Source organism: Macaca fascicularis, chromosome 5 (genome assembly GCF_037993035.2).
Source record: "Macaca fascicularis isolate 582-1 chromosome 5, T2T-MFA8v1.1".
Classification (NCBI taxonomy): Eukaryota; Metazoa; Chordata; class Mammalia; order Primates; family Cercopithecidae; genus Macaca; species Macaca fascicularis.
The window spans coordinates 74,529,287-74,673,465 of NC_088379.1; positions in this window are offsets into that span (position 1 = coordinate 74,529,287).

Consider the following 144,179-nt stretch of genomic DNA (forward strand, 5'->3'; position numbering starts at 1 on the left):
CAAAATTCTTTCCTTGTATAATACACGTGTTTAAGCTGTGCATATTTAACTTTATGAAAGTTTTTTTTGTTGTTTTTGTTTTGTTTTGTTTTGTTTCTCTCATGCCTAGAAGCCATCAAACTCCAAATGATCAGGCAACTGGAGACTTGGACAAAGACTTCCCTCTGCTGGGAACCTTTACATAGACACCTGGGAAGAATTTGACTGCTGTTTTTCCCTACACAACACTCTCTGTGTGGAGGAACCAGTGAAGACTGGTCATTATCCATATTCTAATGGCAGTTAGATGTACCTATTCAGAGGGGGCATATAATACAGGAGGGATCAGGGAAGTACTGGGAAGGGAAAGGTGTGGTCCCTGGCTAGGACTCCACCCCCAGGCCTCTGCCCATGGACCTACATGAGGACAGACCTTTCTGTTTTTGAACCCAATTGCTGCAATTCTCAAGACCACGCTGGCCTGCCACAAGACACTAGTGGGCATGCACACAAGCGGCTGGATGTCAAGAGGAGCGTGTTGGTGGAAGAAGACACAAGCAATTGGATGTTGAGAGGAATACACTGGCGTAAGAGCACACCGACAGGCACTAGCAGACACCAGCAGGTCATCAACCGGCAGAACGATGTGGAGTTAGGTCAGGGCGGTCGGAGGAGAGGTTGGCCACTGAGCAACACAATTTCAGAGGGGAAAACCACTTTTTCACTCCATCTCCCTTTTGGTTCCCCCATCCACTGAGAGCTACTTCCACTCAACAAAACCTTGCACTCATTCACCAAGCCCACGTATGATCTGATTCTTCTGGTACACCAAGGCAAGAAACCCTGGGATACAGAAAGTCCTCTGTTCTTGTGATAAGGCAGCGGATCTGATTGAGCTGACTAACACAAACTGCCCATGGACAGCTAAACTAAAAGAGCACCCTGTAACACATGCCCACTGGGATTTCAGCTGTAATCATCACCCCTAGACACTGCCATGGGGTCAGAGCCCACAGTGTGCCCATCTGCATGATCCCCCTAGAGGTTTGAGCAGTAGGGCACCAAAGAAGCAAGCCACACCCCCATCACATGACCTGTGAGGGGGATAAGGGAGTTCTTCATGTTTCAGTATTAGAGATTTTAAAATTATGAATGTGTGGAAAATAAACATTGTTATAAACTGTACAGTTCATACACAGAATTTTCCATGAAATAGCTATAGCTACATGGAAATACATAACTTGAAGAATTGTTTCTGATTTATTTTGAAGTCATGAATGCTGACATACCACACAACTATACAAAAATACTTATACTAAATTATAATTGCTATTCTTTCTTGATATTCATAGTTAAAAATTAAATAATCTTATAAACATAGATATTTTATTTTAGACATATGTAAATAGTATACTGTTTAATAATAGTTTTATAATATATTTCCCTTTTTAAAAAAATTGAAATTTCTATATTAGTTTGGTTATAAAATCAAGATTTTTCACATTTAATGTTTATCTATACTCAATTTTCTATGCATATAGGCATTTATGTGTATATGTCAACTAATTACAGAAGTTGAATATATAAAGAATATGAGAAGGTTTTTCAAATTGTTATATATAATGTGAATATGTATTTTAAGATGAGTACTCAGATATTTAGTATAAATCCAAATGAAAATTTTCTTCATAGTATTGAGATTACACTGATTAAATAGGATTTACCATATATGACCCCATGATTATTTTCCCCACACGACATTATCACAAATGAGATTGATATACACATTTGTCTATTTATAATTCCAAAGGACAAAAATTAATCAGATACCGATTAGTTGGAGTCTTGCTCTGTTGCCCAGGCTGGAGAGCAGTGGCATGATCTCAGCTCACTGCAACCTCTGCTTCTGGGTTCAAAGGATTCTCCTGCCTCAGCTTCCCGGGTAGCTGAGATTACAGGCACACACCACCACATCCAGCTAACGTTTACATTTTTAGTAGAGACGAGGTTTCACCAGGTTGGCCAGGCTGGTCTCAGAGTCCTGACTTCAAGTGATCCTCACGTCTTGGTCTCCCAAAGTTCTGGGATTGCAGGCATGTACCGCCATGCTGGCCTATTCATATCTCTTTATGGTCTTGCACCTTTTTTTGATTTTATGATTTGCCTGGATCTCTAACACTGAGGTTATCATTAGCCACAGCTAGTGTTTGCTACATCTTTTCAAAAAGTAATTTAGAAAAGTCTAGTGGTGTATGTATATATCTTGATGTTTAGGTGAGTCGGACCTAGTCAAAAATTAATGATATTTATAGGTATAATATCTTAGACCAACTGTAACATATGGATGTCACTCCTGTTATTGTGACCAAGATTCCACCTGCTACCATAAAAACTGGGTCCTTTTATTGGTTTGAACCTAAATCACTGTAGTGATAATCTGTCCAGTATTCAGTTCCATTACCATCAACTTCCTTCTTGGCTATTTTACAAGGACACAAAACAAGATTTTAAATCATTTAATATCTATATACATATATGACTCTAATCCAGTTTAATTTCTATCATTACCACCTCTTGTTCAGTTAAACATTTGGAGATAAGAGTTGCATCTGATTAAGTCCACTATATATATGGACCCAAATAATCTTTTATTTATTCATACAAGCTGCAAAATAGAAAACACAGTGCTCTAAAAAAAAAAAAAAAAAAAAAAATGTCTGTATCAATCTGTTTTCACATTGCTGGAAAGAAGTACCTGCGGCTGGGCAATATTTTGAAGAAAAGACATTTAATTGGCTCATGGTTGTGCACACTGTACAGGAAGCACAATGCTGGCATCTGCTTGGTCTCTCTGGAGTTCTCAGAAGGAAACTGTCAAAATTGAGCCTTTTTTTCCGGCACAGGGTATAGTTATATATGATCCTGTGAACTAAAACATTCCTGACTGAGCACATGAAACTCAGAGTATTAATTAATCTTACCTGAGTCACCAGGATGGTCCACTACAGGGTTGTGCCATAGACTACAAGACTTTGAGAGAAGAAATGATGTGCTGTTGCTGTAACCAAGAGCATGGTACACAGGTTAGTCTATAGGAGAAATATCACTTCCTACCTAACAGTGCTTCCATGCAAGCTTCCTATTTCTGTGGGGAAAGTTTACTACTTCTTCAAATTTGAGATTTAGGCTCTAGGTAAATTTCTGAATACAACCTTCTGGTACTTCTTCATTTGGCATTTCAACATCGCTGTGGATTTACAGTCCTATTTTGTAATAAAAATAAATAAAATATTATAGAGCTTTATTGACCGTCAGGCTTCTCATTTTATTACTGTCGGTGCCCTTTACTCTGATATTTTATTTCTGTGCTACCTTTTCAGGAATCGCCTGTTAACAAATAAGACTTTATAAGACATTAAGGGACACAGTGTTGATTTTGGAAATGTTAAAGAGGTAAGTGGAAAATAGAACATTAAAGAGACCATAAAAATTATTGTATTTATCATATTCCTTTAGACTCACACTAACTTACTAGATTTTAAAGATATAGGGATCTGATTCTTATAACCTATAACATTTAGGATTTAAGATCTACTAAGACAATAGAAAATCTACAACAAGAACATGGATAGGCATTTGCAAACTAATGCACTTTCTTTTACCACACCTCTGAAAATTTTGTGTATATTTCAATTCGAAGAAATCAAAATATTTCCAGAGATTCTTTGATGTTCTCCTTCCTTATACTTGTTGTGATACGTTGAGTTACCTCAAATTTAAATAGAAATGTGCTTGCTAAAACTAAAAATATCTGGAAATTTATTGGTTCCATGGAATTTTATATTTTATGTTGGGTAGCTTAACTTGATATTCTTTTCCTTACATTATTAAAGAAAAGCAATTTATTGCAAGGTATACTCAGGGAAAATCTATTTTAGGAATCCGAACAGTGTTTGTCTGTTGTCTTCATGTTTAGTCTACCTCAATAACTGGCACATAAAACCAATATACTTCATTATAACATACGTGATCTTGTTGCCACTTGACCAAAATCTAGTCATCTCCTTTTTTGTACTTCTTCTTGCAGAAATTGATCTCAACTGATTTCAACTTCATCATCAGGAGCAAAATACAAGCCATAGACACTAAAATTTCCGCCCTTGGAGATCAGAATAAAAGACTATCTGGAGTATTTATAATAGCATACATGTTTACAAAAAGTTAACTAATTTTTTTAATTGTTATTTATATATTCTGGACTCCAAAACAAGTAGGCTGAAGTTCTGTCTTAGTGGCACAAATTTTCTGCTTACTAAAAATACTTCTTTCCAAGGACTTCAAACAAACTAAAACAAATCAAAACCCACTATTACCCCTCCAGAAAATGAATCCAATTCCCTTACTCAGCAGTTTTAGATTAACTTCAACATTGTACATAGTCACCATTATATAAACCACTGCTTCCTTCTATTTAGGAAATGAAGGTAGAATACTTATTTCATAATTAAATGTGTAGTATTTGAAAATCTACAATCAAGTAATATATTTCTACCTCCTAATGGTAGGTCTCTCTGGTCAAACTACAGAGTTACCTAAACAAGCCTTAGACTTTTCTAGCCACAGTTTTGCCAAAAGATGATGCATGTGTGACATGTAATTAATATGTACATAACAAGGAGTTGATAAGTTCTCATTAAATCCTACAACAAAATAATAAGAGGATATTGTGCTAAATGGCATGCTAAGGCATAACCTAGACAAATGCAACTACTTTGACAAAAGAGACGCCGTTCTGAGGACTGAACCACTTTTCCTGAAATGTACCTTTTGCTCTATTACTTCTTATCAGAAATAATTGACCTCATACCTTCTTACTAATGCATGATTCACCTCATTCCTCAAAGCATCTTACTTTTTCCTGGTTCACATATTTTGCCCTTTACAACTCCAATCCCCTAAGGACCATGTTTCACTTCTGCTTTCTTGGTATTTTTCTTCACATGAATGTAAACATGCATCTTTGAACTATTTGCTTGGCCAAATATTATCATATAGCTCTTATGAATTATATTTCTAGGTGTAGCTTTTATTCTAAGTAATAAGATATCCCTGGGGCCGGGCGCGGTGGCTCAAGCCTGTAATCCCAGCACTTTGGGAGGCCGAGACGGGTGGATCACGAGGTCAGGAGATCGAGACCATCCTGGCTAACACAGTGAAACCCCGTCTCTACTAAAAATACAAAAAAAAAAACTTAGCCGGGCGAGGTGGCAGGCGCCTGTAGTCCCAGCTACTCGGGAGGCTGAGGCAGGAGAATGGCGTGAACCCGGGAGGCGGAGCTTGCAGTGAGCTGAGATCCGGCCACTGCACTCCAGCCTGGGTGACAGAGCGAGACTCCGTCTCAAAAAAAAAAAAAAAAAAAAAAAAAAAAAAAAAAAAAAGATATCCCAAGTATCAATTCTTTTGGGTAAGAGTGCTACCAGCAAATGCATTATTTCTTTCAAAAGTGCCAGATTTGTATTTAGCTTAAAACTAAACAAAATAAGCTGCTTTGCTTTATTTTTACAAATTTAACTATTACTATTTCAATTTTTAGCTGTTAAATATTAAATAATACACATTTGTGGTGGCATTTACCTGTTGTCCCAGCTACTCAGGAGGTGAGAGGATCCCTTCAATCCAGGAGTTCAAAGCTGCATTGAGCTATGATTGCACCACTGCATTCTAGCCTAGTGACAAAGACGCCATTGCTAAAACACACACACACGCACACACACACTTACCTTCTTAGTACAGCAGAGTACCACTAAACCACAAGCATTCTGTGATAAGCAATTACAATAGTTTGGATACAGTGTGAGTTTGTCTTCACCAAAACTCTTGTTGAAATTTGATCCCCAATGTGGCAGTGTTGAGAGGTGAGACCAATGGGAGGTGTTTGAATTACGGGGGCAGGTCTCTCTTGAATGGCTTGGTGCTCTTCTTGCAGTAACAAGTCAGGAGTTATTCTGGTGGCATGGGTTCAATTCTCAGGGAAATGGACTGGTTCTCATAGAGGGTTGTTACGAAGCCAGGACACCCTTCAGGTTTTGACTTTTGCAAATATCTGCTTCCCCTTTGACCTTCTTTAACATATTTTGACCCAGCACATGGCCCTCACAAGAAGCCAAGCAGATGCCCACATCATGCTTTTACATCCACATCCCAGCCTGCAGAACCATGAACCAAATAAAACTCTTTTCTTTATAAGTTACCTAGTTTCAGGTATCCTATTACAGCAACACAAAATTCACTAAAATGGCAATTGTTGACAAAAGTCTAGTTTCAAATAATAATACATGTTTGATTTAATTTGGCTAGATAGTTCTTAAGATCTGTAAGAGAAGATCTTATAATTTACTATCTATATAAATTAAATTATGAGGATTAATGTTCAAAAATCATTAATTATGTATTTATTTTGCCAGAATAAATTAAATCAAAGATAGTGGGAAATAATTTTAAATAATTATAATTTATGCCTTTAAACAAAAAATGAATTTATCAGAAAGATACCATTTGTTAATAATTCAGTTTTATTTTATCAAAATTTTATTTATCAAAATTGCTCAATATTTTTTAGAAATGCTAATCACCAGTCTGTTGCCAAAGCTATTTTTATCTGTTTTAATTCATGGGGTTATATTTGTAGAACTCATATTTATGTGATGGGTTTTGAATTTTAAATATGCTATAGAAATGCATGATTTGGCAGCCATTTTTATTTTTATAAACATATTTGTCTCTTATTTAATTTAATTTTTATCTTTTCTGAGATTTTTCCTGTTGCTAAATATACTAATTGTTTCTACAAAATAATAAAATATATGAATTGTCTGTTTTGCATCTCTAATTAAGATCCTGAAAGTTAGCAGTTTAAGGTGCTCCGAGATGACATATAAATATGAACCTCTGTTTTGACACTTTATGCAACAGTGAAATGTGTATTATATGTTTATTTTATTTCATGCACTCAAAATGCCTGGTTCTAGTAGATGTTCCACTGATAGAGCATCTGTGAGGGTCCAATTGTAATTTAACACGTGAATATTTGTCAAAATCTATTGTTACTCTAGACTTTTTAAATTTAGAAGATAATACAAATTCCCATTTAAAGAAATCATGTTTAACTCATTCTCTCATAAGAGGCTGCAGTTAGTGGGGAAAAAAAAAAAAAAAAAGGTGAAGAACTAACCAGAAAGAAAACTTTTCTATGCAGTCATATTATTTCTGACACAGAGAAATAGCTGCAAATATAGGAAACTCATTAGATTGTCTTTGCCAGCCATCTGTCTTAATAGAATATGTTTAACCTTATTTTACAGATACACAGACATTATTACATGAATAAGTAGTGAGATTAAATACATGGGATTACAGGACCAAATTTCCATTAACAAGAAAAATTTTATTTTTTGTCTATTTGATGGAAGCATAATGATACAGATGTATTCAGTGGAAAATGATGTGTCCAGTTCTAAGCCAGCAAATTTCCAGTCTACCGTAAATACTAAAAATAAAATATTTGATTACATGACATACACCATTCAATCCTCATTATGGAAATGCCACATAACAGGCAGCACATGATTAAAAAATGTTTCATAATGTTATTTTTTGTTATTTCTCTTTGATTGATTTTCTATCACCTTAAATTCAATTTCACATCACATCCACTCCACTGAAACCTACCATTCATTCATTCTTCTATTTAGTACTTTAATATTTTCCAAGACTGGCAGACATGATTCAATATCAGCTTTTGTATTCTTTTTTAGTTACCTTCTAGATGAATACCATTTGAAAGTACTGTTTCATTTCTGGTACCAACAATTCATATTGAGCTTACAAACTTTGGTGATGAGGTGACATTTCTATTTCTTAAAAAATTCTATAATAAAACTTTAGTACACTATTTTATATACAGCCTGTGCTCAATACATAGATGTTAAATGAATTAACACTAGAATTAGAAAGACAAAAGAGAATTCAAGTATTCATTGAGACCTGAGCATTACTGGAAATGAACTTTTGAAACTTCTTAGCAATTAATTCAAAAAGTTTAACAAATCTAGGTCGGGAGATTTAAAAACATTCTGAATTATGCTATTGTTTCAGTATTATTGTATGGATTACTCTAATTTTATTTGTCTTGTATTCTATTTTTTCATTTTCTTCTTTTTGGATAATTAAGAGTGGCTATTACCTTATATTGAATGTACATATTTTTTCTTACATCTGTATTTCATGTATCAATCCATCTTTAAATTTATAAGTTAAATTTATAAGTTAAATAAATTTAAATTTATAAGTTAAATAAGACAAAAAATTAACTATACTGAACAAAAACAATACAAATCAACTTTTATTAAACAAATGGATTGTGTGAAGCAATATGATTAATTTATTCATTTGCATACTTTTGGGTGCTTAATATATATATTGCTACTAAAATTTATAGGATTTTTATCCTGTTCATAATGATTTATTAAAGATGACATAATTAGTACATGTCTTTTATAATACCAATTTAATGCCAAGAGATAAATTGGGAAATTTCTAGTTAGCATTCAACTAGTTATGCAAATATGTATGTATCAAAACATGAAACATAACCTTTGTAAATTTGTCTTTATTTCTTGATTATTTGTTATGTAACTGTATTTTCTTTTCCTGGGATACTTATAGAACATGAAGCAAGATTGTTTATGTGAAAAACTACCTCTAAACAGCTAATCTTAATGGTATTACTATGTGTCATAATGATGACTTCAACAAAGCTTTACCACTTTATCAATGAAGAGGTCATAGTTCAAATATTAAATTGAAATTTGCTTCTAAGTTCCACAAACATAAATGTGACTATAGTATTAAATCTTCCTAGTATATCTGTCCACAAGTCTTTAGTTTTTATTTGATAATGTATAAACTAAAATGCTAGAGTGAAAATTATTGATTGGTAAAGAAATCCCAAATAAAAACAAGTCAAAGTAAAATGCTGGAAGGCAGACAAGTTCTATACAACCCATTTATCAAGCTGACACATAACTATCAGTAGCAGTATATTATTAAAAAAAAAAATACATCTATCCAGGCACTACATTGGTATAATGTGAAATGCAACTATATACCTTCAATCAAACTTGACAATTATTTTTGTTTGTTTGCTTTTATCTTCAAGTTATGGAGGTCTGATTTTGAAAGTGAAATTTGTTGGAAGGAAACATAAAGTTAAAAAGAAAAAAAGGATGTAGATTGAGATACCCTTGGAATAACATAAGCACATTTTTAGGACTTTGAAAACCATGATATATATGCATATGAAAACCAAATGGATTAAAACCCTAACTCTGACTTTATACTTATTCACATTTTAATATTAAAATTAAAAACATTTAATATTAAGGTGCCAAGCTGTTCATGAAGTATATCAAAACATAAACTTCAGTTTCTCTTCATCAATTTAACCATAACATTTAGGAGGCCAACGTGGGTGGATCATTTGAGGTCAGGAGTTCGAGACCAGCCTGGTCAACATGGCTAAATCCCATCTCTACTAAAAATAAAAACATTAGCTGGACGGTAGTGGCACACGCCTGTAATCCCAGCTACTTAGGAGGCTGAGGCAGGAGAATTGCTTGAGCCTGGAAGGCAGAGGTTGCGGTGAGCTGAGATCGTGCCACTGCACTCCAGTCCAGGTGACAGAGTGAGACCCTGTATTAAAAAAAATAAATAAATAATTAACCATCACAAACAGAATTTTGACAATGTGTATGTGCATTTATTTTATTTACTCAGAAAGACTTCATTGTGTTCATTAAACGATGATCCTCTATCATTTATATTGCAAATGGCACCGCACAAACACGTGTATACACGGGTACCTACATTTCTTTTAACTATTTGCTTTTAGTTTTACTATTTTAGGAACTTAGAGAAGTATGGCTGTTTTAATTCATTCATCACTTCATAGCATCATTCTTGATATTTTGACTAACGATAATCAAGTTAAACTCTTAAGTAAATCCCTCAAATATAAGACTGTCAGAAATTTTAAAGTAGAGTAAAAGATTCGTCTATACCAATCTTTCTCTATGTTTTTAACTTTTATTATTCCCTTTATTCTCCTGGAAATAAACTTTCTGACATAGGTCCAAAAATCTCACCATTTTAAAGTTTATATAAGTTACAAGAATTTCTTTGTCCCAGTTGCCCTGTTTATGCTCCTAAAAGTGCATTTTGTGACTCGTTAATATTTATCTGTGGTGGTTGGGCCAAGAGGACTGCCTAGAAGCAGCTACCCTGCATGGCTCTCATGAAGAGAAATGAAAGGAGCATGGAAATACAGCACCTTTAACTGAAGCATGCTGGTACTTGCTTTGGGACCCATCAGGGAAACAGCATGACCCAAAGAGAACGGAGAAAACCAGGGCAGGGTGACAGCCCACCCAGAGGCAACAGAGAGCCAGGGGATACTCCACCACTGGGAAGTGGTGAGTGAATGTGCAACCCTGAGAAACCATACTTCTCCCATGGACCTTCACAACCCTCAGGTCAGGAGGTCTCTTAATGAATGCACTGCACTGGGTACTTCTCTCAGACACACAGAACTGTGTGAAGTCTTGACAGAGTAGCCACTCAGGCACACACAGAAATCCAAGAGCTTTATATCCTCAGGCTCCAGTATTCTCGGCAAAGGTGACTGCAACACAGGCAAGGTGGGAGGTTGGACCTTCGTACATACCCCTGGGAAGGGGGCTTATTCCAGGGGGATGGGAAACATTGTTCCGAGGGCCCCACTTCTGTGGCACTCACAGGATAAGACGTAGCCAGCCCTCAGCAACAGTGTTGCACCTTCCTGGGATGGGACAGGGGCTGGCTGCCATCTTCGCTGTTTGGCCTACTTAGCTTGCAGGCTTTAGAGATTTCAAATAGACAAGGGACAGAAGGGATCCCTCAGCACAGTGCAGCTGCTCTACCAAAATGTGACCAGACTGCTTCTTTAAGTGGGACACTGATCCATTCCTCATCTTTGAGTGGGACCTCCAAACCAGGGCCTCCAGCCACTCCTATCCATATTCTCTGGCCAACAGTTTTTATTTCTCCCTGGGATGGAGTGCCCAAAGGGAGGGGTACACCATCATCTTTGCTATTTGAGCGACAATTGTTCCAGCCTGTGGGTTTTAGAGAGCCCAAGATGACTGAGAAAGAAGTGGTAACCCAGCATGCCACAGCTGCTCTATGAAAGTGTGGACAGACTGCTCCCTTAAGTGGATCCCACTTACCAGGCGGGATTTCCCTTAAAGCTTGCCAATGTTCTCTAGCCGACAGAGGTTTGTAAACTTCCTTGGACAGAGCCCCTAGAGGGAGAAGTAGGTTGCCATTTTTGTTGTTTTGGCAACTTAGTCATTCTAGCCTCCAGGCTTTGGAGAGCCCAAGCCAACGGCGTGGAAGCAGTACCCCAACAGAGGACAGTTGCTCTATGAAAGAACGGCTAGATTGCTTCTTTAAGTAGGTCTCCTATCTTATTCTTCCTGACTTCATGAGACTTCCTTAGAGGGGTCTCAAGCCACCTTCTACAGATGTGTTCAGGTTGGCAACGGGTCTTTACCCACCTGGGAAGGATCTCCCAGAAGAAATGGCAGGCTGCCAGGTTGCTGTTTTGCTAGTGATACCTCCAGGTCCTGAAAAATCCAGGGTGACTAGGGACTGAAGCAGACACCCAGAAAAAACCAGCAGCTCTAATGAAAAGTGACCACACTGTTAAAAGAAACAAAACAAACAAAAACCTCATCCGAATGTCAGCAACCTCAAAGAATGAAGGTAGATAATCCCACAAAGATGAGAAACAATTAGCACAAAAATGTTTAAAACTCAAATAGCCAGAGTGCCCTCTCCTCCAAATGACCATATCACCTCTCCAGCAGAGGTTTGGAACTCGACTGAGGCTGAGATGGCTGAAATGACAGAAGTAGACTTCAGAATGTAGATAAAAAAGATCTTCATTGAGCAAAAAAAGCACATTCTAACTCAGTGCAAGTAAGCTAAAAATCATGATAAAACATTGCGGGAGCTGAAAAACATAATAGCCAGGATATAAAAGAACATAACTGACCTGACAGAGCTAAAAAACACAACACAAGAATTTCATAATGCAATGTCCTTTCGTACAGGGAGAAATGTTGAATAGATAGAAACCGACCTGGATTGCTCCGGTCTGAACTCAGATCACGTAGGACTTTAATCGTTGAACAAATGAACCCTTGATAGCTGCTGCACCATTAGGATGTCCTGATCCAACATCGAGGTCGTAAACTCTATTGTCGATATGGACTCTAGAATAGAATTGCGCTGTTATCCCTAGGGTAACTTGTTCCGTTGATCAAATTATTGGATCAATTATAAATGTTAGTTCGCTTTGACTTGTGTGGTCTTAGCATGGATTATTCGGAGGTTTGGTTGTGCTCCGAGGTCGCCCCAACCAAAATTTTTAATGCAGGCATAGTGGTTTAAAGGTCCATAGATTTATATAGTTCTTGATTGCATTAATAAATTAAAGCTCCATAGGGTCTTCTCGTCTTATTATTTTATGTCCGTCTCTTCACGGACAGGTCAATTTCACTGGTTAAAAGTAAGAGACAGTTAAACCCTCGTGGTGTCATTCATGCGAGTCCCTATTTAAAGAACAAGTGATTATGCTACCTTTGCACGGTCAGGGTACCGCGGCCGTTAAACGTATGTCACCGGGCAGGCAGTGCCTCTAATACTAGTAATGCTAGAGGTGATGTTTTTGGTAAACAGGCGGGGGTTAAGTTTGCCAAGTTCCTTTTACTTTTTTAACCTTTCCTTAAAAGCATGCCTGTATTGGATTAACAGTGAAGGTAGCATGGGCTTGTTTGTGCTTGCTATGCCGGGCTGTTAAGTATCAGTGAGGCTTTCGATCTGATTTAGGCTTATGCAGTGGAGAAAGTATTCATGTTACTTATACTAGCATTATTGCTTCTATAGAGTGATAGATTAATCTAATGTGGTGGGAGGAGTTCAGTTATGTGTTTGGGATTTTTGAGGTAGTTGATGTTGAGCTTGAACGCTTTCTTAATTGGTGGCTGCTTTTAGGCCAACTATGGTAATTGGGGTTTTTACTCTCTCCGTAAGGTTTTTTCCTAGTGTCTAAAGAGCTGTCCCTCTTTAGACTAGCAATTAAGCTTACAGGGGGATTAAGTGGTTCTATAGGTAAGCTTAAGGTCGAACTAAGATTCTGTCTTGGATAACCAGCTATCACCAGGCTCGGTAGGCTTGTCACCTCTACCCAGAAATCTTCCCACTATTTTGCCACATAGACGGGTGCGCTCTTTTAGCTGTCTTTGGGTAGCTCGTCTGGTTTCGGGGAATTTGGCTTGTAGTTCTCTTTGTGAAATTATTTCTAGCTAATTCATTATGCGAAAGGTACAGGAGTTAGTCCCTGCTGTTTTGTGCTTGGGTGGTTTTCTATCTTTCCCTTACGGTACTATATCTATAGCACCAGATTAAAATTTCTATCGCCTATACTTTATGTAGGTGAATGGTTTAGTGTATGTTGGTTTGGTATTAGTGTTAGTTATGCTTAGGGCTAGTGTTAGCTCAAGGTAATCGAGTAGTATTGAGATCTTCTGCGTGTAAGCCAGATGCTTTATATTAAGCTATACCTTGATTTGTCCAAGTGCACCTTCCAGTACACTTACCGTGTTATGACTTATCCCTTCTATATAAATATTAGGGTATTTAGTTAAGATATTCCTTAAGTATATTTGAGGGGAGTGACGGGCGGTGTGTGCGTGCTTTATGGCCTGGTTCAATTAAGCACTCTATTCTTAATTTACTGCTAAATCCTCCTTGGACTCTTAGATTTCATAGGAGTTATCGTGGAGTTTTCTGAGGTAGAAAATGTAGCCCATTTTTTACCGTCTCATGGGCTACACCTTGACCTAACGTTTTTGCGGTGGGGCATTTGCGCTCACTTCGTAACCTTCATCAGGGTTTGCTGAAGATGGCGGTATATAGGCTGAGCAAGAGAGGGTAAGGTGGATCGGGGTTTATCGATTATGGAACAGGCTCCTCTAGGGGGATGTAAAGCACCGTCAAGTCCTTTGAGTTTTAACCTGTTGCTTGTAGTATTCTGGCGAGTAGTTTTGTTATTTAACTACTGAGGTTTAAGGCCAAGCATAGTGGGTTATCTAATCCCAGTCTGGGCCCTGGCTATTGTGTGTTCAGAGATTTTAAAGCCACTTTCGTAGTTTATTTTACATCAGCTAGGGTTTTACAGTTTTGATGGAGTTTAGCTTTATTGCGTCAGATCTTAAACACCCTCTACGCTGATCTCTATTAGCTAGGGTTAATCATGTGACCGCAGTGGCTGGCACGAAATTGACCAGCCCTTAATATAGCATAGCTTAGTTAAACTTTCGTTTATTGCTAAATATTTGTCACTGCTGTCTCCCGTGGGGGTGTGGCTAGGCAAAGTGTTTTGAGCTGTGTGTGCGTGCTTGATACTTGCTCCTCTTAATCATAGTGATTTATAGGGCGTCTTCACCGGGACGGGGATGCTTGCATGTGTAATCTTGCTAAGAGCCAATAGAAAGGCCAGGACCAAGCCTATTTGTCTACGGGGTGTGCAAACCCATCTAGGCATTTTCAGTGTCTTGCTTTAGGCGGGTTTAAGCTACATAAATGGGGGTAGGTGTGGGGTGGTTTCTTTAGGGTTGGGGGGGAAGGGTTGTGAGTTGGTGTCAAGAGTGTTTAATGAAGTAAATATTTATTAGTTGAGGGGATGGTAGTTGGAGTTGTGCATACCTAAAAGATGAAAATATAAGTTCTGACCGGGCAAATTAAGGCTTTTGTTTTTGGGGTTTGGCAAAAGTGGGTTTTGGATGAAGGTCGGAGATGGGGGTGGGGGGGGTTGGCGGAATTTTATTATAATTTTGTAGTGTGATCAGGATAGTGTTGTGGAATTGGTTATTGGTATGTCCTATAAGCATGAATTAAATAACACCTTACTAAAGTCCGTGTGGAGCTAGAATATTGAACTTAGGTGCGATCAACAACTGCATGTACTAGGAATCAGACAGGCGCATACAGGACGGGATGTGGTGGGAGTCAGCATTTTGCAATGGGGTTGCGTGCAGACCAGAGATAAAAGATACCAAATGCATGGAGAGCTCCCGTGACTGGTTAATAGTGTGATAGACCCGTGATCCATTGAGATGTCTTTTTTAAGGGGAACGTGTGGGTGATCTTGATTGTTATGGCCCTGAGGTAAGAACCAGATGCCGGATACAATTCAGTCATAGCTACCCCCATGAGTTATGGGCCCGGAGCGAGGAGAGTAGCACTCTTGTGCGGGATATTGATTTCACGGAGGATGGTGAACAAGGGACTCCTAAGTGAGGGGGGCCATCCGTGGTGAGGAGGATTATTTAATTAATATGTGCTATGTCCGATGAACGATTTAATGTGCTATGGACGGTTGGCATGAACTGGTTTAGTTGATATTCGTGGGGGGGGTGGGTTGGACTTTGGGAGTGTTATGTTATGTACTACTGTTAGAGTGTCCATTAGAGTTCTTGCTTGTAAGCATGTTTCTTAAGCATTGTTGGGTAGGTATGCAATAATATGTGCTATGTACAGTTAAGCATATATAGTACTATATATTATACGTGTTGACTAGCAGTAATGCACGAATTACATAGTGACATTAAAAGTAGGTTAATGCTAGAATTACATTGTAAGGCTTGTACAACATAAGAATACAGAAAGTAGTTTAAGTTAGAACGTGAGCTTTGGGTGTTGGTAGTGGAGTTAGGCGCTTTCTTTCTGATTGCCCTAGGAAGGATGCTTCATTTTTGGTTTACAAGGCCAGTGTATTAATTTATACTATGAGGGCAGGTTCATTTGAGTAGGTTATTTTCGATTAGGGAGGTCAGTGGTATTAGGATTAGGATTGTGATAAAGTATATTGCGGATGCTATTTGGCCAATAATAACAAGGGCCTGGATTATTGGTTGACTTCCAATTCAGGTAAGAGTTAGTAGGATTGTGATTAGGAGTCAGAATAGGAATTGGCTGAGTGGGCGGAATATCATGCTTTGTTGTTTAGATTTATGGAGTATGGGGATGATTGCTAGAATGAGAATTGATAGGAAAAGTGCTAATACGCCTCCTAATTTGTTGGGGACAGATCGTAGGATTGCGTATGCGAACAGAAAGTATCATTCTGGTTTGATGTATGGAGGAGTATTAAGTGGATTGGCTGGAGTATAGTTATCTGGGTCGCTTAGGAGATCGGGTGAGAATAGTACCAATGTTGCTAGAGTGAGGAGAAGGAGAACTAGGCCTAGGATATCTTTAATTGTGTAGTAGGGGTGAAAGGTGATTTTATCTGAGTCAGAAGAGATTCCGCAGGGGTTGTTTGATCCTGTTACGTGTAGGAATAGTAGATGTACGGTTGTAAAGGCGACGATGATGAAGGGTAGGATAAAGTGTAGGGTGAAGAATCGTGTGAGGGTAGGGCTATCAATAGCGTATCCACCTCAGACTCATTGAACGAGGTTGGTTCCGATATATGGGATTGCTGATAGTAAGTTTGTGATTACTGTTGCCCCTCAGAATGATATTTGGCCTCATGGGAGTACATAGCCCATGAAAGCTGTTGCTATAGTTATAAGAAGGAGCATAATACCAATGTTTCAGGTTTTTAGGAGGAGGTATGAGCCGTAGTAGAGGCCTCGACCCATGTGTAGGAAGAGGCAGATGAAGAGTATAGAGGCACCGTTAGCGTGGAGGTAGCGGATGATTCAGCCGTAATTTACGTTTCGGGTGATATGTGCGACTGAGGAGAAAGCGGAGGAAGTATCTGGTGAGTAGTATATTGCTAAGAATAGGCCTGTGATGATTTGTAGAATTAGGCAGGCTGTAAGAAGTGAGCCGAAGTTTCATCACACGGAAAGGTTGGATGGGGTAGGTAGGTCAATGAGGGAGTGGTTAATTATTTTTATGATTGGGTTGGATTTACGTATTGGGATCATTGGTGCTTTTATAGTTGAAGTACAACGATGGTTTTTCGTATCATTGGTTATGGTTGGAGTCCATATGGAAGCAATGACGTATATTTTGTTTACATTAAGTGTATTATTGGTTATGGGGTTTGTAGGTTTTTCTTCTAAGCCTTCTCCTATCTATGGGGGTTTGGCGTTAATTGTTAGTGGTGTGATTGGTTGTGTGATTATTTTAAATTATGGGGGGGCTTATATAGGTTTAATGATATTTTTAGTTTATCTAGGGGGTATGATGGTTGTTTTTGGTTATACTACAGCAATGGCTATTGAAGAGTATCCTGAGACATGGGGCTCAGGACTTGAGGTTCTAGGGGGTCTTTTAGTAGGATTAGTGATGGAGGTAGGGTTAGTTTTATGGATCTTAAGTTTGGATGAAGTAGTGGTGGTGGTTAATTTTAATAATATGGGTGATTGGGTGGTTTTTGAGGGAGAGGGGCCGGGGTTAATTCGAGGTGACTCTATTGGTGCGGGTGCCTTATATGACTATGGACGTTGACTAGTAGTAGTTGCTGGTTGAACGTTGTTTGTTGGTGTGTATATTGTGATTGAGATTACCTGGGGTAATAGGTTATATCATTAAGAGTAGGGTCAGGGTAAGGGGGATAAGGAAAGAGAGGAAATAGTGTTTGATTATGCCTTTTTGGGTGGTTACAGTTATGGAGGCGGTAATATGTGTTTGTGAAATTATTTTGGGCATAGATTTTTCTAGTCATATTGAGTCTAGCAGGAGGAGGGCCAAGTTTTGACTTATAAGTAGATTTTGATAGGGGATTATACGGTGGACTGTGGTGGGAAAATATCCTAATATGTTGAAGAATTTGAATGCTTGTGATGGGTTTTTTGCTTTTAGTTTGTTTGTCATAAGAGTGAGGTCTTACTCCAGAATGGACCAAGCAGAGGTATTACTCCCAGAATAGACCAAGCAAAGGAAAGACTCTCACAGCTTGAAGACTGTCTTTCTTAGATAAGACAGGGAGTCAAGAATAGAGGAAAAAGAATGAAAATAAATGAACAAAACCTTTACAAAACATGGGAGTATACAGAGACTGAATCTCTGATTGATTGGTGTACCTGAAAGAGATGGGAAGAGTGAAACCAATTTGAAAAACATAGTTCAGGATATCACCCATGAGAACTTCTCCAACCTAACTAGATAAGCCAACATTCAAATTCAGGAAATGCAGATAACCCCAGTAAGATACTCCATGAGAAGATCAACCCCAAGACATATAATTATCAGATTCTCCAAGGTTGAAATGAAAGAAAACATGATAAGGGCAGCCAGAGAAAAAGGTAAGGTCACCTACAAAAGGAAATCCATTAGACTAACAACAGACTTCTCAGTGGAAACTGTACATTCCAGAATTAATTGGGGGCCAGTAGCCAACATTCCTAAGAAAAGGAATTCCAGCCCAGAATTTTATGTCTGGCCAAACTAAGCTTCATAAGCAAAGGAGAAAGGAGGTCCTTTTCAGATAAGCAAATGCTAAAGAAATTAGTAACCATTAGACATGCCTTATGAGAGTTCCTGAAGAAAGCACTAAATATAGGAATGAAAAACTGTTACCAGCCACTACAAAACACACTGAATTACACAGATCAGTGACACTATAAAGCAACCACATAAACAAGTCTACAAAATAACCAGCTAGCATCATGATGACAGGATCAAATCCACACATACCAATATTAACCTTAAATGTAAATGGGCTAAATGCCACAATTAAAAGACACAGACTGGCAAGCTGGATAAAGAACCAAGACCTATTTGTGTCCTCTCTTCAAGAGACCCATCTCACATGCCATGACACACAGAGCCTCAAACTAAACAGATGAAGAAAAGTTTATCAAACAAATGGGAAAGGAAAATTTGAAGAATTGTATATAAATTCATTTTTACACTGCTATAAGTATACTACTTGGGACTGGGTAATTTATAAACAAAAGAGGTTCAATCGACTCCCAATTCTGCATGCTGGAGAGGCCTCAGAAAACTTAAAATTATGATGGAAGAAAAATGGTTAGCAAGACACGTTTTATTTGGCAGCAGGAGAGAGAGCCCAGGAAAAAACTGTCACTTTTAAAACAATCATGTCTCATGAGAACTCCCTCACTATCATGAGAACATCATGGGGGAAACTGCTCCTATGATCCATTCACCTCCCACCAGGTCTCTGACTCGACACATTGAGAATACAATTCGAGATGAGACTTGAGTGGGGACACAGAGCCAAACCACATTATTCTGCCCCTAACCTCTACCAAATCTCATGTCCTTTTCACGTTTCAAAACCAATTATGCCTTCTTGATAGTCCCCCAAAGTCTTAACTTATTCCAGTATTAACTCAAAAGTCCAGGTCAAAAGTCTCATCTGAGACATGGAAATTTCCTTCTGCCTATGAGTCTTCAAAATAAAAAACAAGTTAATTATTTCCAAGTAATTAACTTGGGGTTACAGGCATTCGGTAAATGTCCCCACTTCGAATGGAAGAAATTGCCCAAAACAAAGGGGTCACATGCCCCATACAAGTCCAAAATGCAGCAGGGTTGGCAGTAAATCTTAAAGCTCTGAAATGATCTTATTTGAAAACATATCTCACATCCAGGACATGGTGATACAAGAGGTTGACTCCCAAGGACTTGGGCTGCTTCTCCCTGTGGCTCTGCAGGGTGCAGCCCCTGTGGCTGCTTTCATAGGCTGGTGTTAAGTGCCTGTGGCTTTTCTAGGCACACTGTGAAAACTGGTGGTGGATCTTACTTTCTGTGGTCTGGAGGATGGTGGCCCTCTTCTCACAGCTCCATAGGCATTTCCCCGGTGAGGACTCTGTTTGGCGGCTCCAACACCATATTTTCTTCCCACACTGACCTGGCAGAGGTTCTCTATGAGGGCTCCAGCCCTGCAGCAGACTTATGCCTGGACTTCTATGCATTTCCATACAGTCTCTGAAGTCTAGGTGGGGCTTCCCAAAACTCAACTATTATCTTCTACATACCCGTAGACCCAATACTACATAGGAATCACCAAGGTTTGGGGCTTACACCCTCTGAAGCAATGGCCCAAGCTACACGTTGGCCCCTTTTAGCCATGGCTGGGTCTGGAACAGCTAGGAAACAGGGCACCAAGTTCCAAGGCTGAACAGAGAAGCTAGGCCCTGGGCCTGGGCCATGAAATTATTTTTCTCTCCTAGGCCTGAAGGCCTGTGATTGGAGGCCTGCCATGAAGGCCTCTGACAGGCCCTGGAGACATTTTTTTCCTATTGTCTTTTCAATTAGCATTCAACTGCTCATTACTTATGCAAATTTCTGCAGCTATCTTGAATTTCTCCAAAGTAGACAGATTTTTCTTTCCTACTACATGACCAGGCTGCGAAATTTTCAAACCTTTATGCTCTGCTTTCATTTTAAACATAAATTTAAATTCCAAATAATCTCTTTGTAAACAGATGTTACTATGCCTTCAGGAAAAGCCAAATCACCTCTTGAATGCTTTGTTGCTTAGAAATTTCTTTTTCAAGATACTCTAAATCTTCTCTTTCAAGTTGAAATTTCCACCGATCTCTAGGGCAGGGGCAAAAGGCCAGCAGTCTCTTTGCTAAAACATAACAGAGTGACCTTTGCTCCAATTTCGAAGAAGTTCCTCATGTCCATCTGAGAGTAGCTCAGCCTGGACTTCATTGTCCATATCACTATCAGCATTTTGGTCAAAACCATTTAACAAGTCTCTAGGAAGTTTCAAACTTCCCGACATCTTTCTATCTTCTTCTGAGCCATCTAAACTGTTTCAACCTCTGACTGTTACCCAGTTCCAAAGTTGTGTCCACATTTTCAGGTTATCTTTATAGTAATACCCCACTATCTTGGTACCAATGATCTGTATTAGTCCATTTCACACTGCTATAAAGATACTACTTGAGACTGGGTAATTTACAAACAAAAGAGGTTTGACTAACAGTTTCACATAGCTAAGGAGGCCTTCAGAAACTTAACAATCATGGCAAAAGGTGAAGAGAAGCAAGGCACACATCAAGGAACACAGCAGCAGCAGGAGAGAGAGAGAAAGAGTGCAGGAGGAAAAAACCTGTCACTCTTAAAACCATCAGATTTTGTCAGAACTCCTTTACCATCATGAGAGCAGCATGGGGCAAACCATCCACTGAATCCAATCGTATCCCATCAGGTCTTTTCCTAGATACATGGGGGACATAATTTGAGATGAGATTTGAGATGGGGACAGAAACCCAAACCATGTCATGTTGCAGTCCTAGTTTCTAACAAAACAAACTTTAATCCAACAAAGATCAAAAAAGACAAAAAGGGCATTACATAATGGTAAAGGGTTCAATTCAACAAGAAGATCTAACCATCCTAAATATACATGCACCCAACACAGGAGCACCCAGATTCTTAAAGCAAGTTCTTGTAGACCTTAAAAGAGAGTTAGACTCCCTCACAATAATAGTGGGAGGCTTTGAAACCCCACTGACAATATTAGACAGATAATTGAGAAAGAAAATCAATAAAGATCTTCAGGACCAGAACTCAACTCTGAATCAAATGTACCTGACAGATATCTACAGAACTCTACACCAAAGCAATAGAAAATACAGTCTTCTCATTGCCAAATACACTTACTGTAAAATCAATCACATAATCAGAAATGAAACACTCCTCAGCAAATGCAAAGGAACTGAAATTATAACAGTCTCCCAGACCTCAGAACAATCAAATTAGAACTCAAGACTAAGGAATTCTCTCAAAACCTTACAATTACATGGGAATTGAACAGCCTACTCCTGAATGACTTTTGAGTAAATAATAAAATTAAGACAGAAACCAAGAAGTTTGTTGAAATGATCAAGAACAAAGGTAACATACCAGAATCTCTGGTACACATCTAAGGCAGTGTTAAGAGTGAAATTTACAGCACTAAATGCCCACATCAAAAAACTAGCAATATCTCAATTAACAAACTAACATTATAACTAAAAGAACTAGAGACCCAAGATGAAATGAACTTCAAAGGTAGCTGAAGACAATAAATAACCAATATCTGAGCTGAAGTGAAGGAGACTGAGACAGAAAGCAATTTAATAAGATCAACATAACCAGGAGTTTGTTTTGTTTTTTTTTTTGAAATGCCTAAGCTAGACTGCTATCGAGACTAATAATAGAGAGAATAAATATAATTAGAAACAACAAAGTGGATAATACCACTGACCCACAGAAATACAAATAACCATCAGAGAATATTATGAACACCTCTATGCACATAAACTAGAAAATCTAAAATAAGTAAATAAATTCCTAGAAACATAAACCATCTCAAGATTGAACCAGTGAGAAATTGAATGCCTGAACAGATCAATGATCTGTTCTGAAGTTGAGGCAGTAACAAATAGTCTTGCAACAAAAAGAGACCAGGACCAGGTGTATTCACAGCTGAATTATATCAGATGCACAAAGAAGAACGTGGTGCCATTCCTACTGAAACTATTCTAAAAAATTGAAAAGAAGAGACTTCTCCCTAACTCATTCTATGAGGCCAGCATCATTCTAACACAAAAATCTGGCAGAGATAGAACAACAAAAAAGAAAACTTTAGGCCAATATTCTTGATATGCATCAGTGCAAAAATCCTCAACAAAATATTGGCAATCCGAATCCAGCAGCACATCAAAAACTTATCTACCATGTTCAAGAAGGCTTCACTCCAGGAATGCAAAGTTGGTTCAACATATACAAATTAATAAATGTGATTAATCACACAAACAGAACTACAGAAAAAAATCATACGATTATCACAATAGATGTAGAAAAGGCTTTTGATGAAATTCCACATTCCCTCATGTTAAAAACTCTCAATACACTAAGTGTTGAAGGAACATAACTCAAAATAATAAGAGCTGTCTATGACAATACACTAAGTATTGAAGGAACATAATGCAAAATAATAAGAGCTGTCTATGATAAACCCACAGCCGACATCACACTGAATGGGCAAAAGCTGGAAGCAATTTTTTTTTTTTTTTTTTTGGAAACCAGCACTAGAAAATGGTGCTCTCTCTTACCATTTCTATTCAACATAGTATTGGAAGTTCAGGCCCGAGCAATCAAGCAACGGAAAGAAATACGCAGCATTTAAATAGAAAGAGAGTAAGTTAAAATATCCCTTTTTGAAGATGGCATGATCCTATATCTAGAAAACTCCGTCATCTCAGCTCAAAAATTTCTTAAGATGATAAGCAACTTCCACAAAGTCTTGAGATACAAAATCAATGTGCAAAATAGCTAACATTTCTGTACACAAAGAACAGTCAAGCCAAGACACAAATCATGAATGAACTCCTATTCACAATTGCCACAAAAAGAATAAAATATCTAAGAATACAGCTAACAAGTGAAGTGAAATACCTCAACAAGGAGAACAACAAACCACTGCTCAAAGAAATCAGAGATGACATAAACAAATGAAAAAAAACATTCCATGCTCATGAATAGAAAGAATCAATATAAATAAAATGGCCACACTGCCCGAAGCAATCTGTAAATTAAATGCTATTCCCATTAAATTACCAGTGGCATTCTTCACAGAATTAGAAGAAAAACTATTTTAGAACTCATTTGGAAGCAAAAACGAACCTGAATAGCCAATGCAAAAAGAACAAATCTGGAGGCATTATTCTACCAGACTTCATTATTCTACCAGGCTACAGTAACCAACACAACATGATACTGGTACAAAACCAGACACATATACCAAAGGAACAAAATAGAGAATGCAAAAATAAGGTTGCACACTTAAAACTATTTGATCTTCAACAAACCTGACAAATACAAACAATGGGTAACAATTCACTATTCAATAAATGGTGCTGAGATAACTGTCCAGCCATTTACAGAAGATTGAAGCTGGAGCCCTTCCTTACACCATGTGCAAAAATCAACTCAAGATGGATTAAGGACTTAAATGTAAAACCCACAACTCTAAAAATCCTGGAAGACAACCTGGGCAATACCATCCTGGACATTGGTACAGGCAAAGATTTCATGATGAAGATGAAGATGAAAAAGCAATTGCAACAGAAGCAAAAATTGACAAATGAGATCTAATTAAACTAAAGAGTTTCTGTACACCAAAAGACACTAACAAGAGAGTAAACCAACAACCTACAGAATGGGAGAAAAATTTTGCAAACTATGAATCTGAGAAAAAGCTAATATTCAGTGTCTATAAGGAACTTAACACATTTACAAGAAAAATAACTCTCTTAAAAAGTAGGCAAAAGACATGAACAGACGCTTCTCAAAAAAGATGTACATGCAGCCAACAATTATATGAAAAAACAGCTCAACATCAGTGATCATTAGAGAAATGCACATCAAAAGCACAATGATTTACCATCTCACAACAGTAAGAATGGTTAAAAAGAGAAAAAATAACAGATGCTGGTTAGGTTGTGGAGAAAAAGAAACGCTAATACACTGTTGGTGGCAATGTAAATTTATTCAACCACTATGGAAGACAGAGTAGCAATTCCTCAAGTCCTAAAGACAGAAATACCATTCGACTCAGCAGTCCCATTACTGGGCATATATCCAAAGGAATATAAATCATTTTATTATGAAGACACATAGGCACATATGTTTATTGTAGCACTATTCACAATAGCCAAGACATGGAATCAACCCAACTGCCCATCAGTAATAGACTGGATTAAAAATTGTGTTACATATACATCTTGGAATACTATACAGCCTTAAAAAGAACAAGATCATGTCCTTTATAGGGACATAGATGGAGCTGGAAGCCATTATCCTTATCAAATTAATTCAGGAACAGAAAACCAAGTACCACATGTACTCACTCATAAATGGGGGCTAAATGATGACAACACATGGGTACATAGAGAAGCAAAACACACACCGGGGACTATTGGCGGTTGGAGAGTGGAAGGTGGAAGGAGGGAGAGGATTAGAAAAACTAACTAATGAATACTAGGCTTAATACCTGGGTGAGGGAACAATCTGTACAACAAACCCCCATGACACAAGTTTATCTATGTAACAAATCTGCACATGTGCTCCTGAATTTAAAATATACATGAAAAAAATTATCTGATTGATTATTAACACATTATCAAGAGAAGACAAAAATATGAAAAATACAATTATTTTATTTGTTTATAGATTTATGCAAAAGTAATTGTGGTTTTGGACTATGAATTTTAAATTATTATAACTAGGCTCAAACACATCTTTATTAATTGAAATAGGAACCATTAAAATCAACACTTTTTTTTCCAATGAGAAAGAAGTTTGTTTATTTCTGTAGCATGAAAATCCATGTTTCAGAATTCAAGTAACTCTTAGAAAGCATTTTCTGGTGGTTGTGGAAGCATTTTCCCTGTAAAAAGTTGTGGAGATGCTTGAAGAAGTGATAATTGGTTGGTGAGAGGTCAGGTAAATACGGCAGATGAGGCATATTCTGGGCCCTTTCTGTTGAACAATGTCAGCTGTGGGTGTTTCAGTTTTTCGTGCATCTCATTGATTCGCTGAGCATACTTCTCAGAAATCATTAATTCTCAGATGTAATGGTTTCACTGGGATTCAGATAGCTGTAGTGGATCAAACCTGCAGCAGACCACCAAACAGTGAGCACAACCTTTTTATGATGCAAATTTGGCTTCAGGAAGTGCTTTAGAGCTTCTGCTCTGTCCAACCACTGAGCTGGTTGTCACGGTAGCTGTCACATTCCAATTGAGAAACGGTTTGTTGTTTTTGCATAGAATGAGAGAAGACGACACTTCAAAATGACCATCTTTTTTATTTTTTCACTCAGTTCAGGAGGCACTCATTTATCAAGCTTTTTCACATTTCTGATTTGCTTCAAATGCTAAACGATTGTAGAATGGTTGACATTGAGTTCTTCAGCAACTTCTCGTGTAGTTCTAAGAGGATCAGCTTCAGTGATTGCTTTCAATTGTTCCTTAATTGTCGGCCACTACAATTTTCATCTTCAAGACTCTAGTCTCCCTTGCAACACTTCTTGAACCACAACTGCACTCTATGTTTATTAGCAATTCCTGGGCCAAATACGTTGTTGATGTTGTGAATTGTCTCCACTGCTGTACAACCCATTTTGTACTCAAATAAGAAAATTGCTCAAATTTGCTTTTTGTATAACATCATGTCCATAGTCTAAAATAAATATAAGATAAATAGAAAGTAATATATCAATAGCCAAAAAAATAAAGTGAGGAACACATATTAAAATGATGTATAACATAACCACGTTTACTTAAGAATGTATTCCAATATCAAATGGCAAATTACAAGAATGCAAAAACCTCAATTACTTTTTATGTTTTGTTTTGTTTTCTCCTGTGTAAGAAGAACAAAGCTGGAGTCATCATGCTACCCAACTTCGTACTATAATACACGGCTACCGTAACCAAAACAGCAGTAAATGATACATAACATAACCATATTAAAATGATGTATAACATAACCACATTTAAGAATGTATTCTAATATCAAATGGCAAATTTCAACAATTTCACAAGAACTGCAATTACGTTTGTACCAACCTAATGTATCTATGCACTAGACTTCATGTATGTAGAGACGTAGTTGTTTGCTGTTTTCCTATGTATTAACAAAAGATACATCACATTACCTCTTTCACTTTTACTCACAATAGGGACATGAGGACATATTAAATAAAATAATATTCCTTATGCTAAGCAAATATTACAGTATAAATTATTACTAGAATTAGAAAAAATTTAAAAATCAAAACATATATATGTTCCTGTATGTATAATTTATGTTCTGGTCAGCTTATGTGGTGTTATACTAAATAATATGATGCAATGTCTCAAAATTTTTCTCATCAAATAGTCATTAAAATATTATTGGGGTAAGTTGACTTTTTCTACATTTTAGCAAAATCCAGGCATAGATTTGCTACTTGGAGGCCTAATCAATACTGTGCTAACTGCTTCGTTAATCCTTTCTTACTACTGTTCTCTCTCATATTTCCAGAAAATTGTTCACAGTTGTTACCTCATAGCAGATAATTGATTTTCTGAGGTAATAACTTTAGAAGCTTATCACTGATTTTTTCCTTTCCTTCAACTGCAGGACCCAATCAAGTTTTGACACATAACATTCATTTCTGATGATCCAAAAATGGATCATTCTGTAGTCTAACTTAGTGAACAAAGACACACACACACAAAAGAAGTAAAAAGCCTTGGCCACCACAGATTCCACATATACGGTTTGCAACATTTGGCACTATGAATTAAAACAATTCCTAAACACAGAAACCCTCTGTAGAAATTTAAATAATTTCCTTGTATGTTTAACAACATGGAATATGATAAAAATGTATGCAGATATCAGATATACTCTCAATTACAGTTAGAGACAAAAATATAAAAAACTGAAGTTTGTTGGTTCTGACATAAAGATTTCCAAAGTTTAAAATTCTAGCTATTGTTTAGCAGTCTATTTTACCTTTATTTGTGACTTGAAATTCACATGTGGAAAATGACAACTGATTTTGAATTCTTTCCATATAGTATAAAAGGCATGCTATTGATTGGCTTGTTTCATTCATGTCTAATTTCTAATGAGATTGTGCAAATTAGTTCTTTAAGAATTATGAGCTTCATTGCACTTACATATTTTATTTTATTTTATAAACTAATATTCCTCACATTACCTACTCTACATTGAAATAATGACAATTGCAACTTATGGGTATAACAATTCTCAGTTATTTGACATTAAAAAAGTACCAATTCTGTACATTGGTAGGATAATTCAAATTATGTTTAAAAGAAGAGAGCTTGAAAAGTCTAAATTCTACACATAATTTATTTGCTCAGCCTTTGTCCTCATACAGCCCAGAGACTTGGAAGGTACATTCGGACTTAAAAACAAGGATATAGGAAGAAGAGTGAAAAACAACATTTCCTAGTTTTATTTAAGACCAATAAAACTTAGCTCTTTTTTCACCTTTAGTTAGTGGCACAGAGACCTTCTCAATTAGTAGCTACCAGGTACCCGGTTGTTCAACCAGAGTGGCAAAAGAAGGGAATTTGCCATGGGGCCCTACTAAGCCAACACACGGGGATAAAAGTTAAAAAGTCTCTATATATAGAGGTTACTGTTTTCTGTGATGTAAATCACCCCACCATGGGCAATTTCAAGGTACCATAAGTTTCACAACTGCCTGAAAAATTCTTGAAAATGTATCAATCAGGTATTATGAGCCAGGTAAAGCCAATTCCAACACACCATTAAATAGGGAATCACACATTGTCAACATCCTTTAAAATGTATGCCTTAATCACTTGTTTTATTGCAATATACACCTTATGTGTTAGCAATTTAATTCTCCACAGAACTTTGTGGTGTCTACATACATGCACACACAAACACACACATGAACAAAGGTTACTCTGATTGATTCTCCAGCAATATTGCTAAATCAGTGTCATCTATAGTCTCCTTGAATCCTCTTTCTCTATCCTAAGCAAAGATGAAATATGTAATAACTATCTTTACTAGTCCTTCATCAAGCTATTGGCAAATTAATAAAGATATATTTCCTGGTTTGTTTTTCTTGATCCTATGTGTATATTAGATTGCTTATTAGCAGCATTTACGTTTCTAATAACCCTTTTTATAGATTAAATAATTAGTAATCATTAACGAAGCAGTATTACATGTTTTAATATATTTATGAGGTTGAGTACATTAGTGATTATACACTTTATCCATCATTGAACCATGTGATAATTAAATCCTTAACGAAAACCATCTGGATACATCTTAAAGATACATTTGGCATTTCTCAATTAATTTCAATTCTAGCATTTTATTTTATGTGAATAGATAACTGTTCTTTTATTGAAGATGTAGTCATTAGCCATTTTCAGAAATGCTTAAATCACAGGAATTTGAGCTTTGAAGGTATTCATATTCTTGACTAGGAAATCACAGGTGCAAGAAAACTCAATTTGTTTCCCAATACACATGTGGATCTCTCTGGCATCAACATTCAGAGAAAAATTGAAAGAATAGCTGTCTAATCCAATAAGAACGTTAAAAAATGGTAGAGCCCTCTTTCAGTCCACACCACAACACTGTCACCTCTGATTCTCCACACAGTGGGGTATGGATGCATATATAAATCTTCCCTTCTGTCTTAAGTTACACTTTCAAGTAGAATTAATGAAGTGATGTTAACATTTAGTGCTTCCAGAAGTGAAAGAAATAATAGGTCAAAATTTAACTTTTAAAAATACACTTTCACACATTTATACTCTAAACAATATAATTGCAGTCAGTTGATCTTTGAAGAACTTAGTAGCTAAATTGCAACAATCCTTTGTCTGTTGTAGACATTGAAATTAGACAGGTTGCTATTTCCTGATTTTAATTTTCTGACTAGGCTTTCTTTAATCTGCCAATCTTTAATAATTAGTGTAAAAAGAAGAATTATTCCACTTTCAATGCTGTATATCCCTTTTTATTTCAGTTCACCAACATTTATAATTCTTCTTTCACCACTTGTATCTACCTAAAACTACAGGTAAGCTATCTTCTGTTTCTCTGGGACTGACACTGTAATTATTCCCTAAGAAATAAGTGAATAGACTTCTGGTTTTGGTTTCAGCATGTAAAGATCGTAGAAGTTGTTCCTCCTGTACTTAAAATAAGAGAAAGATGGAATAACTAAAAACTAGTGATATTTTTGAACCCATCACAAAACTGAGGTTTTAGGACAAACTGATTCCACAAAACATTGGATAGTCAATATTTTAAACTCTTAATATCCAAAGGGATTAAAAAATTACAGGGCATTCCAAAAAGCAAAGAACAAAAAGACAAAGTTTCAAGAGACAAAGTAGTCATTAGAGCCAGACTAGAATATGACTCCGTTATTGGAATTATCAGGCAAGTAATTTAAAATATGTTCAAAACCCTGTGTCAAAAAATAATAATAATAACCCATGAGGCCTAGGTTGCACAAATCTTGCAGATTCTCAAAAACGGCCTCTCTTTAGAACTGGCTCTTAACGGGCTCCTGGTTCTGTGCAACTTGGAATATTATATATTCCTATATATATATATAATATATTATATATAATATATAATTATATATAATTATACACACACTATATATATTATATATATGTGTGTGTGTATATATATATATTTCTGATCAGAATATTCTTGTATGCCTGAGGTCTTGGGCCAGGCTGTATCAACTTGATAAGACAGCTTATACCAACAATGTAATCTATGGTGAATGCCTGTTTTTGTTCTGGAAGTTTGGACTCTGAGAAGCTGAGATCAGTTACACAGGTGCTGAATACCCAAGTGATTAACCAGCAATAAAAACTCTGAATGCCAAAACAGGAGTAAGCTCCCTGGTTAGCAATACTTCCTATGTGTTGCTACACATAATTACACAAGAATTAAGCAAGTCTGTGCAACTCTACTTGAAGAGGGCACCTGCAAGCTTGTGCCTGGTTTCTTTTGTACTTTTCCTGATGTGCCCTTCCCTTTTGCTAATTTTATTTTACATTCTTTCATTGTATGGGATGAAAAATGTTTTGTGTCAACTTGACTGTGCCATGGGGGGCACAGATTAAACATTCTGGCTATGTCTATGAGGCAAGGATGTTCCTGGATTACAGTAACATTTGTAGGGGTGGACTGAAAAAGGTATATTTCCCTCACCAGTGTGGGTGGGCACCATCCAATTCATTGAGAGTCTGAATAGAACAAAGAGGAAGAAGAAGGAAGAATTTGCCCCTTTTGTTTTCTGTTTGCCTGCTTGAGCTGAGAAATTAGTCTTCCTCTGCTTGTGAACTGAACTGGGATTTTTACTATTGATTTCTCCTGGTTCCTAAAAATCCAAGGCCTTCAAATTTAGACCAAAATTATGGCACCAGCTTTCCTGGTGCAGCTGCAGATAGCAGATTATGAGATCTCTCAACCTGCATGATTGCATGAGCCAATTTCTCATATATAAATATGTATATTTATTATCATATATATCATAATGAATATATTTATATTTATATATTTTATATATAATACATATACAATACATATATCCTATTAAGTATGTTTGTTTCTCTGGAGAACCCTGGTTAATACACTATAATAAAAAGTAACCATGAATGTAAGAGTTTTTCTAGGTCCTGTGAGTACTTCCAGTAAATCATCAATTCTGAGATGATCTTAGGAATTCTGACACAGATTGTAATGGAAAAAGGTAGACAACATGAAAAACCAAATGGGTGATATCAGCCTAGAGATGAAAACTATGAGAGAAGATCAAAATAATTTCTACAAATAAAAATAAGGTAACATAAATAAAGGTCGTCTTTGACAGGTCCATCAGAGGACCTGATACAAATGAGAAAAGAATCTGGGAACTTGTATATAGGCCAATAAAAACATTCCAAACAGAAACACAAGGACAAAAAGAAAAAAAAAAAAGAACTCAAATATTGAAAAATACATCCATGATATTTGGGACAATATAACAAGTTTTGAAATTTTTATAATCAGGATACCAGAAGTAGAGGAAAGAGAAAAGTATCTGAAGGAATGAATGAACAGAGTGCAAATTAGCTTTCAAAGGTGGAACAGACATGAAGTGTTCCTACTTCTTAAAATTTGGAAGTAATATTTAAAAAAAGACAAGAAGCTAGTACTAATCCCTTCATTTCTAGAAAAGAGTGTAAAGGACATGCATATCACTGGGTATAACTACCTTCACATGTGTTTGCATATATGAAACTAACTTTAACATGAAAAAATGTGTTTTTTTAAGGCTTAGAGACTCTCTTTCATATGTTCCCATAGATAACAACTTTCATGCAAATTATCCTACAATTTGAAAATGTAGTAAATTTAATTTACATTAATATTAGGACATAGGCTGACATGAAAATACAAAAACAAACAAACAAACACAAAACCAACCAAACAAACAAAAAACCCAGAGACTAAGTTTTTGACAACCTAACATGGTGTCTTGATTCTAAGACCTATAACTTAAATATTTTACATCATTAGTACTTCGTTCAGAGTTCACAGAGTGTCTTAAAAATTCAAAAATATTAGAGAATATAAATAGTGAAATATCTTTCTAAGCCACAGTTTAAATAAAATAAAAGTTTTGGGTTTTAGGAGCCTACTTCCAGTTCTACGATTTTCAAGTAACTTATCTTACCCATAAATGTGTAGATAAATTTTAGGCATGAGTATAATGATATATTCTGCCTGAGTTGTTTCATATGAGAATTTGGTGACACAGCTAAAATGTGATAGATATTGGTAAACTGTTTCAAAGAAAAATCTACTTCTCAAATAATATTGTTTCAATACAGATTAGTTCAATGGAACTCAAACATCAAAATTTAAAAACAGTAACATAACCTTGGTGTTAAATAACCTTTCTTTAGTAAAAGTACTATATTTTAGGTCCAAATACAACTTATATGTCACTAAAAAAACTAATATGACAATCTTTCTTTCTAGTATTTTGATACTATATTACCTGGATAGATAAAATTTCTTCATAATTCTAAACTCTAATGAAATTGATTTTTAGGTGAATGTATTGGCTGAGTATGAGTAAATAGTAGGCATAGAAAGATGACTTGTTAGAAACAGCCAGGAAGAAAAGATATTCATAAGAGAGAATAATGGCATGCATAGAGCAGAAAAGAGAATATGGAAAAGGATAAAGTTTTAATAAATATCGACCTATTAAGCATAGAAGGTATAATTAAATATATTTTACACTTTTGAAAAAATATCAAAATGTAAAATATCAAAGTGTAAAGCATGAAAGGCCTACAATAACTTTCTAGACACTACATTCTACACTATAGTGTGGAAGCACTAGTAATACAGACTGAGAACAGTTTTGGATTAATCTGTACAGCTAAAAAAATCATTAGGAGTTTAATAGATTAGTACTCAAATTCAACGAGTATCTGTGTGTACATGCATGTTATTCTAATATCTAAGAGAGTGTGTGTGTGTGTGTAAAGGTGTATAGAACTTTTAAAATAATATAAACACTTATAAGTATAGGGTCCTATATATAATATGTATATGTTTTGTCTTGCTTTTTCACTTGACACTATAATATTTTATTTCATAAAATTATTTTAAATCTTCATTTTCCAAACTCCCCTTTTCATAGTTCATCATATCGATATATACTACTATATTTAACCATTTCTTCCTTTGAAATATTTACTTTATTTTTCCTTATATTCTGTTAATTGCTATGTAACAAACATCATTGCATATACTGATAAAACATATTTTTTTCCTTCCTCTTAGGAGGGAAATTCCTAGAAATGAAAATACCGGGTCCAGTGTATAACTTTTATGAAGGCTCATCATAGGAAAGTTGCTTTCCAAATGCATTGCTATTTTATGGGATGGTGTTTTAACAGAAATGATCTGTGCTTCAAAGAAAAAACATAGTGCAATGTTTTCTAAAATAGTAGATTCTGGTGCCAGATAAAGGTAATGTCATGTGGGAACGTCAGTGATTCTTTCCAGTCCAACTTGCATGTGCATAAAGGCAGGAGAATTACAGAGCCTGCTGTTTGGATAGCAAGACAAGATAATAATTCTCCCCATTTGAGCCAATTCTGAGGTCTTGAGTTTCCTGCATAAAACATTCCTTGACTTTTACACACATCATTAAAAATGTGCATTGAATCACTTCTTGATGTCTTGCAGTGATTATAGTTCATGAATTTTATCTTTTTTTTCTATGTATTATGCATTTTTTCAGTTACCTCCTGGTAAATGCTGGTAGAATGTGAATTTCTTTCTGAATATTATAAGAAAATAATATCACCTGTTTAAAAGAATGCAAAAGAAATCTACTTTTTGAAAATTGAATATCTATGTATACCAGATATATATCATAGTCTCACAAATTCCACATTAAAAGGAGGTTTCTGAATATTCAAATTATCCTTCAGTTTATTTATTTGTAATATCTAGTCTTGAAGAGAATTTGGCAAGTTAAAGCTTCTGCAAACAAAAGCAAATAGCCTGATTGAAAAATGGCAAAAGACACGAACCAACACTTCTCAAAAGAAGACATACAAGAGACCAAGAAAAAATTAAAAAATGAAAGAATTCTCAGCATTACTAATCATCAAAGAAATGCAAACCAAAACCACAATGAGATACACCTTACACCAGTCAGAATGACTTTTAAAATGTCAAAGAAAAACAAGATGTTGGTGAGGCTGCAGAGAAAAGGGAATGCTTATACATTGTTTGTGGTAATGTCAACAAGTTCATCCATTATGGAAAACAGTCTGAAAATTTCTCAATAAACTTTAAATAGCGCTACCATTCATTCTAGTAATCCCATTACTGGGTATATACCCAAAGGAAAATAAATCATTTCCCAAAAAGACACATGCACTCGTGTTCATTGCAATGCTATTCACAATAGCAAAAACATGGAATTAAGCCAGGTTCTCATCAATGGTAGACAGGATAAAGAAAATGTGGTACTTATGTACCATGGAATACTATACAGCAATAAAGAGAATAAAACCATGACTTTTGTGGAGACATGGATGCAATTGGGGGCAATAATTCTAAGTGAAGTAATACAGGAACGAAAATCAAACAGTGCTTGCTCTTACCTATAAGTGGGAGCTAAACATTGAATACTCATGGAGTTAAAGATGGAAACATTAAACATTGTGGACTATTACAGTGGGGAGGGAGAGAAGAAAAGGGAATGTGCATTGAAAAACTACCTAGCAGGTACTATGCTTACTACCTGAGTGATGGGATCTGTTCCCCAAACCTCAGCATCATGCAATGTACTCATATAACAAACCTGCATATGTATCCCCTGTATCTAAGAGAAAAGTTGAAATTAAAAAAATTAAATGTGTAAAAAAAAAAGAAAAAAAAGAAAAAATGAAACGATGGTAGTGATTATCCATTTATGGGGGGGAAAAAAAAACTTCCACCAACATCGTATTTGCATATACGTAGAAAGAAGTGTCACCAGACACATGCTTTATTCAAGTTATTTATTTTATTGAGAGCTGCAGTATTTATTTGAATGTATCATCTCTTTTTGGATTACGTGCAACTGGAATAATCAAAAAGAGATCATTGGACCCAAATTTCTATTATCTTTGTCCCTGCTTTCACTGTTAGTCTATAAATTATCCCACATTACAGCCAGAATAATTGTTTAAAAATTGTGTTTGATCACATGATGCTTTTTATTAAAACCCTTACATGACTTTCCAAAGCACTAAGAGAAAGAAAAATGTTAATATTGCTTACAAGACCTGAGCAATGAGACTCTTGCTATTGTCCATACCTCTTTTCTCATTGCCACGTATTTTTTTTTACCCCTACCCACACAACCCACTCTACCAGAATACTACTGCATATCCAGGCACATATTCATGACATTTAATTTCTAATTTCTTCAAGTTATTTGTTTATAGTGCAGTTCTCTGGCAAATAATTCATGCCAATAGTCCTTAACACTTTATCTTCATTTGGCTACATTCTACTCAACTTTTGGTGTTTACCATAGATATCAGTTTTGCTGGGAAGAATATACGCTGATTTTACAAATCTGGAGTGAAACCCTTTTCTATTAGGGCAAAACTATTTATATTCTGTTGTAATATTGATCCATTATATTGAAATTGCATGTTACAGTGCATAAGTCATTAGACTGTAAATTCTATTATTGGCAGAGACAGCATCTACAACAATTCATTACTTCACCCCATGTCCTAATGCTGTTTGGCATTATTAGGAGTCTACAAATATTTGCTTAATGAACAAACAAATTAGAGAAGGCATAGTTTAGGTTCTTTAATTTGGAAATTCAAGAGAATAAATTGTTGAAATTGTCAAATACAGAACATGATATGAGAAAAAATACTTATTTTTCTATATAGTTCACATTGGCATAAAATGTAAGAAGTGGAATTCTGACATAAATGATCTTTTATTCTTTCTTACTGGGGAAACAAAACCCTTAGTCACTTTGTGCAAACAGAATTGTATCTGTTCTTCTCAGCTCACATTCTTTTTCTCCTTTTATTTTCCAAATCTGCTTTTTGGAAAAGTAGGTTTCCAAACTTTTTCTGCTTTTTATTTCCAAAGCTGATTCTCTTATGTTTGTCCCAACTGATTATCGATGTCTCTGCATGCACACAGGTTTATTGCGTTTGGGCACTACCAGATTGTGACTTGAGATAACAATTGACATCAAAGTTGAGCAGAAATGTGGAGACTGTGCCTTTTACTGGCTAAAGGCTGTTCTTATTTACTCACTTTTACCTGGTATCGTTTTGGCAATGCTATTATTTGTGTAGCTATTTTAAGAGAATGCTTTTCAATAGTAATAATAAAACTTACTGGAATTACTTCCTGCTTAGCTGATTGTTTCTGTTCTTTTCCTGGGTCTACCTTTAAGTTAGTGTAAAATTCTCAGTGTGGAGTATGTATAAAACCCTTGAGTGATATTGACAAAGTAATAAGAGGAAAACGTAGCTAGAGCATTGTTTCTGGGGAAACTCAATGCTCTATCTCAATCCATTATTATGTCAATTCATTTATTTATAAACAAATTTATTCATTGAAAAAGTATATATTGAACCCCTTTTTAGTGTTAAATATAACGAATGATAATCCTCTTGATACACAAAATAAGAACCTAATAACATAATTCATCAACTCACTCTGACCCCTGCCTCTATAATCAATTCCCCATGTAGAGTTAATCTTTTAAAATTAATTTTTCTACTTACTACATTGCCTAAAATTAATCAATGGCTTCCCATTGTTTTTTGAAAAAGAGACAAAATATTTATAATATAGCACAACACCCTTAATTCTCTGATGTTCACAGATCTCTGACTTGATCACTCACTAGTCTCATACCCAGTGTACTGTTTATAGCAACATTGCTGTCTTTGAATGGGTGGCCACTTTTTATCCTTCTCATTTTTTCCCTTTTACTGGCTAAAGACTGTTCTTATTTACTCACTTTTACCTGGTGTCGTTTTGGCAATGCTATTACCTTGAAAGCAAAGCCATTATTGACCACCTAAACTAGTAATTTCCACCTCAATTTATTATCTATTTTATTGCCTGTGCATTTTCTTCATAGCACATATCTATGCCTCTAATTATTTTGCTTCTTTGCTGTTTACTTACAGTCTTTCTTTCACTAAGCTATGTAAATTCTACAGTGGCAGGATACTCATCTCTTTATATCTTTAGGGACTAGAACAGTGATTTAAAAAAGAAAAACTAATAAATGAATAAGTAGATAATGAATGAAAAGATTATATCCATAAGTAATACTCTTTTTCCTCAGGAATCTCACCAGAAATTTTATTTCCATGGACCTGCATTAGGACTCTTCCAAACTAAAATAGATTACTTCTCCACTCTATTTTAAGATTATAGTGCAGGCTAACAAGAATGGTAGCCTTCAGAATTATGTGACTAAAGTCAAGGTCAGAGTATTTATTTTAATGAATATCAAGTGCCTAGACATTGCTAAGCATAATTGCTCAACCTTATTTATTCACTTCTCCTTCCTTCCTACATGCCTTTAAACATTATGAGAAAAGCAAAGATCTCAAAAACAAATGTACAAACAGAAGTTTAACATTATGGTTTAACCTTTGTGCTTTCTTTAGTTCAGTCTTTAACTTCATAGTATATTGAATGATTACTCTCCTACTTTTATGGAATTATTTTGTACATTCTTTCTGAAAAACCAGCTGATAAATAGGCATTGAAAATGAGAATTTTTACTCACCAACAAATTTCTCCCTAAGAAAACCCAAATCCCCAGTATCACAGTTTATAGATAAATCTGTTCTGCTTGTGACAGGGCTAGCTTTTGAGTATTCCATTCATCAAATCTTTAACACAAAACTTCTTAGCACTAGTGCCTTTTTTCTTCCACAGTCACAAAATAGATGTTGCTGGAATCTATGGAAAATTGGGTCAGTAAATCAGGAAACAATGATCCATTTTCAACAAAAATTAAGTTTTGAACTCTTTTAGTTCTTTTCACTCCTCAGGCCAAAATATGTGAATCATATTTGACGAGAAATCTGACTTCTTTCCTCACATTTGATACTATTATGCCCTCCTAACTTTTTATCAAATCTATCCCCTAATGAACTGCACATTAAGTACAAAAAGGTGAACTTTTCATCAATTATCATTACTCACTGACTGAAATACACTGTTTTAGTAAAGGTTCTATTAGTCACGCTTCTTCAGAGAAACAGAATGTGTGTGTGTGTGTGTGTGTGTGTGTGTGTGTGTGTGTGTGTGTGTAGAAATAGAGAGGAATTTATTATAATGACTTGACTCAGGAAGTTATGGACACTGAGAAATTCCAAGATCTTCAGCTGGCAAACTGGAGATACAGGAAAGCCAACAGTATAATTTTGGTCCTAGTCCAAAGGCCTGAAAGGAGAATAACTGCTGATGTAAATTCTATTGTGAAGGCAGGAGAATGTCAATGTCCAAACTTGAAGACATTTTATCAGAGAATGCATTAGTTTTTACTCAGCACCTTTATTCTATTCAGACCTCCAATGGATCAGATGTAGTCCCTCCACATTAAGAGAGGCAATCTGCTCTACTCAATGATCAAGTCAAATGTTAATCTCATTCAGACACACCTTCACAGACACACCCATAATAATGATGAATAAAATATCTGAGTACTCCATGGCCCAATCAAGTTGACACATAAATTAATCACCAGAGAGTGACCTATTATATGTGATATGCAATAGTCTATGTTAATAGAAAATTTGTAAAGAGAAGCAACAGGAATGGATTTCTCTAGGAAGAAACTTCCTGATGTCAACTAATGATTTTGAATATAAACATAAGGCTATTGGGATTGAAATGGACAAATATAGGGAAAAAATGAAAATTATAGACAAAAGAACGATGGTTGATTATTCTGGCAAGGCTTTATTTTCCACTAGCCACAGAAAGAAATAACGTTTTCTCAGACTTACCAGATTTTCTAATTTTTCCTGTTTAAAGTTGTAATCTTGATTTTCTAAGTGAAGCATGAATTGAATTAAACATGAACTTAACTGAGACTTCAGGAAAAAAAAAACTTGAGTAAATAAACACAAATATATATAAAATGGGTTTATAGAGTGACCTATTATATATGATACATAATAATCTATGTTAATAGGAGGTTCGTAGAGAGAAGCAACAGAAATGGAAACTTCTATTCCTTTTGTCTACACACAATCAATGGTCTAGTTTAGTTCAAACTTTTTTTTCTTCTTAATGTTTTAAAACATGTTGATACATCTTTCTTGCTCGCTTGCTTCCTCCCTTCCTCCCTCCCTTCTTCTTTACATTCCTCCCTTTCTTCCTTCCTTCTTTCCTTCTTTCCTTCCTCCCTTTCTTTTTGTTTATTCTTTCCACTTCTATTTCCTTCCTTCCTTCCTTCCTTCCTTCCTTCCTTCCTTCCTTTCTTTCTCTTTCTTTCTTTCTTTCTTTCTTTCTTTCTTTCTTTCTTTCTTTCTTTCTTTCTTTCTCTTTCTTTCTTTCTTTTTCTTTCTTTTTCTTTTTTTCTTTCTCTTTCTCTCTTTCTTTTCTCTTTCTCTCTTTTCTTTCTTTTTCTTTCTTTCTTATTTCTTCTCTTTCTTTCTTCTTTCATCTCCTTCCTTCCTTCCTTCCTTCCTTCCTTCCTTCCTTCCTTCCTTCCTTCCTTCCTTTCTTTCTTTCTTTCTTTCTTTCTTTCTTTCTTTCTTTCTTTCTTTCTTTCTCTTTCTTTCTTTCTTTTTCTTTCTTTTTCTTTTTTTCTTTCTCTTTCTCTCTTTCTTTTCTCTTTCTCTCTTTTCTTTTTCTTTCTTATTTCTTCTCTTTCTTTCTTCTTTCATCTCCTTCCTTCCTTCCTTCCTTCCTTCCTTCCTTCCTTCCTTCCTTCCTTCCTTCCTTCCTTCCTTCCTTTCTTTCTTTCTTTCTTTCTCTTTCTTTCTTTTTCTTTCTTTTTCTTTTTTTCTTTCTCTTTCTCTCTTTCTTTTCTCTTTCTCTCTTTTCTTTCTTTCTTATTTCTTCTCTTTCTTTCTTCTTTCATCTCCTTCCTTCCTTCCTTTCTTCCTTCCTTTCCCTTTTACTTTTTTCTTTCTTTTTTCTTCTTTCCTCTCTGACTTCCTTCTTTCATCTCCTTCTTTCCTTTCTCTCTTTTACTTTTTTCTTTCTTTCTTTCTTTGTTTCTTTCTTTCTTTTCTTCCTCTTTTTATTTAAAAAAAAAAAAAAAAAACCAGAATCTGATTCTTGTCTTCTCACCCAGGCTGGAGTGCAATGGTGCAATCTCAGCCCACTGAAACCTCCGCCTCCAGGGTTCAAACAATTCTCCTGACTCAGCATCCTGAATAGTTGAAATTACAGGCACTTGCAACCATGCTTGGCTAATTTTTTTGTATTTTTAGTAGAGACGGGGGTTTCACCATGTTGGCCAGGCCTGCCTGCTTGCCTGCCTTCCTTCCTTCCTTCCTTCCTTCCTTCCTTCCTTCCTTCCTTCCTTCCTTCCTATTTTTCCTTCCTTCCATTTTTTTTTTTTTTCTGCTAGCTGAGAGAAGAGTTAGAGTGGAAATAGTTTTTTGAAAAGCTCATATTTCAAATAATTTTGCCTGGAGTTAAATACAGATTTTCCTGAATTCTCACAGAAAGCTTTCCTTATTTATTATTATTTGTCTGCTTCCTCTTCATATTATCATTACTGTTACTTTATAGAGACAGTCTCTTACTATTTTGCCTAGACTGGTCTTGAAATCTTGGGCTCAAGTAATCTTCCCACCTTGGCCTCCCAAGGTGCTGGGATTCCAGGCATGAGCCATTGCACCTGGCAGAAAGCATTCTTATAAGACATCTATGCCACAGTTACAGGCAAACCTAGACAGAGAATTTCATGGAAGTGCTTAAATACAAACAATTCAGACAGTTTATTCAATTCAACCTAAAGAGTTTTTAGAAGAGTCACACATTAGAAAAAATTTGAAAAACTTGATATCACACTGTGAAATTTGACTCAATATGCTAACCATTTACATGTATCTTCTAGGCCAAGGGTTCATAACATTTTTTCAGCCACAAACCCTTTGGCGGTTGTCAGGGGAACAGCTTATGAAAATCTCAAAATAAAACGACAAAATGCAATACCAAGGCCCTATAAATCCAACAAATTTTTTTAAAATGAAGTAACCAAAATAAGAGGAGGAAATCTGTGATATATTTTTTATAGAAGTCATTGTAGTAGTGCATCACTCAGACCTTATAATTCAGTAGTGATCCTGCTAGAGGAGCACAATGGGATCACAGTCTCCAGATGTCTCACTTTTAGAACTCATTAAGCATTCACACCAAGAACATGCTCTGCCTGGGCTGCTCTCAGGCAGTGACTAACACAGAGGAGATATAAAGCCAGGGCAATTCCCCCAACACAGGATTCCTCTAACCGTGATCCTTATAATGTGGCTTCTTGTGGATCTGGTCAAAATTTTGGCAAAAGTCCATTGTAGTCTGAGGATTTTCTTCTCATTCCTTTTTCTTTCCTAATCTCCTTTCACAGTGCCACAATGCCTACCCTCCCTTCTCTCATATTTATCATTTGCATGAATTTCCCAAAATAATTACTTTTTACTTTGAATTCACTTTTGGTATGCCTTCTGGAGAACCCTAATTGACACACTAATTAACTCATCACTAACTAGTCAATAATTTTATAGGTATACTACATATATACCAGCCAGGAGTGTTTAAGGGCCTCAAAAAAGAAACTCTCTGATAAGCAAGGGGTCTAGAATATTGGTAAGAAATATGGTCAGTCTCATATCAAGTATCTTTGTCCTGAATTGTTAGAAACAAAGTAATGCATTGCAGAAATGCTGGAAAAAATGTTTGACATTTTCTTATTTATTTTACTTTATATAACAATTTCTTTTTTTTTTTTTTTTTTGGCAAGATAGAGGGACATTTACTTAGAGTCATTTACAACTGCAAACATAAATACTATTGTATTCGTTTTGGAATTAATAAATATCATTATAAATACACAGATTAAGTTTCTAAAATATTTTTTCACTCTAATCCTTCATTTAAATTTAACCCTGCTGCTTTATTTTCTAAGTAGGACACATATGCATACCTATATGCACACAGTACGTCCTTTGTTAGTTTCTTAACCTCAGGGATTGTAGTCACTGTTATCACATTTTAGACAGGATCCTGAAGATTAGTATATATTTCCCAGAGGACAGTCACAACTGTGGCCTTTTCTTCTTTACAAAAAGCATGTGTGAAGAGATTGAAAGCAGCTACAATTTGCTTTTTGTAGAGATGAATAATTAAGGTGTATGATTTCTAATGTTTTCATATTTGACAAAGTAAAACTTGAGAGTTGATTGAGATGTCATCTCAGACAAATACAGCTACGAACTCAGATAAAAAGGCGAAAATATACTCCACGAGGCTCTTATTTTTTACTTGTGACAGATTTCTTCTGTGAATTTAGCACCAAAGGTTTTAGTCTAATTATTCACATTTAACATACTAAATTTGAATCCTCTCTCCAAATTAGTAGAATCTACATTTTGTTTTCTTTGAGGATCAGTAAAACATCTACACTTCACAATAACTTGCCAGCTTAAAATCTGATCAGCTTTATCTTCATTTCTGTTCACCCATTCTCAAAGTTTATTGTGAGGATGGGGGAAAATCTGTGAGAGCTGATGATTTCAGCATAAGCCAGTTTCTTTCTGGTGACAGAATACCAGTAAGAGACTGGTTTAAGTTGATATCATCAGCTCTGATTCCAGAATGTTTTTGATTTTAATCCATCTTTTTCTCATATTGAAATCAAGTCCATTCTCATATTCAGCTTTAGTTTCGAGACTTTCTCATAACCTTCTAGTCAATCTTCTTTGGATTTATTTTACCATTCCAAATGCTCATGTTTTAATGATTTCCTCACTAGAATTCTTGACACTTTTGAAAATCTCATTAAAACCTCCTTTTTGATGTTCAATTAGGTACTACTGAATTGGTCCGTATCATTGGACACAAACACGCTGCATCCACATGTACCCTAGAACTTAAAGTATAATAATAATAATAATAAAAAGATGGTTCATTTCATCTTTACCTATAAAATTTCTGTCTTTATTTATGGAGTATGGTTCATTAAGATTCTTTTATTTAACTTCTATTCTCTACTTCATGGTTGCTCAAGTTAGTGGGTCCCATAACAAACCCTCTACAGTGTAAACCATAATTGATGTTTTAATTTTGGTAGTTGAAAAACTGTTCATGTCAAGGTTTGATTTAAAAATAAGTCATTCCTCTGACACAAATTACATTTCTAATGTAATGTGATGGACACATTAAAAGAAGCCTTTCCAGTAAATTCCTTAGAGTTTCCATCAGCTCAGCATACAGGCGAGATTGAATATCTGCTCAAAGCATATGTTTATCAGGGACATATGCCCTAACACGTGAGTTATCATTTTTTCAAGCAAGATTTTAAACTCTAAGTATTTTTATGTTACAAAATATTAAAGGCAATGATCATTCACCATATGAATTATGGCCGTGTACCGTGTGGGGAACCAGTAGGTAATTCTTTGCACATCAAAAGATGTTGTCTCTAAATGTACTACCTCTCTCTCGATGTTAATGTTGGCCTTGGCTGATCCCTCATGAAAGACTAGTATAATGTCTTTTTAAATGACTTTTTTTTTTTTTTTGACTTATGTAACATTCACAAACTAGGTATTCAGGAAAAAAAGAAAAGAAAAAAAATCATGTTATCTGATATTCACAATATCACACTGCTCTAGGTGCCTTCATTGATAAATAAGTACTTCTAAATATACTTGACAAGCAATGGAGATCAATAATACCTTTGAGCAGGATAAAGGTGTGACAGAAGCAATGTCTGCCAATATGTATGTTGAAGTTCACAACTTATAGAAGAGGTGTTATTATACTTAAGAAAATCAATTTGGTATCTGCTGCAATCATCCAGAAATTATCATTTAATTTATCACAGTCCAGGTGACACAGTGCAATTTTTTTCATACTTATATCTTCTAGAGAAGATGTCATTAATTGCCCCAGAAGTTCAAGATTCTGGAATGTTGGAGCCTTAAATCTCAGAGGAGGAATGTTCACCAAGTTATATTTATAGGGACAATATATCCTGGCTTAATCTAGTAAAGATGCAGATATTATATTTTTTTCTGTTTATTTCCACCTCAACTAGCAAATGGAAAAGTATTTGCCTATAATTTTAATGAATTATGTCAGGTAGTATGAAATGAGAAGCCACTTCTGCCTACCAGGAAATCTATTCCATATTAGAGATATTGACTCATACAGTTATTCCTGTTGAAAATATCTCCAATTAATACCAAAAGACAGATTTTACCCCAAAAAGGAGGAAGAAAGAAATGAAACCCTTTCTGATGTAGCAGACAATGAAAACATTTGGTTGAAGGGAAGTAAACTTCTAGTATCACAGCCTGACACTGATTTTTGGTACTTCAGCAAAAAGTGTTGCTAGAGAATTTTGATACACAGATAATAAAGTTTATATTAAAACCTAAACTTGGGAAAATTACTGGTTCAACACTATCTATAATTATTACAAAAACTGAAGCAATCCTTTACAACTCAAGTGGACAAGAAATATGGGACAGTGTGGTTTCCTCACTAGAGTAAGCACATAACAAAAATGCCATAACACATAAAGATTCAAATATGGAAACGAAGAAACCATTTTCTTTTAACTATTGACTAGCTGAATGAAGCAATTGTATTATGAGAAATATTAGAATTCTTTCCCTCTCTGACTCTTATTACCTGTCATCTGTCTCTCTCTTTTTCTCTTTCTCTCTCTTTCTCTCTCTCTCCCTGTCTTCTCAGTTTGCTATATAACCGAAAACATTAGGTTTAATTTTTGTGTATTTTTTTTTTTTTTGCAAATCATATATAGTTAGTATCCTATGGTGTGTTAATTATATTTCACTAGCACTTAATTAAAATATTATTACATCAGTTTCTAAAAACAAATATTCAAAAGGGCTGAAATTAAAAGATAGTCAAGAATACATTCTTTGAATTTGAGTTTAAAGACACTCTTGCTATACCATTACAAATGCACATAATAGATTATTTTTTCAAGTAAGCTGTAGCACATAATAGATGATTTCCTTAAGTAAGCTGTAACTTTACTATAGCTTACTTAAGGAAATCATGTATTATGTGCATTTCTGTTTTTATTTCAACTACCCTTTAAAACAAAACAAAATTTAGGATTATAAATTTGATCGTTGTAGCGCTTGAACTAATGATTACTTCTGTTTGGGATGCCAAATTTAAAATATTTTCTGCAGATCTATTGAAAAGTCACTTTAAGAAACATGTTACGCTGGGCGCGGTGGCTCACGCCTGTAATCCCAGCACTTTGGGAGGCCGAGGCGGGCGGATCACGAGGTCAGGAGATGGAGACCATCCTGGTTAACACGGTGAAACCTCGCCTCTACTAAAAATACAAAAAAAGTCAGCCGGCCGTGGTGGCATGCGCCTGTAGTCCCAGCTACTTGGCAGGCTGAGGCAGGAGAATGGTGTGAACCCAGAAGGCGGAGCTTGCAATGAGCCGAGATCGCGCCACTGCACTCCAGCCTGAGCGACATAGCGAGACTCAATCTCAAAAAAAAAAAAAAAAAAAAAAAAAAAAGAATAAAAAAGAAAGAAAAAAACATGTTATGATAAGTGTGATAAACAGAACAATACTAAACTGCAACTAAAGCATATTAAGTAATGCAGGATTTCTATTTAACAGTAGAATATAAATTCCTTGAGTAGACCACCTTTATTTGGATAGAGTCATGCTGATTACCTGGACAAAAAATATTTCAAAGGTTAAGGACAGCAGAAGAATAATACTTTCATGTGAAGTCTTTTGTTTCAGGGACACAATTAACATCTACTCACTAAACGACTTTCTCTAATAAACAGTATGATTAGTTTGAGATGTTCAGCACTTGACTGTAAATAGTTATAATTGCATGGAGAGAAATCCATAAACAAGAAGGTTTAAGAAACTTCTGATATTCCTGTTTCTAGCAATTAACAATAAAAATTTCATTGTTCATCAACAAACTTTCCTTAATAAGGGGTCAAATTATCATCCTTCTTAACTCATTTGATAATTTTCAGTTACACAATAATGCAGCTATTCATTAAGGTACCTGTAAAACAACAACAAAAAATAAATTTAACTAATTATCAGAAGCAAAAGGGATTCATGATTTAAGAGCTAAAATTATATATGAAATAAAGTCCAAGAAATTCTCCAAGGACGATGTAAAATCATCAACATGTCCTGAAATAAAATAAGACTTTATTCTCCCATAATGTATGACTGGATGAGAAGGAACAACTTTTAAGACTTTAGTGATTCTATCATAGTATATCTTGGCTCGTCATTCTATATTTATTTCTTGTGCTCCTGGAAAATTTTATTCATTGTAAAAATTGGAAATCTCTGTTTTTCATTTAATTTTTGCTTTCTTTCTTTCTTTTTATTTTATTTAATTAATTTATTTATTTATTTTGAGATGGAGTCTTGCTCTGTCACCCTGGCTGGAGTTCAGTGGCACGATCTCAGCTTACTGCAAGCTCCACCTCCTGGTTTCACGCCATTCTCCTGCCTCAGCATCCCAAGTAGCTGGGACTACAGGTGCCCACCACCACGCCCGGCTAATTTTTTTTTTTTTTTTTTGTATTTTTAGTAGATACGGAGTTTCACCGTGTTAGCCAGGAAGGTCTTGATCTCCTGACCTCATGATCCACCTGCCTCGGCCTCCCAAAGTGCTGGGATTACAGGCGTGAGCCACCTCACCCGGCCTAATTTTTGCTTTCTAAGATGCTTGGAGATATGATTACTTTGAGGTTTTAGTTTCCTCTTCTGTGGATTAAAGAAATAAACTGGATACCCTGCAAGAATTTTGATTTAATTTGATTGTTTTGGGAGTGTGGACAAAGCCTAGACACTATCCCATGTTAAGAGAAGATGTCTGTTTTACAACAATTTGGGATGAGAGACAATCCGTAGTTTGAATGCCTAGACTTGAAGGAAGAACTACAGTTCAAATAAACCCATTCCAAAGAAATGAACACATACAAATATTTACATGTTCATATTTCTAAAGATCTGATTGGAAGACAAAGCTTAAGAAGACCTGAGAGACACAGGATACCTCTGTCTACTCTTTGTGGGCTACACTGGCCTCATATGGTATGAAACCGTAGTTTATATTTACTTACTTCATTACTCTGTCCCTGGCCATTTTCCCATTTGCTACTGTGTTTTCCATAAGTTCCAGTGGTTCATAAGTATCCCTTTTGTGTAGGATGTTCAGTTTTTAGTAGATATAAGAAAGTGGCATAGTGGTGGTATGGCTTACAGTCTTGGCCCATGCATAGTAAACCCCTGCCTATTCTTCTAGCCATGTCTGGTGTCACCCACCCTTGTCTTTCAACACTTCACCTGCACTGAATTTTCACCCATTCCTCAGAAGTTCCAAGCTTTTTTTCCATCCCAGGATCCCATCTATTCATTAGAAGATTACCCCCCTCCCACAAATATGCCCTTTCTGTTTGGATAATTTATGTTAGACTTCAGTATGAATGCACATTTCTTAGAGAGCTCTTCCTTGATTTCTCATCTTAATTAAATATCCTCTATGATTATTTCTCAATACTGTGTTAGTACATTTTCTCAGTATAAATGAATGCTTCAGGCTGGATAATTGATAATGAATAGATATTTATTTAGCTCATGGTTCTGTATGCAGGAAAGTCCAACATTGAGGGACTAGAATCCAGTGAGGGCCTCAGGCCATGCCATTCCATGGTAGAAGAGCAGAAGGAAGGAGGGGCAAGCAAGTGCCTGTGAAAGAGAAGGGCACCAGGGGCCCAACTAGCTTTATAACAATCCACTTTCAAACAGGTCCTGCAATAGTCACGTTCATTTATGAGGGATGAGGACTCTGCTCTCATGACCTCATCACTTCTTATTAGGCCCTTTCCTTCCAATGCTGTTGTAAGATTAAGTTTCCAACAGATGAACTTTTAGGCAACACATGAAAATCATAGAAAGCAGTATATTACAGTTTTTAATTATATCATTGTTTAGAATTAAAACTATACCCACGTATATTAATGTGTTACTGACTGTCTCTTCCAACTTGAAAGAAAGTGTACAGGTAAGGGAATATGAAAATCTTTTTCTAACTAATATCCAGTGCCCAACAAAGTATCTTACCAATTGGAAAGGCCAGGAATGAAAATTGCATATGTATGAAATCTAAATTTAAATAAATTTTACTCTTTTTTAGAACACATACACACCTTTTGTTTTCTTGATCCTGTGCTGATAGGTCTTCCTTCAATTTCTTCTACTTATATGGATATTTGATAATAGTTTGGTTTGATCAACTGTAGCTGGAGAATTTAACAGTCAGCTTCAGGCTAGTCAGGCTAAACATGAGCAGGAGGATTCAATCTCTTCTGGACATTTCTCTGATTTCACATGTGAGATTCTCCCCACCCCCCCCCCATTCTATACCACACTAACCTACTAGGCATAACTGGCAGAAAATTGTTTTTTTTTTTTTCCTGATGAGAACTTTGCATAACGTATGAAGCATTTTCAGAGCTGCTTTACAATTGATTTAGCTTCTCCAGTGTCTGGGGTTTGTCTTAACCCCAATCCACATTACTCTTTTATTGATAACCTTTATCTGTACTGCCTTGTAGTCTAGGCAATAGTCTACATAGTCACTCGTTGTCATCAATTGATTATTAAATTAATTCAATATATAGAAAATAAATAACTTCTATATTGCCAAATGCTTCTGCTAAGTATTTGGCATAGAAATAAAGTGAGAACAAATGAGTTCCACAGAAAATAAAATCTAACCAAAAAGATAGAGATGAACTCAGACTATAATGCATGCTTAAACTAAGAATTAAGAAATAAATTAGAATTTTTCAGGAGTCAAGTTTCATAGTAAATTTATGCAAAGGAGAGCTTAAAGCCATGAGTAAAGGCATAGATAAAAAGTCAACAGATGCAATCAAGAAACTCATGTGTTACCATCAATTAAATACCATGGGTGAACCAGGGGCAGTGGAAAATAAATCTTAAACATGTGACAGAGTGTTACTGAAGAATTTGCACAGGGGATAATATAAACAAATTTCTATATAGAAATATTAAATTAGCAAGCATACGGTGAGAAGTGCAAGTTGGGTTGTAAAAAAAGACTTCAACAAAAGAGATGAGGACAATGAGTTGTAATAGCACAGGTAGAAATGTGGAGGTTCTGAAATGTTAGTGGGTGTGGAAATAAAGTAAAGGTTATTGTATCAGTCCTTTCTCATACTACTATAAAAGACTGCCTGAGACTGGGTAACCTATAAATGAAAGAAGTTTAATTGACTCACAGTTGCACATGGCTGGAAAGGCCTCAGGAAACTTAACAATCATGGTCATGGCAGAAGGAGAAGCAAACATGTCCTTCTTCACATGATGACAAGATGGAGAAGTGCCTAGCAAAATGGGGAAAAGCCCCTCATAAAACCAACAGATCTCATGAGAACTTATTATTGTGAGAATAGCATGGGGAAAACTGGTCCATGATTCAATTACTTCGCACCAGGTCCCTCCCTTGACACACAGGGATTATGGGAACTATAATTCAAGATAAGATTTGATTGGGAACACAGAAAAATCATATCAGGTCTATGTTCAGAAATGTAAAGAACATTTAATCAGGAAAACTTGTTAATTAATCATATTTGAAGAATATGGGGGAGAATGGAACAGAGCAACGTCTCAGTTCTCTCCCTTGGGGAAAAAAGTGGATAATAGTAATACTAAAAACAAAACATTTAAAATATCATATTTTACTTACATTAATAAATATTGCCGTTTTTTCTTTATGTTGAATTTTAGATTGTGTGACCTAATCAGGTAGATAAGTTAGCTAGATAGACTTACACTTCTGTGTTCTGAACATGAATGTGAATGTGAAGTCATTGGCTTTTAGGAACAAGGCTTAAATAGCTCAAAAGCTCATTGAGAGAAAGGCTACAAGTGAAATATTGATAAAAACCAAACATTCAGCAAGCCTATGTGTTAAGGGCCCAACATAGAAAGAGGAGCATTTACCTGAATTGAAGCAGACTACAGTATAGGAGGACACCCAGGCAGAAGTACTAGGAACCCACTGGAGAAGCTATGTTCTAAGAGGGAACTTTTAATTCAGGCCTAAAACAGTAGTAGCCCAAATTGTTCCCATTATAAAAAGTCATATTTAAATTCCATTTTTCTGTAGAAAAAACCTTCAATGAACATAACAAAGTAAAATATTTCTGTTCCACAAGTTCCAGGTCTCCAACTATGTCATTTTAATCTTTACTTAAATAAAAAGTGTAAGAATTTAAAGATTTATTTTATATTCCCCAAACTAGGTTATAAGAACATAGAAGTAGGTGTCATGTTTCTTTTATATGTACAATATTATGAGATATATATATATATATCTTTTCACAATTAGTATTTCATAAATGTTTATTTATATATATATTTGATTTTAGAACTTTGTTATTATTGGAAGAGTGGAAACAAAATTAATTGCTTAACACTCCTTTTTGGCTACAATACATTTGGTCTAAATATATCCATGTATGTATAGTGGGGTGTTCCCTTTCAATGATATCTCTGATATTCTATTTACTAATTACCTTATTTAATCAAAGTACATTAGGGAGTGTCATTTAATTTTGAATTCTGCAACTGTGCAATACTTTAAGGAAGATAATCTCTATCTATACCATGGGTGCTTTTCCATAACCAATTGAATTTCTTTAAGAAGAAAAAAAATCCTCATATGTGAAAGATTTTTAATTTTTTCATGTAAATCCAACACCAGTACCAAATCTGTTTTACTACCTAAACTCACATGGAATAAACAGTAGTTTAATGGGTAACTAGAGAATATCTAGAACCATGTTAATAATTGTGGTTTCATTATTCCAATGATAATTTCCTAGATCTGCTTAGAAATAATGTTGTTGACAGTATAGGAATTCTTTTTCCTCCAAAATTTGATTAGTCATTAGAATAAGATTTCTGAATGTTGCTTGAAGAATCCTTTTAACATAGGCATGCTGTCCATATTGAAATTAAACTACCATTGTTGATCTAAATATGAGAAATTATATTTGTAATATTCCGCTAAAAGAATAAGAAAATGATTTTGACACTGACTAAAGACAGAAATTTGGATGAAAATCATAGCACAGGAAAGGAAAAAGAAGAGGGACCTACAACTATAAAGATCAAGTTTATTTAAAGTAACCATTACATAAATATAAGAGACATCCCTTAATTGTAAGATTATTTGAGATTAAAACTTTAATTAGTTTTTATCTTTAATAAAGATAGTACTTAAACCTTTAATCCTAGGATCTCAAAGCCAATTAACAGATAAATCCCCAATTTTCCTATGACGAATGTGCACACATTTGCTTCCTCGTTTACAGTTAGAACCACTGCAGTTCAGAGAGATTTATTGTAAATCATATTCTAAAACATAAGGATCTGTCAGCAGGACACATGGTCCTCAATTCTTATATCAGTGTTCAAAAATATCTTATTAACCTATAACAAAATAGCATGTCATTATTAAAAATCAGATATGCTTATTTATTTGACTTGAGGTGGAAAATACTCTGAGTTGAACTTTAAGCTTTTAAAATTATATGATGTGGAAACTTTGGCAGATTATATAAGTTAAAACTTCAGTTACTTCACATAAAATTAGACATCATAAAATATCTTCAAGGAGGTATTTTAAGTATTGAATGAGATAATTACTTTAAATACTTAGCATTAAGTTAGAATATCACTGCATATTAGGTGTTATAATATTAGTAAAAATATTAAAAGGCAGAGAAGAGATATAACAACTGAAAATGACGATGAAGTTTTGAATACAGAGGTCCACAAATTCCAGTGGTTCAAGTTAATAATTTTTCTACTTTACAGTGGTGCAAAAGTTACACAAATTTAGTAAAAATCATACTTTGAATATCTGCACAAGCATTCTGTTTTTCACTTTAGTACAGTATTCAATAAACTCCATCAGATATTCAACACTATATTGTAAAATAGGCTCTGTGTAAGATTATTTTGCCCAGATGTAAAGTGTTCCGAGCACTTTTAAGGTAGTATAGGCTAAGCTATGATGTTCAATAAGTTAGATGTATTAAATGCATTTTCAATTTATGATATTTTCAAATTACACTGTGCTTAATGAAACGAGACTTCATTGAAAGTGAATGAGCATTTGTGTAAAAAATATATATTCTTCTATGAACACATATCTATATATGTATATTTCTATATCTATATTGATCTGTATTGATTTGTCTATATAGAGAGATGTCAATGCAAATTTAGAGATAGGTATTATAACCATTGTTAGACAATTGTAAATATAATCTTTCAAGAATTTTGAATTAATGAATCTGTTATTCTTGGCTGGTAGAAAGTGTAAAAACTAAACGAAACACTTAGGGTTTCTGCTAAGCTCTGAGAAGCTGCATCAGGCAAAGGAAGCAATAGAAAATGCTAAGAGCTACTATGGCCAGGAACACTAGTAGAACCTCCACATAATAACGAGACCTCATAGCATTACATAGCTTACCAAAGGGGGTATAAGAAACAAACTCCACTATTCCTAGAAATACAACAAATACAATTGCCTATCTAAAACCTATTACTGTGTTAAGGCAAAGAAAAAGCCTATTTGAGAATTTATAATCACAACTATGCCCTATCACATTCACATTTTCAATTGATGTTTTCCATGTAATTTTTAAAAATCTCAGATAATTCAGTTTAGAATGATTTGAGTCTAGGTAATCTTTAGGTTACTTTTAGAAGTTTTATTAAACAACACTGGCAGAACTTTACTTCAAAACATGCTTCAAAGTTTTAGACAAAATTTCAAGAAAAACAGAAAGTTTAGAGTTAACAATCAGAAAATAAACAGACTTTTGCAATTCAGATTATGGAATTATAGAAAACAGAATTTTAAAATATGCACATAACATTATCAAAGATAAAGCAAAAATGTCAAATAAGAGCTGGTGACATGTAGATGTAAAAAAGAAGCAAATGTATGTTCTGAATGTAAAAATTATAATTGTAATAAATATAAACCCAACATATGACTTAACTAGCAGATTATACACGGTTGAAGAGAAGATTAGGGAACTACAGGGGTATGTCAGAAGTATTTATTTGTGGCATGACATCAGCAAGATGGTGAAATAGGAGTTTCCAATGTTAGTCCCTTCACAAAAACATCAACTTGAACCACCAACTACACTCTAATATACCCTCACAAAGGTTGTGGAATGCAGGTAAGTGATTGTAGCTCCTGGTGGAGTACAGAAATAAAGAAAAAAACGTATTGAAGAGGGTAGAAAAAACAGTTTCACATTACCTATATCACCCCATTCCAATCATGAAAAGAGATAGCCTCTGGGTTGGAAAAGGGGAGTAAAATAAGCACCTGACTTTGTTGCTTACCCCAGCATAAGGCCAACCCCTCTAAAGATTATCCCCAGGCCAACACCCATGGCTCTAGGCTCCAGCCTGGCCTCTGAAGCCGAAGTCTCCAGGCCTGCCCTAGTGCCGCAATAGCCAAGACAAGTAATATACCTAAGTGTCAATTGATGGGTGGAAAAATAAAATGAGGTCTATATAAAAAATTGAATATTATTTAGTCCTAAAAAAGAAGGGAATTTTGTCATCTGTGAGAATATGGATGAACCTGCACGACCTTATGTTAATATGAAATAAACCAGTCACAGAAAGACAAATACTGCATAGTCTCACTAATACATGAAATCTTAAAAAGTCAAACTCAGAAACAGAATAGAATGGTCAAGGGGTACAAAGTATCAGTTATGCAGGATGAATAAATTCTGCAGATCCAATGTACAGCATGGTGATTATAGTTTATGATATTGTGTAGTATTCTTGACATTTCCTACCAGTACATTTTAAATGTTACACACACACACACACACACACACACACACACACACAAACAGGTCACTATATGATAAATATGTTAATTAGCATGATTGTGGTAATTATTTCATAATGTGTATGTATATCAAATCATTACATTGTACAACTTAAATATATACAATTTTTATTTGTCAAACCTAAATAGAGCTGAAAATAAAATTAAATGGAATTACCTACCCAAAAGATATCTTTTCGAAGGAAAATTACTCTCAGTGCCTAATTGTATAAAATAAATCTCTTATTACTTACAGACAAAATGTTTAATTCAATGGGAAGATATAATAATTTATTATATTTTTATTAATACAATGTACAGTCTCAAAATATATAAAAAAAAGTATTAATTGGTAGACCAAAAGAAATTTTTAAAACACTATCATTGCATGAGATTTTAAAACTACTCTTTTGGTAATTGATAGAGCAAGTAGATAGCTTTATAACTATTTTCTACTATCTCATTTTCACGCAATAAGTAATGAACAACTACAAAGCATAAACTTGTTTTTAGGGCTGAGTTGTAGTATAAAATACATTCCATTTAAAAAGTAGTTTTTCTTCTGCATTTCTGTGTTCCTTTTTCACAAATATTTCACCCAAAAATCAATATTGCTTTACACACTAGTAGTCCTACAATGAACAGAACATCCAGTCATGGTCAGGTGTGCTTTTCAAATCTGATTATGACACAGAGTGAAACAAATAACTAAAAATATCATATCAGAAAGTTTTAAATAAGATAGAAGGAAAACTATACCTAAACTAAAATTGGGATACCTGCATCTCTATCTTAGTTTGAAAAATGTAAGGCTTTAAAAAAGGATGGGATCACTTTTTTAAACAACTCTTTATATACAAATGCACACATCCATATATGTGTGTGTATATATATACATAAACATATACACACATATCTGTGTGCATGTATACACACACATGCATATGTGTGTGTGCATGTGTGTGTGTGTATATACATATATAAAAATAAAGATGATTAGTTGATGGTAATTTGATTATAAATTAACAATGCAGTGTGACAACCAAAATTCTAATGAAATCATATCCCATATCAAGAAAAGTATATTTTTCAGTGTACAGATATACATACTAGTCTCATACAATTTCATGCAAGGAAAAATGTAACAACAGCAGCTTGTTCATCATGCTGTATTATGATAAGGCAGTAGAGAAACTGGAGTATTTTAGTCCTTTCAGAAATAAGAATGAATCATTAACCAGAATGCAGAGTGCATACTATGTGATGGGTATATCACACACATAATTAATGCATGAAATGAAATATACTTTTTGTCTTTTAAGAGAATATAGCATAAACTGGATACAGGGACTGATAAGCAGACTGATGTGGAATATTTACTGCATTAATGAATTATATTACTGATTCATTGAATTAATGAGTTAATTCATTGAATTAATACTATACCTGTCTGCCTATTATACATACTTTCTATTGTGGAGAAGTAAAACTTGAACCAGTTTGCTAACACGGGAAATGTGTCATATGCACAAATGAGTTATAGCCACACTAAAAGTGATCAATAATGGTGAAGCACAGATGAAATAGATGAGTACATTGAATAGAGTAATAGATAAATGTATTAAAAAGTTCCTGTGGAAGATAGCATTTGGATATAGACCTGGAAGGATGCATATGGTTTGGCTATAATAAAAGTAAAAGTGAAAAAAAAATCCTAGGAAAGAAAATTTAAAAAGGAAACAAAAGGAATTTGGGGATGCACTATACATATGGTAAACAGGAGAGTGGAAAATATTAGAAAAGTCAAACTGAATTTTGACTGCAATGATATTTTATATTTGTCTAATGAATCAGCATGTTTTTAAAGGAGAAGAGTAAAGTATCAGAATTTTGCTTCAATAAAATCAATGTAATTATGGATATATTTATCTGGACATGATGGAATTTTTCAAAAGACAAATTTAGAAACCAGACGGGTAGGATATTGGGCAGAAAAAAAGTGGCAAACAGGATAGAGGGGCTGATTTGAGGACTGGAATAAGAAGATTCAGAAATGACTTCATTGTGAAATACAAAGAGGAAGAGGAATCAACTTAGGGTTTGGGACCAACCGTGAAGTTATTGGTAGAAAAAACAGCTTGTGGAAGAAGGCAGTCATTGGGAAATAGATTGGATAATACCAGGAATATAGGGTGGTTATGTCAAAGTGTATATACTAGGCAGTGATTTGGGCATGTAGTACTATAGTAATAGAGTTGCCCCAAGCTGAAGCTTTTAATTTTTACATCTTAAATTTGTCAAAAGGGAATGCAGGGAAATGGATTTGTGATCATAATCTTGGACCAAAACAATAGTTTATTGTAATTCATAAAAAACAAAAGTGTTGGGTCAGAATCAGAGATTATGGAAATAGGATCTACAAGAAAACATTTCTCTTATAGGCAGGGAACTTAAAATGTTCTGGAAATTTGACATAAATCAGAGTTTGGAAATAGTAGCTTGTAATAGGATGTTTTCTCAAATTTGTCAAAATAGTTCCTACTCAGAGACTGTAACCAGTAGCTATACACCCTTTAAAAACGATTAGTGGGCAAAGAAAAAGACATGTCACGTCATGCTTCATTTGCTTCTGTTCTATATACACACCTAGCTTTTGTGAAATTTATGTGTCCATAGCAAAATAAAGCAGGATATGTGGCTTTTATGTGGTCTTTTTTTGTGAAATTGTAAGTAATTTAAAACACTGCAGGGGAAGGGTGAAATAACTGGTGGCAAAACATTACAGCAAAACTTTGTTATGAAAACTCTTGAGTTAAATAGAAAAAATAATCAGAAGAGAAGTTAGAAGGAGCTGGTTGCACTCTCAATTGTGGCTGATAGATCACATATTTATATACCATAGTTATACTACCAGGAACAGTAAACGTTACAGAATTTTAAGAGAAAAATCATCAGAGAGTTAACTAAAATTCTAGGAAAGTTATGAAAATGGTGATAAGTGTTTTGCTGATGAGCAGAGTAGAAGTAGTGTCTTACCATACATGCATAGGTGAATTTAACTGAGGAAAAATTTTCCCAGATCTTGCATCCGCTATTGAAAGTCACTTTTTCCAGTAAATAAGAAACAATTTATTGCTGCATGGTAGATTACTAAAATAACCATAGTAATTTTCAGCTTTCTTACTATTGGGGATCTAATCTACTTTTCTACACCTCGAAACTGGGCTGATCTTGGAAATTGCTTTGTGATGTTGTACATGTTTCAATCCAATACCTCAAGACAACTTCCAAAATCCTATCTTCCTACTATTTGAACCTGGGGACTACCGTGTGGAGAAGTTGGCTGGATGATGAGAGACTAGAGCAAAGTCATTCCTGTTGCTGTAGCCAACAGTCTACTAACCACCAGACTAGTGACTGACACTGCATGAATGGTTCTAACAGAGATTTGCTGTTTCCTAGATCAAATGAACCATGCAGCCAGCCAACTGGACAGGTAACTAAATAAAAGGTTATTGTGTTAAGCTATTCATGTTGGGCTGATTTACTATGCAGCAGAGCCTAACAGAAACATCAATGACTTTCTGTATTTACACAATATGTTTTTGTACCCATCAGTCTGTGTCTTCATTTCTGAATATCTATTACTAGTCTTCATTTTACATGATGTTCTTTCACGTGTTTGATGATAGTGACTGTACATCTAAATTTTTCTTATTCAGATAAACTTAATTCAAACTGAGTTGAATAATAGGGATACCTATAACAATTAAAATAGTCAAACAATAAAAAAATGGCATTCTGAGGAAATGAATCATTTTTCACTGAAATTTTCCTTAAGATACTCCAGAAGGATTACTGAAAAAAAAAAAAAAAAAAAAAACATAGGATGAAATAATCTGGATCTCAAATGGAAACATTTACACAGATCAGAAAAGTAATATAAATGTATGTATATAATCAAAAATGACAAGTCAACCGGAAGATTAGTAAACACTCAGCAAGAGAAAACTAATACCTTGCTAAATTGTGAGCCTTGAGTGGCCAGATTTTCTGATGTTTTGAAACAAAATAAAATATGAATTTTATTCACAATCAATTGAATTTTACATATCATTTAGTTCAGTTTAAAGTGTTCATTGATAGTTTCAATAATAAAATTTTGAACAATCAAAAAAGTTTGAATGTTAAGTGTTTGTGTGTATAGAAACAACAGAGTCTGCTTTGTGATTTAAAAATGCTCTGATACTATAAAGTACTGCAAAAATACATAGGGTTCTTTGGTAAAAATGTTCCAAAATGGAATGCAATAGGTATTATGAGTCTAGTAGACCATGCACTTAACTGCATTTGTGTAGTTAACAATAGTTTATAACCACTTTTTCTTTTCCTTCATTATAAAATAATGAAGCCTAGGGAACAGGCAGCTTGTTCTGTTTACGATTTGTTGAAATAACAAAGCAAAAGGCAACTGCAAAACTACTACATGTTTAATGCGGATAGTATAAAATTTAATTTTACTCAAGGACACATGATTTTACTGTTTTCTGTATTTCAGATAATACACACACACACACACACACACACACACACACACACACGCATGTGCTCTTTGTACCTAAGCTAAAGGATTAGAAGATTTGCAAGTGGTCATTGTAGCGGTCTCATAATTTCAAGTAAGAGCCTCAAATTATGTGACTCAGGAAGAAAGTGTATGAGATAATATGATTTCTAATCAATTTTAACATTTTCCTTAAGATAAAATTCAAGGTGGTGACAAGGTCCTCTATTATCTGGTTTCTGCTTATCTCTCCAGTCTCATTTCTTGCTAAAGTGACAGGCAAAATATTATCTTTAATCAATTAATTGCTGCTTCCTTTGAAAAATAGCCACCACATGTTCTTATTTCTGGAACTTTGTACTTGAAAGTTTTTCAGTTAAATATCTATGTAGAAGTGTGTATTATTTTTCACAAATGTTCTGTCCCTGTGTGGGAAAAGAATATATACATCTATATTCCAATAATTTCAGGCTTAGCCTTGTAACTTACTTTAGCCAATGAAATATGAATAAAAGTGACTATATTAGTAAAACTAGTGTCTGACATTTCCAGGTTTTAATTACACTGTTATCTCTGATTGTAGAAGAATATGTCAAGCTGGAGCCTTGATCTGCTTTGGTCTCTGAGTGATGATCATAACTATAACTCCTTTGGAAATGCTCTTATGAAAATACAGTGTTAAGCAGTAAATCAATTTTGTTGTTTTAAACCACTGAGATTTTTAGGTTATATATTCATTTGCTATTTACTACAATAAAACATAACCTAGCCTGACTGACATTCTGTCTCTCCCCACATATTATGCCCACCATTTTTCTGACTAATTATTGCTTGTTCTTCAAGTCTATATGTATGCATCTTCTTGAGGAAGAATACTGGATCCCTGCTTCCTGGGTTAGTTGCCTATCTTATATCCTCCCAATATATATTTTATTCAACTAATCTATCTCATTTATAATTAGATCTATAATGTCTGAGAGTGCCTGTTAATACAAAGACTGTAATTGACAAATATTAAAGGAAGCATTACTAACAGCAATTTAAATGAGGGGGAAAATGAACATTTTCTGTGATCAAATTCATGATGTCCCCAAGCCTATAGTATAGTTGGTCAGCTGGGAGAATAAATAATGAGAACTAAATTTCTGAACAAGGAGTGTTCTCTACAATTATTGCAAATCCTAGGTATTTGCTATCAAGTTAATGCAATAACTCTGTGAATTTATTTTGAATCCTATAGGTTCTCATAAACAGCAAATTTGCCTGAAATTGTTGACTTTTGCCTTTACTTGAATACAGGCTGCATGGTTCATAAGAGGAAGAAGGAGGAAGGCAAAATAGAAAAAGTTTTTACTGAAGGAATCTGGTAGCAGAAAGATAGGATGTGCACATTGTGGAAGCACAAAGGAGTCAAATGCTTTATAAGTACATGCAACCTCACTTCAGATTCTACTTCTGAATTCTAGAACTTTATATATATATATATATATTCTAGAATATATATATTCTATATATAAGTTCTAGGGTACATGTGCACAATGTGTAGGTTTGTACATATGTATACCTGTGCCATGTTGCTGTGCTGCACCCATCAACTCGTCAGCACCCATCAACTCGTCATTTACATCAGGTATAACTCCCAATGACATCCCTCCCTCCTCCCCACTCCCCACAATAGGCCCCGGTGTGTGATATTCACCTTCCTGTGTCCAAGTGATCTCATTGTTCAATTCCCACCTATGAAAGAGAACATGCGGTGTTTGGTTTTCTGTTCTTGCAATAGTTTGCTGAGAATGATGGTTTCCAGCTGCACTCATGTCCCTACAAAGGACACAAACTCATCCTTTTTGATGGCTGCATAGTATTCCATGGTGTATATGTGCCACATTTTCTTAATCCAATCTGTCACTGATGGACATTTGGGTCGATTCCAAGTCTTTGCTATTGTGAATAGTGCCGCAATAAACATACGTGTGCATGTGTCTTTATAGCAGCATGATTTATAATCCTTTGGGTATATCCCCAGTAATGGGATGGCTGGGTCGAATGGTATTTCTAGTTCTAGATCCTTGAGGAATTGCCATACTGTTTTCCACAGTGGTTGAACTGGTTTACAATCTGACCAACAGTGTAAAAGTGTTCCTATTTCTCCACATCCTCTCCAGCACCTGTTGTTTCCTGACTTTTTAATGATTGCCATTCTAACTGGTGTGAGATGGTATCTCATTGCGGTTTTGATTTGCATTTTTCTGATGGCCAGTGATGATGAACATTTTTTTCATGTGTCTGTTGGCTGTATGAATGTCTTCTTTTGAGAAATGTCTGTTCATATCCTTTGCCCACTTTTTGATGGGGTTTTTTTTTTTTTCTTGTAAATTTGTTTGAGTTCTTTGTAGGTTCTGGATATTAGCCCTTTGTCAGATGAGTAGATTGCAAAACATTTCTCCCATTCTGTAGGTTGCTTGTTCACTCTGATGGTAGTTTCTTTTGCTGTGCAGAAGCTCTTTGGTTTAATTAGATCCCATTTGTCAATTTTGTTTTTTGTTGCCATTGCTTTTGGTGTTTTAGACATGAAGTCCTTGCCCATGTGGAAATGGAAAAGGATTTACAGTAATGTTTTTCTGCATTCAAAACTGTTCTCTTTACAATCTGTGACAAGGCAAGGGAGTAGTTTGTAAGTATCCGCTAGGTTATTGGTACTTGGCCACTCTTGATGTAACATAAAGATTAACGTGCACTGAATATTAAAAGGACTTGGGCAGCAGGCTCTCAGATTGGAAGAGACAGGTAGTCATGAGGTATATGAATATTTGTCATATTTATATCTGTATTTACCTATCCCATCCAATTCAAATATTAGCCAAAGAGCTATTAAATTACCCAATAACAAAGCACCACATGTACACATCTCTTTCAGTTATTGATGGCAAAATATTGCCTCAGAAGTCACCTAGAAAACTAAGTCCAATCAATATAAATTTTCATGAAACTAATTTGAATTTTAGAAAAACTCTAGCAAAATGCCCCTGAATGTATCAGTAATTTGTTTTCCTTAAGAATAGTGTGTAAATCATAATGAACAAAAGCAAGTTAATACAAACAAATATGGGTTTACCTTTTGGAGTAAAAAATAACATGTTTTGTGCTACAATTAGAATTTTAGAAGTAGGAAAATTTTCAGGCAGCTGAAGACTCTTGAGTTTTGACTGAATAGAAGTTCAGAAACTTCTATTAATTTTGGCTATCTCAAAAATCAATAATTCGAGTTTTAATCTTCTTTGAGGGAATCCGAATTCTTTTTCTGTCTGTCCAAAGAAATAAGCTTCCCGTGGTCTCTGTCATATGATTTACAGGTTGTTGGCTTGAGACATTGGGGCAGTAAGTCAATAATCTCTTTTGAAAATCCTGCTGAGACTGGGAATCATGTAATACAAGGCATGCAATCAGGATCAGTCCACTATTTAGGAGCAATGCTCCTTTCCCTTGCCAGAGCCACCACCTGCAATAATTTCCCTAGAACTTCTCATGGTTTGTCATCAGCACTCACTAGAGGATAAGAAACAAAAGATTTTAAGCCTATGAGGAATTGTTGGTATGTGATGTTTCAATTGTCTCATCTCAGCATAAGAAAAATGGTGAGAAAGAGCATGTTCTCATTGGATGCTAAGGATAAATGAGATGAATCAAAAATAAATAACCACTTATACTCTACAAGCACACTCTCAACAAAGGCTCGCTTTTTTAAGGTTGCTAATGTATTCCTATTATTCTTATATTTCACTTCTTTATCTACTGATCAACTAAATATAGAAAAGGATTGAATAATAATTTTTAAAAGCTAGGAAAAAGTAGAGTACCTAAGCAATTTTATAGGCTGGATTCATTAATGTAATTTGCAGAAGTCCTTGCTCTAAGCTTTTAAACTGTTATTTTAGATACAGTTACAAAGAAATTGGTTTTGATTTCTCTATTTGTAAAAGTGTAAAAGAAACAGATTATATGGGGCATTGAGGTTGTCCTGTTCGCTTCAAAGACTCCAGGAAATTGCTGTGTCACATTATTGACACCAGTGTAATTGGTGAATTATCAAAATGACCATGAATCATAAAGAAAGAAAAAAGTTCATTTAAAAATATTATCAACATATTTTTAAAAGGGAGATAGTATGCTTAAATATAAGCTCATTTTTAAATGGAAAATGTATGAAAAATTAATTTTGGGGCAAAAATTAAATATAATCAAATACAATTTGTATTACTTTACATCAACCATATCTGACTGCAAAAGCTTGGATCAACTTCTGAACATTAAACAGTCACTGTAACCTTATGAACATTCATAATCCATTTGTTATTTAAACAAGTGAGACATTTTTGAGAGTATCCTTGAAAATATACAACAATGTAGGTATTCTAATAGTACACGATTCCTGTACATGAAACAAATATGTTCAACACAAACCAATATTTTTAAATATTTTAATTAATTATTAGAATAATTGTGCTTAGCAAAGTTTGCTATTAAATATTCTGAAGAAAGAATACACATGGAATAGAAAAGAACCTAACAATAATTCTGTAGCTAAAATAGGTTTCTAAAACATTGAATACCTCATTAGGCATGTTTTCGGGCAATTAAATTATTTTTAACATATAAAAGATCAAAAAAAATCACAAATTCCCTAAAGTAAGTTACTTGAGCATTAATCACCCAAACACCATGGTATTCATGTTAAAATATATTATTTTGTATTATTATAAATTTTAAGAATGCCAGATTTCAGATTTCCTGAAAAAAAATCTGAGCTGAAATTCTATCTCTTGAACTTATTGGTTGACTGGTTCTCAAACTTCAGGATGCATTAGTATTACCTGGAGAATTTGCAGAAAATTCAGACTCTTGCATCCCACAACCTCAAGTCTCGGACAGCAAGTCAGGGAAGAGCACTAATAAATCAGCATTTCAAATTATATTCACAGGGATTCTGATGTAGAAGCCAATAGCTTGAAAAAGTAGTTCCAGCTGTGTCACTTTTTATCATTTATAAAATACAAATGAAACTAGAGTCTATCTCAAAGACTGCCTTTAGCATTAAGTGAGATATATATGAAATGACTATAGAGCAGTGCCTAGCACAAATGAAGTAAGTATTCCTTTAAAATTACCTTGGTATTCTGGTCATGGTAACTTTGATTGATTTATGGTGGTACATATCATATAGGGTGTCTCTCCCTACATTTCTCTTTAGAGCATGATTAACATACCAGTGAAAGGGCTTTACAGGACACTGTATCCCCAAGGCAGGACCAGATTGTTGTTGGGCCAAGGAGGTGGAGAAAACATTAAGAACATGCTTGAAGGGGAAACAAGGTAGTTTGTTAATACTACTGTAGAAATGCTCCATAGCTGAATAATAAAATTTAGGAGATATGGAAGCAGGAGATGTATAAATTACTACAGAGGAATTACTGAAAAATATGTGATCCACTGTAGTCCTTTATTCCTTTGCTAATTCCTCTAGCTCAATTTCATGACATTCCTTTACTCTCATCTCCACCTGCCAAAATTCCAGTATAGGTCAATTCAAATGTTTGCCATCAAAATGTCTATATAAGCACTTCTATAAGAAAATAATACAATTGTATAATATTGACACTGCTGTAAGAGTAACTATGTAGACAGGATTGTTAGCAGATATTGACCCCAAACCATAAATAAGTTTGATGGTGAAGAACGATTTATTTCAAGTTTTCCAAATCAAAAAGAGAAGAATCACAGACACTCTGGCAAACTTGTGAACTGTCTCTCTGGACGTTTTCATTCATTCTTGTGAGGAACACAGCCACTGACAGATCTGGAGAAAATATTTAAACTATATGACCAAAGAAGCAAAAACTAATTTCCCTCAAAGAAAGTCCGATTAGAAATATTACAGGAAAGAGATCCAATTGCTTTAACTTGTGTCATGTACTGTCTCAACAGTGGTTCAATAAAATGTTTGGCCTTTCTAAAACTGTATTATACTCACTTCTTTTTTATATCAACAATACTGTAAACTCTACCAGGAAAAGTCTTGTTCACCATTGTACCTCCCAAGCCTAGAATAATGTGTGACAAATAGTAAGTGTCCCATAACAATGTGGTGAATGAATGGGTTAAGAATATCAAAACTTTCCATGGTTATGATTTTTGATACCTTTATAGTTCTGATAAATTTCTGTTACTTTGTGAAAACGTATCTCAAAAATGACTATTTATACTTTCATTCTTCCTCATATGATGAACAATTTATTTAAATGTTAAAATTAGAGTATTCTTAAATCTGTAACCTCATTATCCATTTAAATTCTTCTAAAAACTAAGCATATGCATTGTTATCAAAAAAAGCTGCCTATGGGTCTAAGCAAGCATTTGTTAGGTAAAAGGTTATATGCACATGGAATAAAATGATCAAGCATAAATCTAAAGTGGGAGCGAAACATACTTTGACCTATGCTGTTTTAAAGTTCACCAAAGCCAGATGAGATCAAGATGTTCCATTTGACATTTCTCGTCTATTTTCCATTAGGATTTCTTTACAAGAATCTTGGAGGAAAGTAGCATATGGAAGAAAATGCAAGAATGTAGTACGAACGTGTCACTTGCCAGTTGAAATTATGCTTGATCTTTGATTTCTTATCAGGGAGTAAAAAGTGGTCTCTGAGACAAGAATATCTAATAACTTTAGAAAATAAGCAAATTGGAATACAATATGTAAAGAAAATACTCAATTTCTAAAGTAAAATAATGAGTTACAATTCAAGGAAAAATGAGTTATTTTTTGGTACTATGGGAAAATAAACTAAGATTTTTCTTTTATGGAGAATTATCAACACTACCAATACTAAGTTACATCCATATATCAAAACAAAACAAACAAAAACATAACCAATGAATCCATATGCAGACATGATTTTCTCCTAAATATTTGTGTTTATATATAAGAAAATTCATATTTATTCATAAATATTTTCTATTAAAATAACATTGTAAACTATTAGTCAATTTATGGAATTAGATTTACAGAAATAGAATATATGTATTAATATGTTATAAACATACCTTTTTGAATAGTAGTGGTGCTGGCTCTAGACTAAATTTTATCCATTCATTCATTTGCTAACATTTAATCACAAATGAAAGCAAAACTTTTTAGAGGTTATATGAGAAGCATTTAATTATTCTTTGTATCTTTTCTTACAGCAAAGTTTAAGTTGTAATTTCCCTCTTGAAGCAATAGTGTACTACACTAATCCATAATTATAGGATTCATTCTGCTGTAATTGTCAGCACTGATTGAGTGGCTATTGAAATAACTGATACATGATAAGTCAGAATGCTCATGAGTCAGCTAACTTAGAAATGTAGAATCTAAAATGTCTAGTTTTAATACAGAGGAGTTAATTCTTCTTGAGGCTTTAGAAAAACCACCCTAAAGATGTTGAACAACATCCTACTTCTTCTCTCTATACTCATCAATTTAATTCATTCAAAGTTAGTCTATCCCTAATAGTTCAGGAAAATCATTGGTTTTCTGACCATCTTTGTGGGTTTGCAGAATTTTATTAATCTCTTGATGTTGTTATTCCAGAATTAGCAATGAGTTTAATTCTTCCTAATCGATGATATATGGCAGCTACAAAAGTGAGTGATGACATCTCCAATGAGGGAGCCAAAAGGAATTTAACCTGTCATTCATTCAATGTCTAGCAAAGTTACATTTTAGTCAATGATTTCAAAAGACTGAGAAGTTGACCTTGTGCTATGGTAATTCCATATAGTACAATTTCTCAATTCTGAACTATCATAGTAGTATATTTTTATTTAAGGTGTAAGGAATTTGATTAGTACTGTACTTATATGTAAATATAAATTTACATAAAACAATAATATTAGACTTTTTAAGATGATGTGGTGATGTTAAGAATGATGTGGGAAGACATGAGAAGATAAAGAAAATCTAAAAATATCCTGCTTATTTTTCTCCATATGCTACTCTTTTTGACCCACATGTTTTAAAGTCATTTGTCTTGGTTCAGTGGATGGCCAAACCATTAAACATTCTTTATCAAGGTCTGGCTAAGTGCTAATTAATGGCTCTGCCAATTTCCTTTGCTTTTTCTGAGAGTTTATTCTTTCATCAAAATAATTTCCACTGAGTGGGTACAGTGCGTGTGTGTGTGTGTGTGTGTATATATATATATTGCAGAATATATATATATACACACACACACACACACACACATACATACACAAGTGAAACAGTGAAACCGATGCTATTTCTGTTGCATTAATGTAACATATGAATATTACTTAACGACATTTTTAATGTAGGCTCTTAATATATATTTCATTATATTTCATTTTAAAAACACTGACCTTTCTTTGTGTCTTTCAGAATGGCATTGCAAAATACATTTAGCACTTATTGACCCATTCATTCACCATATATTTACAAGGAACCTACTACATGGCAGGCACTGTAAATTATTTGGATAGGGCATTAAGCAAGATTCATTCTTTCCCTTTACTTGTGGAGTTTATTTTCTACAGAAGAATGTGGACAATTATATGAAGTTAAAATGAATACAATAAAATTGAATTTGGTCAATGGTGGTTGAGGAGAATAAACTGTTGTGGGAGTTCAGAGAATCACAGAATAAATACTTGGTATGTCTAGGGGACTAAGGGAAGGTAGGAATAATGATAACTTCTGAATATTTGCAGGATAGTCCACTTATGTGTCATGCATATTAGTAGCTTTATTAGTTTTTGTTGCTGTCATTTCCACTATTTTATGTATCTGGCTGATGATTTCATTACATCTTGGTATTAGACATTGTAAATATCTTATCTATGTTTCATGACCTTACCACTTCAGTGTATGTTGGGCAGATACCCAATTGGTAGCACCTATATTTATTTGCCTGAATTCCTCTAGGCTCTGTAGCCCTCTCTATCAACTATTGCAGCAAGCCAGAAGTACCAGGGAGTTAGCAACCCTGGCCAGCAGCTCTCAACCAAGGACAAATGGAAGTCTTTATAGTCTCAGTTCCCTCGCCCTTTAGGTGTGATAACTCTGAGTCAGATGTTCCACATTGAATGCCAGAGTTCCTCAGCAAGAAAAAGGTTTGTTGTTGTTGTTGTTGTTTGTTTGTTTTTTCATGGTGGCAACTTGCTGGACAGTGAACGTTTTATTTTCTGCCTTCTTCCTGTCTCATTTCCACATTCCCCTACAGGTATTTCCTCGAATTCCCTCCCAAATAAATAATTTGCAGTATAATGTTCATCTCAGGGCATGCTGCTTGGTAAATCTCAAATGGAAAAGAATTTAAGTCAGCGATTGTATGATTTTGCTAGTTACACCGTTTCCAATACGATCCTTGAGGGAATAAATTGGTTAATTCATTCTAACTATGCTCTTACATAGTTTCTGTATTATCAGTTTGGATATTAAATGTTAGTCCGGGGCACTTTGTACATATTGAGGGTATAAGTCATTTAGCAATAAAGTAGTAGTGTGAAATTTCTGGGAAGAAAGACTTACATGAACGGATGATTTTTCTATTGGTTCAGAAATAATAAATACATGTAAAATATATATGTAATAAAATACATAAAATATATGAATAAGTCATTTTATTGTGTAGAGAAAATGAATAACTACAGTGATAGATCAATGAAGACACAGTTATATGTTTCTTGCTTACTACTCAATGACTAGCACTTAACATGAGACTAGTACTTAATAAAAATTAATACGTATTTTAATTCTTATATGAATGAATGACTTAAGGTTACAGATTAGGTAGTCATTGAGACTGTTTCCAAAGAAGATGGCATTGCAGAATGTCAGATTATGTTAGTGGCCATTTTGTTTCTTTAAGAAAACATATTGTTTATCAATGCTAGGGAGTATACAACTTTAAAAACATCAGGTGTCTCAAACAAGTTAAGAACTTACCTGAATGCAACACAGAGACTTAATGTTGAACGATCATCAGATTAAAGGGGATTGTGATTTATGTACCTGTAAGACACCATGAACTGAATGAGAGGAGATACAAGGAGAGCCCATGCTGTTTCCTGTGGTGCAGTAGTAGTTAGTATAGCAAAAAGGTGACTGCCATTCATTTAAACAAAATGGGCATTTTATGTACCTTCACTGTCAGACAAGATGCAGTTGAGCAATGCCTTTGTCGAACATTATAAAGGGCATGAGTGATGGGGGTGAAGATGAGGCAAGGAAAGAGAAAAAAGCTATTTCATCTATTGATAGCCAACCCAAGAGAAAAGCTATTCTCTCTCTAGCATAGTATCAAGTGACTTTTTAAATGACCCCAGCACTTTCCCCTCAAAGAAAATCTTTCTAGGTGAGCAATTCAAACGTTTATTATCATCTCAATGGGCAAAGAAAAAAATATTAGGGCTTCCTTGCAGCACGTTGTTTTGTTATCTTCAGTGCAAAGGAAATTGGAATTTCTGTATTTACTAAGTAGGGTCCTCTGTTTTGGAAATACAGCTCTTTCCAGTAATATAATAATAACTAATATTTTGGAACTGGCCTCTTATAATAATCTAAAGGTTTAAATAGATCTTGTGCTGCTTCTCTAATATTTTTATTTATAACTCTAAAGAAATATTCTATTGGAAGTAATTCATTAGTTTATATTTTGGAACAATAAATAAATAATGAAAAGTTAGAATAGATTTTGGGTAATTTATATTAGAATGAAAGATTTATTAAATAATTTGCATTTGTTATGTCATTGTGTCCTCACAGCTGCTTAAAAAAATTATTATTATTATTTCCATTTTGAAGACAAGGAAGGACACTAAGACTTGGAGTGGCAAAGTATATTTTTAAAGGCCAGACAATTAGGAATATAATTATTAGTCAATTCTAATAAGAATAAAGAGAAGAACAGCAAAATGTCTTAACATTTCTTGGGTTCGTAAACATATTTGAAAAATAAAATTTTGACTTATATACAATGTAAGAAAAAATGTGGATAAGGTTTAATCATATTATGTACAGAATTACTTCTGTTCATTCACCCTTGAAACTGAAGGAATTTGAACAACCTAGAGACTGTCCTCCACTATCTAGAAAGGCATAAAACTTTTATTTGTAAACAGCAGATAGAACTGGGTGAAATGTTAATTCCTTTACTGACATCTAAGTAGAAGAACTATGGGCTCTAGCAAAATACATGGCCTCACTGTATGCTTCTTTACTTATTGTAAGACAATGGAAAATCTATTTTTATAATATTACACTTAAACCTTCTTTATTGGGCTCATTTGAAGAAATAAAGCAATGATAATATAACACCTGTCATCATCAAGTTTTAAATAACAAAAAAGGGTAGTTTTTATATTTGGTTAACTTTATTTTACACATAAGGCTATTTCAAAATATTCGGTAAAAAGTTGCTGTAAGTATATGAAAAATGAATTCTATAAGACTAATACTGTCTCTTGGGGAATCAAAGGTGACAAGACAGCTGCTCCCTTTTCTGAATCTGATTATCAATGACAATAATGTCTTGATTGGTAATATCATGGTTCTGCCCACACTAAAATTTATTTCTAAGTGAGATAGAATTGCAAGAAGATTTTATTGGTGGAAGGTCTTCAGGTCCTGATAAACCTGGGAGTATAATGACAAATGCATTTAACAATCATATTATAAAACAAGTAATTATGTGAATCATTTAATATCTGATACATAAGATCAATAAATTCAGTGTTATAATTAAAATAACACTTATCAATCACAGTCATGGAAAACCGATATTACTTAGAAATAGTCAACATGATGGAAGAATGAGAATAGTAGAAAAATTTAGAGGATGTGAAACCAGCAGACAAAAAGAGAGAGAGAGAAAGAATGAAGTTTAGTAGGAATGGACTAAGAAACTTTACACCCAATTTGGAAAGGACACCCGTTATATGGATTGACATCAAGTATATCCTATGGGCCTAAGCATGATTCCTTAATGTACGAAGCTGGGCTGCATGTAAAAGAAAAACATGATAGTGCCATAAGAAACATGTAATCGTTGTTTCCATATCTAACATTGGCCGTGGAGTAGGGTGATTAGTACCATCTGTGTCACATGTATTTGAAAAGAAAGATTTTTTAGAAATAATGTACAACCTCTGGGTTCGTTAATTTCAAGATAAATAATCAAATGATAGATTATCCACAGTGATGATTAAATGGATGTGTCTCAAGAGATCAAGGCAACTATTAATAAAGCTCTCAAATAAGCTTATATTTTGTAGGGACAGTAACAAGTTGAAGGAGAGTCATATAAAGAAAAGCAAGTATGAAAGTATGCCATGAGACTTCAAGAAGAGTATCAACTCCTCAAGGATCTAGAACTAGAAATACCCATTGACCCAGCCATCCTATTACTGAGTATATAACCAAAGGATTATAAATCATGCTGCTATAAAGACACATGAACACATATATTTATAGTGGCACTATTCACAATAGCAAAGACTTGGAACCAACCCAAATATCCATCAGTGACAGACTGGATTAAGAAAATGTGGCACATATACACCATGAAATACTATGCAGTCATAAAAAAGGATGAGTTCATGTCCTTTGTAGGGACATGCATGAAGCTGGAAACCATCATTCTCAACAAACAATCGCAAGAACAGAAAACCAAACGCCACATGTTCCCACTCATAGGTAGGAATTGAACAATGAGATCACTTGGACAAAGGAAGGGGAACATCACACACCAGGGCCTGTTGTGGGGTGGTTGGAGGAGGGAGGGATAGCATTAGGAGATATACCTAATGTGCATGACAAGTTAATGGGTGCATCACACCAACATGGCACATGTATACATATGTAACAAACCTGCATGTTGTGCACATGTACCTTAGAACATAAAGTATAATTAAAAAAAGAAAAAAGAAAAAAGAAGAGTATCAACTATATAAACTTCACAAATGATTGGGTTTGTGGAAAATATTCAGAAAAGTGAAATAGTTCAATTCAGAACAATACTAAAACAAATAGTGGTTTGAGAAAATCAAAGTGAAAAAAAAAGAAGGTGATATTACAGATGTATCTACTGTAACTTAAGAAGGACTTCCTGTCTTAATTAATTATAATTAAGTTATTCAGAAAACTTGAATAGACAATAGAGGGGTAAATAATGTTTCATTTTTATATGAGAATTTTAAGTTATTTGTCTCAAATTACAAACTGAAGATTGTAGAAGAGAACTAATCAATAAATATTATAGATGTACATCCCATTATAGACTTTGGTTATGTAGTAGAAAAAGAGCTCAAAAAATAAGAAAAAGATACAGTATTTGATTGACAGTTGGAACACAATGGGGGTGCTATGCACTTATGTGAGACATATAAGAAGTACATGTAAAAAAATAATAAGGTCAGAGGATGAGAAGCATTGCATGAAAGCAGAAGAAAGAAGCATTGTTATGGCATAGAAGAATATTAGTAGTGATCTACAAATTTAATTTCTTTTTTTTATTATTATACTTTGAGTTCTAGGGTACATGTGCATAATGTGCAGGTTTGTTACATATGTATACTTGTGCCATGTGGTGTGCTGCACCCATCAACTCGTCAGCACCCATCAACTCGTCATTTACATCAGGTATAACTCCCAATGCAATCCCTCCCCCCTTCCCCCTCCCCATGATAGGCCCCGGTGTGTGATGTTCCCCTTCCTTTGTCCAAGTGATCTCATTGTTCAGTTCCCACCTATGAGCGAGAACATGCGGTGTTTGGTTTTCTGTTCTTGTGATAGTTTGCTAAGAATGATGGTTTCCAGCTGCATCCATGTCCCTACAAAGGACACAAACTCATCCTTTTTTATGGCTGCATGGTATTCCATGGTGTATATGTGCTACATTTTCTTAATCCAGTCTGTCACTGATGGACATTTGGGTTGATTCCGAGTCTTTGCTATTGTGAATAGTGCCACAATAAACATACGTGTGCATGTGTCTTTATAGCAGCATGATTTATAATCCTTTGGGTATATACCCAGTAATGAGATGGCTGGGTCATATGGTACATCTAGTTCTAGATCCTTGAGGAATCGCCATACTGTTTTCCATAATGGTTGAACTAGTTTACAATCCCACCAACAGTGTAAAAGTGTTCCTGTTTCTCCACATCCTCTCCAGCACCTGTTGTTTCCTGACTTTTTAATGATTGCCATTCTAACTGGTGTGAGATGGTATCTCATTGTGGTTTTGATTTGCATTTCTCTGATGGCCAGTGATGATGAGCATTTTTTCATGTGTCTGTTGGCTGTATGAATGCCTTCTTTTGAGAAATGTCTGTTCATATCCTTTGCCCAGTTTTTGATGGGGTTGTTTGTTTTTTCTTGTAAATTTGATTGAGTTCTTTGTAGGTTCTGGATATTAGCCCTTTGTCAGATGAGTAGATTGCAAAAATTTTCTCCCATTCTGTAGGTTGCCTGTTCACTCTGATGGTAGTTTCTTTTGCTGTGCAGAAGCTCTTTAGTTTAATGAGATCCCATTTGTCAATTTTGGCTTTTGTTGCCATTGCTTTTGGTGTTTTAGACATGAAGTCTTTGCCCATGCCTATGTCCTGAATGGTACTACCTAGGTTTTCCTCTAGGATTTTTATGGTATTAGGTCTAACATTTAAGTCTCTAATCCATCTTGAATTAATTTTCATATAAGGAGTAAGGAAAGGATCCAGTTTCAGCTTTCTACTTATGGCTAGCCAATTTTCCCAGCACCATTTATTAAATAGGGAATCCTTTCCCCATTTCTTTTTTTTGTCAGGTTTGTCAAAGATCAGATGGCTGTAGATGTGTGGTATTATTTCTGAGGACTCGGTTCTGTTCCATTGGTCTATATCTCTGTTTTGGTACCAGTACCATGCTGTTTTGGTTACTGTAGCCTTGTAGTATAGTTTGAAGTCAGGTAGCGTGATGCCTCCAGCTTTGTTCTTTTGACTTAGGATTGTCTTGGAGATGCGGGGTCTTTTTTGGTTCCATATAAGTCAAATTGTCCCTCTTTGCAGATGACATGATTGTATATTTAGAAAACCCCATTGTCTCAGCCCAAAATCTCCTTAAGCTGACAAGCAACTTCAGCAAAGTCTCAGGATACAAAATTAATGTGCAAAAATCACAAGCATTCTTATACACCAGTAACAGACAAACAGAGAGCCAAATCATGAATGAACTTCCATTCACAATTGCTTGAAAGAGAATAAAATACCTAGGAATCCCACTTACAAGGGATGTAAAGGACTTCTTCAAGGAGAACTACAAACCACTGCTCAGTGAAATAAAAGAGGACACAAACTAATGGAAGAACATACCATGCTCATGGATAGGAAGAATCAATATCGTGAAAATGGCCATACTGCCCAAGGTTATTTATAGATTCAATGCCATCCCCATCAAGCTACCAATTAGTTTCTTCACAGAATTGGAAAAAACTGCTTTACAAATTTAATTTCAATGAAACCAGAAGCCAATTTAATTTTGATGAAACCAATGTAGCATAAAAGGAGGCTTTTATAAAATCATTATTTTCAAAAGTGAATGCTGACACTAGTATTGTAATTTCCTACAACTAGAGATGTTCAAGATAGATGACTAATGATTCTTTAGGAAATATATTATGACACAGATTCATAACTATAATAGAATTTAACTTGGTCATCAATGATCTATCATTCATTGTTCATAAATCTTATTTATTTACTGCTATTCTTTGAACTTTTATATATGTTTTATATTTAGAACTACTGTTTCATCAGGCCTCAAATGGTATCCGGATTTATTTCTTTATTTTCATTTTTATTTATTTAATATTTTAGTGAATGTTTTCTTGTGATATAATTTATATACCACAAAATTCACCCATTTAAGGTGTACAGTTTAATGGTTTTAAGTATATTTTCAGAGTTCTATGACAGTCATAGCAATCAATTTTAGGACATCTTCATTAATCCAAAGAGAAAATCTTTAGTATTTGGCTATCATCTCCAAACACTGCCATACTCCCTGGCATAAGGAAATCAATTTTGTGCCTTTTGTCTCTAAGGATTTGTTTAGCATGGACATTTTATATAAATGGAATTATATGATTAATGACCTTTGCGTCTGGTTTCTTTAACTTAGCACAGTATTTTCAAGGTTCGTCCATAGGGTGGTATGTATGAGTACTTTATTCATTTTTATGGTGGAATAATATTCCATTTTATGGACATGCCAGTTTTGTTTATCTGTTTATCAGTTGGTGGCCACTTGGGTTGGTTCTGCATTTTGGCTTTTCTGAATAACGCTGCTACAAGCATTTGTGTAAGGGTTATGTATGAACATATGTTTATTTATTTTGGGTATATTCCTAGGAGTGGAAACAGTGGGTCAAATAGTAACTCTACATTTAAGAAACTTCCAGTGTGTTTTCCAAAGTAGCTGTGCAAATTTACATTTCTACCAGCAGTGTAGGTGGGTTCCATTTTCACCCTATTCTTGTCAATACTAGTTATTATTTGTTTTTGATTATACTCATCCTAGTGGATACGAGATGGTTTCTCATAGTTGTTTTTTGATTTTCTGATGACTAACGATATTGACCATCTTTTTTTATGTATTTGATGGCTATTTGTGTATCTTCTTTGAAGAAATGTCTATTCAGATTTTTTTGCTAATTTTTAATTGGATTATATAATGTTTACTATTTGGTTGCAAGATATTTTTATATACTTAGATGCAAGTATCCTATATATTTTATTTGCAAATGTTTTCTCCAATTCTGCAAATTATTCATTTTCTTTGTGGTGTCTGTTGAAGCAATAAACTGCTAAACTGTTTTGAAGTTTTATTTATTTAGTTTTCTTTTTTTGCTTATGCTTATGGTGTCATATCTAAAGTCCATTGCTAAATCTGAGGTCAACAAAACTCATTTTCTTGTAAGTGTCTTAGTTCTAATGTTTATGGTTATTGCCCTATTTGAGTTAAATATGTATTTTATATTTTTTACTGATCTATTTAGTTGTACATGTTTTGGGGGCACATATGATATTTCAATATATGTATGAAATGTGTAATTATCAAATTAGACTCATTTAGATATCCATCATTTCGAACACTTTTCTTTGTGTTGGAAACATTATATTTCTTCTTCTCCAGCTATTTTGAAATATATAATAAATTATCAACTATAATTCCCTTACTGTACCATCAAGTAATAGAACATATTTTCTCTATCTAATGGTAGTTTTGTACCCACTAGCCAACTTCTCTTCTTCCTCTTCCCTTTCATTTTTAGCCTCTGGTAACCACCATTCTACTCTCTACCTCTATGAAATTCATTTTGTTATCTTCCAATTATAAGTGAGAACATGTGGTGTTTCTTTTTCTGTGCCTGACCTTTCTCACTTAACATCATTACATCAAATTCCATTCAGTTGCTGTTGCTGCAAATGACAGAATTTCATTCTATATATACATTGTTGCCCAGGCTGGAGTGCAGTGGCACAATCTCGACTCACTGCAACCTCCACCTCCCTGGTTCAAGCTATCCTCCTGCTCAGCCTCTGGAGTAGCTGGGATTACAGGCTTCCACCACTATGCCCAGCCAATTTTTGTATTTTTAGTAGAGAGGGGTTTCACCATGTTGGCCAGGCTGGCTTCAAACTCCTGACCTCAGGTGACTCACCCACCTCGGCCTCCAAAAGTGCTGGGATTACTGGTGTGAGCCACCACACCCAGCCCCTTTTTATATATTAAAAAATATAACTTTAATGACTTTTCATGATATGTATTTTCAGTTATTTTCTTAGTGGTCACTTTAACCTTTCAGAAGCTGCTTCATATTTATACTATTTCCAGTGAGATATATAAATGTTAATCCTATATAACTCTATTCTCTTTCCCCTCTTTGTGTGGTAATATTGTTATATATATTATGTCCCTATATGTTACAAACCCAATAATATATTGCTATAATTATTACTTTATAAAATTTAATGCTTTTAATGAAGCTTGGGGAAAAATAAAAGCAAGTGTGTCTCTCTAGCTCTTATTATATTTTTTACTCCCTCTTATCATATTAACTTACTTTTTAATGAATTGTTTCTATTTTTTGTCTCTGTCATTTAAGTTATCATATTGTATAAATTTCTGATCCCCAGAACAGCCTTTCACCCACCTCCTTTCCTGTTACTGGCAAGTACATTTTATTCAATAAGTCATAGGCTGAACAATGCATGTAATTGTACTTATAACAATCTATGTAATTGTAGAATGGATTTTAAGATAATTTAAAATGAAAGAATGAATTATACTATATTTTATAATTGGATAATTACCTTAAGCAGTGCTACTTGCTTTTTTCAGTGTATTAAAATTACTGTCTGCTTTCACTTGCTTTTACCCTGAAGAAATTTCTTTAATGTTTTCTATAACTTGGGTCTGATGGCAACAAATTGTTCCAGTTATTATTTATCAGGAAATATCTTTATTTTACCTTCATTTTTGACAGATGACTTTATTGAATATAGAATTCCTGTATAATTATATATGTTTTTTTCTTTCAGCACTTTGAATTTTGTATTCCACTAACTTGTGAACTCAATTATTATGGATGAGAAGTCAGGTGTTAATCTTATTAGGTTTGCTTGTAAGTAGAAAATCATTTTTCTCTTGCTGCCTTCAAAATTTCTCCCTGTCTTTGGCTTTCAGCATTTTTACTCACCTCTAAGCTGCACCCACCCTGAAACCTAGCCTCTGCTACAGGTAGCCAAGGCAGGATGAAATATGCTATTTGCTTTGTTTGTTTTGTTGTGTTTGTTTATGTGTTTTCCCCTCCTGGAAAGATAGTATAACACACCAATTGGGAGCTGGGGGAAGAAGTGGCTGCTCTCATTTAGAGTGGCATTTTCATAATTCTGAGCTAGGGTGGAGGGTGAAGGTAGCATGGGGAGAAATTGAGAGTGGCCTCACACTCATTTTTCTAATAAAGCTTTTAGTAGATCTGTTGAATAAATGTTTCTTCATCTACTGTATGCACTTAGTAACATTTTGGTGAATGTTAGAATTTTTTTTCAGTAATTTTTACTTTTTAGCTAGGGAACAAATCTGTGAAGCTGTTCATGCTGCCATGCTACCAGTGAAGTTATTCAATTGAGAATTATTTCTTTACAACCAAAATGTGACCTTCTTTAAATCCCTCAGTAGCTCCCATAATTTTAAGTCTTACTTCTTTAATATGACAGATCAGGACATCCTTGATCCTCAGTAAAATTGTATATTTACTTCCTGGCATCTGATGCTGTGGTAATATGAGTTTATCATTAGTTTCCTGAATATGCCATGTAGTTTTTCTAATTCATGACATTGTTAAAAATGTTTAACTTGCCTTTCTCTCATTTATAATTTACTTAAATTTCCTGAATATCGCAAAATCATCCCTTTACTCTTATCCTAAACATTAACCCTTCCTTGAAATTTTCTTTAACACTTTCTGATGGAAGTTGGGTGTTTTTTTTTTTGTTGTTTGTTTGTGCATAAATTCTGAGCATATATTTATTGAGAGGATACTATAATTATTATAATTATCTACAAATATATTTGTCTTTCTGCCTTGCAAACTAGATGGTAATAACTTTGAAATAAGGCACACATGCATTCAGATATATCTGTCATAGTTATATATGTAGATATATTTAAAATTGTTAATATGTGTATTATATATACACACATACACAAAGATTGCTATACTATAACCCTGAATAATTTATTGTAAACTTACTAAGTTTAAGATGCTTTTCAATAGATTTATTTACACTTGTTTCTTTGTATGCCAATGATTTTGCAGTCTTTGGATTTTAAACTTTATTTTCCATGGTCTTTTCTCATTTTTGTACATACATATCTCTTTTCCTGTATGAATTTTTATGACTTCTCTTTCAAGTACTCCATAAATTTTCTGTCTCATGCCTAAGTAGTATTTTATTGCTATGATTAGAATAGCACCATACTTATCATATACATATAATGTGTTACATAAATGCATATTATATAACATATATGTTTATGTAGTATAAATATATTATGTATACATTATAAATTACTTGTGATCTATGTGGAAAAAAAAAAGACATTAAGATCATATGCTTTGGAAGAATAGACCATGTTGGCAATAGCAAAGAAAAACATGCTTAAAATAGAGACTAAACTTTACTTTGAATAAAATAGTCATCAATCACAAGGACTTTAACAGCAAGCATGTTAATATATCTGTCTTGCTGTATTGAACATATCAATTTAGGTTTAGGGACATTTTGTAGAAAAATGAAACAATGTCAAATATATAATAACAAAATACCTTTGATTATGTGGTAACCAACAAGAGATATCTGTAGCTATCACATTGTTTATATAAACGCAGAAGACATTTAAGTATCTCCACATTAGTGTCAAAGCTAACACCCTAGCACATTTTATAAAGTTGAAATACATGTGGAAATCCTACTTAAAACTTTTAGACCTAGTGACTCATCTTTAAATTTGAAATAAGACTAACCATTCCTTTATAAGTATTGTCAATATGTGTTCATTTGTATGTATGTGGAATGTGTGATATAATTTGAAACACATATTCTTAATGAGCATTTGTCTTAGTATTATTATTGAATGCTGTACAACCCCCAGTCTCAGAGTTTAGTGGGAAATAGTGAACATGTCATTTATGCAAGAAGTGTCACTGAGTTTTCTTTCAAAATTCATTTATATAATATATGGGAAATTTGTTTAAAACGTGTAAGGGGAACACCTCTCTGGCCATCTGATCTTTGACAAACCTGACCAAAAAAAAAAAAAAAAGTGGGGAAAGGATTCCCTATGTAATAAATGGTGCTGGAAAAACTGGCTAGCCATATGTAGAAAGCTGAAACGGGATCCCTTCCTTACACCTTATACAAAAATTAATTCAAGATGGATTAAAGACTTAAATGTTAGAACTAAATCTATAAAAACTCTAGAAGAAAACCTAGGCAATACCATTCAGGACATAAGCATGGGCAAGGACTTCATGTCTAGAACAGCAAAAGCAATGGCAACAAAAGCCAACATAGAAAAATGGGATCTAATTAAACTAAAGAGCTTCTGCATGGCAAAAACAAAACAAAACAAAACAAAAAACTACCATCAGAGTGAACAGGCAACCTACAGAATGGGAGAAAATTTTTGCAATATACCCATCTGACAAAGCGCTAATATCCAGAATCTACAAAGAACTCAATCAAATTTACAAGAAAAAACAAACAACCCCATCAAAAAGTGGGAAAAGGACATGAACAGACACTTCTCAAAAAGAAGACATTTATGCAGCCAACGGACACATGAAAAAATGCTCATCATCAATGGTCATCAGAGAAATTCAAATCAAAACCACAATGGGATACCATTTCACACCAGTTAGAATGGCGATCATTAAAATGTCAGGAAACAACAGATGCTGGAGAGGATGTAGAGAAATAGGAACACTTTTACACTGTTGGTGGGAGTCTAAATTAGTTCCACCATTGTGGAAGACAATGTGGCAATTGTTCAAGGATCTAGAACTAGAAATACCTTGACCCAGTGATTCCATTACTGGTTGTATGCCCAAAGGATTATATATCATGCTGCTCTGAAGACACATGCATGCATATGTTTATTGCGGCACTATTCACAATAGCAAAGACTTGGAACCAAGTCACATGTCCATCAGTGATAGACTTGTTAAGAAAATGTGGCACATATACACCATGGAATACTATGCAGCCATAAAATAGGATGAGTTTATGTCCTTTGCAGGGATATGGATGAAGCTGGAAACCATCATTCTCAGCAAACTATCTCAAGGGCAGAAAACCAAACACTGCACATTTTCACTCATAGGTGGGAACTGAACAATGAGAACATTTGGGCATAGGGTGGGGAACATCACACACCAGGGTCTTTCAGGGGGTGGGGGCTGGGGGAAGTATAGCATTGGGAGAAATACCTAATGTTAATGAGTTGATGGGTGCAGCAAACCAACATGGGACATGTATACCTATGTAGCAAACCTGTACATTGTGCACATGTACCCTAGAACTTAAAGTATACTTTTATAAAAGTTTAAGAAGACATAAGTTATTACTAAATATTTTGCTCTAGACCAGCATGGAACTTTATCATTGAAATGTGATTTCTTAGCTAACTTTTGCAATTTTCTGATAGACTATTATTTTTCACTAGCACACTCATATTTTTCTTTCATTTACTCTTTATTGTGTAAAATATTCATACCACAGAATTTATAATTTTAATCATTTTTAAGTTTGCAATTCAGTGTCATTATGTGTATTTGTAATGTTGTGCAACCATCATTGATAGCCATTTCGAAAGCCTTTTTATCATTCCAAGAAAAGTTCTATGCCTATTCAACAATAACTTTCTATTTTCCATTCCCCCAACTCCAGACATTTCCTCCCACTTTCTGTCTCTACGAATTTACCCACTCTAGGTTCTTCATATAAGTGGAATCATACAATACTTTGTCTGTTCTTGTCTGGCTTATTTCACTTAGCGTAGAGTTTTCAAGATTCATTGTAGCGAGTATCAGAATTTCCTTCTTTTCTAAGGCTGAGTAACAGTCCATAGTATGTATATACTACACTTGTTTTATTCATTCATCTGTTAATGACATGTGAATGGTCTCCAATACTGCTTGCCTCTTTTTACATTTGTATCCCTACTTATGCAAGGTAGAGATGAATAAGTCCTCCAGGCAGGTTAGAGGAGACATACATAATAATTTGTAAATCACTTCTGCTCTACTCTTTCTGGTTTAGAGAGGGAAATTCGGAAGTGATTGCTACCCTTTAAGACCAAGAATATTGCTCCCCAAGGGTAGGAGGGGAGGATAAATGTGAGTAAAAACTCCAGAAAACTTTCCAACTGTTTTGAAGGTCATTTTTTATTGATTACTTTTTTATTCACTACAAACTTTTGATTGTTGTCTAGAGTTTCTACAGTATTCGTTCAGACAGCTTCTGGTTGTTTTTACAGTGTATCAATGGGAGAATGAGTGATTATCTGCCTTTTGCCAATGTCACCCCTCAGCTACATACACAAAATATGTAGCCAGGAAAATGTTGCCAAAATCTAGTAAACACTATTTAATACTTAAATGAATTTGATGGGTTTTATAGGATATTTAATCTTTACGTTTGCTTCTACATGACACAAACCATCTGGTTGACAAAACAAAAAATTAGCCAATTACTTGTGAATTTCATTTAAGTACTAACTGAATTAACTGAATTAAGCACTACATCACCAATAAATTAAATAACATAAAAATAAAACTTTATGTTATAAGCGCATGAACAAAAAGAAGATGGCAATGGCATAAATTCCCCCACATCACCTCTTCCTGACTTTGTAGCTCTTGCCGCAGGATAGAAGACTACCATGGGCTTGGTCACATTCTCTCTTTGGGTGTTTATGGCTTTTGGTAGGATACCATGTTGATTACTTTTACTTTAGGGAAAATCATCTCTAAAAGTTCTTGCTCAAAAAGGAACTGAAAAGTTTAGAGTATCAGGGTCTTACTAAATAGAATGGCTATAGGGCAGTCATAGTAAGAATATCCTATAACAGAAACACTAACATTTTGTGCACTCACACCTTCCCAGTTCCATCTTATTTCTCATTATTCTAATTCATTCTAGGAGTATGAGATGAAGCAGGGGAGAAGAAGGAGTTGTCTGACTACTATTAGCTCAATTAGTTGATTTTTCACTGAGATATGTACTTCAAACTCAAATATTTCTAAACCGGGAAAATTTTGATAAACATAGTTATCATTTATTTATAATATGATTTTTTCATCAAAAATGTAAGTTGCTAAACCCTAATTATTTGTGAATATCAGGGAAAATTTTTGCTTTTAATTTTCAGCAAATAATAATAATAAATAAGAGCATCTTGTAAAATATCCCTACATTATGTTCTAGTTCCCTCTTTAACTCCAAAATTAAGTTACATAATTCTAAGTCTGCATTATATATACATTATGCATTTAATGATACTTGTCATTATTTTAAAGGCAAAGAATAATTTAAAACATTAATATATTATGCTGTTAGGATTTCCAAAACAAAATGATATTATCATTAAAATATATTGGTTAATTTCATCCCCAGATACTAAATTAAATAATGACCTTTTACACTCAAGGTAAAATTATGAATTTAGTGTGTCCCAAGACTTGGCCATAATCTTAAGTACTCATCAAAATTATACTACTTACTAGTCTGCCACATTCTTTCTCTCGAGTAAATTTATGTCCAATTTAAAATGAAAAGATTTAGAAATATAATATGCATGCCATATATATGCTAGAAAGTGAACTGTGTCTTCAGAAATATTTTAGTTTTTATTTATTTTAATTGTCTATATTGAAATATAATTATGGCTTTTTTTTCTCTTTTTTAATCTCACTCTGTCACCCAGGCTGGAGTACAGTGTCACAATCTCAGATCACTGCAAATTCTGCCTTCTGAGTTCATGTGATTTTCCTGCCTCAGCCTGCAAGTAGTGACACAACAGCCGGTTAATTTTTTTATTTTTACTAGAGATGGGGTTTCACCATTTTGGCTAGGCTGGTCTCAAACACCTGACCTCAGGGGATCTGTCCACCTTGGCCTCCCAAAATTCTGGGATTATAGGCATGGGCCACCACACACGACCATTTATATGTCTTGATGCATCACTGAACTCATGTTCTAACAATGGTTTTATATGTTTATACAAAGGTTGTAGCTTAGGATGAAAATTCACTTATTTGGTTTTCTGGTTTAAACATAAGACAGGATACCTGCCTTGTTTTACAATTGTCAGCTACAAAATATGTAGCCAGGAAAATGTTGCCAAAATCTAGTAAACACTATTTAATACTTTAAATGAATGTCATGGGTTTTATAGGATATTTAATCTTTATGTTTGCATCTACATGACACAAACCATCTGGTGGAAAAATCAAAAAATTAGCCAATTACTTGGGAATTTCATTTAAGTACTAACTATATCTGAAAACATGAGAAAGTCATACTTCCCTTTTTAGTTGAGATGTGTATAAAAAGATATTGAAAAAGATATTCAATAATCTACCGAAAAATATATCTCAAAAACTAACACTTTCAGCATGTTATTGTTTCTAACACACCCCTACATTCCTCTATGTTATTCTTTAGTAAATGGTGATTGATTTAATTTTTAAAAATTTCCTTAGTGTTTGAGAACCTCAGGAATGTTACAGAAATGTAACATCCTTTTGAGGTGGACTCTAATCATCATATATTTTCCGTGACATGTTCTATTTTCTCCTGGTATTTTAATATTTTTCCAGAGGTTGACATAGTCAATGACATTAAAGATAATTGTATTTTGAATATTAAAGTGAAGTGATGTTAATAATTAGCTCAATATTAAATGATCATTCTCCTATTTATTATTTGAACAGTTACCATCTCATCTTCAAAAAGATGGCCCCTTAATTTAAAAATAGGCACTCCAAGAATACAAAAAGTAAACTGAAATGTGTCTATTTTAAACAAGAATATTAAAAGAGAAAAGAAACATACTTAGTAAGCTGTAATTTGTATTTTAAAGGTTCAGGCAATGGAGGTGGCTATAATCTAAAGCAGAGAAAAGAAACAGGCCAACTAAGTTATAAAGGAAATACAGATGTTAGCGGAGATTACAGTGAGATGTAACAATGTATTCATCTTCACAAGTATAAAGGAAATAAAGAAAGATTGGGAAGTTAAGCCTAAGAAATAACAAAAATAGATGAGATAATAAAAGAAATAGGTGAGGAAGAAGAACAAATTTTCCTTTCTCTTTCCTCTTACAACCGTCAAGAAACCATTCTGTTTCAGCTATAAATTTCTACGTGGTGGTGCAAACGGAATGACCCAGACTTGGGTTTGCAAGCAAGTTCAGAAATTAATAAGCTCAGGAATTTTTAGGCAAGTGACTTAACCTACCTGAGCCCACCTCATCACAGGTATGTAAACAGTATCAATCATTTCACTTGTTAATTAATGAGCGAACTTAGTTCATGGCGCTAAATAAATACACTTTAATTTCTTTCTCTTTCTCTCCTTGCTGTTATATTACAGAAAATATTACAATTAATATGTTTGTACTGTCTATATATTTTTTTGGATAAAATTTAATAATTTTTTGACATTTGTGAACTTTTCTGAAGGGATTCTCTGGGAATACTGTATGTGTATTTATATGAGGTACTACACATAAATTCATCAATTCATTTATTCATGCAATTATTCTTTCAAAGACATAAATGGAGTATGATTCTGTTGCAGGCATTTCAGGTCCAGGGGTATTCACCAACAGCCAACTCAGACAAGGTCTTGCTCTTTTTTTTTTTTTTTTTTTTGAGATGGAGTCTTACTCTGTCGCCCAGGCTGGAGTGCAGTGTCACAATCTCAGCTCACTGCAACCTCCACCACAGGGGTTCACGTGATTCTCCTGCCTCAGCCTCCCGAGTAGCTGGAACCACAGGGGCCCGCCACCACGCCTGGTTAATTTTTTTTTTTTTTTTTTGTATTTTTAGTAGAGACAGGGTTTCACCATGTTAGCCAGGATGGTCTCGATCTGCTGACCTCGTGTTCCACCGTCTCGGCCTCCCAAAGTACTGGGATTACAGACGTGAGCCACCGCGCCCGGCCTGGTCTTGCTCTTAGTGAAAAGTGGAGTACCATCAGGAAACGGACACAGGAGCAGACCATTGATTTTAATAAGAAAATATTTAGACATGTCTAAATGTAAATATAAGTAATAGTAATAAAAGGGGTACATTCAGGAGGCAGGAGCAGGATGAAATGTTGATGCAGCAGCTCTAGAAGGCAACAAATGTCAGATGCCAGGATAGCATCAAGAACTTGATATGAGAGAGACACCACAGTATTTTTCCACCAGAAGAGAGAATAGCATGTAAGTAGAAAAACAAGTTGGTGGGTGGGTTTTGTGGTAGAATAACCAGGTTTTCCCCAACTTATTCCTTTCATTTTCCCAAGTATGACCCAAAGACATAATTTGTAAGCAAGGGGATATAGGAGGTTTGTGGACAGAAGGACTGTGTAGCGCTTGCCTTGGAGAGTGAGAAAGCATATTTGTCTGGGAACACAATAATATAGCCAATAGGTATAAAGTAAATCCATTTGCAGTCTAGTGGAAGAAAAAAAAGATTTCAATAAATCATGGCAACAAAGTTGTGTGATTTTTCTCCTGTGACTTACATTTGAACATGTGCAGGCTCTATAAAGGGACCTTAGGTTGAAGATTAACCAGGTTTGAGGTTTTTGCTGATAGAGAGAAAGATAATACAATTAAGGGTCTGAGCAAGGATTGAATAAATTTATAAGACAAGGAATCTAAAGAAAATGGAGGAAGAAAATAGGACATGGATGAAGTGATGAATGGGTTAAAACTGATAAGACTAGCGAATATAAGCTCCTAATAGGATCAAATGACTGAACTGAGGATTTTGGACTTGGGATAAAAAGTCCTGCTAGAAAGTAAGTGGCTGAAATTTGTTGCTAAAAGGATGCTAGAACTTTAGGAGGGCAAGAAATTAGGAGACAAAGGGTTCTCATTTGATTTCAAATGTCAGCAAGAAGAGTGAAAGGAATAAAAGAGCAGAGGGATAGTGTGTGATATGGTTAGGCTTTGTGTCCTCACCCAAATCTCATCTTGAATCGTAATCCCCACGTGTTGATGGGGAAGAACCAGGTGAGAGGTGATTGTATCATGGGGGTGGTTTCCCCCATACTGTTCTTGTGATAGTGAGTTATCAAGAGAGCTGATGGTTTTAAAGTGTGGCACTCCCTCATTCTTGCACATACTCTCCTGCCACTATGTGAGAAGGTCCAAGCTTGCTTCTCCTTTGCTACCCACCATGATTGTAAGTTTTCTGAAACTTACATGCCTCCCCAGACATGCAGAACTATGAGTCAATTAAACCTCTTTTCTTTATAAATTACCCAGTCTTAGGTATTTGTTTACAGCACTGTGAAAATGGACTAATACAGAGTGACACGGTGAAGCTGAAGTGTTCAAAAAATAAAAAAGAGAGATAATCTGGAATGTTATACCAGGTAGTAATAAAGTAGTAAAGTCAGTGGTGTAAGCCTGATGACACAAACTTCAAGGATGTGGGGATGTCGAAGGAAGGAGGAGAGAAAAATTGGAAATGACAATGAGGAACAAGCAGGACACCTAGCTCTCTTCCAAGCCACAAAAAGTCCAGAATGTTAGAAAAATTATATCACTTAAGAGAGCTCCAAGACATACTATCCTAAGTAAACAGACAGAATTGAGTTTAAAGAAACAAACAAACAAACAACAACAAAAAAGAAACTCCACCACAACAAATAAACAAGGACAGTTTTAGAAGTAATTTGCAAATCACTTCTGAAGAAAGTAGATGATAGATTTTCAGAGACCAAAATAAAATGATGCGATGAAAGCTAGAAAACTGAGATAAATAAATATATAGAGAGAAATATATAGGAAGAAAGAAGTTTGAAGATAGTGCTTCAGATGAACATGAATGAGGAAGGTCCTCAAATTTAATGAACACATCATGATAAGAAATTCTGCAATGTGATGGTAGAGACACAGACACATCCCACTTAGAAAATAAATTTCAAATATTACTACAAGATTTTTAGGGATATAAGTAGAAAAAAAACAATTATAATTGACAAAATAAGCCTCAGAGTTTATCAAGGCAAAATTCAAACATAAGAAAAATTAAGCATAGTTCATGATTATTATATCAATCTATGATATCATTTAAGTGAAAATACAAACAATAATTTCTAATGTGAGCTTTCCTTAGGAAAACAAAGGCAAAAGCAGTGAGGTGGAATATATGGATCAAAATAAAAATGTGGGAGTAGAAGCTGTGAAAGGACTGGGATGAAACTTTGGTTCAAGAAAAGAATACTAAGTAACAATAATATTTTGCCCAATATCACGATGAAAGGGATGGCAGTACATGATCTGTAAATGCTATTAACCTGTATTTCACAGTGTAGAATCAATTGTACCCGTCTAAAATACTTAGAAAATATACCTTTATGTCTCTAAATTCTCATTGTTTTTAAAATTGATTTTTTTACCTTTAAAATGACAGGAATTAATATATTTTGAATGATGAAGGATGTATATGAGGTTCAGCAATTCCTTCCGTCTCACCACAGTTTTCTCTGCCTATATTAAATGATAAATTAAAGTACAATTTAGTTTAACGGTTCCATCATTTTTACTATAAAGCAGCATGTATTATCCCTCATTAATATGCTCTTAATATATGAAAAATGTAGTGACAGTCATCAACTTAGACATTCAGCAATTTTTCTTTTCCTGTCAAGACATATAGCACTCTTCTATGTATTATAGAGGATATAAAAGATAAGTAAAACCTGTTCCTTATATTTAATATATTTATGTGAAATATTAAATGTGAATATCATGTGGTTTGTTATTTGGTGTCAAATAATTTGTAAACAGTATATGATCAGTTCATAAAATAAGTATATACAAACATACTCTATAAGACCAAACTAGACATAGCAGATGTCGAACTTGAAAAACTAGTAAAAAATACAAGAAAAAAACATAAAATGTTTGAATTATACTTTAATTGGGAGAAATGGAAGTTTTTCATTCATGCATTGTTGGGATAGAGGTAAAGAGTTTTTGGCCTAAGAAATAAAGGGATGTTTTTGGCTCTTATTATTCACCTAGGAGCATCCAGAACCTCATCACTGAATGAAGAATGAAACTTTTTCTCAACTTTATGTCTCCCATTGTATTTATTTAAACATAAAGCTAAGACTTCTTGAGGAATCAACAGGTATACCAGTGTCTTTGGGATCTATGTGTTTCCAGGTTTAATGTGAATCAGGAAGCGAGATTATTTATCCTGATAATTCTTATAAATGAACAGGAAACTTTTTTCTCTCTGAAACCAGTATCAAATCCTCCTTACGCCTCATATATCCTTAACTACAATGGCCTAGGAAATGAGAAGTACAGATTCTCTAATGCCAGTTTGTTATTTTTCAGGGTTTAAATTACATAGATTACTTAGTGTGTGTTAAGCAGCACACCAGCACTAAACTAGAGTACTATAAATGATAAAGAAGTGATGCCAGGATGTCAAAAATAGCACTTTTTGCCATGCCATTTGCTTGCCTGATTCACTGAAATTGTGGATGATTTCAGTTGCACAACACAGAAGATATATGAAAGTAATGGCAAAACTGCAATCACTTTTGCACCAACCTAATATAATCAGTAATGGCAAAAACGTCAATTACTTTTGCACCAACAATATAGTCAGTTTGAGTGAGGTTCAGTAAAGCCATCAGAACACATCAGAAAATTATGTTTTTTTGTTTTTCTTTTTTAAATTATCCTTGGAGAAGCTATTCACCAGTGGGAGAAAAAAAAATGAGGCAAGGAATTAGAGTTACTTTGATGTTCAAAAAAATGAAAGACACATTGATTTATATAATTTTCTAACATGAATGTAGTTTAAGAGAACATTATCTGAATAACATTTTGTGCTTAGAATTACTATGTAAGTATGACACCTATATCTACATTGACATCTAATTTTTACCTACTTGTGTAAGAAGTTTTAAAGAGGCAAAATAGAAAGACACAATGAAGAAATATTACCTTGCACTTTTTGTTACACAGTTTTATAGTGGTTAGGTGTCTTTGGCTGAAGATGGGCACCTTAAGGGAGCCATGCTGAAACTGTGGCTGGAACTTCTGGAAAGTACTGTTTGGAATGAACACCCAGAAAGCTTTTATCCTTTTATACTAAGCCTAAACAAAAATAAATCTTTCTGCAAAAGTGCTAATGTGACATTAAACATGACCTTTTAAGCAACTGATTGAAATGCAAGTTTTAAAAAAAGAAAGAAAGCTAAATAACATCACATCAAATAATATATCAATTTATTTTAGCTTTATTAAAAATTCAAAAATAAATTTTTGATTTAAAGGATTATGAGCATAGAATATATATTTGTATGATGCTGCCTGCCAAAATTATAAGACTTTTACTCAGCTAATATTTTTATGCCGATGTAATTTTGACAACAAATAATTAACATATCACTATGCATGTTACCTCTGGTCTCTAGCATAATGTCTAAGTGAAGTTAAAAAGAGATGTTAGACTGAACCTTCAAAAATTCTTGAAATGAATACATATGGAAGTGGAAGACACATTGATTAACATAGCGTCACCCTAGATGAGCTGAAAGATGACTTTTACTGTGATGATTCGGAGAAAGCTGCCAAACAGCTAATAGCCCCAGAAAAATCAACAGCAGAACGTGTTTCAACGTAATCACCAGTTACTTCTTCATGGGAAAGTGAAATACAATACTTAGAATACGTCAGTTAGCAATTAAAGAGGATAATTAGTTTAAAAAGTATATTCTTGACCCAGGGAGGGTCTTGTCATGATGCAGAAGAATGAAACACTCAACAAGTAATTGGCCCCTAAATTGCTATATAATAAACTAAGGGGGGAAGGTGTATTGCATTCCATTAGACTGATGGCTTCTATGCCTCTGAGAAGCTGTGATTCATAAATTAAGTGTAAAACCTTTTTGAAATCTTAGTGTTTGACCTATATATTATTTCTTGTACTTTGACTCCTTTATGTGATCACATTGGTTTAATTGTGATTTTCCTTCTCAGACTAATGGTGTAGCAATGGGAAACATATACAAAAATGCGTATCTAAGATTTGGTGTGTATTGACTTAGATATGAATAAATATTTATACATATATGTAAGTTAAGGTAAGTGACCATACTTTCCTTCAGGGTACATAAATGGGCCTAGTAGTTGTCTGTTTATCACTAGTATTTCTCTTTTGACTAAGGATTCCTGTTCCAGTCAGTGGGAGTTCTATATGGAAATAATTTGCAGGAGTCAGATAGGAAATGGGAATTTGAAAGGATCTTTTGAAATTCCGTAAGTTAGATTTCATTTTTTAAAATATTTTTTTCAATTAATCACAGAATTATATTCCCTTGGCTACTTAAATTTTAAAAACAGATGTTTATCACATTAAACTAATACTTCATAGTCTGAAGCGTACTTGCTGTACAGTGGATTACATGTTATAAGGATACGTACAACTCTATTCGAGCATTGGAGAAATATTTTGAAAGCGTGTACACATTACTCTTTTAAAAAATGTTCCAATTTGTCTTTTAATATTCTCAGTATTAAGAGGTTTACAACCATGATCTTTATTTATAAAACACTTAATTATTTCTTTTCAAAAGAAAATTCTAAACTGCCTTACTTAAGAATTTCCATTCTTGATCCTAAGGAGATTCTCAGTAACAGGTTTTGGTATTGTCACATCACACATTTTTGCTTCTAACCTAACCCTATTTTATTTTTAAGCTTAACCAATGTTTCTTCTGTTATTAGGGTACATGGAAATCAATCTGCAGCAAAAGCCTCCCTTGAATAACTTCTTGCAATTAAAATAAGCATCTAATGCACAATTCAACTTTCTTTTCACCAATGACTCACTCTCATATCTTTCAGGTACTTTCCTCATTAGAGGTGGTTTTAAATTTTTTTTTTTTTTTAACTGAGCTTTATTTATTTATTTATTTATTTATTTATTTATTTATTCTCTCACTTGTCTTTCAAGCATCTCAAAAGCCAAAGAAGTCAGGTCAGGAACTGGGAGCATGTCATAATAAAGTCAAAACTTATAACTAAGTGTAACTCAATAAGGAAATGTTAGGTCTATGAAATTCTGGAGAGGTCATGATTTACCCAAATCATTGAAATTCAGGACTTTTAGTTTGCTTTCTTTGCTTTTTATTTTTACATAACTCATAAGACAAGGTAATATGAATTTTTAGGTAAAATGTTGCTGATATTGTGACATCATCATTTTTGAATTTTTTAATAGTGATGCAATTAAAAAATAAAAAGCAACAACACACAGATTGTAAAAATGAATATAAGTATATTAAATTGATTTATAAAAGCAAAACTATGCTACAATTAAAATATTTATTAAAACTTGGCTGGGCATGGTGGCTTATGCCTATAATACCAGTACTTTTGGAGGCCAAGGTGGGTGGATCCCAGTACTTTCAGAGGCCAAGGAAATCAAGACCAGCCTGGGCAACATGGTGAATCCTGATTCTACAAGAAATACAAAAATCCTCTGGGCATGGTGATGTGCACCTGTATTTCCAGCTACTGAGGAGACTGAGGTGGGAGAAGAGATTCAGCGCCGAATGTCAAGGCTTCAGTGACCCATGACCATGCCACTAAACTCCAGCCTGGGCGATAGAACAAGACCCTGTCTCAAAAAAAAAAAAAAAAAAAAAAAAATCTTAAAACTTTAAACATTAATAATTTTTTAAAAATGAAAAGGAATATACATTAATTCATCGTTACTATGATTTAGCAATGTAATGAATTCAAAATATGCATGATTAAATGCTGGAAGAGATACAGAAACATTGACTAGTGTTTGGGTTATTGTTTGCTTTCTTCTTTCTGTATTTTATATTATTGTATTAATTCTCAAATGTTAGAAGAATTCAAAGAACCTCTGGGAGTCTCCTATAAGTGAATTGCAGTATAAGCCCTTAGGATTTTGGAGCAAAACCCTGCCATCTCTGCGAATATTCTCTTTTTGAGAAAAACCTCTTTGCCTGCTACCAGGCATCAGCAGAGATTGAATCCTTAAGTATGGGCCACTAGGCTACCATGAGACCTGAGCTGCCATTCACTATTAGATTAATACAAAAGGAATTGTGGTTTTGGCCAAAACCAACCTCATAGTTATTATCTGACTCTCCAAGTCATAAAGCTGGCTATGCATAACAATATTCCATCATCAAATGGAAGAGGTATGTATGTAATCAGGCCAGAGCAAACCCTAAAGAACACAAGTAAAACATAAAAGAAATGACCCAAATGTCCATGATCCCCACTTCTGCTGCACTGCCTTCTCTCTCTCAGGCTATACCTACAGTTACATGGGAAGTCCCTGGATCAGTTCCCTGAGAAAAATAAGACTGAGACCCGGTTTACAGATGACTCTGCAATGATATACAGGCATCATTAAAAAGGGGATAGCTGCAACACTACAGCCCCTTTCTGGAGCATCCCTGAAGGACATTAATGAAAAGAAATGCTTCCTTGTAGACAGAACTTCAGGCAGTGCACCTGAGTGCACCTTGCTTCAGTGCAGAAATAGTCAGACATGCAATTATATACCAATTAATGGGCTCTAGCCAATGATTTTGCAGGACAGTCAGGGACTTGCAAGGTATGTTATTGGAAAATTGGCCACAAGGAAATTTGGGGAAGACCTATATGGATAGATATTCCTGAGTGGGCAAAAGTCATGAAAATGTGTATATCTTATGTTAAAGCTTACAGTGGTGACCTCAGCAGAAGAGGATTTTAATAATCCAGTATATAGGGTGACCTACTTTGTGAATACTAGTCAGCCTGCTACTGCAGCTACCCCTGCCATTGCCCAATGGGCTCATATGAAAACAGCCAAAGTGGCAGAGTTGTAGGTTATACACGGTCTCAGGAACATTGACTTCCACTCACCAAGGTCAACATGGCTACAGCCACTGCTAAGTGACCAATCTGCCAGTAGCAAAGCCCAAAACTGAGCCCATAACATGGCACCTTTCCCCTGGGTGATCAATCAGCTACCTGGTGGCAGGTTGATGACATTGGACCACTTCTATTATGGAAAGGACAATGTTTTGTCTTTACTGGAATAGATACTTACTCTGAATATGTATGTGCCTTTCCTGTACACAATGCTTTTATCAGAACTACCATCTCTGGACTCATAGAATGCCTTATTTATCATTATGTTATTCCATATAGCATCCCTTCTCATTAATGAACTCACTTTACAGCAAAAGAAGTATGACAATGGTCCCATGCTCATGACATTCACTGTTCTTACTATGTTTTCCACCATTCTAAAGCAGTTTCCTTGATAGAATGGTGGAATAGCCTTTGAAGACTCAATTACAGCACCAGCTAGGTGGCAATGCCTGATAGGCTAAGACAACATTCTCCAGAAGGCTGCATATGCTCTAAATCAACATCTAATATATGGTGCTAGGATTCACAGGTCCAGGAAATCAAGTGGTGGAAATGGGAGTGACACCATTTATGGTTACTTCTAATCACACAGTAGCAAAATTTGAGCTTTCTGTTTGAAGACCTTATGCCCTGCCATCCTAGAGGTCTTAGTTCCAAAGGGAGAAATGCTTCCATTGGAAGACACAACAATGATTCCATTAAGTTGGAAATCATGACTGCTACCCAGTCATTTGGGACTCCTCGTGCCTCTATGACCTATGATTAAGGTCCATGAAATTACAACCAAATTCAAGCAGGTTTATTAATGTCTCAGATCCTTCAAGAGTGAAGGTTTCGGTCACCTCATCAAGTTTGAGACTGCAACCAGATAAAGTGCTTGCTGAAAGGAAAGGGAACACAAAATGTACAGTGAAGGAAAGTAGTGATAAATACCAGTTACAAACACATCGCCAGTTTCAGAAATGAAGCCAGTAATTGTCATGAGTGTTTTCTCCTAATTTTGTTATGAATATATTTACACATATGTGTGTATATATATATACACACACAGAGAGATGTAAACATATATTACATATATGTGTATTTGTATGTGTATGTGTATAAGATTCCCTCTCATTACTTTATCATGTAGAGTAAGATGTATTAACTATATATCATTAGTGTTTAAGTATTGTTAATTTTTATATTATAGTGTTTAAGGTACAACATATCAAGAAGAAAAGAAAACATCATTCAAGGACGGCATCTCTTCTTCTTGAAAGAATTTACATTTTCAGTTGTGCATAGGCTAGTTGTACATGCTAGTCAGAATTAAGACCTCGTTATTGTCATCATCTGGAGATTAAGCATGGCTTAAAGACATGTGTATGAGTATCATACACAGCTGACATACAGTTGACAAGGGTTGGATTTGTGATTGTTACTTTTGTCAAGTTAACTGGGTCACAGAGTGCCTAGATATTTGGGCAAATATTATTCTGATTGTGTCTGTGAGTGTGGTTTTGGGTGAGGTTAACATTTAAATCATTAAACTGAGTAAAACAATTTGTTCTTCCTAATGGAGGTAGGTAGGCTTATTTCAACTAGGTAAAGGACAGAATAAAACAAAAAGGCTAACCCTGCCCTGAGTAAGAGAGAATTCTTCCTCCCTGACATCTTTGAACTGAGACATCATTTTTTTTTTTTTTTCCTTCCTTCAGACTACCTGAAACATCAGCTTTTCCTGGGTCTGAAGCCTGCCAACCTTTGAACTCGAAATACATCATCAACTACAATTGGCTTTTCTGGTTTTCATGCACTCAGACTTGGACTGGAACTAAATCATTTCCTGCCTGGATCTGCAGCTTGCCACGTCACCCTGCAAATCTTGCAACTTTTCAACTTCCATAATCGTGTGAGTTAATTTCTTATAATAAATCTCTTTATATATAATCGTATATAAATATATATGCATATATAATGTACATATAATATAATATATGAAGTAATACATGTAATAGCATATAATATATCCTGTTTCTTCTGTTCTCTGGAGATCTCTGACTAATACAAGCATAAACTATTTAAAAAATGAACTGAGTCAATGGTTGGGTGAAAGAAGGATGAATGAATGAATAAACAGAAAAACAAATAATATTGATTAATTGAACCATCTTACACATTGTAACATCAGACCTCAGAAATGTAGAGTTGAAATTTGTGAGCTGATGTCTCTTCTGCATTGTTCAATTATTTTTAACTATCTTCCTGATCTACTTGAGTTTCCATTTTCTAACAGTTCTTAAGAAACCATCACTTATCCCAAATCACTTGTGCTCCTTTCTTTACCAACTGTATGAATGCACCACATTATATTCATCTACCTTTTGACAGACAATGAAATATGTTTCAGATTTTGCTTATGATAAATACACTTTATATGTAAGTTTATGTAAAATCTTTGTATGAAAATATTCTTTTATTTTTCTTGGGTAAGGGCTTAAAATAGAATGGCTGGATCGTATAGTACAGATATGCTTAAACGTTTTAAGAAACTGATAAATTATTTTCTAACCTGGTGGTATGTTTTATATTTCTAATATTTCTACTAGCTACGTACGAGAGTGCTTATTCTTCCACATCCCCATCGCCACCTGATATGATCAGATTTTTAGGTTTTAGCCATTCTCATAGGTGTGTGGTGGTATCTGATTGTGATTTTTATCTTACAATTCCCTAATAAATAATATTAAATGTATTTTTATGTGCTTATGTGTCATAAATATGTCTTCTTTGGTGAAGTGTGTTCCAAATCTTTTTAAATTTTTTGTATTGATAATACACAATATTTGTACTTATTTATGAAGTGCATGCAATATTTTGTTACATGATAGGAAGTGTAATCATCAAGTCAGGGCATTTAGGATAACCATTACTTCAAGTATTTACCATTTCTCTATGTTGGGAACATTTCAAGTTCTTTCTTCAAGCTATTTTACAGTATGCAATAAGTTGTTGTTAACTATAGACACCCTACTCTGCTATCAACATCAGAAATTAATTATTCTAACTGAATGTTTGTATCCATTAACCAATCTCTCTTTACTTCCCCCACACCCCAATACATGCCCTTCCCATCTAGGGTATCTATCATTCTACTCCTTACCTTCGTGAGATTAATGTTTATACCTTTTATGTGTGAGTGAGAGCATACACTATTTGTCTTTCTGTGCCTGAGTTATTTTAACTAACATAGTAATATAGTTTGGCTATTTGTCCCTGCCCAAATCTCATGTTGAATTGTAATCCCCAATGCTGGAGTTAGGGCCTGGTTGGAGGTGTTTGGATCATGGGGGTGGATCCCTCACGACTTGGTGTGTCTTTGTAACAGTGAGTTCTCATGAGATCTGGTCATTCAAAAGTGTGTGGAACCTCCCCCTCCACTCTCTCTTTAGCATTCTCCCGTTTTTACCACATGATGTGATAGCTCCCCCTTTGCCCTCTTCCATGATTGGAAGGTTCCTGAGGCCTCCCCAGAATCAGATGCTTCAGTAATTCCTCTACAGCCTGCAGAACTGTGATCCAGTTAAACCCCTGAAGTATTTCTTTACCAATTTTTTTTGATAAATCTCCATACTGTTTTCCATAGTAGCTGTGCTAATTAACATAACCATAAACAATGTGTAAGAGTTCCGTTTTGTCTTCATCCCTGCTAGCATTTAATATTGTAGTATTTTTAATCATAGTCATCATAAGTGGAATAAAATAATATTTCATTGTGGTTTTGATATGCATTATCCTAATGATTAATGATGGTGATAATATTTTCATATAGCTGTTGGCCATTTGTATGTCTTCTTTTAAAACATGTCTATTCATGTCTTTTGCCCAGTTTTTTAATGGGATCTTTTTTTTTTCTTTTTTCTCTTGAGCCATCTGAGTTCCTAGTATATTTTGAATATTAGTTGCTTGTCAGATGAATAGTTGGCAACAATTTTCTCCCATTGAACAGGTTATTGTTTCACTTTATTGACTATTTCCTTTGCTGTGAAGGAACTTTTTAATTTAACATAGTCCTATTTGTCTATTGTTGCTTTCGTTGCCTGTGATGTTGAGGTCTTAGCCATAAAATCTTCACTTCTATCAATATTCAGAGGTGTTTCCTCTATGTTTTCTTCTAGAAGCTTTATAGTTCCAGGAGTTAAGTCTTTAATACATCTTGAGTTAATTTTTGTACAAGAGTCAGGGATCTAGTTTCATTTTCTGCATGTGAATACCCAATTTTCACAACACCATTTATTAAAGAAGGAATTCTATTCACAATGCATGTTCTTGACACCACTGTTGAAACTAAATAGGCTATAAATATGTGGATTTATTTCTTAATTCCATATTCTGTTCTATTCGTCTGTGTCTCTGTTTTGTTTCAACGTCATGGTGTTTTGATTGTTATAGCCTTGGAAGGTATTTTGAAGTCAGGTAGTATAATGCCTCCACCTGTCTTCTTTTAACTCAGAATTGCTTTGGCTATTTGGGCTCTGTTTCTGTTTCATATGAATTTTAGGATTTTTTTTTTCCATTTCTGTAATACTTGCCATTATTATTTTAATAGGGATTACACTTACTCCATAGATTGCTTTGGGTAGTAGGGTCACTTTGATGATGTGAATTTTTTTCAATCCATGAGTATGGAATGTTTTTCTCCTTGCTTGTGTTCTTTAATTTGTTTTTATCAGAATTTTGTGGTTTTCCTTGTAGAGGCCTTTCATGTTCTTGGTTAAATTTATTTTTAGGTATTTTCTTCTTTTGTAGCTGCTATAACTGGGTTTGGAGTCTTAATTTCTTTTTCATGTAGCTAATTATTGGTGAACAGAAACACTAGTGATTCTTGTATGCTGATTTTCTATCCTGCAATTTTACTTTTTTTTAATCAGATCTGAGATTTTGGTGGAGTCTAGTTTTTTTGTGGACATAAAGTTATATATTCTACAATGGGGAACAACTTGACTTTTTCTTTTATATTTTACATGACATTTATTTCTTTCTCTTGCCTAATTGCTCTGGCTTAGACTTCCAATACTATGCTGAATAAGAGATGGTAAATATGGACACCCTTATCTTGTTTCCATTCTTAAAAGAAAAAAAAATATTAAGCTTTCTGCCTTTCAATATAATGTTAGCTGCACATTTATCATATATGGGCCTTGTTAAGTTGAGTTATATTCTCTTCATGCCTCTTTATTGAGAGTTTTTATCATGAAGGTGTGTTGAATTTTATCAAATGTTTTCTTTCTCCATCTACTGAGGTGATTAGATAGTTTTTGTTCTTCATTCTGAAGATGTGATACGTCACATTTGTGTATATTGGACAATTCTTGTATCTCTGGGATAAATTACACTTAATCATGGTATTATTTTTTTGATGTACTACTGAACTCAGCTTGTCAGTGTTTTGCTGAGAACTTTTGTGTCTTATGTTCATGAGAAACATTGACCTGTAGTTTTGTATCTTAGTTGCATTCTTGCCTGGTTTTGGTATAAGGGTAGTGCTGGTCTCATAAAATGAACTAGGGAAAATTCTTTTCTTTTCATTTTTTTGGAATACTTTGGGGATAATTGGTTTTAGTTCTTCTATGTAAGTTTGGAAGAACTTAGTAGTGAAGCCATTCTGTCCTGGACTTCTAAGACTTTTATTACTAATTTAGTTGCATTAGTAATTCTTCTTTAGTTACAGTTTTCTATTTCTTCTTGATTCAACCTTGGTAGGTTGTATGTGTTAGGGAATTTATCAATTTCCTATATGTTTTTTAACTAGTTAGTACATTGTCGTTTATATTAATCTCTGATGATATTTTGTATTTCTGGGCGTATCAGTTGTACTGTTTCCTTTTAATTCTAATTATATTTATTTGGGTCTTCTCTCTTACTTTTAGTCTAGCTAAAAATTTTCCAATTTTGTGTACCTTTTCATAAAACCAAGTTTTTAGTTTTTTGCTCTTCTGTATTTTTGGTCTCAATTTTATTTAGTTCTGCTCTGTTCTTTATTGTTTCTTTTATTTTATTTCTAGTTCCTTGAGATACATTTTAGATAGTTTATTTAGAATCTTCTATTATTCAATATGTGTATATTGCTATAAACTTCCTTTTTATCACACTTTTGCAGTATCCTATAGATTTTGGTAAGTTGTGTTTTGATTTTCATTTGTTTCAGCTTAAAATTTTTTTTCCTTAATTTCTTCCCTGACTCCGTGGTCATTCAGAAGCATATTGTATAATTTCTATGTATTCATGCAGTTTCTGAAGTTTCTCTTGTTATTGAATATTAATGTTATTATATCTGAGAATAAATTAGATGTGATTTTCATTTTCTAAACATTGTTTTCTTTTTTGTCCTAGCATATGGTCATCATAAAAAATGTTCCATGTAGTGATGAGGAGGATATGTTTTCTAGCTGCTGAATAAAATTTTCTGTAGAAGTCTAGTGTGCAGCTAAATTCTAATATTTCTTTGTTTCCTGTGTAAATAAACTTTCTAATGCAGAAGAAGGAGGCTGAACTCTCCAACTATTGAAGTTTTTCTCACTATCTCTTTAGGTCTAATAATATTTTCTTTATGTATCTGGGTGCTCTGGTTTTGGGTGCTCTGGTTTTGGGTGACTTGTTAAATCCTCTTTCTGTTTTTTCTGAAATTTATTTACTTACTTCATTATTATATAATTACCTCCTTTGTCTTACTTGAACTGTTTTTACCTTAAAGTTTCTTTTATCTAACATTAGTATAGCTATACTTATTTTTTATCCATATATCCAGTGTATATCTTATAAGTGAAAAGTTTAATACATTAAGATTCAACATTATTATTAATATATGAGAACTTATTCTGGTAATTTTACAAATTGATTTCTAATTGTTTTGTGTAATTTCCTTCCTTTCTCTCATATTCTTTATCATTGGGTTTCATGGTTGTCTGTAGTGGTAACATTTTATCTTTTCTTTTCTTCATTTAGGTATTTGCTCTACAGGTGGACTTTATACCTTCATGTAATTTAATGATGATAAATATTGTCTTTTTACTTCCAGTTATAGGATTTAAGAGTTTCTTACATGTCTCATCTAGTGGTGATGAATTTCCTCAGCTTCTTTTTTGTGTGGGAAAGACTTTATTTCTTCTTCATTTATGAAGAAAAACTTCACTGAGTCTAGTATCTTTGGTGGTGATTTTTTTTATCTCTCAGATCTTCGCATATACCATTCCATTCCCTATCTGTATGGTTTCTGCTGACAATCTGCTATTAGTCTGACGGGGTTTCTCTTATAAGTGACTGGATGCTTTTCTCTTACTATTTTTAGAACTGCCTCTTTGTCTTTGACTTTTGACAATTTGATTATAATATGCCATGGAGAACACATTTTGAAACTATATCTGTTTGAGGATTGATGAGTTTTCTGTATCTGGATGTCTTAATCTCTTGTAAGGCTTGGGAAGTTTTCAGCTGTTATTTTGTTAAATATTTTTTCCTTTTCACTTTTTTTTGCCTTCTTACACACTAACAATTATAATATTTGGTCACATTATGGTGTTCTATGTGTCACATAGGCTTTGTTTATTCTTTTAAATTATTTTTGTCTAATCAAGTTATTTTAAAAGACCTGTCTTTAATTTCTACATTTTTCTATTCTGCTTGATATAGTCTATATTTGAAGCTTTCATTCAATGAATATTTTAATTCTATAATCTCTATTTTGTTCTTTAATGATATCAATCTTTTTGATAAACTGCTCATTCATACACTGATTTTAAAAATTTCTTTCTATTGCTTTTTTTCCAAGTTCTCTTGTGTATCACACAATTTCTTTAATACCATTATTTTGAATTATTTTTTCCAGGATTTTAGAAATTTTCTGGGTTTTTTTGCTTTGTTTTGTTTTGTTTTGACACAGAATCTTGCTCTGTCACCCAGGCTGGAATGCATATAAATTTATTTATTCAAATCTGTTACTTAAGAATTACTGTGTTCCATTAGAGCTGTTCTATTGCCTTGCTCTATCATGTATATTGTGTCCTTATGTTTTTATCTGTGCATCTGACATAAGGGTCACTCCTTCCAATTTTTTTTAACTTGTTTTCACAGGGGAAGGATTTTTCCTAAATATGTATCTATGCCATTGGTTGGGTAGGGCATTTTGATTCTGTGTTTGTGCAGTAGTGTAGACTCTGTATGATTTATTCATCTGTAAAATGTGTCAGTAATGTTTGTTATTTCTTCACAGGGCTCAGGTGTGGTCGTTAGTGTAAGCTGTGGTACAGTTTTGCTAGGGATGGGCACATCAGGTAAACCAGTCCTGATGCTTCAGTGGGGACAGCAGTAGGTCAATCATGCCCATCCTTAGGCACCAGGATGGTATATGCTGGCTTCAATGGTAGCTGGTCTAGGTAGATAAGATTGTGGGCCCCCAGGCACCTTGTTCGGGTGCTACCAGTGGCAGCAGTGTGCTAAGTTGGTAGGCAGTTCCTCAGGATACTGGGAAGCTGGCATGATGTTGGCAATGGCAGTAGCTGTGGTGGGACAGTCATCTGGCTCCTAGGCATTACATTCTGGTACTAGCAGGGACTGTGATGAACTGGGTGGGCCAGTCCCCAGGCTCAGAGGTGGCATGCGTGGATGTGTGGTGCCTGCTGTGGTATGGTAGTAGCAGCAGTTTGGTGGAGGAAAAGTGCTCATGTGTCAATTGAATGGGTGAGGCTGGTCTCTGGTGCACTGGACAGTTAACTCAGGTGCAGGGAAGGTAGAGTCAAGCCAGGGAGAACTTTGCCCAGGCACCCTCATGTTGCATGCCACTCAGTTCTAGCTATTGTATGCAAGAACAGGGTAATTCCCAGGCTCCAGCAGAATGTTTGAGGGGGGCAGTGTCTACACTGTGTTCCTGATGCTGGGGAAGGTGGAGTAGCTGTAAGTGGCAGCAGCAGTAAACAGGAGCTTCCAGTTGGTGCCTATAAGAAGGTACCCTTTCTTCATGGCACTTTTAAATGCACAGTGGCCCTACTGCCGGTGGCAAGATCATTGCCAGTGGCTTGTACCTTGGCCCTGGCAGTAGCAGCTAGCAGTAGCACCCAGTTGTGAGTAAGGAATGTCAATGGGGGTCCAACGATGTATAGATGCAGGCTGTTGAGCCCAACGGCAGGATGCAGTCTGATGGGGTCTATGACCTCATAAGGGCACCTTTCTACAGCTTCCTGATGCTGGGGGATGTGTGAGACCCAGTGTGAGGTCCCTCTCTGGAGGAATGCAGTTGTGCAATATCCAGGGAGCTCCTTATGTTAGTCTCAGAGCCCATGTATATCAAAGGCCTCTTCCATGGCTAGGATTGCATAAGTCCATGGTCGAAATGTGGACTTCTTGGGATCACTCACTTACACATTCCCCACATTGTGAAACTTCTCTAGGCTCCCAGATGATCTTGGCCAAGCAGATGTCCTTGCTTCCCTGTCCTTCCTTGCCTGAAGTGTTTCCTGTCACCTTTTTATTGAATATAGATTTCTGTCTTAGGTGATCTATTTAGAGTGTTCGTTCAAATGTTCTGCCCATTTCTTACTGTGTGTTTTTCACTTTCTTATTATTGGGTTTTGGTAGTTCTTTATATATTCTAGATAAAAAATCTTTATCAAATGTATAGTTTGCAATTTTGTAATCCACTATCTAGTTTGTGTTTTCATTCTTTTATCAGAAACATTGGAAGAGCAATTCTTAATTTTAATGAGGTTCAGTATATCAATATGTTCTTTTATGAATTGTACTTCCAGTGTTGTATCTAAGAAATATTTGATTACTCCAAGATGAAAAAGGTTACTTTCTTTCTAGAAATTGTAAAGCTTTTATATATAGTGTGAGATATGGTCTAGAATTACTTTATTTAAAAAAATTATTTTTTTTGTATATGTATATCCAGTTATTTCAGAAACCTGTGTTAAAATTGTTATTCATATCAGTGTGCATGTATTTTGGCTTGATATTCAGTCCCATTTACATATTTGCTTATTTTTATACCATACTATGTTGTCTTAAATAGAGTAGGTTTATAATAAGTCTTAAAGTCAGAGACTATAAATAAATTTATTTTTCCTTTTTCACACTTGTTTTGGGTATTCTAGTTTCTTTGAAAGGTCCTATGAACTTGTGAATTAGTTTGCCACTTTGTACAAATGATAATGGAGTTTTTATTGGAATTGTGTTGATTCCACAGAAGAAAAAAATTAGAGATAATTTAAATCTTTATTATTGAGTGTTCTGACACTGGGGCATATTATATTTTTCATGTTTTTAGGTCTCCTTTAAATTCTCTTAACAGTGTTTTAGAGTTTTCAATATAAAGGTCTCTGACATATTTTGTCAAATTTTTCCCCACAGCTTTTATATTTCTTGATAATATTAAAAATAGTATTTTTAAAGTTTTAGTTTGTGATTTTTTCATTGATAGTAGATAGAAGCACAATTTTCAAAACAGTGATGTAACTTTCTACCAACTTTGCCAAATTTACTTATGATTTTGTGTAACTTTTTATAGATCTTAGTGGACTTGCTATACAATTGCCCATGTGGTCTTATAAATAATAATAGTTTTACTTCTTCTTTCCAGTCTATGTGTGTTTTATTCTTTTTTCTTTTCATTTTATTGAATAGAACCTTCAAAATAATGTTGAATAGAAGTGACCAGAGCTGACATCTTTGTATTTTTCCTGATTTTGTGAGGGAGTTTTTGTGTAGGAATTCAGAATTTCACCATTAAGTGTGATTTATTTAAGTATGATGAATTTCACCATTAAGTACTACCTAAGGATATTTAACAGATACATCTTACCAGGTTGAAAAAAAATATCTTGTATTCCTAATTAGCTGCAAACTTTTTAAAAAAATTATGTTGGGTTTTGTGAAATGATGCTTCTGCATCTACTGAGATGTTCATATGGATTTGGGGTTTTCTTTTCTTTCTTTCTTTCTTTTTTTTTTTTTTCATTTCTGTTTAGTTCCACATGGGTTCTTTCTCCCTGCACAAAAGCCTGAAAACTCTCTCAAGCAGTAAATTTGAGCAATGGTAAGGCTAACCTCTGTTGCTTTTCATGTCTCAAAAGTCACTGTGCTTCTGCTTGATGTCTAGTGAATGAGAACCATTGATTCCAATTTTACTTGTTTTGTTTTGTGGTTCTTTTAGGTGGGAGGGTAAGTACAGATCATATCACTCCACCTTGGTTTTGTGCAGCAGTCCTTAGTTCGCAGATATGTTGAGACAATACTATAAAGTTACACTGAATCTGGAAGCACTGAACTTAATATTCAGAAAGGATAAAATGTCTCCACCGAAGAAGTAGTTTAAAACAATATAACTTAAGGGTTAAGGCAATTTTCAAATTAATTTTTTTAAAAAACAAACATATAATGTAGGAATTGGATTTATAAGTATGAAGACTCAGTCACTTTAGTTTTTTTTTTTTTTCTTTTTAACCTTTTTGTTGCATGTTGAGTTATTTAACAAGCAGAGTCTGGAGCACAGTGTAGTGTGTAAGATGATTATTGAGAGTGCTCTTGGAATCACCACATGTATGTGGTTTAGAGTTAGAGGGCTTGGCAGGGCTAGACTGGGCAAAGGTAAAAGGTATGCTGCAAAGGAAGCCTCATTCTATTCTTAGCCAACACTTCTGAGAGCTTGAGACTAAAGTAATCTGTCATAGTTGTCCTGCTTTAGACTGAAATGGTGGAACAGCAGCTGTGGCCATTCGCAAAAAGATGGTAGATTCAAACAAAAAGTCAGCAGATGGCCCGCCCAGCAACGCTGGCACAAAATCTTTCCCTAATGGGGATCTAGTTGTGCATCTCTGTTTCATTAAAATGATATAAGCAAAAGAGGAATACATAAATGACTGAAATGCATACATAGATCCCATAGAGTCATAGATAACAATAATTTTGGTACATATTCCAAAGTAAGATAAACTTATGTTTGTTAAGTAAGATAAACTCAAATATTTCCAATTAATTTATTTTTATTTAACTAAATGGAAAGCTACAGAAAACCAAAGAGGATAACCGTAAACTTTTTAATAGAAAAAAATGGCATTATTTATAGTCAATGGCTTTTTGAAATAAAAGAAAAAAAACTCATAATTTTATGTACTCTTTTGGAAAGTAGGCCTTGGCATACTTTTAAAAAAAAATGTATGTGGTTAGGGTTGTATTCTTCTGACTCAAACCACCAAACAGAGTGCTTCCAAGGACCTTTGGAATTGCAGTCTGAAATGCACTTGGCTATTGACTGCTCAATCAAGACCCTTATTGAAAACAAGTCACATTTTGATCGATTATATTCACTGGTGACCTTCATAAATAAAAAATGAGCTGTTCAGAAATTCTAAAGCATACCCATTTTTAACACACACACAATACAGCACTTTATTTGGCGATAACTGCCTTATATTTCCATGTAAGGGTATCTGCAGTCGTTAATTGAAGTAATATTCAGCAAATGCCTGGAATGTGAAAAATTGACACAATTAAGTAATATAAATGACAATGCTCTCACTGTTCACTATGTACGTAGATTCGTGTTCAACGGAGCAGACAACAGCTGTTTAAGTGCCAGAGAATGGACGAAATTGAACTATCTATACAGGGTTTTCTGCAGCTATTTTTTTCTGTTCTAGGAAATGAAATATTTTTAATTAGTTGGATCCTAAAATATTATTATATATGAATGTTTGATATATTTTCACAAGTAAATGATATAAGCATTTATTGACATATTCAACATTGTGTGTTTTCCCTAAAACTTAACATTTTGCTTTTAAAATCCTGTTGTTTGTTATATATGTAAATCTTCTCATATAATTATATAGGTATTATCCAAATATTATTTGTTTAATAAGTGAATATGCTATCTTTTGCATTAAATTTTAAGAACTATTAATTTCTGTGGATAAAAGTTTCAGCCTTTACAGTTTGACTAATTCCTAAGATTGTTAACTACATAAATTTTAGTGGTGGGGGGAAATGTATAGTTGACCCTTGAGCAACTCAGAATTGAACTATGCAGGTCCACTTATTTGCAGATTTTTTTCTTATTGAAAAATTTTTGGAGATGTGCAACAATTTGAAAAAACTCATAGATGAACCATATAGCTTAGAAATATCAAAAAAAGTTTAGATATGTCTTGAATGCATAAAATATATGTAGATAATGTTCTATTCTATCATTTATATAATAAACTATAAATATGAACCTGTTATAAAAAGTTTAAATGTATCAAAACTTATGCACTCAAATATTGTCAGAACTCACATGATGCCATCTACAGTACAGACAAATGTAAACAAGCACAAAAATGTAGTATTAAATAACAGCCGCATAAAATTAACTGTAGTGCATACTGTATCACTATAATAATTTTGTAGCCACCCCCTGTTCCTATTGTGTTGAGCTCAAGTGGTTTGAGTATCCACTTAAAACACTGTGTGGCACTAATCATCTTCTCGTAAGCAGTTCATCTGTCAAGACAATTACACATTGCAGTACAAAGTGATTTCTCTTGATTTTTATGTATCATTAATTGTGTTTAGAGCAATATTACAAACCTTGAATAACACCACGGCATCTATATGAAGTGACACTAGTGATGCTAGAAGTGTTCCCAAGAAGCAGAGAAAAGTCATTACATTAAAAGAGTAAGCTGGATTGCTGGATATGTACCATAGGCTGAGCTCTGCAGTTGTTTTTACTTATCATTTCAAGATAAAGAAATTTAGCATAAGAGCCATTGTAAATAAATAAAAACAATTTACGAAGCCCGTGCTGCAGCTATACCAGCAGATTCAACAACCTTCCACTTGTTGTGAAATAGCTTTTAATATCCTATTGAAAATATAGCTTTTATGTGAGTGAAGTTCTACAAGAAATACATACCTATGAAATTTAAAATGATTTGAGAAGACATGAAATAGTTACATGACAATTTAAAGCAAAAGGAAGGTGAAGGATCTAAGGCTTGTGAGTTTAATGCCAGCAAAGGATAGTTTAATAATTTTAGAAAGAGATTTGGCTTAAGAAAATTTCACAATATTAGGAGAACGAGCTTCTTCTGATGAAGAGGCAGCAGACAAGTTCCCTGATATCATTATGAAAATCATTGAGGAGAAAGGATATCTGCCTGAACAGGTTTTTATTGAAGACAAAAGTACCCTGTTTTAGAAGAAAAAATGTAATAATGGAAATTTATTAGTAAGAATGAAAAATGAGCACCAGGATCTAAGGCAGGACTGGATAGCTAGCTCTACAGTTGTGCTTTAGGAAATGTGGGGGATTGGAACTAGAACCCTCAGCATATACCAAATTTCATGCATACTCAAGTCTCACAAGTAAAACTTGTGTATAGGAAAAGTCAGTCCTCTATACATGCAGATTTTGCATCTCACAAATACTATAACTTCAATATTTTAGTTGAAAAATAAATCCATGAATAGGTGGACCTATGTAGCTCACCTCATATTCATATTGTTCAAGAGTCAACTGTACTGTTTTGTGGCAATTCACTTAGGTTTATAACTAGGATTGTCCTGATTTATAAAGCTACTAAGTCCCAAACCCTGAAGGGAAAGATACACCCCAGCTGCCTGGACAGTCAAAATCATTTTTCTGGATTGATTCCAAAGATGCTTTGTCCTTGAGGTCAGGAAGTACCTCATCAGGAACTCAGAGGAAGTGTCTTTTAATGTTCTTTCGATATTGGACAATGCCTCTAGACACCCAGAGCCCCATGAGTTCAACATTGAATGCATTGAAGTGGTCTACCTTCCTCCAAACACAACCTCTAATTCAGCCTCTAGATTGGAGGGTTATAAAGAACTTTAAGATTTATTATACATGGTACTCTATGGAAAAGATTGTCACCTCCATGGAGGAGAACCTGCTGGAGAGATCATCAAAATCTAGCAGGATTACATCATTGAAAATATCACTATTCTTATAGAGAAAGCCATCAAGTCTGAAACAATATATTTCTACTGGAGAAAACTGTATTCAGATGTTGAGCACTATTCACAGTATTTATGACACAGCCAGTGAAGGCAATCATAAAAGATATTGTGTATATGGTAAAAATAGAGGGTGAGAAACGAAGGGTCTTAGGTATGGATAATGAGGAAATTCAAGACTGTATAAATATCACATCAGAGGAATTAACAGATGACTTAATGGCTGTGAATTCCACTAAGTGATAGATGATGAGGAAGAAGACTCAAAAGAAGCAGTGTGAAAAACAAGTTAACATGAGATAATCAGGCAGAAGGACTTCAATTATTCAAGATCACTTTCAACTTCTTTAGTGAATGGACCTTTCTATGATATGGGCACCAAAACTAAAGCAAACAATGAAAGGAGTATTTGTACCATATAGAAAGATTTTTAGAGAAATGAAAAAGCAAAAAAGTCAAACAGAAATTCTGAAGTATTTACACAAAGTTACACCAAGTGTGCCTGCCTCTCATGACTCCCTTTACACTTCTTCCACCTCTTCCATATCTGCCACCTCTGAGACAGCAAGAACAATATTTTCTCTTCCTCCTCCTCCTCAGCCTGTTCAATGTGAAGACCAGGCAGATGAGTATCCTTATGATGGTCCATTTCCACTTAATGAACAATAAACACATTTTCTTCCTCGTGATTTTCCTAATAACATTTCAGTGCTCTAGCTTACTTGATTGTAAGAACACAGCATATAATACATATAACATTAAAAATGTGTTAATCAACAGTATATATAATTAATGTGCTTCCAGTTAACAGTCAGCTATTAGTAGTTAAGTTTAGGGGGAGTAAAATGTTATATGAGGATTTTTGACTGGGCAGGGAGTCAGTGCCTCTAATCACTGCATTGGTTAAAGGTCAGCTATATTTTATCTCTAAATCTTGAGTCACAGCTCTTTTCTTTAATATAAAAACATATAGAAAATTACTAATGCATTATTTTGTTTTCCTAAATAATGTTAAGGAAAGATTAACCAATATCAAATATAAAGAATGCAGTAAAAACTTGTCTAAAATTAAGACTTGCTAGATTGTTAATATTTTGCCACATTCTTTCATTTCTCTTTCTCTGTCTCATTACATATCCCTCTATTTTATACATGCATGCTTGTGCACCTATACACACATAATACATTTTTACTATTTGAGAATAAGCTCTAGGCATTATTTCAAATTCAATTATATCTACATTTCACCCCTAAGAACCAGTGTTCTCTTCTCTGTATAATAAAAATATCATTATTATATTTAAGAAACATAATATTGATATAATAAATAATACATAATAAATATATTTTATTTTATGATGTCACGACTGCTTAATTAACATTTCCCTAAGCATTCTCCCATCCATATCCAGCCAAGCATAGCTCACTGCATGTAACTTTCATGTCTCCTTACCATCTAGTAACCTTTGTTTTCTCCTATGGTGGCTTACATAGTGGCCCAGAAAAGACATATTCATGCCCCAGAACACGTGAATGTAACCCTACTTTTTTTAATGTGGCACATATACACCATGGAATACTATGCAGCCATAAAAAAGGATGAGTTCGTGTCCTTTGTAGGGACATGGATGCAGCTGGAAACCATCATTCTTAGCAAACTATCACAAGAACAGAAAACCAAACACCGCATGTTCTCACTCATAGGTGGGAACTGAACAATGAGATCACTTGGACTCAGGAAGGGGAACATCACACACCGGGGCCTATCATGGGGAGGGGGGAGGGGGGAGGGATTGCATTGGGAGTTATACCTGATGTAAATAACGAGTTGATGGGTGCAGCACACCAACATGGCACAAGTATACATATGTAACAAACCTGCACGTTATGCACATGTACCCTACAACTTAAAGTATAATAATAATAAATAAATTAAAAAAAATAAATAAAACAAACAAACAAACAGCAACAACAACAACAAAAAAACAAGGAAAAAATGTGTCTTTTCAGATGTAATTACATTAAGGATTTGAGATAAAATCATCCTGAATTATCTGGCTGGGTCTTAAATCTAATGACAAATGTCCTTACGAGAGACAGAAGAGAGAACATACAGAGTGAAAGCTCATGTGAAGACAGAGGCAAAGAGGGGGATGCAGCCACAAGCAAAGGAACACCAAGTGCCAACAGAACATGGAGGAGGCAAGGAAGAGCTTCCCTCTGGAGTGTACAAAGGGAGCACTGATCTGATGACATCTTGATTTTGGACTTCCTCTCTCCAGAGCTAGGAAATGAGAAATTATTTTGTTTTAAGCCACTAAATGTGTGATTTTATAGGACAGTACTAGGGAACTAATGCACACTCCAACCTTCTCTATTTTTCAGTATTTCAAAGTATTGCCTTTTTTCCCCGTAAACCCACACCAGTTGTTTAATGGAATATCTCGTCTATATTTGTTTTGTTATTCCCCCATAACTAGAGATAATTATTGTTATTATCTCATATTTGAGATGAGACTTTTTTTGGTAACAATATAGTATAGGTTGTGCTATGTGTTATTACATCATAATCACAGGAATGTAATATAATCTTATTATACTATTTTTGTGCTTTTTAAAACACACTTTTATTTTGGAAAACAGACAGTACCCAACTAATGATTTGACTTACGATTTTTCAACTTGATAACGAGTTTTTCTGGAAGTAACTTTCGTGGTAAGCCCTGAAGCATTAATAATTTGGATTTATAGAAAGTTGAAAAGAATACAGAGAGTTATTACAAAAGTTACAACTTGATTTTACTGTTAACATCTTACATACTTATAGAATATTTGCCAAAAGTATATATTAGTATTAGTACAATGCTATTAAGTAAATTACTGATTTATTCTGATTTTACCAGTTTTCTCATTAAGGCCCTTTTCCTCTATTCAAAGATCCAATCCAGGATACAATGTTGCATTTAGCCATTATGTCTCCTTATTCTGTCTGTCTATGACAGTTTTATACCTTTTTCTTATTTTTCATGACCTTGACACTTCTGAAGGAATATGATCAAACATTCTTCTAGAAAGCCATTCAACTGGCGTTTGTCTGATATTGTCTCATTATCACACTGGGTTTATTGATTTTTGGAAATAATATCGTAAATGTGAAGGATATATGATAGATATCATCATGACTTATTACTGGTGATATTAATCCTCATTGTTTGGTTAAGGTGGTGCCTGCCAGTTGTCTCCACTTTAAAGTTACCGTTTTTCTCACTCCGTGTTCTATTATTTGAGAGAGTCACTAAGTCCAATCCATTCTTAAGGGGAGGGTTAAGTTCCACCTCCTACAAAAGGAGTCCTGTCTTTCTCTATCTCTCTGTACACACACACACACACACACACACACACACACACACAAAATAATGTAAAAGTCTTGTAAAAATGAATTATTCTTTTTCCCTCACTTTTGACTATTTTTTCCAGTCATTTATTTGTGTCAATATGGATGTGTGGATACTTATTAATTTTAATACTTGGGTTATAATTATTACTATTATTATTTTTGTTGTTATGATTTTGTTACTCAGATTATTCCAGCTTTGATTATTATGAGCTCCTTCACGTTGCTTCCTGTGTCTCTTTGCCATTGCCCTCTTCTTTTGTTTTTGAACACCTCTTTAGTTTCTGGCACTGTAAGGTGCTCCAGGCTAATCTCGTATTTTCTCTGCTGAAATTCTAAGATCAGCTACTTCTCTAAGAAATGCTGTTTTTTTTAAGAAATATAATGTGAGGAAACCAGTATGTAGACATTGAATGCACTCTATACATGTATCTATACGTAGTTCACCATCTATCTGTTAAAAAACACACATACACATTGAAATAAGTACATACCAATATTTGCAATTCTAATTACACAAAAGAGTTTCTTCTAACTTGCTCACTTGTTTATTTGTAAAATTTTACCTGCTTGTTAGTCTTGTTAGTAAATTGTTACTCTGAGATTGAGAAACTTGGTTAAAGTATAGTTAGTTTGAACCTTCCACACATTTAGTTTCAGAGTCACTAACTCTGTGGTGAATAGGGGAGCTTATGCTTCACAATACAGTGTTTATGTACATTTTATTGTGTCTGTATCCTTATAGAACCCAGTGAAAATACCATTTTCAAACCTACATATATCGGTGGTACTATAGGCACACTTTGAAGGTGCATGCACACTCTTTTTCATCCCAAGACGTGGACACTGATGACACCATACAGGCACCAAACGGATCTGAAGATATTTACTATTCACATAGTGAGGCTTTCGGCAGAGTGCAGAGAAGACATTTAAACAGGTTCAAAAATTGCCTGAGAAAGAAGGGAGCAGCAGCTAATTGAGGAGCAGCAACTAATTGTGCCTTTGCGTGTGTGTGTGTGTGTGTGTGTGTGTGTGTGTGTGTGTGTGTGGTTGAGGGATCAGGCTAAAATGAGTATTCTGTATTCTTGCAGTTTGGATCTTGCATGATTTTAACTCCCCTTTGGCATCAAGGATAGAATAGTGTGGCCTTTCTTATCAGGTAGCCGAGAGATAGGACAAGAGAAGAACACAGAATGATGAGACTTGAAAACTGCCAACAGTCAAACGTCAACAATGGATTCAGATTTTATTACACTCAGTTCCTTTCCCTCTGTGCCCCATATTGAGGTTGTATCAAACATTTGTAGTACAGTCAGGCACATTTGTTTCAGTCTAAAATTATTTCCTGGGAAATGCTGGTGTATATACCTGGGAGTAAAATTGTGCATCACATGATAGTTATTTGAGGAACTGTCAAACGTTTTTCTGTAGTGGCTCCTTTACTATTAAAGTATTGATAATACAATTCAACCTATGTCAATCATTTATTCTTTGTTTCTTTTTAAACTTTTTTTTTTGCCTTATTTGGGTTAACATTTTTTATTATTTCATTTCATGTTTTCTTTTGACTTGTTGTAACAGTATCTTTATTTTATTAGCTTTCTAAATGTTTTTCATAGATTTTCTGTATATACTTCAAATAGCCTGAATCCATCTTCAAATATTGTACTGTTTCTAAAATGGTCTAAGAACTTTAGAACAGTATCTATCCAATTTCTCCCTTCATCTCTTGTGCCATAATTGTCAAATACTTCACTTTGACATATGCTGTGAACACACAATACAGTTTTACTTTTATTACTCTAAGCCATCAGTTCTTTTCAGAGCAATTAAACATAATAACTAATTATATTTTAACTCCATTTAGTCAATTTTCAACACTGTACGTTCTTTTGTGTATATAAACCTTGATCGACAGCATATTACTTCTCCCTGAAGAATTTCTTTAACATTTCTTGAGTATGTCTGCTAACAATAAATTCCTTGTTTTAATTGTCTTAAAAAGTCTTTATTTGCCTGAAAAAAGTCTTTATTTGTCCTTCAATTTTGAAGGATATTTTGCTATGTACACTATAGAATTCTGAGTTTACAGGTTTTTTGTTGTTGTTGTTCCTACTTTAAATATGTTAGTAGCTTTTTCTTGCTTTCAGGTTTCAAACAACAGATGTAGGTAATATCATCCCCTCTGCTGGCTTCAATTTTTTTTTCTCTTTGGCTTCAATAGTGTGAATATTATATGTCTTGCTGTGGGTTATTTGATCCTTATCCTACTTCATGTTCTCTGAGAGTTCTGAGTCGGGGGTTTGGTGTCCCAATCATTTTGACAAATTCTCATTCATTTTTTTCAAGTATTTTTTTTTTCCCATTCTGTCTTCTCCTTTTGGGATTCAAAATTACATATGTTTCAGGATGTTTGATATTGAGTCACTGTTTCTGAATGATCTGTTCTTCTTTTTGCTTATTCAGTGTTTAAATGTTAGGTTGGAAAATTTCTATTGATGTAAAGTCAAATTCATTTTTTTTCTACTATAAAGTACAAAGATATGCCTTTTAAAAATATTCTTTACTTCTGTGACTATATTTTTAATTTATAGAATTTTCACTTATTTTTTCTTATTTACATCTCTCTGATGGCATTTTTATCTGATTTTGCACATTATCTACCTGATTTATTAAAAGTTTTAGCATTAATTTTAGTTGTTTTAAATTACCTGACTGATATTTCTAACAACCGTATATTTCTAAATCTGTCTTTTATGATTATTTTATCTTCTGATGTGTTTATCTTGCTTTTTTGTATGCCTTGACTTTTTTTTGTTGAAAGCAAAATATGCTGGATAAGATAATAGATACTGATGTCAATGTATTTTTAAGTTTGCTGTAGAACATGGCTTTTTCTTTTTTACGTTAATGAATGTTAACGTTAATGTGGGTGTTTGGGTTAATCTAGTCAGCAGTTGGTTAGGTTTGAAGTTTGTTGTTACCATGGTATGGCTGGTGCACTGGAGACTCCATTTCCCCTAGTGATACTTAGTCATGCCTGATTTTTGTTTCTCTGATTGGTTCTGGATCATGCTTTTGTGTTGCTCCCAGAGGGATCCTGGCTCTTATAATTCATCCAGCTCTATGTTACTGTTATTTTTATTTGAGTTTTGCTCACTGGAGCGACGTGGGAGGGTGAGTTCCCTCCAAGCCACAAATCAATGTTTTTCTACTCAGGAATGATAAGCAAGACGCGTGTGTGAGGAGTTTGGGTGTTGAGCTTTGATTCATTTCCCCAGTCTCAATAGACTTCTCATAGAACTCTGATGCTGCATGTTTGGATGTTCTTGCTCATAAAAATTAAGTCTTTTGTTTCAAAAGGGACACAGGGGAGAAGGGCGTAGATAGATTCCGGCAGTGACTGCCATTTCCTTCCTTAAGCCACCTCCACCACTGGGCTTTCTCAGGATGCTCTCTGACTTTCCCTGTGGGTATCTGGTGGAGTTCCTTGAGGAAAAGTCTGTGCGATGGTGAAAACCCCACTGTGACTAATCCCTCAGTGGCTTTATATTAGGACACTATAAAAAGTAACACAGACAGAGCGGCTCAAACAACAGAAATGTATTATCTCACATCCTGGAGGCTAGAGGTCAAAAAGCAAGGTGCATAGAGGGATGGTTCCTTCTGAGGACTGTGAGGGGAAAGACCTGTTCCAGTTCTCTACTCTCGGCATGTGGATGGCCACCTTCTCCCTTTGTTTCTTCTTTTCATCTTCCCTTCTTCAGTGTCTCTGTGTCGACATTTTTACTTTTTGTAAGGACACCAGTGTCATTGGATGAGGGCACACTAATGGCCTCATTATAGCTTGATTACTTATTTAAAGATACTATCTCCAAATAAGGTCACATTCTGAGGTACTGTGGGTTGAAACTTCAACATGTAAATGTTGAGTAGACATAATTTAACTGATAATCGGTTTCATGCTTCCTTGCCCACACTTGGCCTCAAAGAATTCATTCAAATCTATAAGGCACTGTGTTCTTCTATTTCAGACCAATGCCTGGGTCCTGTCTCTCCCTGTGGGTGACTGTTTCTCTTAAGATTCAGATTAGCTGTTTGCCCTGTGGATTCAATTCTCTGAGGAGAGCAGAAGAAGTCATTAATTTGCTGTTTGCCAAGTTATTTTTTCATATTGTATTACTGGTAGAAGCAACATTTTCTCTAGGTCTTTACCTCTCTGAGCTGAAACTGAAAGCATGTGATGCTATTTGAACACTTGATTAACGTGAGATGCACTAGATTTCTTCATTGTGAAAATACTCTTTACCTTTTGAAACTAGTAGGGGATCTATGAGATGATATTATAGAACATATTAATATTCTGTACCACACACACATTTAATTGATAGTTTTCTAATCCACTGAGGGCTTTTGTCTGAATCAATTTTTAGGCTAGTAAATGCAAAATGATTATTTAAAAAAATTTATTATTCTCTTTACTTTTATAATCTTCATTTACAAGCTGAGAAGAGTTTTCTCTCCACCCTTCCACATTCTTATAGCTCTTAGACTTATAAAGTATTTTTCAATTCAATGTGTTACAACCCAGTACTATCATTACTCTTTTTAATTTTAAAATTATCCCAAATGTTGATAGAGAGAAATCCATCAAAGAAGTTTTGTCTGGTATATTTCCATTATTTTGGGGGGAACAATTATTTGTATTGGCAAAGGAAGATATTTATGACTGATCTATTTATTAATGTGCAAAACCTGGAATTATGTATTTCTCCTGGATCCTCCTGAAAAGAATGCCATTTAACAAGTACAATTCGGATATCATATACGATTTTTAAAAAATTGCTTACTAATACTTTGTAAAATGTTGAAGTGTCAAAAAGATGTTGGGATTTTTTACATGCTGAGGTTAATCTGCTTCAATAGAGAGTGAATTATGCAACGAGATGTGAGGAATGACTTGGACATTGGTTGATGCTACCTCATTTATGGGATTCTTAAAATACAAAGGAACAGTCATCAAAGGGTAAATGACAGGATGCAGTAAAACTAAGTTTAGCTACTTTGTGTTTGTGCTGAAGGTGATCGCAGATTACTGACTTCACTGACTTTACAATTTAACAATTATAACCAACTTATTTTTCCAAATTCATCATCCCAGAATTCAGTGATTGGTGAGAAACCAGAGGCACAACCTAGACTTCAAATATTCTTGAATTCTGGTGGGTCTGTCACTGCTTTGACCAAAAGAGTAAGTGTAATATGCTCGAGTCTTTCAGAAGACCAACAGTTTCTTCTTCCTTCCTCTTGGAGCACTGAGTATTCATGTAAGAAATACCAGTAGCTGAGGTTATCGAGAAGATCACCAACATAGACATGAGGAAGGGTTATGAGGATAGAGAGAGAGGGGAAAAGAAAGAACAAAACAGAGAGGGAAGGCGGGAGGGTTCGTAGAGAAAGAGAGAGAGTGAGAAAGAGAGAGGCTAGGTTATTTCATCTGAGGTTCCAGACTCTGTTAAACAGATCTGAGCTACCCTTGCTGTGTCCAAATTCCTAAAACAAATAATTGTGAAAAATATAAATGAATTTGGGAATGATTTGTTACACATAAAAGAAAACTAACAGAGTCTCATCATTGGGAGTATCATCCTTCCTTCACACCCATCTAGTTCCGCATGTCCAGTCTACATTATTATCAGAAGTATCATTCTAAAATACCACTCCCTTTCCTTCCAAGTCTGGTTGTTACTATTCCATTTCTCGGGGAATTATGGCACTATGAAATATTTACCCCAGGAACTACAGGATAACCTAGGTCACAGTTCTCTCCTTTATTGCACATATACTTCTTTATTAAGTCATTTGCTTTATTAAGTTCTTTGCTATTAACAGCTCTTAAAAATACATATATTTGGGCCGGGTGCAGTGACTCACGCCTATAATCCCAGCACTTTGGGAGGCCAAGGCAGGCGGATCACGAGGTCAGTAGATACAGACCATCCTGGCTAACACGGTGAAACCCCGTCTGTACTAAAAATACAAAAAAAAATTAGCCAGGCGTGGTGGGGCTCGCCTGCAGGCCCAGCTAGTCTGGAGGCTGAGGCAGGAGAATGGTGTGAACCCAGGAGGCGGAGCTTGCAGTGAGCCCAGATGGCGCCACTGCACTCCAGCCTGGGCGACATAGCGAGACTCCATCTCAAAACAAAAACAAAAACAAAAACAAAAACAAAAACATACACTTGGCATTATATGTATTATATGAGACCTTAATATTTGTGTGCCAAACTGTCTCTTTTTTTCATGGCCTGTGCTCTAGCCACACTGGACTTTGTACCAGTTCTCAAACCTATTATCCTATTATGTTCCACCTAAATTTGAAAACACATCATTTTCCATAACATAATGTTTTCATCCCACCTTTATCATTTTTTCGGGGGGAAATCTTATATTTTTCAAAATCTAAATTTAATGCTCACTTCTTCAAAAAAAAAAACCTTCCTTGACTTCTCCCACCGCTTATTTTCTCTGATACATGCTATCATATCACTTTCTTCCTTCCTTCAAAGTACTTCTTTTCAAATTATACATCAATATGTATGCTTTTATGAGATTATTTTATTCATAGCTGACTCCTCCATTGGACTGTAAACTGTGCAAGATCAACAAATGTGTGAATATTCGCTTAGCATTGTATTTCCAGCATTTAGACAATGCTGGAAATTATTAAGTATTGAGTAAATGGTTTTGACATAATAACTATTACTGAATGAATGAATTTTCTGAAATACTTGTATCACTTTACACAACTAAAAGATAAATCTCTGTTTACTGGGGCTAGCATTGAATATTTTTTTACTTTAATTCATTAATATATTTTCTATGTTCAACCTCTACAGAATTATATAAAAATAAATGCTCTTGTGGGCTGGGCGCGGTGGCTCAAGCCTGTAATCCCAGCACTTTGGGAGGCCGAGACGGGCGGATCACGAGGTCAGGAGATCGAGACCATCCTGGCTAACATGGTGAAACTCCGTCTCTACTAAAAAATACCAAAAAACTAGCCGGGGAAGGTGGCGGGCGCCTGTAGTCCCAGCTACTAGGGAGGCTGAGGCAGGAGAATGGCATAAACCCGGGAGGCGGAGCTTGCAGTGAGCTGAGATCCGGCCACTGCACTCCAGCCTGGGCAACAGAGCGAAACTTCCGTCTCAAAAAAAAAAAAAAGCTCTTTCTAAAGTACACCTATTCATACATATTTATGAATATATTGTTTACAGTGACCCCTACTTTGTGTAGTTTTTCTTTTTTCTTCCTCCTAATCTCTACCACCAACCCTGCAACAGAAACATATAGACACAAACAGATGTAACACTTTTTTCGGCCCATGAGTAAAATTGCAATAAATAGGAATGGATGTGATCTAGTTACTGCCAAGGTATTATTTTGATTTTCATCTTTCTTCTTAGCTTGTGAACTTTTTGAAATCATGGAACATGTATAATTTCTTTCTTTCTTTCTTTCTTTCTTTCTTTCTTTCTTTCTTTCTTTCTTTCTTTCTTTCTTTTTTTTTTTTTTTCCGGAACATGTATAATTTCTTATGGATACCCGTGATCTAATTATTTGCTTGATACATAGTTGATTCTCAAAAGTGTTTGCTGCACTAATGAATGCCTTTAAACCATTTACAAGCCAATACAATAGATTTTTCATAATCTCTATGAGTCCTAAATTGAGTTTATGGGCATATGCACAAAGAGGGACCACATGCTTTACAAATTCATGCTACACCACAAATTTTGCTCCCTTCTGTTAACCTATGTTAATAAAATATGATTTTTATATACAGGAGTGGTAGACATTTCATGGTGCTTGTCAGGTAATAAAATGTGTTTTGCAGTTTTCTGCTTTTATCTTGATGGATGCAAACATAATATACAAACTATTTTGAGACTTTCCACCCACCATTCGTGTCTTGCATAAGAGCTTTTTATTGATGAATGTGGTTACTCCAGAGCGTCTTAGGTCAGGAAATGAAGATCAATTGCATACATATTTGACAATGCAAAATGGATTTAGATTCATACAATGTGCTAACATTAGAATTTAACTTATTCCAGCAGAAATAGGTTTGTAAACCATTTTTTAAAACTGAGATATCACAAACCTCTCAGGAAATGTTTAGGAAGGATATTTATATACGATGATTATGATAGCACTGGCGATGGTAATGACATTTACAAGAATTCCCAGTTATTGATCATGTTAGATGTACATAATATACAACAGACTTTAAGTCATTTAATCTTGTAAAATTTAACAAAGAGCAAAACTGGGATTCAAAAACGCTAAAGTAGCCGGGCCCAGTGGCTCACGCCTGTAATCCCAGCACTTTGGGAGGCCCAGGTGGGTGGATCACGAGGTCAAGTGATCGAGATCATCCTAACACAGTGAAACCCCATCTCTACTAAAAACACCAAAAATTAGCCGGGCATGGTGGCGGATGCCTGTAGTCCCAGCTACTCGGGAGGCTGAGGCAGAATGGTGTGAACCCGGGAGGTGGAGCTTGCAGGGAGCCGAGATCGCGCCACTGTGCTCAAGCCTGGGCGACAGAGCGAGACTCCGTCTCAAAAATAAAATAAAAAACATGCTAAAGTATTTGGACAATTAGGTTAAATAATTAGCCTTTTGATGTCTATCAAGCAAGAGAGGGAAGGTACAAACCCAACCTATACGATTACAAAGATGTTATTTTAAATCTTTCCAGTGCTCCAAACCAAACCAATTTATTGTCTTTCGGGACTTGGGAACAAATGTGTGTACAGAAATACTAATCTATCACGAGAATAATTATAACCATACAACTAAGCTTAATTACACTTGAGAAATACATTAATTTATTGGAATTTAAAAATCCAATGAAATATTTGAAATATTTTCTTAACTCAGAAAATTTTATAGAAATCCTTGTACAAGTATATTCAGGCAAAGAATGGAGAAGCTTTATGGTGGAGGCATATGTTCATATCAGAAAGCTTATTTTTTAATATTTATATGACCACTAATTTTCTTCATAAGCAAATAGCAATTTCTCAACTCCATTTTAACCTATCACTTAAGTCTGAGTTATAATAAAATAACAGAATTAATTAATGTGAAATGAGAGTCTTTTTTATTATTTATTAACCACTATTAGGTTGCTTTATCCCACATTCTGTGTTGTTAGGAGACCAAGTTTTCCAAACAACACAAAAGTAGAAACTCTGTTTTTGTCAGGAAAGCAATAAAAAGTTACAGTGATACTGATGAAAACAATGATTCCAGTGTATGGCCAAAAAGTCAAGTTTAGTACAGTTTGTTTCTGCCCAGTACATATTGTCACACAGTCAACTGGACTCCAGTAACCCCACTAGATTCGATACCACTGGTGGCTGTATGACTGAAGGAACTTTTTGGCATTCTAGCCCAATTCTGCCAGATGAATTTTTATATTACTGCTGAATCTAGAGATAGAACTTAGTTCTTGCTTTGCCTCAATGATTCTCGAGTTTCTATTCAGCAGAATGTTGGTCTTGTGCTTTAAAAATTCAGAATGTAATTTTATATTTTATCTGGGAACATTACCTATATTTACTGACATTCTCACATATTTTACTCTTATGTTCTGGAATACTTGTCTATACAGGAATTAATCCACAACCGAAAGATACGGGGAGACAAGCTAATTATTATTATGCATTAATCTTCTTCAGTATTTTATCAAAAGACTTTTTTGTTTATCAACCCTTTCTTTTTTATGTAATAAAAATATATCAACTATAGATGTTGATACAATTTTTGGTTCTACTTTATTCCAATAAATCAATGAAGGGTTGTTACTTGTCAAGACTGAATCCTGCTGTTTGATAAAAAGCGACATATACCAGAAGTAAAGAAACAGAAACACAAACAAAGCAAAACACACATGAATAAGAGAAGGACTAAGTCATGTGTATAAGGGTAATGGAACGTTTTCTCGAGTAAATCACTTGACAGAAAAGAACTTCTTTGGGTATACATGAGATAAATTTAAAAAAGGACAATGTTAAAGCAGATAAAGCTGATAAAAAAAAAAAGTGTATGGGGGTGGGAATGAGCCACATGACAAAAACATTCAGCGAAGAAAAGAAAAGAGAAAATAACAAACTTCAAGATCATTATCATTTTTTATGAAAGAGTTATGAGAAGTCCCAGATTCACATGTTGATGCCCCTCTTATCTAGGAAACAGGGTAAATGCATATAATTATGTGATCTGTAAGATAAATTATGCTATTTTTAGTGCTTTCCAGGGTTAATATCTAAGATGATTATATAATTTAATTTATATTTTTTATTTCCGTTTAAATGGCAGTTCACTTAAATAATAGAAAAAATAAGATATCTACAAAATGATTTTAAAAGTAACAACCAACCCTACTCTACCATGTAAAATGAACCTGCGGACTCAATGGATCCCTTGACTGACACAGATTCCCCTAATTGCATTGGCCTGGGTCACTGATGCTTCTACTAAGCCGAAACCCAGTGATATCCACCCACCTGTGCAAAACCAAAAGCGTACATGGTTGCTCTGCTTAGTTGACAATTGAGCTGTTGACAATGTCCACACCACCTTGTCTGCTACTTAGAAGACTAGAGACTAGCAGATTAAAGATAACCCCTCTTTAGGGATACAACACAAAGTCAGATCATTTGCATCACTCATGTAAATGCCCGCGGTAATGGTCTGATGAGATTTAAGGTGCTGATAAAATTGTCACCTAAATCATTTCTCACATTAAAGTATATCCACCCTCAATGACTAAGCACACAGTAAAGAACTATATGTTTCTGATGGTGAAGCTACCACTGTATGTCATGCTTCTGACTCCTGCCAAACGATGTCTCAGCTTTATTTTCTGCAAGTGGAGAAAGTCACTTTACATGGGCATTGGCCCTGCCTACCTGTGACGTGTTGGTTATAACAGATCTCAGCCCCTATCAATCATTCCTCACCACTATTCATTCTTGGATTAAAAATAAATAAAGACTCAAAGAAGCATGCCAATTCACTTTTTAAAGTAATAGATTGCTAAATTTTTTTTCACATAAAATTTTGTTTGATGTATATGCCAGGGTCTTGGTTTCCAACATAGTTTTGACTGATTATTCTTATTCACTTGGTCAGATTTGTGCATAGCCCAGATCTGGTAAGTAATAAATAAAATGAACCCCTTTTCTCTCAAAATCACATTCCAAATTTCCACATCAAGAAATAGTAATAGCTAACATTTTTGAGAACTTAATATTTGTCAATGCCATCTTACTCTAAGATCAATATATGCTCTTCAGCATTTATTGGTTTAGAAATATTCTGTACACACACGTTCAGAACTTCATTCCAGCTGCATTCACTAATTACAATTATTTCAAAAGTTTTTCTGAGGGCAATAATTCCAATAACACGATTTCCCTTGATTTCATTTTTGCCTTTAAATTTTACTTTGACATATTTTTACTCAAAATATTACATGAGCATTCCTAGATTCATTGAATGATTATTCAAAACACAAAGTATTACACTAGTGCTCTATTAACAGTTTTAAAAAATAGTATCTATACTTACCTGCTTTTTGAAGCTTCAATTTATGTTGAATTGGATTTGATAAAAGATTCACACTTATTTCGGAAGTGATGCAATCTTTCTTTTTAGCATACATACATTTAGAAAGTCATATTTGTTTCCTGAAGAGACATTAAGATACTTCCAACGTGTGTGTGTGTGTGTGCGTATGTGTGTTTGTGTGTGTTTATGTGTGTGTATAAAATACCTAAATTACTCAGAGTTCTATCTGCAACTCTTGGGACCCCCCTGTCCCAGTTCTGCTGAAGGTATATCATGGCCTGTCATGGTTCAAAGATACTATTTCTCATAAGTAACTGGTTTCTCCTTTTTCTCAGAAACTCCATATCACTGAAACAATACTGAACAGAATTTCATTGATTTACTGGAATGTCATCTCTAATGTAACAAAACTGGGAGGGAAAAAGAGTTGGGTATCAGAAACAGTTCAAAAACTGACGCTTTAATACTGAAATCTATATATAATCATATTGAGACAGTTCTAGGCAATGTAGAGCAGAATAACTTCTCCACAAAATGTTATTGATTCTGGGCTATCCTGTAAATGTCATTTGTCCAGCTGCAGAACTTTATCTGGTCAAATATTAAACAAATAATGCTTACTTTAAAAAAAAACAATAAAAAGTTTCAGCTTTTTCTTCCACTTCTCTTCCCTTAAAGGGACCAAATAGGCAGTATAGATGAGGAGGTGTCAATAACGCCAAGTAGATGGTGAGTGCCCAGGAATAGATGATGGGATGGGAGGCTGAGGAGGAGTGGAGCCAAGGAGATGGCAGTGTTACCAGCAGTCAGAGAAGTGGCTGGCATCACCAGGAGATTGAGTTCACCTAGGGTGATTGGGCAACTAAATAAATACATTTGTATTATAGGAGTCAGGACTCTCACAATTAGAGAAATAATTTACAAATATATATAGAGAGATGGTATTAGATTGGACATGGTGATATTCTGAATAGACCTCTACATATTTATATATACAAATAAATATAGGTATGCATGTATATTTAAGTAATATTCGATAGAGATATAGATATTTCTTAGCTCTATTATCTAGAGGACCCAGATTCTATGATACCTCTGTATCAATGAGGATGCCAAGCACATAGATTTTGATCTCAAAACCCATCACCCATTAAAAGGAAATGAGAGTCCTTCAGGAAATCAGTGAATGACTAGCTTGAAGACTGGATCAGAAAAAATAGAAGATGAGTCTGCAACACATTTTTGTTACAAAAATTTTTAAAATTCTCAAAGAAGTAACAAGACATGTCAAGAAGAGACAGAAGTCAGCTTGAAGGGGCTCCTATTTGCTAAATCTAGAGGATTTTGAGCATCAAGAAATATATCAGTAGTAATGGCTTATGTAATATTGAATAAAATAGTAATCCACAATTCCATACAGATATAAATAAATTAACAGGTTAATAAATGTATGAGGATAAAGGAAAATATCATCTTCATGTTAGAATATCAATATAAGTAGGAAGAATAAGAAACATAGAAAACGGACCATTAGATTAGAGACTTAAATGTTAGACTTAATACCATAAAAACCCTATAGGAAAACCTAGGTAGTACCATTCAGGACATAGGCATGGGCAAAGACTTCATGTCTAAAACACCAAAAGCAACGGCAGCAAAAACCAAAATTGACAAATGGGATCTAATTAAACTAAAAAGCTTCTGCACAGCAAAAGAAACTACCATCAGAGTGAACAGGCAACCTACAGAATGGGAGAAAATTTTTGCAATCTACTCATCTGACAAAGGGCTAATATCCAGAACCTACAAAGAACTCAAACAAATTTACAAGAAAAAAACAAACAACCTCATCAAAAAGTGGGCAAAGGATATGAACAGACATTTCTCAAAAGAAGACATTCATACAGCCAACAGACACATGAAAAAATGCTCATCATCACTGGCCATCAGAGAAATGCAAATCAAAACCACAATGAGATACCATCTCACACCAGTTAGAATGGCAATCATTAAAAAGTCAGGAAACAACAGGTGCTGGAGAGGATGTGGAGAAATAGGAACACTTTTACACTGTTGGTGGGATTGTAAACTAGTTCAACCATTATGGAAAACAGTATGGCGATTCCTCAAGGATCTAGAACTAGATGTACCATATGACCCAGCCATCCCATTACTGGGGATATATCCTTTGGGTATAGTATCTATACTTACCTGCTTTTTGAAGCATGATTTATAAACCCAAAGGGTTATAAATCATGCTGCTATAAAGACACATGCACACGTATGTTCATTGCGGCACTATTCACAATAGCAAAGACTTGGAATCAACCCAAATGTCCATCAGTGACAGACTGGATTAAGAAAATGTGCCACATATACACCATGGAATACTATGCAGCCATAAAAAAGGATGAGTTTGTGTCCTTTGTAGGGACACGGATGCAGCTGGAAACCATCATTCTCAGCAAACTATCACAAGAACAGAAAACCAAACACCGCATGTTCTCACTCATAGGTGGGAACTGAACAATGAGATCACTTGGACTCGGGAAGGGGGACATCACACACTGGGGCCTATTATGGGGAGGGGGGAGGGGGGAGGGATTGCATTGGGAGTTATACCTGATGTAAATGACGAGTAGTTGGGTGCTGACGAGTTGATGGGTGCAGCACAGCAACATGGCACAAGTATACATATGTGACAAACCTGCACGTTATGCACATGTACCCTAGAATTTAAAGTATAATTAAAAAAAACAAAACAAAACAAAAAAAACAACGGACCGTTATAGTGGACTTCAACTCAGCAGGGGGCATCAAGGTTATTAAAACTGGTGGCCAAAAACGTGGTGATAAAAGAGTACTGAAGCCTATTCACAGTAATTGTTCTTTAGGTATTTAAAAATTACACAAATAAAAACTACGCATTTTCAGTAAAGAAAATTTGCAGACAATTTTGCAACTTAACTAGGGTACTAGAGTTACAGACCCAGTGAGAGAAGGGGAAAATGTCCTGTTCCCATTATGTGACACACTGAAAGTCTCAATATCACTGGATAACATTCTTCCCCAAAAGTAATGAGCTGACTTTGCACATGAGGAAATTATTCGACAGAACAGGATTGAGAAAAAATCTTCAGGTGGAAAGTTCTACATTCTTTCAAAGAGTCAGAGTCATGACAGACAATGTAAGACTGGAGAAATGTTCTAGATCGAAGAAGAATAAAGAGATATGATCATACATGTATGATTCTGGATTTGATCTTGAACAAGAAAGAAAGAGATACTGTTGGATGTTAGTGAATTGTAAATGAAATTTGTGCATTGCATAGGAATACTGAATTAATATTTATTTCCAGATTTTCATGGTTGTGCTATGGTAATGTAGAATATTTTTGTTTTTGTAAAATATGCATTGTTGTATTAATTAAGGACTAATTGAACCTGATGTCTGGAGCCATTTTCAGTGATTAGAAAAAGGGAAGAATGATAATTTATATTTATTGTTAGGAGACAATTCTCCATGTATCTTTACATTTCTGCATGTCTTGAAAAATACATTATCTTATACTCTCTTGCAGGGATTTTTGTATAGCAAATAGCCTTGGAATACAGAGATAGTATTAACGTTTAGTCAGCAGAAAGGAGATTTGTTTTATGACTAAGATAAGAAACTTAATTTCTCCTCTTGGATAAATGTTGGATGGGTTTGGTTGCAATATCTGTATAAGTTAGATGCTTTTCTAAATTTGTGATTATTTAGTTATGATATAGACCCATTTGATGTAAATTGTCTACCTGGACCTGCCTTTTCAACATCCCCATCACTGGGACCAAGAGAAACCAATGGAAGCATTACCATAATGCTGCCTGCTATGTCATGAGTAATAAAGTATTTGTCTCTGACCCTGAAGTCTCTTGAATTCTGCCAGCACCTATGCAACTATGACAAGCTAACGTGCTAGCTTGTAAGCAGGATAAAATATCAGACCATTCACAGTTCTTGACATTTATGTGCAGTAAGCCAGAAAGAGGTGATTCAGCAAATGTGGTAAAATATCATCAGTGGGAATCTGAGTAAAGGTTGTATGAAGTTTCAATACAACATTTCTGTAAGTATAACGTTTCTGCTATCTCTGTGTAAATTTGAAATTATTCCAAAATATAATTGTACAAGAATTCATTTCCATGACTTAAAATTAAGAAAACAAAACTCTTATATTTCAACTACAGAAAAGTCCTTGAAAATTAATTTAAATCTTGAATTATCATTTACTCTGCATATATGGAAGCCTTATATATCCACCAAAGTAGAGCTAGATGAGTCATAAAGCAGTGGACAGTTATTCTCACTTGATCTATAATATATGTAGTAATATAATTTCAACTTGCCATTCATATTTTCAAAACTAATTGTCTTACCACCATTTAAAGCATAATGAATATCTAGAGACTTATATCAGTGACCATCTGGGAATTTATTGGCACTTTAATTTTTCATAGACAGGCAACATCATTAAGAAACAAAATTATACACAAGAAAACAGATGTATGTAGAGAATACATTGTCTTCTATAATGCAATTTTTTCTTCCATAATCCCTCTTACATGTACAAACATATATGGATTTTTTCAAAACATTATAAATTTTTAAATAAGAAAAATATTTTCCTCCGAAAACATGCCAAACATTAAACATTAAATATTAATATTTTAATTTAGTATTTACTACAAGTGAAATATTCAAATTGCAGTTAAGTAATTATAAGTAATCTAAAGGCAGATTATTTGAAGTCTCATGCATGTTATTTAATTTATTTCTGCCTCAATTTTCTCATCTGTAAAGTGAGGATAATAATAAGGTCACCGAGAAGAGAAAAGTATTTTGTACCTAGTGAGAATTCAGTATACGATCTTTTGTCTAGCCTGCATACAACTCCTCTTGTACATGTGCAGAATTATAGGGAGTTATGGAAGATACATGTTTCAATAAGAATAATATTCTATCTTCTAATAAAAATCTATTTTTTTAATAAGTGACTTCTTACAATGGAAGAAATCTTTTTCTCTCTCCAAATTTCTTGTCCATAATTTCCCAGTTGAATGAACTTTTTGATATATCTGATGAAGATTATTCAAAAGCATCTAACTAGCTGAAAGGAATGATGAGCTTGCACCAGTAATAGACCATAGTAAAGATATTTTCAATTCAATACTCTGTTTACACTGTTAATGAGAATAACATGCAATTTTGGGGGGTTCATTTTTAGGACTAATGTATAGTTTGCGTCTATGTTATGCTTTCTCTCTTTTTGTTTCTCTGTTTTATTCATGGTATTATTATTTTTAAAAATCATTTTAATTTTTGAGTACTACAGTATGAATTACCTGTTTATCCCAAATGCTAATATTTTTCAAAGCCAGAAAGAAAAAAAAAAAAAAAAAAAAAGGTGTGTGCCTTAATTCTCTAATGCCTGCCTTCATGAATTTTGATTTTGTGCCGCTCAGGAGGTACAAAGGAAACAAATAATGTTATCCATTTCATATTTAATCAACTCACATTTGTTAATTATAGATCTGTCTAAGGGGAAAAGTCACATTAAATTTTCAAGATGTTAAAAGCAGCTGCACTTCAATATATTTATATTTATTGAGTTCCCTGACCCTTTGAGTAGACGTCAGAGTAAACAGGAAAAAACTTCAAGGAGTTTACTCTAAAGTTAAGTAGATTCCATCCTCTTTTGCTCTCAACACAAAGGAAATCAATTATGTCAAGCTCAGCTTTGATGTCCTTTGTATCTACACTTTCTTCTCAGTTTTCTGTACTATTGCCACTAGACAGATCTGAATTACCTCCTACTGTTTGGGCTGCCCAAGAGTCTCTGTGCTTTCTTTCAAACAAGATTCTTACACAATGCCCTCAGAGGCATCTCTCTATATTAGCTCTAATCATGCTATCCTCTGATGTATTTGTTTACTGGTTGGTTGGTTGGTTGGTTAGTTGTTTTTTTAAGACTTTCTATGTGTCTTCATTCCCTAAAGAGTAAACCAATATCCAGCTGTCTTATCTTCCTAAGCATCAATTTGCTCAGCTATAGGATGACGATAATGAGAATACAGACATACTTAGGATTCTTGATACAGTTGTTCAAAAAGTGTTAGGTATCTTTATTATATACATGTAAAATAGAAAAGTATTGTATTTTATAATTTGAGTAAAAACAATAATAATAAGCTTTGACTTAAAGTTTATATTTTAAATTGTATAGGACTTCTCTATGTTCTTCTGCCCAAGCATTGGCAATTTGCTCAATATTGCTGTAAATGCTAGAAACAAGATTCCCTACAACCCTGAACTATATCCAGGGATGTTTCTCAGGGTCCTCTTTGGCACTTCAGAGAAGGTGTACACATAGGAATGTTAAATATACAATAAGCAAAGATTTGGATTGGTCAGGTTGCTTCTTTCCATCAAACAGTAACTAATGCCTTAATTGAAAGTGATGGAAGATTCGAACCTCTGACCACAGTGTTTGTATGAATAGCAGATGGAGGGTTTATAACTTGCTATATTCTAAATAAAAACATGTTCATTGAGTTTAGCTTCTTAATAAGAAGCACACAAATACAAAAAGTTAAACAGACTCTCAAAATCCCAATGAAAGTTAATCAATAGCTACTAATTACCTTAATTAAAATAGGACCCTTTCCCTACACAGAACAGTAAGCTTTTAGAATAAAAACAAATAGAGCCTTTATTCATTAAATAGTTCTTCATTTTTCTTGCTTCAAACAATATCCAATATACCGTCATCAGCTATGAAATATCCATGACAAAACTCAATTGTCCAACAGGACAATAAGTTTTTACTTTAAAGCAAGTCCTGAAGGATCTTAAGTAAAACAAAAAAATACAAAAAAAATAATTTGACACCAAGAGAAAGGAATACCTCCCAAACAGCTCAAAACTAACTCTGTAAATACACTTCACGGCTTGTGAAAATACGGGGATGTCTAAGCATCTTGAAAGCATTAGGATGGCATTTTCTATTTTGAAACAGTGAAAATTGCCATGTGAATTTCAAAATAAAACTGTATATAATATATATAGTCACATATATATACATTTGTACTATATATAAAGTATCTACATATATATACTTTTATATGATATACACACACACACTTTTTATGTGTGTGTGACAGAATCTCACTCTCTTACCCAGATTGGAGTGTAATGGCATGATCTCTGTTCACTGCAACCTCCGCCTCCCAGGTTCAAGCAATTCTCCTGCCTTAGCCTCCCAAGTAGCTGGGATTACAGGCTCCTGCTACCACACCTGACTATTTATTATTATTATTATTATTATTATTATTATTATTATTTTTAGTACAGACAGAGTTTCAACATGTTGGCCAGGCTGGTCTTGAACTCCTGACCTCAGGTGATCCACCCACCTCAGTCTCCCAAAGTGCTGCGATTACAGGCGTGAGCCACCACATCTGGCCTAAAACAATTTTTTTACACAGTAAAAATTAGATAATTTGGGTTATTTAAATTGATCAGCAAACAATAATCTGTCAATTATTCTAACTTTAAAAGCATTATTCTGCATAAAAGTGTTTTTCATACATAGACTCACTGACAGCTTCTACAAAACTCCTTTCTTTTGCAAGACTAATCTTTACAATAAACACTTTGAATTTTATATTAAATTTTAACTTTCCAAATGAAGGGGTTTTTTTTTTTTAGAATAGTTTTAAATAGCAATAAAAAAGAATGGCATAAAAAATATAAGAAGAGTCAAGAAATGAAACATGGAGAAAGAATAAAGGAAAGTAGGGAAAAGGAAGAAAGGAAGTTTGCAAGACGGGGGAAAGAGAAAGAAGACTGAAAGAAACAAAGTTTCATTAAATCACAAGAAAAGTACTTCCCATATTTATTGTGCTTAAACTTTCCAAAAACATTAACATATTTTCCGATAGAAAGGTGTAGTATTAGAATTCTAAAAATAAAAAAAAAAAAGCTATATTTCAATCCCAAAAACATCAAATTTGATAGGTTAACAGGAAGCTGTACTCACCAGCTCAGAAACAGTGCCATCTGCTGACCATATAAAACTGATATATTTTACGATTGTTTCTTTATGTGTATCACCAAAAACATTGTAATAATAACATTGTAATGCATATTATGAAACTTGTATGAGAAACAATATGTATTTAGCAACCAACATTAAGACAATAATTTACAAATATAACTGAATCATAGAAATTTGAAATATGAAAAGTACAAATGAAAATACTTTGAACACAAAATTGCAATTTTGCTTTTCCAAAATTGCAATTACCCAAATTAGTAATTATTAACACAGAATATTAAAAAAAAGATGTTTCAGATAATTTATTCAAAATTCTGTTACAATAAACAAAGGTTTAAACTTTGACTGAAGCCGCAGCATTATTCTAATTTATAGTTCTGATGTAAGAGATTCTTTCTAAGACTCTTTTATTCACCAAAGTCAGTCTCGACACTAAAAGAAAGTACATCAGGTTGTTGAAAGCACAAGGGAAAAGGTCCAGATACTTGCATGCTTCCATTCCCTTCATATGCTTTCATTCTTCCCATGCTCAACAGGGGCAATAAGAAGGAAGGTGCACATTTTAATGCACTTGGGAGGCAAAGACACATCATTTTCTGATATATCATGTTGTATAAATATGGGTTATTTCTATAGACTGTAAGAGTGATCACAAAACAAATTACCTGGAATATTCATGTCTATGAGTGTCAGTGATTTAAAGAGTCTCCATATTGACCTGCTCTTATGGGCAAGGTCTGGCTGATAGACTGTGTGAGTAACGTCACATTTATTCAGTGTCGCCAAATTACAGAGCTTGCTCCGTTCTACATACATAGCCTATGTCCTATGAGCCTAGTCTTGATTTTTATACTCCAGTGATGGGAATTTTCTTGCAGTTGAAACTTCATGTCTTTGCTCAAGCTCCTCTCTGCATTTGGGTTGCAATTATCTTCACAGGGATATTCTTCCTGACCAACTAACGCAGGGAAGGCTGAATTTGAATTCCCATCCTCTCTGTTCTCAGAGTGCACTGTGTTTGTATTTTTCATTCACTTACCAGGAGAAAGTGTTTTCTGTTTGTCAGTCTGTCATTCTTGTTTGATAATGAATGTCATCAAATGATGGATCTTGACTTATTTCTTTCCAGGTGATCCATTACTGTATGGGCACCTTATGAAGAAAAAGTTTTTAAATATCCCAACATTTTCACACCCATACAACATTGTATTGCTCTTCATAATGTCTGCAATGATGGAGAAGTTCCCACAGAAATTATTGACTCGATATACAAACATACATTTAGCATGTTCTTATATATTTTCATCGTGCCCCTCTCCCAGCTAGGCTGTAAGCCTTGTTGGCATTTGAGCTATTTCAGACTGTATATTGCCCACAAAACTGAATAATGTGCTGAGTGCCAAGTGAGTTCTTACTAACCATTCTTTTGTCATATAGTATCAACTGGGTTACTAAAAATTAGATTACTAGAAAACAAGGTAACATTGTGATATAACAAATACTATGTAATTTAGGGATTAAAATGCAAGTGGAACACAGAAAATGATAAAATAAGTCTGTGTGTAGGGAAACATTTTCCTTGAAAGTAAATCACAAAGTGTAATAGAAATAGACTGTATTTACACAAGGATTCTCTTTAGAATAGCAAGAAGCAAGAACATATGTAATTGGTCTGATAACTAGCAAGTAGATCCAGAACACAGACATTTTTATTTTTTAATTTCTGTATGTAATGTGCACGGGGCACAGTAGAGAGCAATGTGAAACACATTGATGATGTTGAATTATAAAACTTAAAAAGAACAATAAAGTGACTCTTCAATCAGGAGAATATAAAATACTAGTTACTTCCTCAAAACTTGGTCAATGGGTTTATATATCTAGCAAATCTCTCAAAGTTATTTGAGAAAAGTGCACCACATATTAAACAATCTATTTCCGTAGAACTTGTTATCAAAGCATTCTTGGAAATCAGTTCTGGACACTTTGCTTTGGAAGAAACAATACAGTATACAGTGAAAAGTGCAGTGAGATATTTTCTCCATGTTCTCTTTGGGTTCCTATGTGTCTTCATCTCCAGGACAGAAGTTTTAATGATACATTACAGGACCAGATATCAATGGCATTGTCATTAAATGCTATTCAAATTTTATAATCATCTAGGAAATCCTTCACCTCTTTACAGTTCTCATATTTAGCAAATCTTGAATGCTTAGATTAACTTGAGAAATTTGCGCTTGAAAGAAAGGAAGCTCATCCTTAGGGGAATAGACACATACAGTAGCAAGATTCTTTATTAGTTTATTTTTTATTATTATTTTTTTCATTGTGGTAAGTACACTTAGCATGAGATATCCATGTTAAGGTTTTGTTTGATTGTTTGTTTTGAGAAGGAGTCTCGCTCTGTCACCCAGGCTGGAGTGCAGTGGCACGATCTCGGCTCACGGCAAGCTCTACCGTGATGGTTCATACCATTCTCCTGCCTCAGCCTCCCGAGTAGCTGGGACAACAGGTGCTCATCATCACACCCAGCTATTTTTTTTGTATTTTTAGTAAAGATGGGGTTTCACCCTGTGAGCCAGTATGGTCTTGATCTCCAGACCTCGTGATCCGCCCACCTCGGCCTCCCAAAGTGCTGGGATTATAGGCCTGAGCCACCGCTCCTGGCCCCCTTGTTAAGGTTTTAATTACAAAATACAGTATTGTTGACTGTAGGCATAATGCTCTACAGCAGATATCTAGAACTTACTCATCTTGAATAACTCAAACTTTATACTCCTTGAACAGCAACTTACCATTTCACCCTCCCTCTCGCAGCACCAGGTAACCACCATTATACTCTGTGTTTCTATTAGTTAGACTATTTTTGATACCTCATATAAGTGGAATCATGTGATATTTTTCATTCTGTGACTGGCTTAATTCACTTAGCATAATATCCCCAGGTTCATCTATGTTGTCAACTATGGCAGTATTTCTCTCTTTCTAAGGCTGAAAATACCCCATTCTTTGCATATGCTAAATTTTCTTTTCCATTCATCTGTCAATGGAAATGTAAGTTGTTTTCACAGTTTGGCTATTGTAAATACAGTTTGTAATAATGAACGTGGGAGTCAGATAATTCTTTGAGATCCAGATTTCAGTTCTTCTGGATATATGTCCACAGTGGGGTTGTTGGATCATTTAATAATTCTCTCTTTTTTTTCTTTTATTGTTTGTATTTTGTTTGTTTTGTTTTTTGAGGGACAAAAAGCATCAAACATAATTAAATGCTCTTTTATGATAAAAATTCTCTACAAAATAAATGAGGCATAGAAGGTATCTACCTCTTTTATGCTTTGCAGGCCACATATGACAAGCTCACAGCTAACATCATACTCAGTGGTGAAAGACTGGATACTTTTGCTCTAAAATGAAGAAAAAAGCAAGGCTGTCCACTCTTTCTATTTCTATTCAGCATAGTACTATAAGGCCTAGGCAGAGCAATTAGACTATAAATAAGTAAGTAACATCCAACTCAGAAAGAAAGAGGTAAAATCAACGCTATTCCCAAATGAAATGTTCTTACATGTAGAAAGCCCTATAGACTACAACTACAACAAGAAAAGCAAATAAAACCCTGTCAGAGCTAATAAATACAATGAGTAAAGCTGAAGGATACAAATCAACATAACAAAAATCAACTATTTTTCCTGTCACTTGTTGCAACAGATTGTCACTAATGTTGTGAGTGGTAAAATAATTGACCAAAACAGCAATGAGTTAAAGAAAGAAAGTTTATTAGAGAGACAGTACGTTACAAGGAAGCAATGGGCAGCACAACAGAGAAGGTGCTCTCTGCCAAGAGGGAAGGACTGGAGTGAAAATTTAAAGGGTGGTGCTGGAGGGACTATGCGCAGATAAGGTCATGCTGCTGGGGCTATGAGCAAATTGAAGTATTTGGGAACAGGATATTGTGCCATGAGTCGTTTGTAGTTAGACATTTCTCAGAATAATTACTCTACTGCATCTGAGGCCACTTCCTTGTTCTTGCTTACTTACCAGGATTCTATATTTCTACATATTAACAACAAACCATCCCCACCCATCAAAAAATTAAGAAAACAATCTCATTTACAATAGCATCAAAAAGAATAAAATGCTTAGGATTCAACTGAATTAAGGAGGTGAAAAACATGTACACTGAAATCTATAAAACATTGATGTAAGAAATTAAAGAAAATGAAAATAAATCGAAAAATATTCTATGTTCATGGATTGGAAGACTTGGTTTGTTAAAATATTCATGCTACACAAAGTGATCTACAGATATAATGTGATCTCTATCAAAATCCCAATGGCATTTTTACAGAAATAGAAAAAAATGTTGAAATTCATATGGATCCACCAAAGACTCTGAATACGCAAAGCAAACCTGACAGGAAAAAACCAAGCTAGAGGCATCACACTTTAGGATTTCAGAATATATTACAAAGCTACAGAAATTAAAACAATATGGTGCTGGCATGAAAAACAGATGTACAGATCAATGGAGCAGCATAGGGTGCCTGCCCAGAGATAAGCCTTTGCATATATAGACAATTGATTTTGAAAAGAGGGCAAATAATACACAATGGTAGATCGATCATCCCTTCAAAAAATCAAGTTGGGAAAACTTGATATGTACATGTAAAAGGGTGAAAATGGACCCTTATATTGCACCATACACAAAAATCAATTCAAGTTGGATTAAAAACTTAAACAAAACCTAAAATAGTAAAACTCCTAGAAGAAAACAGAGGAAAAGTTCCATAAGATTGGTTTCAGCAATAATTTCTTAGCTATGACACCAAAGGTATGAGCAAAAAAACAACAATTAGACAAATGAGACTACATCAAACTAAAAATCCTCTGTTTTTCAAATGAAATAAGAATGAAAAGGCAAACTACACAATGGCAGAAAACATTCACAAACTACATATCTGATAAGGGATTAATATTCAAAATATATGTGACTCCTACAGCTTAAAAACAAAAATAACATGATTTTAAAATGGGAAAAGGACTGAAATAAATAGTTAACCAAAGAAGACATAAAAATGACTAATAAGTATATGAAAAGGTACTCAAAATCACTGATCATTGGAAGAATGCAAATAAAGACAACAATGAGATAAAACCTCATTGTCATTGCTAGGCTGGCTAGTAACAAAACGCAGAACATGGCAAATGTTTATATGAATGTGAAGAATTTATAAATTTCCTACAATGTTGGTGGAATATAAAATGAAATACATCAAAAATTTAAATAACACTGTGAGTGATAGGATACTCAAATCAATGGATCCTATCCATTGATAGGATACTCAAATCAATGGAGAAGAGCTGATCTTGTTGGAGGAGTAGGAAATGGGGTTAGCTGGAGAAGATAATTTCATATGTCCAGGTCATGGAAGTTATAACCATAAGAAAAAATATTATTCAATAATATGTTGTAAAATATTATATATAGATAGTTATGAATACGTATATTTACATAAATTTAAATAAATGGCCATACCTGTCTTTTAATCTCTCCATGGCTTGTTTTTCTCATCCGAAAGTTAGTATTATACAGGTAGCATTTATACATTTTTAAAAATATTTAATCCATAAAAAATCACAATTAGAACAAGGTTATTAGTTTGTTTTACCAACAACAATGCTGAAGCTCAAGAAGCAAAGTAGTATGTCCACTATCATAAATCTTATTAAAAGAGGGAGAATTATGCTTCAAAGCATACCTAGCAGACTATACACTGATTCTCTTAAGCTATACGTGAGCCTGTTGCACACTGTATGCTGTTGTTGTGGGATATATTATTTCTAGAACTAAATTCTCTTGATTCACATTGTAGGTCTGCCACTTATTGGCTGTGCAACTTTGAGCAAATCACCTTATTTCTCTGTGCAAATTGTTAAAGCAGATTACTTGACGGTTTCCTTTGTAAAAGAAAGCTAATGATACTATATACCTCACGTGAGTTATTTTATGTAAAAGCAGTGCCTGGACTAGATAACCTTTAACTACCAAAGAAATATTACTACAAGTATTTTAAGAAGCTAAAACACAAAAGGAAAAGATACATGAAAAGGGAAGGGTGATCAAAGATGAACTCAAAGGATTCTGTTCGTGGAGGATACTGTTTCAGGCAAGGGGATAAATGTGAGAAATGAAGGTGTCTTTTTTTTCTAACACGTTTTTCCTTTGTGATTTGATATCCATTCAAGATTGCTTATTTAGGTTCATTCCTTAAAAGCTTGCAGACCTTCAGGATGTAGGAGCAGGAGTAAAAAGTTCAAAGAATGGGCATATGAACAAAAGAAATCACATAAACAGATTGCAAAGGATACATTAATGCCGTGTGTGATCAAATGGATCCAGTTGCCTTTAGGTAATCCCTGGCAACTCAAAAAATATATATGGTTCTCTTAGTCTATTATGAGACTCCATGTCCTCAAAACAGCATGTAAGAGAGACAGAATGCAAGGAGTACCAGCAGCAGACAGCAAAATTCCTCCTACAATGCTGAGAGTTAGGGAATGGTGAAGAAAGAAAAGGAAGGGTGAACGTGGCTCACAAAGCAGCAGTATTAAAGCTAGTCTGAGACATTTCAATATATTCTTTATTTCTTTCACAAGATGCTTTTCTATGTATTAAAAATTGAAATTAGAAAAATGTCCCTGAAAACCAGTGTCACCCCTGATTAGAAATGGCATAAGAAGCAGGAGAAAAGCTTTACACTCAGCTTGAAGTCTTGGGAAATAAGAAAACCTTTTAGGAGTAAAAACAAAACATAGCAGAGGAGAGGCAGATTAGTGTGACTTCAGAAATGAGTTCTAAGACTACTGAAGCACAGTGTATTAGCTTTATGACGAGAGCCATTAGCTCTCCATGGACAGGCAATATTTCTAAAGAGCTACACTGCACAGAGAAGAAAATGCAGAGGATCTAGGAACAAAGCTCTGCTTTCTCACCAGTTATTAACCTCATTTATACCACTGAGTTCCTATCATTATGCTCATTGCCCTGACATGGTTCAGTGGGTTGACATTTCATTCCACAGGGTGCAAATTGTGACGACAGAGGAAGGAAACCTGGGAGGCTTGGCTGCAATTGCCTTTGTTATGACCAGCTGCACCTCTGGTCAAAGTAAACATCTAAGTAACTATTCTGGAAAAAAAATTACTAAAAACATTTTCAGAGTCCTTTTTCCTGATGCCTATTTGACAACTATCTGTTTCTAAAACTCTGCAGGTTTTAAGTTCATTTTCAAAAAGCAGTTGCATTCTTTCATTCCACAGCATTGATAAACACAAGTTGTAAAGTCAATGTGGATCTTTCCATTAGCCTCCTTTGATTTTATTTTGTTTGTAATTTTATTTTGTAATCTATTTCTATATATTTAGGGAGTACAAGTTCAGGCTTCTTACATGCTTGTATTGTGCAGTGGTGAAATTTAGGCTTTTGGTTTAATAATCACCCAAATAGTGAACACTATATCTAATAGGTAATATTTAACCTTTACCCCTCCCACCCCTCCATATTTGTAGTCTTCAGTGTCTGTTATTCCACTCTGTATGTCAATGTATACCCATTGTTTAGGTCTTGCTTGTAAGTGGGAAGATGTGGTATTTGACTTTCTAGTTCTTAATTACTTCATTTAGGATAATGGCATTTAGTTCCATCTATGTTGCTGCAAAAGGCATAATTTCATTCTCTTTTCACAGCTGAGTAACATTCCATGGTGTGTGTGTGTGTGTGTGTGTGTGTGTATTCAATATAAAGAAAATACACCACATTTTCTTTATCTAATCCTCCATTGATGGACACCTTGGTTGATTCCAAATCTTTGCTATTTTGAATAGTGCTGTTATAAACATATGAGTACAAGTCCTTTTTTTATAAAATGAACTTAATTCCCTTCAGTTACATACCCAGTAGCGATATTTCTGGATTGAATGGCAGTTCCATTTCTAGTTCTTTGCAAAATCTTCATACTGTTTTCCATAAAGACTGTACTAATTCACATTCCTACAGTGTATAGCATTCCCTTCTCTCCATATCCTTTCGAACATCTGTTTTTAGGCTAGTTATTCTCACTGGTGTAAGATGATATCACATTGTGATTTTAATTTGCATTTCTCTGATGACCAGTGATGTTGAACATTTTTTTCACATGTTTCTTGGCTGCTTTTACGTCTTTTTTTGAAAAATGTCTGAGAGAACAAGATGGTCAACTAGACACGGGTAGGTGAAACAGCTCCCACTGAGGGATCAAGATGACTGGCACACTGTTAAACAGATCTCAGAGGGTAGGCACAGACATAGGACAGAGGGAAGACACAGAAGCTGGGCTGAAAGAAGATGAAGCTGGTAACCCTGCAGGGATTATCATATACCAGGACTCATTCCTGGCCCCCAGTGACTCCAGAGGAATGGGTGGGTTGAATACACAAGGAGCAACCCACTCTCGCCATGGGTCTTTGGAATCCCAGAAGGATGAGACCCCTCAACCACCATGGACACTTGAGTTGGTGGAAAGAGTTGCTTAGAGAAGTGGTAGGTGCAGAACACCAATGGAAGCAGAGTCTACAGGGTTTGGTATGGCAGTGTCTGCAGTGGAGCATAGCAAGGGAAGTCCATTTTAGACTTGACTTTCTCTCATAGGAATCTTTAGTTACAGGGAAATTGTTGGACCTGAACTCTGCAGGACAGCTTTACCCATCAGATGGGACTTTTCCAACCTGAGCACCCCTTGGTCTGCTGGTCACTTCCAGGGTCCCAGCCTGGCCATGTCTGCCTTTATGAACATGTGTATGGGTGACTTTGCCTTGCCTGTCCCAGCAGTACAGCTGCTTGTTTTCACCCAGTCCTGCCACTCCTGTGGGGGGAATGTAGTCCATTCCCACTTATCCACACCAGACTGCCATTGCAGTTGGAGCCTTGGCAGGCACAGAGTTAGTCAGGCCCATCCCCACCAACACCCTGCCCTTCTGCCAGCACTGCCATGAACAGCAGATCCTCTTTTGCCCTAAGTGACCACCCCTGCCTGAAGTACACAGAGAATGCATGCAGACCAGTATTCACGATTGCCCTGCCCTTGTGCTAACACCACCACTAGTACGACTGCATGCCTAGTTTCCAGGAGGGGTCCCCCATTCCCCCAGGCCATGCTGCCTCTGCCACTACTGTGAATGCCTACACAAAGGCAGGAGCCCCAGCACCTACTAGCACCCTGCTCCAGTTGATGAGTGTGTACCCTACCACACTGCCACTGCTGCTGGCATATGTAAACAATGATGCTTCAGGATCACCTTGACCTCCCTACAGAGCAGTGGACTCCTAACCACAAGGTGCTAGAAAACAAAGTTGGGGCCTGATACAAGTCCCTTGGCATCAGAGCACATAGTCCAGGAGTTAAGAGCTGAATATTGCCTTCCCAACAACTTACAAAAACAAAGCTAGTTGGCTGAATCCATCTTATACAACAATCAATTCCTCAAGGTTTTCAAGTAGGATAAAACAAACAAAAAAAAAAAGATAAGCAACTTTAGATTGAAGAAACATTAGCCTACAAAGATGAGAAAAAAACAATGCAAGGAATTTAACAATGTAAAAAGCCAGAGTGCTTTCTTTTCTCCAAACAACCACACTCCCTCTCCAGCAAGGGTTCTGAACTGGGCTGAGACGCCTGAAATGACAGAAAAAGAATTCACAATAGGGACAGGAATGACAATCATCAAGCTTCAGGAGAATGCTGCAACCCAATCTGAGGAAGCTAAGAATCACAATACAATGGTACAGGAGCTGACAGACAAAGTAGCCAGTATAAAAAGTACATAGCCAACCTGATAGACTTGAAAAAGCATTACAAGAATTTTATAATGTAATCACAACTATTAAGAGCAGAGTAGACCAGGCTGAGGGAAGAATCTCAGAGTTTGAAGACTGACTTTATGAAATAAGACAGTCATAGAAGAATTAAGACAAAGAATAAAAATAAATGAACAAAACATTTGAGAAATATAGGATTATGTAAAGAAGCAAAATCTGTTATCAATTCCTGTCCCTGTAAGAGATGGGGAAAGTGTAAGCAATGTAGAAAACATATTTTAGGATATCATCCATGAGAAATTCCCCAATCTAGCTAGAAAGAGCAACATTAAAAATCAGGGAATGCAGAGAACTCCAGTAAAATACTTCACAAGAAGGTCATCCCCGAGACATATAATCATCAGATTCTCAAAGGCCAAATGAAAGAAAAAATGCTAAAGGCAGCTCAAGAGAAAGGTCAGGTCACCTACAAAGGGAAGCCCATCAGACTAAAGGGAAGCCCATCAGACTAACAGTAGACCTCTCAGCAGAAACCCTATAAGCTAGAAGAGATTGGGGGCCAATATTCAACATTCTTAAAGAAGATAAATTCCAACCAAGAATTTAATATCAGGTCAAACCAAGCAAAGGAGAGATAAAATTCTTTCCAGGGAACCAAATGCTGAGGAAATTGATCGCCACCAGACATGCCTTGCAAGAGCTTCTGAGGATGCTGTAAATATGAATAGAAAAGATTGTTACCAGCCACTACAAAAACAGACCGGTGACACTATAAAACAACCATAACTGAAGAATAACCAGCTCACATTATGACGGCAGGATCAAATCCACACATATCAATACTAACCTTAAATATAAATGGTCTGAATGTCCCAATTAAAAGGCACAGAGCAGAAAGCTGGATAAAGAACAAGATCCATTGGTATGCTGTCTTCAAGAGACCCATCTTACATTCAGTGACACCAATAGGCTTAAAATAAAGAGATGAAGAAAAATCTACCAAGCAAAAGGAAAACTGAAAGAAGCAGGGGTTATAATCCTAATTTCAGAAAAAAATAGACTTTAAACTCACAAAGATTTTTTAAAAAGACAAGGAAGGGCTTTATATAATGGCAAAGGGCTCAATTCAACAAGAAGACCTAACTATCCTAAATATATGCACTCAACAAAGGAGCACCCAGATTCATAAAGCAAGTCCGTGGAGATGTTTACAGATACTTTGACTCCCACACAATAATAGTGGGTGACTTCAACACCCCACTTACAGTATCAGACAGATCATCAAGACAGAAAATTAACAAAATTATTTGTGACCTGAACTCAGCACTAGATTAAATGGACCTGATAAAAATCTGCAGAACTCTCTACACAAATGCAACAGAATAGAAATTCTTCTCATCACACATGAAACATACTCCAAAATCAACCACATATTGGATACAAAACACTCTTCAGCAAATGCAAAGTAACTAAAATTATAACAGTTTCTTAGATCACAGCACAATCGAATTTGAAATGAAGACTAAGAAAATTACTCAAAACCATACAATTACATGGAAATTAAATAAGCTGATCTTTGATGAATTTTGGGTCAATAATGAAATTAAGGGAAGAAATCAAGAAGTTCTTTGAAACTAATGAGAACAAACATACCAGAATCTGTGGGACACAGCTAAGACAATGTTGAAAGCGAAATTTATAGCACTAAATGACCATCTCAAAAAGTTAGAAAGATCTTAATTTAACAACTAAAAGAACTAGAGAACCAAGAGCAAACAAACCCAAAGCTAGCAAAAAATAAAAAATAAAAAATAAATAACCAAAATTAGAGCTAAACTGAAGGAGATTGAGACACACACAAAAAATTCAAAAGATCAATGAATTAAGGAGCTTTGTTAAAATAAAATAAACCAGTAGCGGCCAGGCGCGGTGGCTCAAGCCTGTAATACCAGCACTTTGGGAGGCCGAGACAGGCGGATCATGAGGTCAGGAGATCGAGACCATCCTGGCTAACCCGGTGAAACCCCGTCTCTAGTAAAAAAATACAAAAAAAATAGCCAGGCGAGGTGGCGAGTGTCTGTAGTCCCAGCTACTCAGGAGGCTGAGTCAGGAGAATGGCATGAACCCAGGAGACGGAGCTTGCAGTGAGCCGAGATCCGGCCACTGCACTCCAGGCTGGGTGACAGAGCGAGACTCCATCTCAAAAAAATAAATAAATAAATAAAAATAAAAAATAAACCAGTAGCTAGACTATTATAAAAGATTCAAAGATTTAAATAAACTTGATTAGAAACAAGAGGCTATTACCACTGACCTTACAGAAATGCAAATAATCATTAAAAAAAAAAACTATGAACACCTCTATGCACATGAAGTAGGAAATCTAGAAGAAGTTGA